Below are 144,179 nucleotides of genomic sequence, written 5' to 3' on the forward strand. Positions count from 1 at the left end.
GCGACATCAGTGCTCAAGTCAGACAGACGATAAGCTCAGGATTCCCTTGAAACTGGGTCTCAGGAGAATGACTCATGTGGTGCAGAGGGGACACGATGCTACAACAGCACTTTGAATTCTCAAGTCAAAACATACCCTTACACTTGCGCCTTATAGAATTGGTGACCATGCTGGAGTGTATGCTGCAGGGCATGAATGCACCTCCTTTGACACAATGAGATCAGTGTGCTTCGCCCCAGTACAACAGAAAAGAAAGCTCACACTGCACCGGCACATACAGATTCCCCATGACTATTCTTAACTTGGTTTGTTTGAGCTGATTTACTTTGCACAGGGATGAGACACTGAAGTGAAGCGATATGAACATTATATGAAATACAATAACAAAACAAGTTTATATCACATACCACCTCTGGCAGTGTGCTGCACACCACCACTGTTATTCTCCTCCTCCACGAAAACTTGCTGCAATATGATTAACAGCTGCATGAGCTCGTCTCTCTTGGCAAGTTTAAACTAATAATGAATTTTATGACAAATGCAATAAAAGCTGTCTTTGCTTTGTTGACTAAAGATTTAATAGGTAGGTGAATCCGCTGGTTTGGTAGATGAGCGTATATAATTCTTATTTATAAGATTTCATTTTAATAGTGTTTATGAGGATAATGATCACACTTTTACTCTGGGGTTACCCAGGGTGAGAGTCATGAATCAACTCCACTTGCGAGAAAAAACACTCTCTTGTGTGCATGCATTTAACTACAGGCCAGGATCTGAGGTTTTGGGACAATGGTTGGGGTACTGATGGGGTCTTGATAATCAATAAGTTTCTCCTTATCAGCTCTGAAGTCGCTGGCTGTGGTTGGCTATGCTGTCATCTAAATATATAGACTGTGGTGGTAACATGGATCAAATGACAGTGTAGACTGCCAAATCAACGTGGTAACCCTCACCATGTTGTGAAAATGGCAGCTAAGAATCCTTTTGATGCCTACGAATGTAATTTGTAAAGGATAAGGTTGATTTACAGCCTCGTGTGTGTTCCAGAGGAGATATGGATGGACCCTGTTCAAAAATCCCTGTCTAAGATGTGGCTGTTTGGTGCTTGTTGTCACATTCTTAAAAAGAGACACCAGAGGTTGCTGAAAGGGAGCTTGACAAGGTTGAAATGAGATTGTGAAGCCTCAGACTAAATAATATGGTGGACAAAATTCATGTGTTTTCTTATAATGTATATGTATACTACTCAGCCAACTCAGATTATCATGTGAATGAAGGGTATGTGTAGAGTTACTTAACGCGTGGTACAAACCTTGTCACTCCCCACAAAGATACAGCATGATTGGGGCGTGACAATGAAAACTTGCCCCAGTTTATCTTTGATTGGGAGCCTACAGGTGGAAGCTGGGAAACGTGTGGGGCATGTGAAATACTACATGAACAGCAGCAATTGGAGTAAGAGCAGGAAGTGATTGCAGCAGTTACAGCAGTTTTGCTCAAACAAACAGAACATCTTCAGCATTGTAAATAATGAACTGAGCAGAAATCTAACTTTCCAACATTTACCAGTGTGTGGTTCTTATCCATTTCAATTTCAGCCAATTCCAATAAATATTGAAGTCTCTCTGTTGGTTTAATGCAGTATGGTTGAAAAGACTAATTGAAAAGGTACTAAAACAGAATTGTACAGGTAGCTGTCCAGCAAAACAATTATGACACAGTTTAAAGCACTGTCTATGTTCCTGCAGTCTTGCATAGAGAGCTCTTTCTCTACAGTGCTCTGTGAGTACTCTGAAGTAGGTCTGGATGCACCAATTCTCCTCCTGGTAGAGGAGAAATAATGCTCTGGCTTGTCTGCATTTTAATTGTCACAATGTTGAATACGCAGCAATGGCGCCCCTGCAAAAAGGTGTCTTGTTTTGCATAACAGGAGGTGAGTCCCATCATTAAAATGACTATGTCCCAGCAAAAGAAAAGTTAACTGCTGCTTACTTGTTTAGGTTGGAAGAACTGTTAGTGACCAGGTTAGTGTTGGGCTAATCTGCCATTTTCAGCGTGTCCGTTACTAGCATAGAGGTTGGTGTTTCCTGTACGGGCGAGGACTCTCAAAACAGTAATGCATGGATAGCAGAAGGAAGAGGGCGATGCTGCCTGAAAGGGGCACATCAATGGCAGGTTTTTATCCCCACAGTCTACACCCAGTAAGTCAGACTATAATAAAGCTTCTCTAAATGTGACCTTATATGTGTCTGCTGAATATAACTAGGATGACAAGCTTTTACATGCACACTCTACATCCAGTAAAACTGAAGTTCATATTAAATTATGAAGCCTCACTAAATTTGACCAGAAATGCATTGCTACAAATATAAAGAGAATGCTCATCAAAAGCCCATTTAACAGGAAAAACACCCGGTCTTGAATGAGATTTGTGAAATACTAAGAAGGAGGAGTAATCCGTCTCTTGGGTTTGTAGATAAAAGTCTGTGCGACGGTTCTAGATCAGATCAAATCTTGATCAGACTCAAACCGAGCCGAGCAACAAACAGGAACTGAGCACAGCTGTGATTCATTTCAGAACTCAGACAGTAGTGACTCAATTCAAGGACTGTTGGAAGAGAGTGCTTCACAGCAGCATCACTTTTACGTCACTCAGGCTGCCCGAAGCTGTGTTGCCAGCATGATCCTGACCCCGATTAGCAGCAGGAATATGGCTAGATGGTTGTATAATACTACATTTCATTTATACAAGCTTTTATTTATAATTTATATAGCCCCAAAATACATTCAATCAAGACAAACTCTAAATCTGAGCTCTGTACATGAAGCAGTGTACGTCTAACAGAACAGAGCTACAAAAATAAGGCTTCAAATCAATCGTGTGTAAGTCACACCAACATCTCACATTTCATCACAAAGATTACGTTTTTTTTTTGTTTTTTTTTACATTGATAGTTACAGTATACATTTTACTAGTCCCATTCAGTAATAGAAAACAGATTTTGAGGCAAACATTCAAGTTCACACACCACCAATCACCTACCAAATAGATGTAGTACTGCATTTCTCCGTCTGTCAGCAGGAGGACAGAGGAAACCTGTGCTTGATTGGTTGACCACGATGTTATGGAACTGATTAAATGCTGCATTCTGTGAAATGGACCCCATACATCTTCCCTCAGACAAAGCTGCTGTAGTGATTGCCTGGGGTGAAAGCAAGCACCAAAGTCACCCGGGACAGTTTCACAGTAAAGTATCCCACATTAAGATTAGCAGAAACTGCAGTGTCATCCGATGAGCCTGAGATGACTCAGCAGAGCGGGGCTGAGTAATATTTGCTAATAAAGCACAATGTGCTTGCAGGGGGAGCATGGATGTAGGATTTGCCACTCAAAATAAAGCAAAGAGAACAAGAAATCAGAAATCTAAAATGGTTGTGATAACTCTCTGATCTACAGGGCACAGAGTTATGCCTTAAAGACAAGTAAGGGTACAACTCCAAAGAACGATTCTGTCTCTGGTTTTCTCAGAATGGTATTTAATGTAGTTAAGTCCAACCCATCTGTCCATGTTTGCAAATGCTTGTCTGTTATACCTGACACATGTCTTGTATTTATTTCAAACCCCCATAAAACAAAGGACTTGAGATATATACAGTCAATGTCAGCTTATCAGCTTTATCAATATTCGGTTCACTTAAAATGAGATTTGATTAACAAACATTTGGATGCGGAATTTGCTCTGAAAGCCTCATCAAAGTAATCCAATCTCTGAATAAGTGACCTGTAATCCATCCTACAGAATCTTTGGGGAAGCACAGGGTAGGTAATGGCTTTATGAGATCAACCATGAGGCCAGAGAACTTCTAAGTCGGTACAGGAGCCTTCTGCAATGCAGATCAGAGGGGAAAAGAACAGGGAAAATATTTACCCAGATCAAACGATTATAGTACAGAAACCATCAGCATCTACTGTAATGTGCATGCAGCGAGCTGGATGATATGAACATTAGTTTTCTTTCCCTCTATGACTGCAATCTGTAGGCTACAGTACGCATGCTACGGCAGCTAATGTCAATCCATGATTCCATCTCTCCCCGCAACTCTCTCTCAAACACAATCAGAGACACAAACACACACACACACACAACACACACCCTTCTGATCCTACTTAGAAAGGAACACAGACTGGTGTGAGTGTGTCTGTGTGTGTGACCTTTCATCTCAAAGACAACTCAAAAACACTCACAGACATAATAAAGGTGAGTGTATGTATCCCATTTTAAAGAGTTCTGAATAAAAAGGGATGCTAGATTTAATATTGTACTTCAATCGCGTTAAGGGGAGTCACAAGATTTTAAAACAGCACTAAAGGTGCTTATACCATGGTCTGGGGGAATACTCGATTCTGATTGGCTGCAGGGTGTCCATTAATCCCTGATATATGGACACCTACTAAGTAGTTCCAGTCAAATCGTCTGTTCACCGTTATAAATTAAAGCGCGGGGGGCGCTAGCGAGCAAGCCATGGAGTAGACGCATCCGACTAGGCTCCGCAGAACTTCTATTTTAAAGTTTGTAAAAAAGGCACCTTTCGACAAAACACACTTCTTTATTTTACTTTTTACGCTTTATCACACTATTGCATATCAGCATACGGAAAATAATGGCTGGCAAGTCTACAAAAACCCGCAACACAACTTCATCATCCACGAGGCCCAGTGGTCCCGGGTCATCCCCGGACCAACGTGAGAAACCAAACCCAGCTGACGAGACCATGGCGCAGACCACTCAAGCTTTCAGGCAAGAGTTGCTTACGTCGCTCCGTGAAGATATCGGACAAATAATCAAGTCGGAGATCAGAAGCGTACTGGAAAAGGAAATGGAGGGATTCAGAGCCGACATTAAAGTTGTAAGGTCTGAACTGCAATCTTATCAAAACTCGGTTGCTACAGAGCTAGCCACGATAAAAGGTACCACTGGCGACATGGAGAAGTGTCTGTCTTCGTGTACGGATGATATCGTTACGCTACAGCGTGAGGTGGCGCGCCTTAAGGCTCAGTCGGAATCACTACAGGATAAGTGCGAGGACTTAGAGTCGCGGTCAAGGAGAAATAATATCAGGATCGTGGGAGTACCGGAGAGCCACGACAGCTCCACAGGCGCCGTATCGGCCCTACTTCAGAGGGCGTTCAGCCTAACGGAGGCGCCGGTGTTGGATAGATCTCATCGCGCGCTGCTACCAGCGCCCAGGCAAGGCGACCGGCCACGCGTAATTGTGGCCCGCATGCACTATTTCCAGGACTGTGCCAACATACTTCGCCTCGCCAGAGAAAAACAACAGATAAAGCTGGACGGGATGACCATTTCAGTCTACCCAGACTACACGGCGCGTATTGCCAGAGCCCGAGCAGGATACAACGGGGTGAGACAACAACTTCGGGGACTGGAGGGGGTCCGCTTTGGGATCCTCTATCCGGCCCGGCTGCGCATCACACACAATAACCAGGAGCGGATCTTCACGACGCCAGAGGAAGCCCAGACTTACATCAACAAAAACTTTACTGCACGTGAGACCACATCTAATAAGTAACGGCTGAGCTCCCCTTATGGAGTGTTGTATACTGCATATCTGAGTGAGTAATATCCTCAACCAGCTCATAGCTCTTCTCTGAGATGACGTTTACAGCTATCCATCGTTAGTAAAATATCATGAGCTCTCTTTTTGTTAGCTTTATTGCTACAGTGACTGTTGTGGTTCACCTTAACGTTATTGTTGCTACAATCCTTATTTTATACCATCCCTCCGTTGTTGGACGTGTGCATATGCACGTGTGAGTGTATGTGTGCATGAGGAGGATGGGAGTCAGGTATGCCCAAGGGTTTCTTTATGCTTTCATCAAACTTGTGTAACCATTACTACTGACAGTAGCACCTCCTAATTTCATTCTTCAATGCGACATAACTATACACATATGAATGAATGTGTGTGTGCATACACGTATGCTTCTATTTTGAATCGCTTATTATTATTATTTTATATATATATATATATTTTTTTTTTTATCTATTTACTTATCTTCCCAATTTGACTGCAATATCATAACAACATCTGATCTTTAAGCATCCATTGAGTCAGTCTTTAGTTTGTAATTCTTTTTTCCTTTTTCAATGGTTGCATTTGTGCCATAATTGTTTCATGAGCCATGTTCTGTGGGCCCTAGTGCATAGTTAGGTGTTACCCAACTGTACCCATGTTAGGGTTTAGCCTTATGGTAGATAAGGTTAGTGCGACCTGGAAGTTCAGATCAGGTCATTTTGTTTTTGTTTATGTGTTTTGTGTTTTGTGAAGCAAATCGAACTTATTTGTACACTCCACTCAAGTCTTTCTGTTATGGTAGGCTCCTGTATCCCATCTGTTATTACCCAAACAATACATCAAGACAATGGCTAATACCACAGCCTTAGGTTCAGTCAGATTCATGAGTTGGAATATTAAAGGGATACAACATCCTATTAAACGTAAAAGGGTTTTCACACACCTAAAATCACTGGGTTCAGATATCATGTTTCTTCAAGAGACCCACCTTCGGGCTAGCGAACACATTAAGCTAAAGAAAGGCTGGATCGATCAGATATTCCACTCTAGCTATGGAGATAGGTCTAGAGGGGCAGCAATATTAATAAGGAAAGGTGTTTCGTTCGTGCCAGGCAGTGTAACACCAGATAATAATGGCCGGTTTGTCATTGTGACAGGGAAGTTATATGGCAATTTAGTCGCACTGGTTAACCTCTATGGCCCCAATTGGGACAACCCTCAGTTCTTCTCTAACCTCATAGGAAAACTCCCTGATCTTGGCTCACATTTGCTAATATTAGGGGGAGATTTCAACTGCACGCTACAGCCAACACTAGACAAGTCTAGCCACAGACAAAGCAAATCTGTGTCCAAATCGAGTGCACTAATTTTGTCGATTATGGAGTCCTACAAATTATTTGACCCGTGGAGACACTCCAATCCCACTGCTAGACAGTTTTCATTTTTCTCGCCAGTTCATCTTTCATATTCACGAATTGATTTCTATTTGATTGATCACAGGACCATTTCTATGGTAACTAACTGCCAGTACCACGCAATAGTGATCTCCGACCACAGTCCTGTCCAATTAGACATGTCATTCCCAAACAATCCCATGCCTCAGCGATCATGGCAACTTGACCCACTTTTATTAACAAATAAGTCATTTCAGAAACTAATTTCTGACGAAATTGACTTCTACCTAGAGATCAACAGCACCCCTGGAATGTCTTATGCTACTATATGGGAGTCACTCAAGGCCTACCTCAGAGGACAGATTATTTCATATGCAGCTCATAGAAAAAGAGAACGAACCAAGCGTCTTACAGAACTAACCCAGCAGATATCAGACATTGACGACGAATTATCTCATGATTTTTCACCTGATCTTTATAAAGAACGGCTATTGTTGAAAACAGAATATGACAACCTCTCCATAAAACAGACAGAGCGGTTGCTACTTAAAACAAAGCAATCATATTATGAACACGGCGAAAAGGCAGGAAAATTACTATGCCATCAACTTCGACAGGAAGCAGCGCGCAGCGCAATTCCTGAAATCCGTGTTTCACTAGACTCAACCTCCACACATCCCCAGATCATAAATGACCAATTTAAGGCATACTATGAAGAACTCTACACATCGCAAACCTCCATGAACGCAGCCGAAACCCAGGCCTTTCTAGATGGCCTAGAATTACCAAAAATTAGTACAGAAGACCAAGCCTCCCTTGATGCCCCTATAACAAATGTAGAAATATCACAGGCAATAAGTTCTATGCAGAGTGGGAAGGCACCCGGACCTGACGGGTTTCCTATAGAGTTCTACAAGTTATTCTCACACAAGCTGGTACCTATTCTAAACTCTCTGTTCAAGGAAATCATCTCGGTAGGGAAACTACCTCTAACCATGACTCAGGCAACTATATCGGTCCTATTGAAAAAAGACAAAGATCCCTTGGAGTGTGGATCCTATCGCCCTATTAGCCTCTTATGCTGTGATTACAAAATCCTCACTAAGGTGCTGGCACGTCGCTTAGAAACGGTGATACCTAACATCATTGATCCCGACCAAACAGGCTTTATACCAGGGAGGCAGTCATTCTATAACATGCGACGGCTGTTCAATATTCTCTACTCTTCTCACTCAAACCGTCAGCCGGAGGTTCTGCTCTCCCTTGACGCGGAGAGAGCCTTCGACCGTGTTGAGTGGAATTACCTGTTCATGGTATTGGATAGGTTTGGGTTCGGTACGTCTTTCACTTCATGGATTAAAATATTGTATACTTCGCCAACAGCTTCAGTACGCACCAACCAGATCAGGTCCAACCCGTTCATGCTGCAAAGAGGAACTCGACAGGGGTGCTGCCTCTCGCCATTTCTATTTGACTTAGCCATTGAACCTCTTGCTGTAGCGCTGAGGATACAACAGGATATTCCAGGTATTGTTAGGAACCAGGTAGTACATAAAGTTTTGCTATATGCAGACGACCTTCTGCTCTACATATCCAATCCAGCAGAATCGGTCCCTAAGCTCATAGACATGTTACAACAATTTGGAAAACTATCTGGCTACAGACTAAACTTCTCAAAGAGTTTACTTTTTCCCATTAATCAACTGGCAATCTCCATTAATTATAGTAATCTTCCCTTTAAATTGGAGCACCAGTCCTTCACTTATCTAGGCATAAGGGTTACACGACAATACAAGGACCTATACGACTGTAATTTTAAACTGTTGCTGGAGCGCACCAAACAGGATTTCCAAAGATGGTCTGCACTCCCTGTTACACTGGCAGGCCGAGCAAACACAGTAAAGATGACAATTCTGCCTCGATTCTTATATTTATTTCAGATGGTCCCCATCATATTAACCAAGTCCTGGTTCAAAGTGTTGAATAGTAATATTACCTCCTTTATTTGGAACAACTCCACCCCACGTATTAAAAGAGCTTCCCTGGAGATGCCTAAGGAAGCAGGAGGACTGGGTCTGCCTAATTTTTTATTTTATTACTGGTCAGCTAACATCTCCAAGCTGAATTACTGGATTTCTACCCACGAAAACAAAGAAGGACCAGCATGGGCTTCTATGGAACTTAATTCCAATTCTCCACTCTCACCCATATCTATTCTGAGTGGCCCCTTACCTGCCAGTGTAAGTCTTCAAGGTTTGAGCCCAGTTGTCAAAAACACTCTTAAAATATGGTTCCAATTCAGGAAACATTTTCATTTCAATCAGGCAATTACTTTGCTCCCGCTATCAAACAACCATTTGTTTCCTCCATCTCAGATTGACACTGCCTTTCAAGTGTGGCATAGGAATGGTCTAGTATTTTTTGGTGACCTCTTTGTTGAAGGCACATTTGCTTCATTTAATATGCTACAAAAAGATCACAACCTTCCCAACAATCACTTTTTCAGGTACTTGCAGGTACGTAGTTTTGCTAAGAAACACTTCCCATTTCCCTCCTTACCACCTAAAAATGCAACCGATATCATACTGGACCTGGACCCTACGTTGAAAAAAAGGGTGTCTAAAATCTACAAAATAGTACTAGACATTAGCCCCCCTCAGTGGGAAAATACCAGACTGGCATGGGAAGAGGACCTTGGTGTTGCACTCTCTGACGAGACATGGCAATGTAGCTTAAAACGCATACATACCACCTCTTTATGCTTAAAACACGGTCTTATTCAATTTAAAATTATCCATCGGTTGCATTATTCACCAGAGAAACTGGCCAAAATATATCCGGGCACCAATCCTGTGTGTCCGAGGTGTGGCCACAGTCCAGCTAAATTAGGTCATATGTTTTGGTCTTGCAATTCACTTAATAACTTCTGGATTAGGGTCTTTGAAGCAATCTCCTCCATTTGTGACAGAACAGTAAATCCCGATCCAACAGTTGCTATTTTCGGGGTATTCCCATCTGAAGAGCAATTTGCTGTCCCCCAGGTAAATGCTGTAGCATTTGCTACACTACTAGCCCGGAGACAAATTCTTTTGCACTGGAAGTCTGTAACACCCCCCTCGTTTAGACACTGGGTCAAAGAGGTACTCTCTGTGATCCCATTAGAGAAGTTGAGACACAATCGGAGTAATTTACGGGACAGATACATCAAAACCTGGGCCCCCTTTATAGAATTTGTTGAAAATGTATCCCTCACATGATGTAATTCTTTACATATCGATGTACTGCCAATTGGATCTACTGATGTATGGTATGAAGATATATGTGGTATAAAGTTATAGGATATTCCCATTCTGAGCATTGTATAGTGATCTACAGGAAACGTCTGTAACTATATTTTGTGTACCTACCTCTACCTTTTTTTTATTTATTTTTTATTTTTTTTTCTTGAGCCTTGGCGGGTGGGATGGGGTGGGTTTGTATTACATTGTATCATTGTATCTTTGTCGTTCTTTGTTTTGTAAATTGAAAATCTATAAATAAAGTACTTAAAAAAAAAATAAATTAAAGCGCTAGCTGGCGTAAAAGCCTGTCTCTAAAAGGAATAGCCGTAGCAACATGAACGCTGTTCAGCTCTCTACTTCAGGCTGCGGCCACGTTCGTTCGTGAAAATCTTGATATTGATTTGGGGACAATGACATGACTGGTTAGCTAGCTATTCTTGTTGTTAAACACACTGTCAAATTATATTTACTGTTTGTCAACTGTACGCAATGTTATTGACTTTGAATCTTGCTAGCATAGCGTTAGCTTTCTGGCTAATCGCTGAGCGGATTAGAATATCTCCCGTTGCCAAGTCGTATCTATGGTCTGTCCTATTTACTGGAGGAGTGAACAACATTTCCGTTGCATAAGAACCTTACGGGAGGGTAATGACTGTTCCAGGTATTACACAAACCCTCAGGCGTTACCAGGGAAACTAAGTTATGGCTTGTGAAAAACTTTATATTTTGATTGTAAAACGCATGAAAATATTAATTAATGGTCTTAATTTATTTTCTTTGGCAAGTGACCGTGGTATAAGTGGGATAATGCCCTTTTTTTTAATTATACTTTTTTATGTTGTGTTTGTTATGTTTTTAAGTCTTGTATGTTTTGTCTAAATTAAACTTGACACAATTTTGAAACCTGTTTGCCAACCGTTGACATTTGTGTGTTGTTTACAATCTACAAATACATTTATGAAGAAATCATAAACCACAGGCTACCACCTACTCATTCACAAGCAGCTAATTAAAGCACATTAGAGGAAATTTTGTTGGCAAAATTACATGATTAATATCAACACAATTAATCTTGCTCTGCTAACATAAAACAGCCTGTTTACTGGGTGAGCTGTTAAGCTTGTGCTGCTCCAAGACCGTTTTGTTTCATTAATATATTTGTTCATTGCTGAAGAAGTGTACAATTCAGAAATCTCATATACTTGTTATAATATAAATCAATAGCCATGCATGTTCGGAGACAACCTTTGCCCTCTTATTCGGCGGTTGTCTTGTTGACATCAGAAACAATGGAGGCGGCAGTGAAACTGCTCACTGTCTGATGGGACCTCATGGGTCTGTCAGACATTGAGGCTGTAATGCTCGCAGCAAAGAAATCTGTCTGTATGAGAGATAAAACAAACTATTGATTATGGTGTTAGATAAAAAGTCAGAAGTTCATAAAGACCATGGATGTCTGCACCAAACTGTGGGGCATCCATCCAACAGCTGTTGCATTTCACTGTGAACCACCATATCAACCAGCTGGTGGGACTGCATGAAATGTCAGGGGATCACCAAAGTCTTTAGGATACATCCTTTGTGGAACACGGATATCTGTAAAAAATGTCATGTCTATACATCCAAAAGTTGTTGATGATTTCAGTCTAGTGGACTGACAGACATCACCAGACTCTTGCTGCTAGCATATCTAAAGTCTATGGCTGTATGGAGAACCATTTTTTATCATATGTGCATGCAGAACACAAACATTTCCTCATGAAGACTGGGAGCATTTGTTGTCTGCCCACGCATACAGTTTATGTGTGCGGGTTTTGAGATTAATTAAACGCCATAGACAACCTCCATTTCTCAGTCATTATCAGTCTTTAGCCTCTTTTCCGTGCATCCGACGTAACGTCTCTTTCCTCTTACGCCCCCAAAGCATTCAAATGCTGATTTTGACTATGATTACTATGGCAACAGTGGAAGCTTCAAAGCACCAGGTTCAGCCCTACTAAAAAGAAAGGCCAACTTAAAGTGGCAATCTGAAAGAATTCCGGAAGCGGCAAATGCAGGTGTATTTTTTGACCTCACTGCTTTCCAGAGAACCAGTGTCGCCTGTGTGACGTCAGTCAGTTGGCAGTTGGCTTCTTTGCCACGACTCCATAACAACACCACATGAAGCAAAAAAGGGAACGATGTCTTCTGAGACGGTATTTATAACACTTGCCATTCACTGAATAAAAAATGGTTGCTATTAAAGTATCATACATCCATATTCATTGTCTAACTTATTCTGGTCATAATGATGTGAACCGCCCACTCTCTCTGGCTGACCAACCACTGCTTGTTGACTGCTGGTGGCGTCATTTACTGTGCACCGCTTGGGATATTTTTCAGGAAAGTCACAATCGACACCCAGTGTATTTCTTTGGTATGAAAGCAAAAGCAAGGGCTTTCATCAGTGGGCTATAGGCTCAATCATCATCGTGTTACCTCACTCGGCGATAGATTGTGACTTAACAGATGTTTATTTACTAGAAAATCTTCGAGATTATTACTGTAAATTGTAAGAGGTTCAGATATTCTGGCTTCCAGCCCGTAGTGTGGGTCAAGCTCTAAAAACACTAGATCCGAACTGGATCTTTTCATAAACATTGCCTCCCTGGTAGATGCTCACATCTTTCAAAATCCACAGTGTGAGTCCAGACCATATATTATGTAGTCTCCAAGGCCACGCTAACAATGATAACATCATCAGGGGCTTTTCTCTCCGACTCAACAAAGCTCCCTCTAGAGCTCCAGAGGACATTAAACAACAGTCTTTACAGGCTGTGTAGTACTCTGACCATCCAGTTAACTGACCTTCATGTGTTTATAAAGTCTTTATGTGTTAATGTATTAATGCAGTTCCCCTTTAATACTGGGGTGACTGTAAAGTCTAGTTTCACAAAATGTGCAGAGAATAGCTATGGACAAGGACAGATCTCATTTCAACATTCATTTTTCACTCGCATGTTTTCAAGTGTTTTAATTATTAATGAAGGCAAGTGTGGTGACTGTTTCATGCACACACAGTAGACTCAAGCTCTGTCCCCATTGCATAGTACTCATTATAGCATTGCTATGCCTGTTTGCCTGTGTAGCACATTCACACTGGAGTACACTTGAAAAATTCCTGCATAAAATCACTTGAATTTTGAGTAAAATGTCGTTGGACACTGTGGAGCCAAAATACAGCCCACAGTGTAAATGTAGGACCTACTAATGGATGTAAAAATGTATAAAAAGCTCTAGAGACAACTGATAAAATTAAATATTCAAATAATAAATCCTCGGAAAACATTTCAACAGCTGTAAGTGACATTTTCAAACTGGCAGTAGCGCTTCAATCTTTAGGTGTGGCACGAATTATATATATTATATACTTTATATAATTTCATTCAAGTACAAATCTGAAAGGTAAGTTATTATCTTGTATACTGTGAAGGATTGTGCCAGCATTAGCAAACAGTGTATATTTGAAAGTCTTAGCTTACAGTAGGCTATAGGCCAGTAGGAAACTGGGACATGGAGCCAGACCTTCAGAGCCAAGAAATCCATAAGACGAAAGGTTTACTCTGTCCAGCTGACCACTCCCAGACGACCTCATCAAGTGGTTACTAGCCAAAGCCAATTAGCCTGATGACACTCAGGAACACCAACCATTAGCATCACAGGCTGCTGCTGTATTCAGTTTACCCCTGATTAATTGTACTCTTCAACTCAGACTTGACTTTGAACTCCACCAGGAGACACAGCAATTTAATCAATTGATTAACTCCTTGATTTATATATCAAAATGTGTATTGAAGCCTCTCTAGATTACTTTATTTTTACTGTCTTTTTGTGGTAAACCAAGCACTTTATATTTTCTTTAAATGGACTTAGTGAAACATGAAATTGAGACAGGCCAGGCTAAAATTATTTTATCTATTATATAATCTTGTAAAGGATTGGGCCATGGAATCCTTAAATATACTGTACCTACACACCAGAGATCTGCATCCCTCACATCTGTTTTTTGTCTTCAGCGGAGGAGTACAATCAGCATTCATTCCTGGTAGTCAAGGATATTTATCCACTACAGCTATGGTCAGCAGTGATGGAAAAATGACACCAGGGTCAACACACCAGGTTTTTTTCCTTGACCGCCCCAATGCTATGACTCCTGTTGAACCATTCTTCTCAATTCAAGCAGCGCTAAAATATCATACAGTCTGCACTGACTTTGAAAGAGAGACTGTAGGAATTGATTTTTGACGATTAACAACTGTAACATTGTCACTTGCCTCCATGTTGCTTTCTTTTTTACCTTCTACTGACCATGACACACCAATAGCACAGAAAGGGAAACTCTACAGACAATGGCAAAAGAGTCCATCAACCATTTTTTTTTTGCATTTTTACACTTTTTTTTAAAAACCTGCATAAATTAAATGCATACCGGTGTAAAAATGGTAGTCCAGTCATGTGGGTGTGTATTTGAGCGTTGGCCCAGGTTGTCTCTAGGACGCACTAATGATACCAGTCCTATCTACCACAACAGAAACTTCAACTGAAATATTGCCATTTAAATGTTGTTGAAACAATAATTATAGTACAAGTAATCAAGATGTCTGAAAAAAGAGAACTTTAAAAATAGTCAGTTTTTACTCTTTTTTCAAATGTGTCATGAGAGTGACATTAAAGGTACAGCATATAAAGAAATGAAAAAACATGGGAGAAGAGGAAGAAAAGAAAGGAGAGATAAAAAAAGACAAAACGATGCTTAATTCTTGATGGAGCCATCGGGAGAAATCAACTGCTGTGATCTGCAGAGTAAACAACAGGGCCATGGATTGAATATACTGTATGAGATGTTTGTTTGTCTGTGTGCATGATGGTGTGTAATGTTAAGTGTATTGATAAGCATGTAGGTGTTAGGAGTGCTGAGCACAAAGACATTAAATTAAGCCTGTGATGCTTCAATGATTATTAACATACAGAATCAATGGCTCTGTGCTTTTGCTCACAGGCTTCTCTCAAAAAGGGCAAATCAATTAACTGTTAGTACTTGAAAAATAAAATCTGAAAAAAAAAATATGCAATCAATCTGATTACATTTGAAGATGTTTACTTTAGTTTGTCAATATAGTGTGTTTGATTTGCAAACAACATTTAACGAGACTGCAAAACTCTTTCACGTGGGTGTAAACGTGTCAAATAAACCTACACCCACTGCCATCAAGCACACCATTTCAATCATAAAGCATATCAAATCAATTTCAACAGTTACCTGACTTTCAAAATTACATCCAACACACTGCTACATTTTCCCATTTCACCGGTCTAATGATTTGCAATAGCTTGACATACATTTCAACTTTGTTAGCTTAACAAGCAATTCTAAAAGAACCTGATTTAGTCTATCAAATTAAATATTCAGCCATTACAAGGTGATTTCAGAGGCAGTGGTGTGGAATAAGTGTGTATATTATCAACATAATTAGAAACATGCTGCAGTAAATGAGGTCAGAGGTTCAGAAACCTGCAAGGGTTTTGCATACCTTGTCAACATATATGTGCTCTTTCATTATTAAAGATTACATCAGGTCATTCTTATTTTTGCTCCATCTGGACATATTAAGATAAAAAACCTTATTATGAAAACAAACTTGTGAGTGTGCCAAACAAACTGCACGTTAATAGTGACAGCAAATATGGGTCAGTCTCATTATCGGAAACGACCGAAAAGGGGCTGAAGCAGAACGAGGTCAGATAGGACTGCTTTTTTAGTGGCCACTCTGCCGAGCCACTGCGAGCGCAGAAAAAAATAAAAATAAAAAGCTCGACCCACATGCCAAATCTCTGCCTCCATGTCACGCCAGCATACATAGCACCTTCCTGGCTGCTGATACAGAAGCTTCTACAGTGCAGTGAAGATCACACCTATTGTGAATTACATACAAAACACAGTGACAACCATGGTGGAGTGGTTATATGCCAGTATAAGCTAAAGGTTGGCATTTGAGCCTTACAGCTACCTGGGATCTGGGAAACACTGTTTACAGGATCCTGCCCACAGTGAACTATGTTCTTATGTGTTTATTGTACTTGATTACAGAGATTTCCATCTCTGACTCTGCTTCTTCTCACTTTGCTGTAAACAACTTGTGCTTCCAGAGTATGACAAGAAGTGTTGGCACACTGCAGCTCACTTCACAGCAGAAAAAGAAACTTGGCATCATAATGTTGTCTATCAAATTATTGGGAAATTTGACCTAGATTGATAGTCATGATTTTGAAATTTGCCAAATGAAACTAATGTTATTAGACTTCAAGGTTCCTGAGGCTATATTTAAGAACTAGGACTAAATATGTGATATGAGAAAGTTAACTCACAACACGGATTTCGGTTGAGGGCCAAATTTAAAAGAATTGGCACAAATTATTATGACACTCAAAATTGTCATGTGGCTTTGCCGAATAGGGGCGAATGGAGGGGAGAGGGACAGCCATGTCTGAACTGCCCAGACCTGTGCAGCTTTCTTGGAGAGGGTCGGTTGCAGAGCCCAACTGTCTGGAGGATTTTATATCAGATTCTGCTCCGATCAGGAGCTGTTTACTGACAGCAGAAAAACTCAGAGATGACTTTTTATTAACTTTTCGGATTAAAAAGGCGGATTTATCTTCACTCCTGCTTATCAACCTGACTGCAGCAGTGATCCATGGATGTGACCTCTAATGTCAGGTGATTACTATGTTGACTGCTGACTGGAGTTGGAGGGGAAATTTATTTCATTTTAGGAAATTTTGGAGAGGAAAAAGAAGGGAGACAACAGGAGTCTCAAGTGATTGATTATCATGAGGTGCGGTCTTCAGCGAAGCCAAGGTGCGGATTCGCAATGTATACATAAACCTTAAGTGTTTGTTTAATCATTCTTCTAAACATAATGTGTTTTATACATAATGTGTTTTTTTTGTGTGTTTATTTTTCAAGTATAATACATAAAAGTCATGCATTTCAAAAGGGTTGTTCTAACTCCTGTAATAAATCACACTTAACTTACTTGCTTAACAAGATCACCCAGAAAACCTCAGGGAGAAATATTAAAAGCACAAACTTCATTCTGGGGCTTTTACAGTACTGATACTGATGCATATAAGGTTTTGACCCCTTTTTATGATGATAAATTTCATTCATTTCATATATAGCACTTCAGCTATTCATGCATTTTTGAGTCACACTCTCACATTACATTAAGTGCAGCAGAGAGGAGCCATCTCTCGTAGTTATACCGGGGTTACTGCTGCAGCCCTGTTGTTGGAGACGCCTGTAGGAACCGCCCGTAGACGGCCATTTTTCTCTCGCTGCTGCCATAGCAACCAGCTCAAAAAAAGCAGCCTGACCTGATGTTAATATGATTTGACAGGCAAGAATGTGCATGTGTGTATGTGTGGGCGGGTGTTTCATTGAGAGCACATACTTTTCTCGTGCGTGCATGTTCTCAGCTACACTCTGTGTTTCCTTGTGCATGCGTGTCCGTGTTTGTACGTAAAGCTCATTAACTCCTCAATGTGCTGTTGCTATGCTTCTTAGCAGAGACTTAAACAAAAATGAGAGTGGAGACAGCCCTGAGTCCACGCACTCTCCGACAAGGTTATATGGTTTGTACGTGTGTGAAACTTAAATTAATCTCCACTCTCAAGGAAAAACTTACAATTGCAATTTAGAACATTTTCATGTTTTTTTAATCGAGCAAATTTTATCCAGTCCCAAAGCCTGACATGACCCGAATCCATCTGTGGGGGGTTGATATGGCTGTTGATCAATAATGACCCCCAACCCACTAATGCGCTCGCATATGTTTACTTCTGATTAATGGAGGACCCAACACAAGGGAGTGGCCAGTTTTACAATACATTCTGGAGCCTGTATCACAAAAAATAGGTCAAATTAGTCAGGCTGTCTTTGAACTATAACATTATGACATTTATGATTCCAGATAATCAATTTAGAATCAATCTGCTTGCTGATAATGGGTTGCATTCACTGCCTTGACTGCAGAGATTCAGGCGAATCTGAAGCCGTATAAAGATGTAGTTCTATGTTTACTTTCTGTCAAGCAAAATGATTCTTGTAAAACAAACGGTTTTGTTACATTTTTGTTTTTAAAATGTATCTGTATTGCATTTTCACCTTTAATAGAGAGGTAAGTATGTAGGCAGAAAGCAAACAAAGGAAGAGATAGGGCTCTGATATGCAACACAGGTCCTTTCCTGGAGTTGTAGGTCATGTGTTACGCCCCTTAACCATTAAGCTATGAGTACGCCCTTTGACAAGTAAAAAGTTAGCATTTCCCATAGTCATAGTCCCAGAGTCAGCCATAAGAGCCACTATTATTCAATAAAGGACAGATTTTAAAAATCCATAATTTCCCTTCAGGTTGTTCTATCAAACCAGTATTCTTTAATCACTTCATCAGTTTGTTATTGCAAGAAGAGTGGGTTGTGTAAAGATAAGCCACCTGCATGCTACAAACAGAATTAAATATAAGCTGAAGATTTAACTGTTGATTGAACATCAAGAGACTTCTTTGAATATATACACTATTTCACTGTCAGTTTTAGTTACATATACAGACATGTGCACATGCAGGGATTTTGCTCCTGTCGCTTCCATTAGAAGCAACAGGACCTACTACCACTCGTTGTTTTATCACTGTCTCAGTGCTGAAGAAAGAAGCAAACTGGACTGCATCTCCCAGTCAGCACTGCGGAATTTACAGGTAGTTATGAAGTTAGCTTTCAGTTGCAAAAGCAGACCAGCAGTCTCTTGTCAGAGCCAACCTGGGAATTGTTGGAAAGTGTCATGAGATAACTTCTGTTGTGAATCGATACTTTATAAATAAAACTGACTTAACTTGATTTCTAGCTCATCCTTCTCTTCTCGAAGTGTTTTTCCACATGTTCAGTCACACTAGCTCTCAATGGCATAACATAATTGGGCTCAAACTAGCTCTTTGAATCAAAGCACATCACAGTTTCTCCCCTGAGCTAGCAGCAACGTGATCTTTGGCTGCGAGCCATACCTAGACATGGCAGCTGTTGTTAATGTGGAACAGCATAATGCTAGCAGTACTACTAAAAAGTAGCATCACACATTTGAACTTAGATTTCTTACATAAATGCTTGAAACTGTAATATTTGTTGGAGAGAGAGATGACAGCCACTGTGATAGAACCAAGACCTCTTTAGGTCAAACATGACCGACAAACACCCAACCAGTTCTGAATGAATGCGTGCCTCATTCTGTCCCTGTCCTAACCTCTCTTGTTCACTGATCAAGCTGCAATTTGATAAATTAAATGGTGATCAGCGAGATTAAAGTAACTGCAGACTGTCACATCCCATTTGCCATAGGACACAAAAATAGCCTCACCGACAGAATGAAGAGCCTTTTATTGAACGCTATTAGCAACAGCAGTCAACTGCCAACAACTGTATTTTAAGATCAGAACCTCCAGCTGCTTGATCTTGAAGATATATCTTTTTCATATTCAGTACATCATCGTTGTGCTCCATTTATTTTTTATTTTTTTGGCATTGTAGATACTTTTAAAATTACTTTTCAAAATCTGACCTATGTCAAACCAACTGCAGGGGTTTTACATCTCCAGTGGAATAACCAAGATCAAATGAAATTCATGTGGTGTTAAGTTCTAAGTGGTGACCTTCAAGAAACAAAAAAGGCATCAAGAAGTTCAAAGATGTTTTCTGTTGTTAACGAAAACATGAAGTGGAAGAAAATGCGTCCATGAAGTAGCCATAGATTTAACTATTATTCATATACATTATATCAACAGACAGTGTCAAACGCTATTGTCTGTTTTTTTATTCTACTGGATGTGTTGATGGCAGGGTTTGCCAAGACATCTGCCTCACAATGTTGCCAATGTTTGGCCAACTATATGGCATCTTAATGTCCAATATTCCTATGGGTATAATTTCAGTGAGCAATTAATTTTCCTGTTTTATAGTCTGCTAGTTTTCTAAAAACTCAAACTTTGGGTGCTCATTTCTCCACAACTAAAATGTTCTGAGTGTCGGTAAAGATTTTCCAGTGTTTTACTTCTAGTGGAAGTGGCAGTATAGCTTTCGATACTCCAAAGCAGGATTAATGCCAAGTATTCCAGATGATTTCTGAGGTAATTTACCTTGACCTGTGTGGAAACCCAATTAGACCCACCAGTTTGCACACTAGTAAGAAAACAGGGAAGTGATCTACACAACTGGCAGCTTCCAAGTGAAACAAAAAACAGTTAAAGGCAAAAAAGTTGTGTCAAATGTTGGCTAGTGCATCCTCCACTTATTTCTAACTGCTGATCCAGTACATTAAATAACTCTGTATCTATTAATCAATTTCTTATACCACATTAAGGCACTAACATCCTGACAACAGCAGTATCTTTCAGACGTGAAAGTATACTTGCATACTTCATCCATCTTCCGCTGCCCTTATCTATTATCTAACCCTCTTTGTAAATCCCTCTGATAATTTCTTTGCTGCATTCCAACCACAGTGTTCCCTTTTTTAAAATAGAGCATCAGATTGGATTCCAGTAGGAGTTAATCAGAAATGCTGCATGGTGCTCAAAGATGACATGCTTTATAAGCGGGGTGGAAAACAACCACCATCCTTTCAACAAAATGGCAAATTTCTCAGAAACTGGCGCATACATCTACCAGCTTTGTTGGCAAGCACCAAATAACCATTATGTGACACACATTTTTTATCACTTAACTGTGAAAATTGGATAGTTAGCTTTTAAATACATCAGTGGTTAACACTGACAAAGAAGTATCCCTCTCTTGCTTATATCTTAGCCACAACGTGGTGACTACCACAATGCCTACCAAAATTAAGTGACTTTGACAAATCTGCAGCTGAAACCAAACCCAGCAGGCTCTTTCTCTTAAGTGACTGAGTTGTATGCGTGTAATCTTTGCCAGAGTTAGACAGATGTGAACACTGATCTGACCAGAGTTCAATCATAGTTCAGCTGCATGTGACAACAACAACTAAGGGGTCCTGTAAACTGGCCGAGCATGGTAGATCCGCTTGGAACAATTTCACAGATTCCCTGCTGGGGTCTATCCGGTCCCTAAAGTGTCACACAGCAGTGCCAGTGACGAGTGTTGGTTAAATGCCTGGAAGCATACAGTAGCTCTGCTGGATCCCATCCCGTTGATTATGTTCTGCTGCAGCTGCCAAACATTGTATTTTCAATGTTTTTTCCTCCTGTCTCATGATAATGAAAATATTCAGGGAAAGAAGCAAAGACTGAAAGCTTATGTTTTGAAAAGGGAAAGTTATTCAAGCTCAAGCTTGTTGTCTGAACTACTATGAATTGCTGGTTTGTTGTGTTTATGAAAGGGAGTTCTTCCATCTGATGATACATAATTGCAAAACAACAAAAGCCAAAGCATCAACATTGCTATGATGCAGCAAACTGACGGCAGCAAACGACTGTTTAAAAGAACTGTCATAAAAAAAAAAATGTGTTTCATGCTTTCAAATTAACCACATTTCTTCACATGCTCAAAATCCCAAATTGTGTGTTTGTGTTTGATGTCATCATGAAATTTAATGGAAAAAAAAAAGCTGTGATATCACTCAGTAGCAAACATTATAACCTTTTGTATCACAGTTTCTGCTCATTTCATTCACTCAGCAGCAAACATTGCTCATTTGCAACGTGGGAAATCAATTTGTTCTGCACATTTAACAGAACCAAACATCATGTAGACGCATGGCCAATTTTTTTAAAACATTTTTTATCCTTTTCTCAACGCTTGCTTCTTCTTCCTGCCGCGTAAAATGTCTGGTGAGTCCTGTGCAAAATAAATCCTTCTGCTGCTCCGTCAGACCACCATGATGAATCCCTGTTAAATTTTGTTCTATATGCTATTTTTCCATGCAGCAGCTTTTTTATGTCGTCATTTTGGGTGCGTATCATTCCTACTGAGAAGCCATTTCTGAATTTCTAGGGATTGTGATAAGTAACACCCCTTTATGACAATTACTGGGATGATTCCACCAAGATTAAAATGTTTCTTATGAGATCAGGAAATTCATACTAGTTTCACCCCAGTTATTACTAAGCAATTAAGAACAAGTCAATTGCAATTCACTTAGGCAGTTGCTAATACTGTGTTTAAGAGCTCAGTCATCTCAGTTTATTTTCACTGTCAGTGCTTAATTTATCAGCCTTCCAACAGCTTATGACAGGACCGATAGGTGCTCACCTCCCACTGATGCTCAGTAATTTCCTATTAAATCAAACAGGCTTGGCATTAGATCGGTTCATATGCATGATCATGTCTAATAACTCTCTAATAACTCTAAGTCGCCTTATACTGCAGACTGCTGTAATATACCACCAGGGGTTGTCAATTAAATATGAAGCGTATGCGCACGCTATGCCACACCATAGCAGGAGAGCAGTGGCAGAAAGCTGTCATGACCAGCAATCCAGTGAGTTGACACTCATTTTTCTTTTTGTTTAAGGTTAAGAACAAGTTGACACCAGACATCAAATACTACAAACTCAGAATATCCTCCACTTCACCTCCGCAATATGGAGTTTTACACATTCCCTCTGAAGCTCTGCTACTGGTTTGAAGTGCTGACACCTGAAGTAGGCTGACGTGTCCTCACCACTCACTCCCCCTTATCGGGGACACACAGGCAGCTTCCCTCACACAGCAGACCGGACCAGCGCTGCCACTTTTAACCTGTCTCCTCAGACGAGAGCTGAGGTGTTTTCATATGCCTCATGGGTGATTCAAAATGAATTAGTCCTCTCTGTGTACTACACGACTGTATTGGTACCGTGAGATGCAGTGACAGGAAAGGATTCTGAGATTAAAAAGGACAGACTACCCACAACCCATTTGCCTACTGGCAAGCATTAGGTTCACAACAAGCAAGTTGACAGCACGTTTTCATCTTTGATTAGATTGTTTGGGAGGTGGTATTACAAAATATACCCATCATGATGACTCAGTTAACGGTCAAACAAACTGCAGTGTGGCTTGTTAGGAGTCAGAATGTGATGCAAAATTACCTGCAAGAATCAATCACGATTAAGCATGGGCGATCTGGCCAAAAAGTCACGTCAAAATCAATTTAATCGCAAATTTGTTATGTGCCCAGTAACAATCTAAATGCTTGATTCTGGTTTTCCCTGGTTCAACTAAATACAATCTTTCTGTGCATGTTCACCCAACATTAGGTGAAGTGAACATGTTTCCAGGAGGACAGAAACGTGGCCTATGTATAATTTAACAGCACCGCTGTAAGAACTTTCACTAATCACCAAGAGTTATGCATAAGTTCAGCATGAATCCCAAAGAAAAGCATCAAAAGGGGCGCCCCAGTAGCTCAGTTGGAAAGACATTCAACCCCTGTACAGAGGGTGTGTCCTCGTCCCAATAATGAGGTGGTGTGAATTATGGAAACAGAAGTAAGAGGCCATTAAATACGGCGACCTGAAATGTAGATTATGGACACCATCAAGTTTGATCACAATCTAAAATTGCAAGATCACTCACCCCTAATCACAACTCACAAGATTTTATGGCTTGGCTCAGGAATAGTGGCACCTGAAAGCCTGGAGTCACCCATGCTTAGAAAGCAGATATAACAAAATTAAATGACAGAAAAACATAGTCACAGGCTCAATTTCAAGTAGCTCTTAACTGGAATGAACACCAGAGAAAGCACCATCTATCATGCTTGGCTTAGACATCAGGGAACAGAAATTGCAATTAAAAACCTCGAAACTGGTGGGATGAAAGATTACCAGAAAACTTTTCCAGCGTGGTTCAGATGACGGAAAACAAATTGCAGTGATGGCCTCTTTTAGGTGTAACTGGAGCTCTGAACAATGGCTGGTTTCCTGCCAAAGTGCCTAGCGAGTTGACAAACCCGCCACCACCTACTGGTAGATGGCTGGTGGTAATTTCCAACCCAGTTAATGAGAGGAAGTACTCAGATCCCAAAACTCTCACATCAGCAGCAGCAGATCTGCATAATAAAAACCTTTTTTGGGACACACAGTCCTGTTCAACAACAAGCTGATGTTGTTTCAAGCTGGACAATCACTGCTAAATAATTGTTCAACTTAATCCTAAAGAATCCACAGTCTAGATGGGTTGTAAAAGATTTAAAAAGTGCTGTGAATGGCACATCATTAAAAAACATATTTTCTCAAAATATGTAGCAAATCCATATTTAAGGGGATATTCAGAGCCACTGTTGATGCTGATTTCTGTCATTTAGCACTGGCATTATGACAAACTTGTTGACAGTGCCAAGTAGGTCATTGTTAAAGCCAACCTGTGTCAAATAGCATTTGCTATTTATTTTTAGCACATTTTTAATGTGACTCCCAGATGGTTTCTGCACACAGCACCGTGCAATGACTCAGACGTGTCACTGAGTTAATCACAGGGAAGTGAAAAGAACTGGAAATCTGTATTGTCCAAAATCACTAAATCAAACGATCTGGTACAGGAAACAAACACTAATTGCAAATATGAACTTGACCCAGGTCAGTTCATATGACTGGTAGCACAGTTGGTAGAAAAGCATTACAGGTTATTATTTCTATTAGCTATTTTCCAAGTGAGCTTTTCCCTCAGCTTGCCAGGTTATGCATTATTCAAAGCAGTTCCGCTGAAATCAGAGAGATTAAAAAGATTAAAATAAATCTATTATCGCTATAATTTGATGTTTGCTCGCGGGCATTAATGACCATGTTGTTGAGGATTCACAGCCACAGTGCTGCTGAGTCATACATCCACACGTAGCAGCACACTGCCATCATCTGGCTGATGGAAAGTACATCCAAACACTGCCAGTAACCAAGCAGAGCCACTCAAGACAGAGTTTAAGAAGCACTGTATTGTGGATACAAAGTGAGATGAGATGTTTCAAAATGTTATATTGTTGCATGTTGTTATGTGTTTTAATTTTGCAGAACTACTTTTCTAATGCATTATCGAAAAAAGTTTGTATACTACCTTAAGTAAGTGTTGATTTAAACAATCTTGAATAAGTTGTTTAATGTTCCACACCTTTAAATACACTGCTCCTGGCGTGCTGCTCCATCAAAAGCAAAATAATAAAATGTCAACGTCTAACTATAAAATACATTAACAAAAATTCCACAAGTGTCTCCTGATATAAGTCTCCCTGTTCCCTGTTTCTATCTATTCTCAGATGTCTAGCTGTCTATTTCTCCATCGTCATAGATGTAGATTCCAATGCTGTTTTTACAAGCTTGATAGAATAATGTGGTCAATTCAGGCTGATTACGAGTGACAATGGTGGTGGTTGTGACGAAACCTGCTCTCACTGGGAACTTCTACACACATTTCTGTCAGCTGACAAGATTTTCCAGGAACTACGGCCGTCTTATATCAAGGATGCCGTCTGGTTCATCCCATGTATGTATGATGCCTCTTAGTCTGAGGGCAAAACTAATTTTGGACTGTACTGTAGACAGTAGACTGAATATCTTGACCTATTGTCCATGTTTTGTCTTGTTTATCCTCGTTTCTTCAAAATTAGATTTGTTTACTAATTGAATTGAGATCATCAAAAGTTCATTACAAAAGTAAATATTCTCTTTAGTAAAGCTGAATTTTATGTTTTTGTATTTTAAAAGATATTAAAGATTGCCTTTTCCACTGGTGCTGAATTTAAATATAACATTAATATCATTACAGTTTAATGCTCCCATAGAATTGTAGTTTGCCTGTATCCCACAGCATTTCTCAATCTTGGCAATGTGACAGTACAAGAGGTTGGTTATGATTTTTCAGATCCACAAAAATAAAAACAGTAATAACAGTTATGATGCTCTCTATTTCCATTTCATTTTCTTGCTTTGACTGATCATGATCTCAGTTTAGACTGACTGATTTCCCAACAGGCACATGATTGTAGAACATTCCTGTGGCCGGGTCTGTGTCAGTGGGCCTGTGAGACATTTGTGCGCATTTCCAGTGGCCTAACTGCATTATATGGCATTTTGTGTGTTTACCATGACTCTCCTAAGAAATGTCTTCAGTCAATTATAGTCTGTATGTGGAACAAACTGTGATTTTACAGTCACTCTACCCTGCCATGTCTCTAATCTATCTTTATCTACATTATTAAGTTTGACATTTTGAGGTTAAACTTTGAGGTTCTTGAGCTTTTTCAGTGTTTTAGTTTATGCTCCCTCAATGCATTTCAGAGGCAATGTTGCAGATTAAGATTTTAAATAAAAGAAATATGAGAAACTTCTAAAATGTTATGCATATATAACTACCAAATAGTAAAGCCTAAACCTCACTGTTACAAGCTACAATAATAAAATACCAATTGAGTGATAACATGTCACTTTATATACAGTTACCGTTATAGAATACATGTACCTGTGTAATAAATAATGGTGGAATTTAACTAGGTATATTCAATCAAATATACAAATTTGAGGCATAAAGGTATGTGAACTGGCCTCACTTTCTGAATAAGTATTAATACATAAGCAATAATAATCCAATATCATAATACTGATGTTTTTTAGGACAGAAATTTTTTCTGTTACTCATCCGCTACATTTTGGGGGTAAATATTGTACTTTTTGCTCCCTACATTGATTGACACACTTTAGTTACTAGTTACTTTCCCAATTACATGTTGCATCAGGAGGCAGCTGTAGCTCAGGAGGTAGAGCAGTTGGTCATGCATGTTGAAGTATCTAAACTCCCATTTTTCTTCTTGCATGGCAGCCTAGAGTTTAAATGTGTGTGTGAATAGGTGCATGTGACAACTGTTGTAAAGCACTCTGAGCGGTCAGTAGGCTGGAAAAGCCCATTTACCATCAGGGCTAAATGAGGGCATGTTTAATTTAACTTGTTTTATCGACCATCAAATATAAAAAAAACACTTATTGCAATAATCAGAAAATTTTGAATATCTGATCTAATAAGTGGCCAGGCCGATAATCACTGACCCATAGTATACAGTATACATACATGTAAATATATGTCAAATTAACTTTTATGTGTTCTTTTGATACTGAAGTTGATTTACTTACATGTACTTAAGTTAATAATAATAATATATTTAATTTGTAATGCACTTCACATTTAAACAAATCTCAAAGTGCTAAGTTTATTTAATATCAGATACTTTAAGACTTTTACTGAACTATTTGTTTGAATTACCAAGGTAACATTTTGACACAATATTTTTTGCTTTTACTCTAAAAGGACCTCTGGGTACTTTATACATGACTCTTTTTAACAGGGTTTATAGTGTACTCATTGTGTTTTGTACCAGAGTTTGTCATTAACTCTTGATGAGACTGTATTTCGCTGCTGAATGCTGAGTCCACCTGTGTTGTTCTGCTGTGCACGGTGAACACTGACATGTCCCCCTGCATCAGGCTGACCAATGAGCGGAGGAGGGGGCGGTACCATCAGCCTCATTCTTCACTGGTGTGCGTGCGAACCACAACAAACAGCGACGAGCCCACGGATGGCAAACGAGTCAGAATAAAATATAATCAAGGTAAGACTGAAAATGATTTTAAAAGACAACAATATATAACGTGAGCTTCATGGCTGTAGGATATTTAAGGACTCTGGTGACGTAACGTTATGTGTGCGCTGCTTAGCGCACATAAGCGGCCGTTAATGCGTGCTGTGTGTTCAATAAATACCACGACGACATGAAATACTCTTTGTCTGGTTGTGTAGACATAATAATTTAAAGAGTAAAAATCGCCTCTGGCAGTAAGAATGGAGCGCTTATACGCGTTTTCTCCCGGCCGGTACGTTGTGTTCCCGGCTGCGGTTCAGCAGTATGGCGGCCGGGGTAATGTTGAAAGTGGCTGTAGACACGCAGACATCCTGGGCCGCATCTCTCAGCACCAACCTGCTGTTTAACTGTCGCATCATCTCAGTATTTACATGCTGGCATGATCTCCTGTCTGTCTGTGCCAACACAATGTAACGTGAGCTGTTATCAACATCGGCAGCTGTGGCCGCAGTTACAGTTGGTAATCTGACCAGGCTGACCACATTCACTGTGACACACTTCAGACCAGACCTACTTCACCACAGAGGAGAGAGTAATCTATTACATGTTTCTGTATCCTACTGCTTCAGTTACTGCTTACTGTGCAGAATATTGTGATCATAACAAGGCATCATATCTGTTGAACATGCGTTTGTGCATAACATATATGTAACTAATAAGTACAAATACATAACTGTATTACACGTGAATGCATAGTAATACTTATGAATAATATATGATAGTAAAATGTAGTTCATTTTTTAGCATTTATGTACTTTAACCTTTGATCCTTTCACAACATTTGGCTGATTATATGTGCACAAGTAGGTCATATTTTGTTTAACTTGTGATTACTGTGTTCTCAGTGTGTTCTGGCTACTTTTACTGTATAATCTTACATTTTTGAAATATCTACTTTACATTTTGTCAGTGATTAACCATAATGTAATCATACAATAATAATCTGTTTTAGAAATAATAATGGTGCAGCGTTGTCATAAGTGGAAAAGGGAACTCAGACCACTGGCTTATGTAAAAATAGCAAACCACAAAGAGTGACATGATAAGGAAACATGCAACAAGTACCACAAAACTGTTGTCATGTTCAGTATTCATGGACAGATGGTTGGTTGGTCTCTACCACTGAGCACTAAAAATGCCACAGAAACATACAACAACTAAAAGATAACTTTTACAATATCTGACACAGACAAATAATATCTCCTTTGTTATCACATCTCGGGCATTTTTTTCTTTCTTCAGATGAATATGGGCGCACAAAAGTGTCTCTTAAAACCTTGTGTTTACTAAAATCTTGAGCCTATTAATGAATTTTACAGTGCTGCCACAGATGTGATCATTAAATTCCAGTATACGCTATTTACTAACAGCTCATTCCCCGCAAGTGTTACTGCCTTATTGACCAAGAAATAACCTAACCGACCAGGCAGCTGCCATAGAAAATATGCCGAATAATGTTATGTGATACTGTATAATCCTTAAATAACTATAATAATCTTCTGATCCGTGCAGAGAGATACTGCACAGTTCTAAGGACAAGAGCTGTAAACTTCTACATCTGAGAGAATGTTGAACATTAAATATTAATCAAAATGTATAGAATGACAAAACACATTAACATCTGACTCTCAAGTCCCAACAGAATTATTTCATTGATTCTTTTGTCGTGTACAGATAAACAGTTGAAGTTTCTTCTGGGAACTGTTTTCTGGAATCTCTCCAGGTCCAATTTCACATTCAAGTGCTTGTGTGGCATGTGGTTAGTCAGCACATCCTGCTGCACCTACATATATGGCAGTTCCTCTCTCCTCATGCCAGGTTTTGTGTTGTGTTCAGACAGCTGCAGCCATGGGCAAGTCACAGTCACTCTTGGCGAAACACAAAGACGAGAGTCAAGACGCACTAACAGCTGACGGCGAGTACAGAGACAGTCAAACAGACGAGGATGGAAAGAATGGAGACGTATCCCAGTTCCCCTACGTGGAGTTCACTGGACGGGACAGCGTCACGTGCCCCACGTGTCAGGGCACCGGCAGGATCCCACGAGGTGAAACTTTGTCAATAATCACCACTCAATGACCATTATCAATATAACATTTTGAGTCTATGGTAGGAGCAGTGCCCTTAAAGCCCCTGAAAACATAGCATCTAATCACTTCATGCATTTATTCATGATCAAATAAGCATCAGTCAGTTCAGTTCAGAAAAGAAAAAACATCCATAGGTATTATTAAAAGTCAAAAGAAAAAGATTTGAGGGTTGAATTGTAAAAGTGTGCTGGCCTTTACCACAATGTTGCTGTGGCAGGAAAAGACAATCACAAATGCAAAACAGTTCCTGTGATCATATCTTTCAGCCCCACTTGAATTTAACTTTATGAGACATCAACACATTGTGCATACTGCAATGAAGATGATGGTTTCTATAATTACATGCATTTAATATATCCAGCACAAATACTTTTTTACCTACCAGAAACCTTTAACTTGAATTAAACCAGATCCAGATTTTCTGTGCATGCATTTCCAAATGTAATGCAAAAAAGTCAATATATATACACACATGTTTCAGGCCTTTGTGCCTGCAACAAATTTTATATATAAGAGATAATGCAAACAAATACTAATGTACAGGAAGAAAATAAAGAGAAAGAGTAAAAGGGGAATTTTGCCGTCCTTTGCAAGCTTAAGCCACAACATTTGCTAACTTAAAGACCTCACAATCAAATATCAATTTCCTAATTCCATGCAGTTTGTGCAATGTAGAATTAGAAGACCTGCTGTTTTTTACAGAGCACACAGCTCAAACAACCTCTTTTCTTCCTGCTGCTGTACCACAGTTACAAACCAGAAATCTATTTGAAAAAATCTATAATTTCAAGTGGGGAAAAGTCAACTTTGAGATAATATTCTCAATAGTGGTACTGTATTGCATAGTGCAAATCTTAGAACATATTCAATCCAACAGTGACACGACAAAGCTTTTTTTCTCCTTTGGTTTATTCAACAGGCCAAGAGAATCAACTTGTGGCTCTGATTCCATACAGTGACCAAAGGCTCAGACCAAGCAGGACGTAAGTCTAGACTTAGCGCTCTTTTTTGAGATGAACTGAGTAGGCTGTCTGCATGATGAAACTCAATGAACACACAGTATTGACTTTGAAGTCATCAGCTGGTTTCAGGGTCTCACTTCTCTTTTCTCTCTCATCCAGAAAGCTGTATGTCACAATATCAGTGGCACTGTGCCTGCTGCTGTCTGGCCTGGCTGTCTTCTTCTTATTCCCCCGCTCTATTGATGTCTCCTATGTGGGAGTGAAGTCTGCCTACGTCTCCTACGACCTGGACAAACGAATTGTCTATCTCAACATCACAGTAAGATTGTGTGGCCATGTTACCCTTACTTAAAATGGGCCTGTTATAATACCCTGTAGGAGAATTTGGCTCGTATTTTGGTTAAACATTTCATTTTACTTCATGTATGTTCAGCACATTGTGATGAAACACAGATAATGATCACTTGACTCTGCAGTTCCCCTGAGCTATAAGCCCTTTTTACACAGTGACGCCGCATTAAATCCGGAGTGTCGGTTCGTCAATTCTCCACCGATGGTGATTCACACAGAGCATAGCATCTCTGCCTTTCTGTGTGTAATTCACACAGAAAGCCGGCGCTGCAGCTCCTAAAGAGGCGTGACGGTACACGTAATGATGATGACGTCAATGTGATTTTAAGGTGTTTCCCTGGTGTCCCCCTGTCAATCTAAATCCGCAAACGGTTTATAATCATATGGACGCTGTTATAATGTGTTGTGATTGAGATCCTGACCCACCAAACATCCTGGAAAGTGACAAAGTTACGTTTTTCGCACTAAATTACATAAAAAGGCTACATAATCGCCATCAGTAAACTGGAAGCTGTCTGGAGGGCTGACCGTCGTGGAGAATTGGAGCAGGTTCCCCACATGCAGACGGCATTGTGAATGGGACTATAGTTTACACAGCTCTCTTTCACCTCATGTGTTCTTTGTCTGACCCGCAACCTTCTCTTTTTATGGATCATTCTGACTGCTCTCACCAGTGCTGTTTAAGGCTACAGCAGGCAGTTATTATCAGCAAAAAAGTTCTAGTACTGGTTAAACAACAAACAGGATATTGAAAAAGTTAGCAAATAGCAGGTGAAAACTGTGTTAAAGGATGAGACATTTCCCTCAGGGGTCTTGGAGACCATAACAGACACAAAAGACGGACTTACACATTTCTCTTCCAGAAGTAATAATGACAGTGATTTTTCCCTTGAAAGCTATCATTGAGGCTTTTTCATCCATGACTCTATATCCAGAATCTCACACCTTTTATTTTCTTCCATTCAGAGCACTCTGAACATCACCAATAACAACTACTATGCTGTATCTGTGACCAACATCACAGCCCAAGTGCAGTTCTCCAAGACGGTGATAGGCAAGGCCAAGTTTAACAACAGCTCAGTGATCATACCGCTGGATGAGCGGCAGGTAGGTTTAACTGCATTTTACTGTTCCCACACAAAGAAAAACATCACATAGTTACATATGTCTGCTAAGAAAACAATAATTATACTTTACCAAAATTCTGATGCATTTCAGTTTTGACTGAGACTTGCACAGCCTACACAACAGCACATTGTTACACCCGCAATCAGAACACAAAGGAACCTCGCCATGTCATGTGGTTGCTAAAAATTTCAGTTATGTTTCTGCAAAAATCCAGAGCTCAAACAAACCTTTCAAGCACATTAAAGCCTCATTATCTTTAGATGTTGTAACATTACAGATCTTGGTGCCACTGCTCACTACTGGACTACTGGCTGCTTCTGCTAAAACAGAATTTAGGAATAGCAGTACCAAACTACATATGTTTTTTTCTGTGATTAGCATTAGCAAGTGTCTCATATTGTTTCTCTCTTCTGTTTTTGTATTGCAGATTGACTACACAGTTCCCACTACCATAGCTGATGATATGAGTTATATGTTGTAAGTATCTTGCTAAAAGTCCTAAACATGCACTGGTTACACTTGGATCAATCATATATCACTTTCTTCCTGTTTTTACAGTGACTACTGCACCTTGCCAACCATTAAAGTGCACAACATAGTGGTCATGATGCAGTAAGTATGGCTATATGTACAATAATATGAGCCGATTTCTTCATTTACATCCCACATTATAATATTTTCTTTACATCTCAGTATCTCAACAACTCCTCCATACCCACATTGTTTTCACCACACATACTGAAGAGCTGCCCAGAAGCAACACAGCCTTCTGCTGTGGAGCCCTGCTCAGACCACCAGGGGATACATGGGCTTTTGGGCGGCTTGTTCATTTACACGTCAAAACTCACATTCAGACAGATTGTAAATTTAGCAAAGCAAACATTTCTCCAAGGCAAAAATAATATTCATCAGATGACTTAATCCTTTGTGGTCAAAAACAGCTTTCAAGTCAAGTGTACGTTAGACTGATTGCCAGTGGAAATGGGCAAGAAAAGAACAAGCTAAGAACATAAAGCCTATTCTTGCTTTTCAGTGGTTTTACATCTATATCAAAAGTAAGTGTCTTTTGCTGGTTTAATCTTGATGCACCTAACAATAGTTGAGTGTATTAAAAAGGTAAATCAGTCTGTGTCAGACACTTTTAGGAGGATAAGGTGACACTTGTCTTAACCAGGAAACAGAAAACAACAAAATCAGAACATAGATACCAATGAAAATGTCATTCATATTTTTTTGTTGATAGTCAATCAACAAAAAATGCTCATGCCAAACGTGAACATTCATCGCTGCTCCAAGCAAGTCAGCTAATAGTGCCATTCAGCTGTATGACAAACTGAGCTAGCTAACTTACGGCAGCTGGTAGCTAACATCAGAGATAGCTACATCAGTAAGCACAGGGCTCAGCAGTTGCACTTTGCTCTGGTGACATGCTGCCCCCTGTTTGTTTGGAGCATTCCTGAACACTTAGGCAATCTTTACCCATTGCACCTTTAAGTCAACAAAAAAGTTATGACCCAAAGAAATACTTAATGAAACTCAAATCGTAACAAGTTAAAGAAAGGGAAGTTTCTCATCCCCCTTTCCTACACAGATTTTCAAAACCATTGCAGGATTCAGGACTGACAGTCTGAGCTTCTCTCACCTTGTTGTCTGATGCAGTGTTTGACTCTGGGGTTATTTTTCAGGGTGACGGTGACAACGGCGTACTTCGGCCACGCGGAGCAGGTCTCCCAGGAGATGTACCAGTATGTGGACTGTGGGGGGAACACCACCTCCTTGCATGAGCATATGACGGTCTATAAGTAAAGCAGGCAAAAGAAGTAGGATGTCACATGCTGCTTTGACCAAGATTCTCCCAGAGACAACTGGGCTGAACATAGGAGATCTTTGCTCAGTGACGATGGAATAATGGACAGGGACATAACTTTTCTTTATTAGTCACACGGCTCATCCATTCTTAAATTCCCAACCACTTTCTTCCTTTTGCCGGTCACATGTGATATCTAGAAGAGCTTTTTGGTTGGTAACTTGTCAAACAGGCTGGTTAGGGTAGATGATCTCACCTGCCACAGCCAGAGTTTGTAGGATTTGCCTCAAAGTTTGTAGTTATTTTTCACCCTGGTGCCAACAAAACAGATGGAAACACTTTAATGTTCATGTTGTTGGTGTGCATTCCCATCAAGTTTACACCTCACTCCTCAACAGTTAAATTACTGGAAGCAATAGTTTCAGATATGATGCACTTTATCCCGAAGTACATATTAATAAGAATGTTGTTTGACTGCAACAGAAATGCAGCAGCCACCAGCGCTCCTACTATTCTGCTATTCTATACCACTTTTAATTAAAAATACTGCAAAGTGAGGTGCAGGAAGAGTTTTTTTGACACATTGAAAACCACTGAGCCGCTCCTTATCACCTCATCCTTTCTTTTCATTCCTTCTTACAGCAGCCTCTCTCTTTTTTGTTTTGTTTCATAAAAATGAGATTCTTGATATTGTATGGTACATTATAGATGATGTATTATCTTATTTCATTTAGGGTTTTTTGGCTTTCTTTGCTTAGAGTTCTTAATTTTTGCTTAAGTGAGGGTAGTGTAGGTCTTCTCTTTTGTTAATCATTCAGCTGAGTAATTTTTAAAGCAACTGTGACTACTGTGAAGACTTTAACATCGTACAAGCAAATAATTTTGTAAAAGGGATCATGTTTTTAATTCCATTGTAAATGTGGGAGCTGCACAGTGGGCTATTAATACCGAAATGTGTCAATGTAGAAAATGTCCTTCTGCTTCAAATCATTTCATATCCAGAAGAATTGCTGGTGTGGGAGCAACTTTCTCCTCTTAATGAAGTTGTCCCATTTTTGTGGTGTCATTCACAATAATGTGTTTGCTATTTTAATCCTCTCTCCATCAATAACTTGTCTCATGAGTCGACTGTTATTCTTGAGTTTGATATTATTATGACTTCCCTTTTGTCACTTTAATTATCACTTTGGATTGGCTGATAATTATCATCAGTGAATAACAGCACAAGCATGTGAACATTGTTACCAACAGATCATGTAAACTACTGAACGGCGTTTGTCTGACAGAAGATCCATGATGCAGAAATGCCCTGAATGTAAATTATTTTAAAGTTAAATTCTGATTTTTTTTTCATTTGTAATTGCGCAGGTCAGATAAAATGCAAAAGCTTGACTTTGTCAGGTTGTTAATACAATGTCTACACAGTCATCATTAAAAAAAAAAAAACATCTGGTCACCCAGATCCAGCCCTTCTTCATATCTGATGACAGACAGTGTAGATGTGAAAACTTCTGTTAATTAGTGGTTTTGTGTTTTTCATGCATGAAGCTGACAATAAAATCAAGACTCATTTTGAAATTGTTTTCAATTTCTTGCGTATGCTTGTAATGTTCTTTGTACACACTGGGTGGCACCAAGTGGTCTGCTGAACGACACCATCACACACTGAAGATCCACAAACTGTTAGTTATTTAACAGTTCATTTATGATATAGTTTAATATTTGAGATTGTTAAAAGGGACAGTCTGCCTCAATGACTGATGTCAGATCACAGTATTATTCACTGTACATTTTGAGCAGTACAAATGTGATCACCAATTCTGATATCTGCATGTTCACTGCAGACCTTCGACTAACAATAATTTTCATTATTTTTATTATTATTTCATTATATTTCCGATTATATTAATCTGAGAAATATCTAAAAATAGCAGAAGTAAACATCTTCAAATGTCTTATTTAATCTGAACAGCAGTCCAAAAAACAGATATTTACTTAAAGATAAAAGAAAACAAAACAGAAAACATTTACATAAAGAATATTCCCCCAATTTACATGTTAAAAGTATGCAAATTAAAATTTTAACTTGTGTTCTCAAATATTACTCTTTATTTGTCCTGTGCACTCAATACATCTCTCTCACTGTATTGTATGTCAATTACTTCTTGCTGGAGCTACGAGCACATGATGTCTCCAGTGTATCACGGTATGTTCACATCTGTTGAGCTCATTAAGAACCAGTTCACTTCCTCTCTGAGATCCAGGTCAGTGGTTTGGACCAGAGCTTCACTGGGATACATGTGGACCCAAAGTAACACACATTATAAAAACTAGGCAGTAAATGAGTTTGCCCTTTGTCTACCTACAGTGTTTTAAGTTTCTGTATCTCATCAAGGATATTTAGATTTTTTTCTTAATTATTTCCTGGGATGTTTTTGTAATCTTTTACTTAAACTAGTAACCACCAGCCAGCATGATGAACTTACACAGTACTTGAAGACTTGCAGCAAAAGTCGGGAGTTTGGAGTACAAGCAATTTGAAACATATGGAAATCTACTTTCCTGTTAGCTCTCACTCAACATGTTGCACTGTACAGAGGCCCACTTTCATTTGGTTGTGTTATTGCCATTACCGCAGACCTTCCCCTCACCCCACATTTCATATAGACTGAGCACTTCCTCTCACCAGGTAAAGGGAAATGGTTTTTCCACATGTGTTTTACTTGAGCTCATCTTAAAACAAGTCATGCTTTCTGAAAATAATAAGCTAGTGCAAACCTTTTTTCTGCCCATCACATTCATCTGGCTGTAGTTTTCCTCGTCTCACTACAGTGTGGTCAGAGGAGGTGAACAACATTATGAGTCTTCACAAATTAACTTATCGAGCAGGTAGTTTTGGTTTGATTTTTACAAGGAACAAATAGCAACTGAAAACAATCAACATAAGAACTTTCACATTAAATAAAACAAACAACTGACTTAACACAATCAGCAAATTAAACCAAGATAGTGTGCAATCAGTGGGCAAATAGTCCAATCCTATTTTTATAATATCAACCACCAATGTTTCAGAAATTTGGATTCCCACTCAAACTAAGTCCCATCCCAACGGACATAAGACAAATTAACCACAACACAAATTTTTACATCAACAGTCTAAGCAGAAATTATTGAAACTGTAGGTCTGTTGTCCGAAGGTTGTTTACACATCTATTTTAAATATTGACTTGTCTAAGTTTTGGTTTGTTTTTCTGCTGTTTGTGTGTTTAGCCTTGTTTTACTGTATGTCTGTCTAGTGTACAATTTTCTCAATAGTTATATTTCAAGTTGTTAATATCATACTATTCCACTGCCTTGACACAATCAAATATAATGTTTCAGCTGTTCATTCAGGCTATGTGAGAAATATTCAAAGGAAGGATTCCATGATTTAGCTACATTATTGTTGAAAACATTTTGGGATGAAGAGTTTATAAAAAAGGTTCAGTGACTTTTACACAGTTAAGCTACAGAGCGTTGGTATATACTGAATAATCCATGGTGAACTTGTTTATTTATTTGTCTTTTGTGGATTTTTACAGGGACAGCACACAATTAAAAGTAATTTCACCAGCGTTAGCTTGCGGCTAGTTTGCATCTGTTGTCCCTGGGCAGGTAAACAGAAAAACTACACTGAAATACACTGTATAAAACAGAGCAATACATAACAAGTCTATTAATGTGGACATTTTAATACATACACTTCTCAAAATTAATCGGGGATTTTGCGATATCTTAGTGTTTCACTTGATTGGTTAGGTTGCTGAATTTGTTTTGTGTGTTTTGTCAATGTAACCTTATATATATGCCTAACTCATTATGAGTAATGTATCACAACACAATACATAGTAATCCATAAATGTGAATATATCAATAAACTGCCATTATTAATTATTCTGGGAGAGGACAATCTCAACGGTTAGCCTCAAGTTAAGTCAAGGTCCATAACTGCCAACTGACGCTAAGCTAGTTACCGTTAGCTAGGTTAACTGTTAGCTACTTTATGTTTTGAAGCAAATTAGGAAAATTTGTTTTTAATTGTTAAGCTTTGTTTTAATTGATGTCACTGTTAATCATATAAATTAGTTAACCGAGCTGGTTAGCGCTCCTGTTCTGGGAAAGAAAAACGTTTAAATTAATCGAATTAACGTTAACTGTTTGCTAAGCTAACAGCTAACTTTAAAAGCTAACGGCTGCTAGCTAAAATATAGCAGTACCCTTACGTTACTGTTGAGTTTCGAGAAAACTGCTTCGGAAAAAAAAATGTTTGTCGAATATATTTTATATTTTGTCTAATTCTGACTGATGTTTATCAGTCTGTGAACACTTCCCAGACTCACCCCACACCCAGTGTCTCCTAACATCCAGCCCCCACAGCAGGACACTCCCCCGCCCCGGCACCGACCTGTTGCAGCGTCCCACTGTGCAGCAGCAGCAGCAGCGGGGGCGGCGTGGAGACGTCTCGGTGCTTTCCTCCTCCATCTCCGTCCACTGCTCCTTCCTCTCACAGAAGTTTGAGGGGACAACACATCACCAAACATGGGTTTTGCAGGTCTCGGTTCGGCGGTGCTCCTGGCGGCTCTGGTCGGCGTCTGCTCCGCGCGGTCGGACGCTCCTCGCGGGGTAGCGGTCGGGTTCGTTTTCGACCCCAAAGCGAAGTGCGAACCTCCGTGCGAACACGCCGGGATCTGCATCCGAAACAACACATGCTTCTGCTCCAGAGGCTACGAGGGGGAGACCTGCCAGTATGGTGATGATACCAACCTTTAATACACCTTCACCTTTAACATGCATGAGCTAAATGCTGGAAACTACCAATTTATGTAGGTTTTTATTGTATTTATTGAGCTTTGTATTCCTGTGACCCTTTAATAAAGTTTTTCATTGAATTGAATCAAAACTCAGTTCAGTTTAATATCTTCTTTATGCAGAAGAACCACAGATATAGATAGATTTGTAGATAAAAACATTGAGTCATAATTTAATGGCGTGCACTTAAATTCTGTTGTATGATCCCAAAAATGACATACAAACAAAAATATAAAGCATTATAAATGTTTTTTCCCACCTAAAGCTGGTTTAATGTATTAAAAATGGTCAGACTTTGTGGTTCAAGCTCAGAATTGTATTTTTTTACAATGTGAATGAGGTAATAATGTGTATTTTACTCCATAATTGAATAAAAACAAGATGTTTTCAGAGGAAAACACTTGTCTGAAGCTAGAAAGGTGGCAGGGTCCGCCACAAGTTAACGGAGCAAAAGCTGTTTGTTTATTCAGTTTGTTTAGGCATTAAAATCAGTCAATGAAGCTCTTTCTCTACGTAGTGCACCTTTAACGTGGAACATATTTGACACAGATTGTATTGGACCTGAGTTTTAAGTCTGTGTGTGTTCCTGTGTGAATGCAGCCAACTGCTATCCAAAATGTAAAAATGGAGGAGCGTGTCTTCGCCCTGGAAAGTGCAGATGTCCTCCTGGATTTGGAGGAAGATACTGTCACAAAGGTAAGATGGTGTGTTTGCGCTGACTTGTAAATTAAACATCTGGTTGGTTTTAGTTATTGTGAACTTTTGGAAGGCTGTTTTCACTTTTTTAAGAATAGAAACCAGCCTTCATGCTTTTATTTTGGATCCATCCTGTAGTATTTCACATCTTCGGTGTGATACAGTAGATCTGTATCCTCTTTCTCCAGACACGCACCAGATTCCTTCTCACCTCCGCTCAGAAAAGCAGAACAGCTTGATTTATTCATTTTTTTGTCTCCCACGAACAAAGCTGCAGCAGCAAGAGTGCAGTAAAAATGTCTCCAGCGGCTCAACCTTTATGTGATGTCATCGTAAATGAGACTAAAGGTTAAATGAGCTGTATGAGGAAGGCTTTAGCGACCACTGAGGAGGCTGAGGTCACGTTCTCAGGATTTTATGTTGGAGTATTTCAGTCACATCACACATAAAGTGGGGTGTTTAAGACATATTATATTTTCTAAGGGGAAAAATATCAGGGTTTTCTGTTTTTCCACCAAAGTTCTGGTCCTGTCAGTGGACAATTCTTTGAAACATCATTAAGACCAGTGTTTTACAGCTATACAGGATGAAATAATCTGAAACGGGACAGGGGATAAATAAATAGAAATTATGTTTATTTATTCCAGATTTCCTCTTATCCATAACCTTCTAAAAATAAAATTAAACCCAGTAAACGCTGCTAGACGTGCATAAACAGTGACAAGGTGTCTGAAGAAGTCGACACAGAATTATTTTCAGGGCTCAAGAAGCCAAAAGGATTAGGAGAGGGTGCTAATGTTTACAGAGGGATTGATCCTGGGGTATTATGAACCATGACCACATTATAGGCTATACTTTTAAAATCAATCCAGCTGATCTGTGTGTCTTGTTTCCGTCTTTCTGCAGTGACGTGTGACGCGGGATGCTGGAACGGAGGGGAATGCATCGCCGTCAACGGAGTGGCCAAGTGCATCTGCCCCTCGAGCTGGACGGGCTCAAAATGCCAAGAGGGTCTGTTTATAGCCGTGTCTAATTACCCTGTTAACACCGCAGGTCACATGCACCAAATGGAGCCTTTGGTCTCTCAGCCGGAAGCCGGGCCCACCGAAACATTTTAAATGCTTTTCCAGTTCCAAGTTGCAGACATGACAGGAAGCAACACTCAGTTTACCCCCCACAGCATGTCATGTAACTTAGTGGCTGTTAAATCCACAGCCTGTGAACAATGATTGAGACGTTCTTGGTAGTGAATTGCAGTTGAAGTACAGAATCAAAGCTGTAGAGAGGTTTTGAAGCACTTGTGTTTAGAAATGTAGCCTTTGTGTGATTTACTTTACTCTCCTGAAGTGTCAATACAAGTGGTGTTAAGTTGTCTGGCTCATTAACTAACTGGCATGAAAACCACCACTGCCATTTATAGACATTTGTCCTATACAAACATTTTTTTTTTTTTAAAGTGTCTGTGTCCTCTGCTCCCACGTTGAGTTTACTTCTTGGTTCCATCTCTAACGACTGAGATTTCGAATGAATGGTTCGCCATTTTTAAAAAAGTTGCATATTTGTTTTCATGCCCACAGTTGGATACGAAGATTTTTTCCACTCATTTGTCTGTAGGGCGACATTGAAAAGGAAGCTACAGCTAACCGGTTAGCTAAGTTAAGCACATAATTTGAAATAAAGGGAAACAGCTAGCAACTACATTAATCCTGCCAGCTCCTCTAAAACTCAGTTTATCTGTAAAATGTATTTATTTAAAATGGCGAGTTGGTGTTTCATAAGGTTTTAACAGAATAGTCTGACATTTAAAAAAATATTCTTATTTAATTTTTTCAGCCGGTTAGCTTAGGTAACGGCTAGGAAATCCAGTAATCTGTATAAAAACTGAAGTGTAAAAAAGTGTGACATGTTGGGGTTTTATAAAGTTTTAAAGTAATAGTTTTTAGACACATATATGCTGTTTTCACTTTCTACTAGCTGGTTCTGTCAGATTAGCATAAAAACTGCAAACAGGGGTAAGCAGCTAGCTCGGCCGAAAAAAAATAGTCCAGCATCTGTCGAACTACAACTTGTCATATTCAAACATCTTTTCTGTTGTTGTTGTAGGCAGATAACAGATTAAACAAACAGGATATATATGACATTTTCATTAGTATAACCTTCAGACAACGCCAGGCTAACTGTTCCCTTGTTCCCAGTCTTCACATTAAGCGAAGCACATCAGCACACTCAGCCTACGGTGGGAGAGGGGTTTAGATCTCTTCACCCAACTCCTTTCCAAGAAAGTACATAAATCACATAATGTGTCGACTGTTCTTTTAACTCATCCAAATGACGTTATCTCTAAAGTCTCATAGCTGAAGCTCAGTTGTTTCCTGGCATGCTGAGAATGTCTCTGTATGGTTTGTTCCCTGTGCAGCGATCTGTCCTCAAGGCTGCAGGAACGGGGGAATCTGTGTGGCTCCAGGAATCTGCAGCTGTCCGGAGGGATGGCTGGGTGGTGCCTGCCACACTGGTGAGTAAAGACCAAGCCCTTCGTACGCAACAATGCACTCTACAAGCATCATTTCTTTTGTGTCTCTCGTCTGCCTCTCCTGCCCCTCCAAACTTTGTTTTGTTTTTGTTGTGTGTCCCTGGATCTCACTGTGAAGATAAATGGTTCAGGAATCAGCCTGCCAAACCGCCCAGAATGATATGAATTGCATGCAAGCGTCTGCTGAAGTAAAGTTTTCAGCGTAGTGCTTTTCCAGATGTGACATGGAAACACTCTGTGGTGTCAGGATTTACAAGCTCCTCACAGCTGACTTGAGGTTTTTACAAATGATTAAAAACACGCTCTTTGTTTCTTTTGTCTGTTTTTGTCTCTCGGCTGTAGCTGTGTGTGCTAAGCCCTGCCTGAATGGAGGGAAATGTATTTCTCCAGATAAATGCCGCTGCCGCCCCCCTTTCTCTGGCCCTCGCTGCGAGGAGAGGAAAAAGTCCCACTAATGTGACCCTGCAGAGGTCAAAGGTCACTGAGGCCCGGTACGGGACTTTGTGTTGATGAGGACGATACTTTTTTTGTTTTTTTTAGCTAAAACATTGTTAGTTTTGACATTTTTTTATACGTAATTCTTTTTTAAGAAACATTGTTCTCATTTTACTGTACCAACATGCTCTGTACTGTACGGATTTGTGTGATTAAATGAATAAAGTGAAGTGGATTGCACGTGATATGAAAGCTCATTTAACAAAACAAAAACATAGCAATAGTTTCCATTTTCTTTATTTTGTCACATGGAACTTGTACTGTATTGTAATCTGGTGCTGACCCTACATAAACTCAAACACGTTCTCATTACTTCAACATATATACTTAGTATCAGTGTAAATAGATAAAAGTCCATAACTTAAACAGGCCAAATCAAACAATATATTAATAAAAGCAATACAGAAAACAAATGCAATGTTTGTTAAAACGCAACAAATCCGTATGAAAGTCTTCAGTCTAAAACAGGTTACAAACCTAATAAAGCATACTTTGTATTTTTCAGTGAACATCAGTTTGGTAAATGTTAACCAGGCTATCGTTTGCTAACGTGTGAAAAACCTAAAACTAAAACCTCGCTCGTAACAACCTACTTCGTCTGAATGACTCCTAACCGAAACAGATTCATTTTTCATTTACTTCTTTTACATAACGCCGCGCAGCAACACGCACACATCTGCGTAAAGTCTCCGTGTGAGCTGCAGATGCACTTAACAGATGTGTGTCACTTTGAGCCTTGAGGTAGTGATATACAGGGACGCAACGACAAGTGCAATACATCAAGTCCCTCTGGTAGCCTTCAGATGTGCACAGAGCCACACATACAAGCACACGCCACTATCCATCAACAACACACACACACACACACACACACACTTTACAATTTATGGTGCTCTCTTCTTGCTCTGTGCATTTTGTAGCGTCTTTCACCCCATTGTTTCATCTCTCTCCATCATGCTTGTGAAGCCTGTAAAGGTGCAAACATGAATTCAATAAAAGTAGATTTCACGTGCCATGTTTTCAAATATATCCAAGGTGGTTGATGCCTTTTAATCTAAAGTTTTTTACAGTATGATGGAGAAGGTAGAGACGTAGTTACTGCCTCTTACATATTTGCGTAATTTTTTTTTCAAATCACAGAGCTGAGCATCTTTTTTTTTTTTTTCGCTGTTCTGAACGAATTTCCGGAATCCTAAAAGACTCCACTCACCATCCGGATGGAAAGATATTCCTTTCCAAATATTGCTTGTAGGCCCGCCTCTTAAAATCCAATTTACAATCAGGATAAAAAGAATTTACACTTAGAAAAATCAATGTGAAAACAGCCTTCTAGCATCAAACTCTGCACAGACATCACTACACGGTGAAGCTCAAACATTCAGCGGTAGGAGCAACAAGAAGAGCTTTTCTTTTTTTCTAGAGGGGCGCTTAAGATCCATCACTCAAATGTAAAGCTAAGAGGCACAAGCGGGAGCTACTTTGATTCTGTCCTAGAGGGAACACAACTGAGATACACAGAGACAATCACTACACATGAAGTGTGACTACACTACCGACCTTTAATGCGCAGGTGAGGCCCTTGTAGCCTTTCCGACAGTGGCAGTAGTCGGGAAGAACACACCTCCCTCCGTTCAGGCACCGCTGTTTACAAACCGCTGAGGAGTGAATCAGAGTCAAAGGATTTTAGGTTGTGTTAACACTGAAGATTACATATTTAAAAAAATACATGAAATGACACAAATATATTTGTCTGTTTATCTTGACAACAAACTATACGATGTTAAAAAGAAACTTCAGGTGAAATGGCAGGTAAGTTCACTCCTGTTCTCCGCTGTGTCCTGGTCAGAGTCTCTATATCGCTGCATTGTTGTCTCATGATCAAACTCACGTGTTTGACACTGGAGACCTTCCCAGCCGGCGGGGCAGTGACAGGTGTTTGGTCCCAAACACTCGCCGCCATTTTTACACTTCTGCAGACAGACAGCTGCAGTGAGAACAGAGAGAGAAGTGTGAACACGGTCTACAGCAGAATCTGCCACTCTGCATCTGTGACCCGGACGCAGTACCAAAGATGTAAACAACAACAACAACAGGTAACAGCGTATAAATCAAAAACATAAATACTGTATGTATTCTCATTTATTATAGATAACCATAGAATATGATCACTGTGGTCCTCACCTGCTGCTGTGCAGGAGAACGTCAGTGAAGGTGTGTTTTGTTCAAGCTCTCTTTATATTACCTGGATGTCTTTGCTGGGTATGAATACAAAAAAAACTTGGAGTCACTCACGTATGTTGCACCGCTTCCCTCTCCATCCTGACGCACAGGAGCAGGTGTTGGGTCCCACACACTTGCCTTTGTTCATGCACATTGGCTCACACACGCCTGCAGCACATTGGTTTACACATTTATTAGAATTACTGTTGTTTGGAATTATCAAGGTCAGTCATTACTGTTTTTTTTTACTCACTCTTTTGACAGCGTTTTCCCGTGTAGCCTTCAGGACAGGAGCACACGTTGTTCCTCCTACACTGACCTCCGTTCTTACAAGGAGGACTGCACACAGCTGAGAAACACAATAACAAACTGCTGTGATATCAGGAGGCAATGTGCATACAACTGCTAGAAATAAATAAATCATACTTGACCCATTTTTCCAAAGACATATTGACAGACGCTCCAACCTCTTGTGCATAAATGTGTTTGAATAAGAGGTGAGAAAACATCACATAACCCTCATAATAAAAAATAAATTCTCACTACTGCAGCCTCTTCTCAAATCTTTCTAGTACATGTTGTGTTGATGTGTTTGTATTAAAGTGCTGATATTTCTTCACAATCTGTTTTTTTGCAGCTGCTATCAGAGAGGGAGCTCAAATAAAACTCAGTATCAGAGCACCAGTGAATCTTTTAAACCCTGATAGGTTCCCCGAATAGCTGAAATGGCAACATGGTTTCCTAAGATCCCTCTCTGTGGTAGAACAGCAGCGCAGTAAAATGGGTGATAAGTATTTAATCACAGTGTTACCAATTTGACACTGAGAGCCGTAGAAGCCACTGGGACAGGCACAGATGTTGGGCTTCATGCAGGTTCCTCCGTTCAGACAGACGGGGTTACAGAGAGCTGTGGGAGACACACGGAGCAAATTCAGATTCCACAGATTTAAGAGTTACTGTATTGTTTTGGCAACAGTTCCAATGTAAGGGCTCAAATGCAAGTCAATCGTTTTGAGATCCAATTCTGTGCCAGCTAGAAATGTCTTCTATAAAATGTGAGATGTGTGTCACATTTTGACAGGAACAGTGAGTTGGTTTCAGGCGTGATGCTGTACCTGAGTTACATGTCGGTCCGTACCAGCCAGGTTTGCATTTGCAGACATCAGGAGAGACACACTCGCCTCCATTTTCACAGTGCCTGTTACACACCACTGACAAACACACATGATTATCGCGCACACTTCCTCTTTATGTTCCAACCTCAGAAACTCAGCTAAAAAGGAAGATGAGAAGATTGATACCACTTTCGTGTTTGAACACTAAACCTTAAAACTACAGCCTAGCAGCTGACTAGCAGAGCTAAACAGCTAAACATGGCTCAGTATAAAAGGTAGAACAATACACTTATGAGCATGTCTAAGCTTACAGATATAAACAGAATAACTTGTTTGTTCAATCTCTAATAAAAACTAAAATCTGCTGGTGGTATACGCAGGCACAGCACTGAACATATGGCCACAACTATCAGGATTTGTTCAGATTAATTAAGTTTGATATAAGATGCTAATTAGTGATGCTAATTTTCAGGCCAAGTTTCAGTCCTTATGCTAAACTAAGATCATTAAACTACTATCGTTTAGAAGTGAGAGTCGTATCAAACTTATCTTCAACCTCTTAACAAGAGAGAATTAGCATCCTCCTGAATCAAACCAACAAAAATGTGTCACTGTCGTTCTCCTCACACAAAGACAAATTACAAAAAGATCGCACAAGGTTTCATCAAGCCAATAGTTGGATTATATCTCACTGATTTCACATCTGGGTCCCACGTAGCCGTAGGGACAGGTGCACAGGTTTCTGGCCAGGCACGTGCCTCCATGTTGACAAGGCGGCTCACAGTTCGCTACACACCGACACAGGGTTGTAAACAACACAAGGACCCTCATCAGTATTCTGCGAGCAGTGTGTGTGCGTGCGTCAGGATGTAAGACAGGTGTGAACACGGGCTCAGGTTACCTTCCTCACAGGTGGGCCCACTGTAGCCCACGGGACATTCACACACGTTGGGTTTCACACACTTCCCCTGGTTCCTGCAGTCGGGTCGACACACGGCTGAGAGGGAAGAAAAGTGGCAACGAAATCAGACGCTGAGATAAGTCAGCCAAAATCCTCAGAGGTGATTTAACAGGTAATGTGCTGCGACAGCGTGCAGGGGACTCCGAGGTTTGCTTTCCTTGAATATGTGAACAAAATAAACAAGTCACGGTCCATCAGAATTCTCTCCCACTCACCAATGTGACAGCTGTATCCGGTGTATCCTTCCTTACAGGTGCAGGTGTTGGGCAGAGTGCACTCCATGTTCCTCCCACACTGATACCTGCACACAGCTGAAATCAAGTCACACGTTTACTTCAAGAAATCCTCACACTCCAACACATAAACAGTTGAGACTGAAACAACATATTGTGGGCTATTTTTAAAGGTTGGCCAACTAAAATATGCAGATTGAGTGGATCATTTTAGGCCGAGGGGACGTGACGATTAGTTACTTTTAAGTTCAAACACTTTATTTAAAGTTTGCAAACAATAAAATTAGCCATCATCAGCAAAAAGTCATACCTGCCCATTTAAGGCTGCAGCAGCAAAACTACTCAGTGTGTAGAGTTGAACAATGGTGCATCATTTGCCTTTGAATTCAGCTTTTAATTTGTAGGAATAAGAATGTGGTCTTTCTTCTTTCTTTCTTTTCTCTCAAAAGTCACATTTTGGGCCAAACAGTATTATCTTCCTTTCATAATATTCAGGTCAGGAACTAATAGTGTAACAAGTTAAGTTTGTGTGGTTTTCCTGGTACTTCCTCTTTGTTCTGTATTAAGTATCTGAAAGTAAACATCTGTAGTTCTCAGACGTTAACGGTCCTCATGTAGCTGTTTATTCATGACACCTGTACCTTTACATGTGACTCCATCTCCAGTGAAACCGTACGGGCAGCGTCCACACCTGAAGGAACCGCTAACAGTGGGCTCACAGGGAACACCTGGGAAGCAGGGAGAGTCAGCACAGGTCATATACTGAGACGTTGACCCCCATCTGACCCCGGTGGTGAGGTCTGGATCCAGCAGCACTCTGGTCGCAGTTTGATTCTGCGGCGTTGCTGTTGTCTTTCTGTCACCGGGTGAAACTCTCCTGATACTGGAGATGGTGGCGTCTGGTCTTGTCCTCCTGTCAGCGGGTCTTCTGGGGGAGGTGGGAGATGATGAAGAGGAAGAAGTGGGTGTCAAGTCCTTGCTGGAATTTGATTTGGAGATGTGAATATGACCATCTGCTCCACTGGCGACTGTCCCCTGACCTGTAAAACACTGGAAGTTAGAGGATATGACTTAAAAAACTAACACAAATATTGCCTCAGTTTGTCAACATCAAAACATTCAATCTGAGTGACAACATAAAATAACATCCTGAGGGAGATCATTTCTCAAAACAACAGGAATGAATGAGCACTTGAAATTACTTTAGACATCTCTAACCTTCAAATTAAGGAAATAAAAAATACTTAACTATTAAAAAAGTACAATTGTTGTTGACGATTGTTTTTAAATGAGAGTATTGGGAATTTTTCTAAATTCTCAAATGAGATTCTCTGTAAGACTGTTTACAAATCAAAACCACAAAGCTTGGTCACCAGTGTCCTGTCACCAGTTGTGAGCTGAAAGCGTTGCTTCGCTCTCACCTGTCGTCGTGCACGTTTTTCCATTTCCATGGAGACCGGGTGGACAGGGTCCACAGACGAAGCCCGCTGAGACGTGGACGCTCTCAAAACACTGAACGCCCGGGTGACACGGCCGTCTGGAGCACGGCGACGGGCCTGTTGGTTTGGGCCTGAGTGAAACCTGTGGTACTCTTGCTGGTGTGGTCGCTGCTTCTCTGACCGGAGAGTCTTGGTTACCTTGGAAACAAAAAGAAAGATGAAGATATTGCCAGCCCTATTATTAAAAAAAGACATTTTTTGATTCACTTTGATGTAGAAGACTTACGTGCACAGTTTCTCCCATCACCACTGTATCCTGGCGGACAGACTCCACAGATGAAGGAGCCCAGCGTGTTGTTACAGCCGACTCCATGGAAACAAGGCCGAGAGATGCACTCGTCTATATCTTCTCTACACGTACGGCCTGAAAACACATGAAATATTAGACTATGTACAAAAATAGTGGCCACTATTATACAGTAGGTGATGACTGGGGAGGAAATTTAGCTTGTAAGTGTATTTATTTAGAGGTAAAATAAGTGTTGATTGTTAAGAATTGCTCCAGTTTTGTAGTGTTTGACTACAGTAAGTTTGGCTGAGCAAAGTTGAATATAACATTAGATCCAGTGGGTGTTTTCAGTATTAAAAATGTGCTTTGTTCCTGCCATTTCCCATCTCGCTCTCTCTCACATCAGTTCCTGACATCACTCTGTTGTCAACTGTCCAATAAAGGCACAAAACACCAGAAGAAATTATATAAAAAACTAACTATTTCTTAAATAAACATCTACCAGTTACATCTAAGTGTCAGTATATTGTTGGTGACTAAAATGTTAGAAAACTGATGTCCACATGATGTCCACAACTTAAAATAAGATCCAGTTAGTAAAATCCCCTTATTGGTGGAAGTCCAGCAGGTCATGTGGTATTCCTGCCGAAGAATGGAGTCCACACTGAATCAAAAGGTTTCCGTTCATTCGCTCTGTGTGCTTTTGTTTTGAAGGTAACAGCTCTGCAGGTGGATCCCTACCTGTCATTCCAGCTGGGCAGATACAGGAGAAGGAGTTGGGGCCGTCAATACAGCGGCCCAGTCTGCAGGGGTTGGGTTTGCAGTCATCAATGTCCACCTCACACCTTTCACCTTTAAATCCATCCGGACACACACACAGGTATGCCCCGCTGCCGGCAGGGAGGTTGACATTGGTCACGCAGGAAGCTCCATTCAGGCATTCACAGGAGCCCACAGAGACCTGATGGAAAGAGTGGAGAGTGTGGTTACACACTATAGATCATTAGCACCCTCTAGTGGGAGGAGAAACAAAGAACTGTCAATGGAGAGCCAAAAGCTGTAGTAGGCACTTTTACATCCCCAAAGAATTTCACTTATGTGAGCAAAATGACACATTCACCCTCCCTCAGTATTCAATGCTGAGTTGCTGCCGCTGCTGTACAGGTAGTTGAGGCCTATGGCTGCAGTCAAACTGCTCAACCTGCTTAACTTGTCGCTTAGTAAACTAAATAGTCACAAGGACTTTAAGCCAGTAACAAAAAAAATAGACCAATAAAAAATGTGTTGTTTTCTCATTTCTCAGAGAATTGTAGTATAAAATGTTGAAAGAAACAGTATCCACATTTGTAATGATTTGTTTATCCACAAAAGTGGATATATAAACAGAAGATTATTTATAAATAATGTACAACTTTTGTTAAAATTGACACACAACATGACAAACAAATGAACAGTAAGCTAAGGATAACCTGTACGGAGGCTCTGGTCTCAGCGTTACAGTCGTCGGTCACAATAAACTGGAGAGTGTGTGTGTCTGTAGTTTCGGCCGTAGCCTTCCACATCAGCAGGCCGGCCGGAGACAGAGATGCTCCTTCAGGACCTGATTCCAGGGTGAAGAGCACCAACGAGCCCTCGGGGTCCCGAGCTTGTAGCTGGTAGATGAAATTCTCTCCCTGAAAGGACCGGAGATGAAACGGCATGGACTGGAGCACCGGGGGCTCGTTCTCTGATAGGAAACACAGCGAAATAAGGAATAAATAAGAGATTGAATAAACCAGTCAAGTGAAACAATGTGGTGACTGACAGACAGGATGAGAAGGTGGGAAGCAGAGAAGTCGAAGGTTGCAGGATTTACACAGATGAAAATGGGACAAAATGTTGATTTGATTTGCTGATTTTTGCTACAATAGTTTGAAAGACTTGAAGTTTGAGGAGACAGAATCACGTAACAATAAGTCAGACAAATCACAAATAAAATAACCACGATATAATACAAATAGAATTGAATAGAAAGTGCGCTCAACCTAAATTTGTGTTACAATAGATAGAATCAGTTTAATCAATACTGTCATGCTATAATCGGCATTTAGATCAGTGATTTAACTTAAATAAGGTCAAAGCTACATAGTCTGTCATCTCTCCTGAGTGAAGCAAAGCACCGTTTGACCTACTTTAAGTTGAAGTTGGTCAGAAAGTGTAACAGTGAGGTAAGCTCTCCTCGTATCAGCGCCGGGGGAATGAAGCAACTTCAATGGCTCCAATCTGCACAGAGCTGCTCCCAAATGATCAAAACAGCCCCGAGCAACGAGCAGAAAAACTCAGTGATGGCTATCCAACCTCACCTCTACTGAGGGAGTGACACATCACAAACTTTTACATCGGTCCAACAACGTGTTCAGTGGACTCTAGATTCCACATGATATGAAGGAGCTGTGAGACAAACCAGATGAGAAACAGCGACGTTTCAATGTACGTACTCTCTGCTACGGACCAGGTGTGTTTGGACGAGTCTGGGCGACATGTGAGACAAGGGCTGCTGGGATTGGACTCCCCCTCGCTGTAACACAGGCCGTCGATGTTGCATGTTTTCTCCTGGGAAGCAAAGGCAACAAATAACAGAAGAAAGAATATCGTGAGTGTTTCTTTCTCTTTGAAACAAACTGCCTTTTATAGCTTCAGACATGCTGTTTGGTGGCCACTTATCCAGAAATGTAACCTTGACCTACTTCAGTGAGCTTCATTGTGTTTATGTAAAGCAGAAAGCAGGAGAACAAGGACAGTTCTGTTCAAACATTTGGTTTGATGAAAACAAGGCTAATTGTTTCCTGTTTTTAAGGAGACCTCACACATTCAGCAAAACTTAATCACATGCAGATCAGTAGCTGCAGTTGGATGATAAATGTTCTGCTTATAAAATATGTCTACATCCAGAAACAATACTCAATTATACAGAATAATACAAATCTAAATAATCTAAACCAACATATCTATGCAAATGTATAAATATTCAACACTAACCACATTACAAACACGCAGGTAATATACAGTTTTTAATAGTCTCTCCAATCAATTGCAAAATCAAATTAAATGCAAAAAGCGCTGCTGATTTCTTTGTTACATGTCTCGAAGCAGAATCCCAATTTTCTGATGGATGCTTCGAAATGTCTGATAACAGACAGCGTCAGTGAATATCTCAGTATAACTCAGTATAACTGGTATTTCTTCAGGGCATGTGTGCATTTTTTCAGCAAGTTTCTGCTTGAAACTAACATTCACATGAAGCGTAAACATGACTGTTAAAGTCCCCCTCCAGTCAAATCTGTGTTGTTATTCTTGTTTCCCGCAGTCGAATGTTTGAGCTTCACTGTGTAGAATGATGTGTGTGCAGAGTTTGACACCAGAAGACTGTTTTCACATTCATTGCTTAAAGTGTAAATGTTCTCTGTGCTCACTGAAAAGCTGTTTCCAAATGCCTTCAAGCGTGATTTGTGACATCACATCTTGCGAAGGAGACATCTTGTGTCCAGCAGTTAAACTTGTCAAATGAAAACGGCTGACAGAGGCAGTACAGTCGAATGCTTGTGGAGGGCGCCCAGTGACCGGGAGACATTAACCTTATTCAAGCATTCACATTCAAGTGGTATCTACTGAAGCTAGCATGCTAACCAGCTAGCCCTGTCGACCCATCCCGGTCCAAAGCTCCTGTGCTAGCGCTGTCAACTCTAACTCTTCCCTGATCCCCGAGCTCCCAGTCCACACTGCTAGCTGCACTTTTAACTGAGCTAACTAGCTAACAGCAGCGACAGACTGCAGCAGTCAGTGGTTACTCCAGTGATATGAAGCGCTTTATCCCTGCTGGAAAAAAAACAGCATAGACCAGCACCAAAACACAACATATGCTGGTCTTGCTAGTGGAGCTCCAACAACGGATGCAGAGTTTTGGAGCAGAGCGTGAGTGAAGCTGCGACACTTAAAGGATGAAGGGAACCACGCTGAGAGGGGAAATTCATCTTTGGAGATATTTCAGCTTTTTTGATCCATGCATTAAATTACTATCACTATCAGGAAAGCAGTCTTACCCTCAGGGTGCAGAGGACTTCAGTGTCGAGGCTGCAGATCTGACAGGCTCCATCATACAGAGTCAGTATCTTGGCGTTACTGTAACTGTAGCCATCATTGGATACCTGCCATCAGCAGAAGCTTGGTTACTGTGGATCACTGGGAAAAGCATTGAACAAATAAACTGAGCTGTAGTTGCTCACATTTTTTAAATCCATCCATTTAATCCCCCAAAATGTAAATAAAGTACATTGTAAAATCAAAGACTAATGTAATTTGACCTTGAGGTAAACCTTAGAAACAATCTACTCCATGCTGGGAAGGTCATCCTCAGTGTGTTCTCATGTTTACCAACTGTTGTGAAAAAAAATATCCCCCCACTTAGCTGTGTTTCAGGCACTCGGCAGCTTGAGTAAGCCAATCAATTTCCACCATTTCATGCCGCTGAGTCCATTTTCCTCCTAAACCACTTTGAAGCTGAAGAAAAACCTCCAACTGAACCCTGTCGGCAATTTTCCACGACTGCAGGCGGCAACAACAAAAAACAAGCGTCACATCTGTCTGCCTTTCACTACTTCACTGCAGATTTACTGTGTTATCTCATATTGGGAGATTCTGAGATAATGAAATATTATGCAAAATAAGATTAACGTTAATCCATAAGAGGATCTCGTCTCTGTATAAAGACAAAAGAGGAATCAAAGCTGAAAGAGAGAAAGCTGAGAGAAGGACACCAGTCCAGTCTCACCAGGATGGATATTCATGGATGCTGGAACTAATGGATTGATTTCACCACTGTGCATTCGCAGAAATGGTTGGAGACATGACTAACTTTGATCTGCCAGCGAGCCAGTGGTCTGTTTGTCGCCGTTTCCAGATCCTGGTCTGCAGGAGCCGGGCTGTCCTCCAGAGGGAGCTGGCACTCCAGAGCTGTCACATCCAGAAAGATGGCCAGGACAAACTGGGGCTCGTCCAGAACCCACTCCCCATCCACGAACTTCACAAGAGACACAGCGGAAGAGAGGGAGAAGGACATAAGAGACACAGAGGGGGAGGGAGGAAGGGACAGAATATCAGTCAGCACTTTGTAGTTCCAACAACTGAAGAAAACATGGATGCAGTGCCAGAACAGAGGATGCAGGTACAGCAGACCCACTGTGTTAATAAAACAGGAAGCAGAAAGTACCTTTTCTTTAACAAACTCACACTTGAGCTCGTAGGAGTCCTTGAAACCGTGACCGTACACCTGGACGGTGGAGCAGTCTCCCTGTCGGACGTCACACAGACCCTCCTTCTCCAACTCAGTGATCTCTGGGATCTGGTCTTCACAACATCAACAATAAAAAACACAGACGAGCAATTTACTGCACACCACAAACCACGCGTCAGCGTATCATAGAGGTCCTGTGGAAAGACGCACCTGCAAGTCTATCAATCTAAGACTCGTGTGTCTGTGTCTGTATGTATGTTTAGTATTTTACCAGACAGCATGCTGCAGTCATATGACCCGAATCCTGGGAAGCAGACGCAGCCCCACTCTGAGCACTGGCCGTTCCAGTTGCAGTGATTGGGGCACTTGAGGACAGCCAGAACGTCCTGGTACTCTTCCTCTCTCCTCCTCTCTTCTATCAGCCTCCTTTCACACTCGTTTTCCAGCAGAGGTAATGTCGCGTTCAGCCATGACACCTCATCCTTCAGCTGTAGGTCGGTGACACACATAGAAACCGCATGGCTGATTATTGACTCTTGTAACAGGCGCCTGCAGCCTAACGCTATGCTGGAGTTTGCCACGGTCTGCTGGCACTGAGTCCTGGCCTGCTGCTCCGTCAGTCCAGAAGGTGTGGGCCACATTAGGGAAGAGTCCGGCTGAACTGCTGCTTCGTGGTCCTCAGGGAAGAAGTAGGTGAAGCCCTCCAGATCGGACTGGCTGAGGCTTTGGTGCCGAGAGTTGGAAACGTAGCGGTGATTCTGTCGCCTGCCTCTCCGTTTCTTGTGGTGAGCTGAGGCTGAAGCTTCTTCCCTGGAGGCTCTTAAGGGGAACTGATCCTGAGTGTTTAGAATGGACTGGCCTCGCGGCAGCGACTGTCTTTCGTTCCCTTCACCTCGGATTAGTTCCACTGAGCTGATGTACTCAGCGGTGACGTCCAGAGTGGGGATGACACCGGGGAGATGCACGTTGCCATGATGAGAGCAGGTGGAGTCGGAGGAGGTGGCTGGTTGAGATCGGGCTCTTGGAGATGTGAGACGGGGCTCTGACTGACAGTTACAATACTTGCGGGGGCTCAGTGTTTCCAGATGGGATGGCACGGTGTCAAACAGGCTGTTGCCTGGAGGGAGTCTGTGAGACAGAAAGAAGAAGATGTCAGTGAAGAGGGAACAGGGTTTGACAGGATGGTCTCTGATTTAACCTGACAGAAGGCCCAAAAAAGTGGTGACAGGTGGGGATGAGATTGAACACTGTACGAGTTACAAGTTATCTTAAAGACACTCCAACAGTCACCGACCTCCATTCAGAGATAAAAGCGTGCAGATACTGCAGTGTGGCGCCCCCTGCTGAGTGGAAGTCGTTGTCTGACTGTCCGTCATACGTCCCACATAGACCCTCAGTGTGGCTCCAGTCCGAACTGGGGGCTCTCAGTGTCAGACTCATTCCCCAGTCAGACACGTCTGCACGAACAAACGCTCCAGACGAGAAGGTCAACTGTGGAGGGACAAAGATTCAGAAGCATCACATGGAGAAAGTCAGCAGGTTTTCTTCAACGAGCAGCCAGCGGGGCAAGCAGACGGGTTTGGCAAAGCATAAATCAAGATTTCCTCCAGGTATCATCTCAAACAGTTAACTGATGTGTTAGTTTGCTGTCTTAGTAAAGGGACGGTTTTCATAAATTCAACTTCCTTTATTGCGAGAATTCAGTCATCTTTCCCCTTTGTTTCCTCTCACACCTCTGTTGACCTCAGACCAAACCGTTTAAATATTGCTGTAATTGCTTCTATAAGGTGTTGTGGCATTAAGTAGCTGTAAGAGTGTGTTGAATGAAAAACACATTGGCTTCAAAATTATTCCCCCCTAAAAATGCAATGATTCTTTGTTTTGCTGTAAAAAAAATTGAGCCTTTAATTAACAGAATGATACATTCATGTTTTAGTCTGTTCAAAATAATGAATTATGAACTAAAATGTATACAAAGTAAATTTAATCATTTCAGTTTTACTCTAATATCAGATTTATCAAGCGAGTCGTCCTCACTCACCGTGACTTTGCGTCCCTGGTAGGACTCGGTGATGCGAATGCCACTTTTGCTCAGGTCTCTGTTCTTCACCGACAGGTGAGGTTTGGTTTCACCCAGTTCTCCGCTGCACATGTCAAAAGCGATAACATCGCCGCCGTCCCTCACCACGAAGCCGCACACACACGAGGCGGCGTGGACCAAGCTGCCACACTCCCACTGACGTACGTGGACCTCAAACGGCCACAAGCTGCTCTTGTAGAGCACAAAGGTGCCTATTTGGTAGTTTTCATATCGCCTGTAAATTAACAAAGAAAAATATTTAGAGAATCTTTTGCCTTACAGCTCCTTTTGTGGATCATTACATAATGCAGCGCAAAACAGACAGAAAGGCCAGAAAACCCCAACTGCAAGTACATTAAGTACAGTTCATGATACATCTGAAGTGTTCTGATTAACTGAAGTACCTGCCATCAAATGTGATAATGTGAGGGTCAGTGAAGGAGTAGCAGTAGGCTGAAGGGACGTCCTTCACTGTTATCTGAAATGAGAGATTAATTTAATTCCTTTTTAAAATAAAATACTCCATATATTTGAGCACAGTGCAGGAATGAACAGTTGGTTCTTCTTTGCATATTTAAAAAAACAACAAGGTCATAAAAGCAGTTAAAAACAAGCAGAAATCCTAAGAAGACAGCTTTGAAAGATTGTTACTTTAGAAGTAGCACAATTGTTTACCTCAACATAATCAGGTGTGTATCCATTCCAGAGGTAATTCTGTGTGTTGATGGATTTAATGGAGATCTGAGTTGTCCTGTTGCCGTCTTTGACAAAGTCTGTGACGGGGCTGAAGTGGATCAGAGCTCGGCTACAAACCCCGTCCCTGCATGGGCCCCGGGACAGATCCACCACACAGGAGGACAGAGACAGATCTGTACCTAAAAAACCCTCATCTGCAACACAGCAGGGGGTCGGGGGGGGGTTTATTTGCATGATGATTAAAAAGAACAATTAACATCAGCGCTGGACTTCTGACACCTACAGTCGTCCTTTTATTTTTCTGTGCCAGTTTGGATAACGTTTCTTTTAGACGTGATGGATTTATAATGAACAAACAAGTTCAGCAGGAGTAGATAATGTCACTAATGGGTGATACATTTAAGATCTTTAACCAGGTTTGTTATTTTAAAGAAGTTAGCCAGGAACACTCGAAACTTTGTCAAGCTTTCCACCAACTCACCACAGCAAGTCGTTTCAGCTGTCAATATGAGTGGTTGCTGTATTAAAACTGAGACACCTGTAGTTGTTTTTTTACTTCTTGCTAAAGTTTGTTTCTTTCAAACATTACAAAGGATTTGACTGATAAATCTGCCACAATTCTAATTAGAAACTGCATTTAACCTCTGCTACATTTAGAAAGCAGTAGAAACTAAGGGGTTAGTTACTGGTTTCAATATAAACTCAGTTACCTTTACTGTTTGTGCTGAGCTGCAGAGACAGTGTGCAGTGTTCTGTAGAGGAGGAGGACTCGTCCAGACACGGGACAGGAACTGTGCTCTCAACCACCAACTCGTACAGCCTCCCATCCTCAGGTACGCTGCTCTCCTCTGGTCTGAGCTGCACAGAACAGTAATAAAGCCTTATAAAACTGGTCACACTGTGACTTTACAGAGAGCAGCTTGGGGGTTCAGTAGCTTGCCCGAGGACACTATGACATGCAGATCAGGGGAAATCGAACCAGCGACCTTCTGATAATGAGACGCTGGCTGTACCCCTGAGCCACAGCCGCCCTATAATAAGCCTAACGACAGAACCACACATGCAAATACATATAACAGAAATAATAAATGATCAGTCTTTCCTCCAAATTAGCCTTTGTAATAAATTAAATGTCAGATTACTGTGACGCACCCTAATCCCTGCAAAGAACTCCGGACTTTCCACTGAAACTCCACGGACGTCAGGCGAGTCCAAGAAGAAACTGGAGCTGGAGCAGTAAATCTGACAGAGGGAGAGGGAGAGATCTGTTGACTTACCCGAAAGATTTTTTTTAAAAAAGAGAGAGAGAGAATGAGAGAGCAGAAGGAACCACACAGCAAATGAAAGGGAAAAAAATCCTGGATGTAGAAAATGTTTTATCGTTAAGGCCAGGTCACCCACACGACCAGCACACAGTAAAACAAAACGACATGTCGACAGGCTTCGATAATAGTTTCAGTCACTGTTGGGAAGTTCAAGAGCTAACTCTGATTTATACCACTGTCTGCTCCAGAGCAGGAAGCCAAATGAAGAAGGTGTATTAAAGCACTCCTCATTTTCATATCATATCTAAAATGAGGTTAGAACGGTCGTGACTGTTTCATTACCACTCATCGCCTCTGGACCTGATTTGTTTTGTTCTTTTTTTTCTCACTTTGAAACTAAAATGGACTCAACAGAGATCATGTTTAACGACAGCAGCCCCTGCTTCAGACCTTGTCCCCCAGACGGAGGTTGAAGCCGTCCAGCTCGATAAAGGCGGAGGTCTGGATGGTGGTCTCCTGTTTGAGCTCCTCCTTCCTGCCCTCAGGTGAGAGGCGGGACCAGGCCACCACGTAACCCAGCGAGCTGTTGGAGCTGCTCCCGAAGCTGCACTTCAGGTAGACGGTGTTTCCTGCGACTTCTGAGACGATCACTGGTGCAGATGGACTGGGAGGCTGCTTTGCTGACGGGAGAGAAGCAGAAATATATGAAATTTTACGCATAATTGTAGAGAAAATAAAGCCAATAGATCTGTTTTCTTTTATGAGATATCAAAAAGTAAATGTAGCATGAATTCATGTAGATATTCAGCGAGGACTGTTCTCTGTGTAGACACGTGAGATGGACAATCACAGAAACCTGAATTCTATTATTTAAACCAAGTTAATGAACATATTCTGTGATATTCCATGCAACTGTGATTTCTTTTCCACCTCTGCCAGCTTCCCAAAACCTGCCCGGGTGTAATTCACGACCTGGCTGAGGGCCGTCGCCATGGAGACGAGGCCCAGCGGACACCGGGACACATGCTCAGCTCATTAAGAGGAGCGGTGAGGGGGCCCGACGGTGCATTCCTGACCACATGGCAACTCCCTGACCTCCTGATTGTTTTGGTGTTTGACCTAACACGAGGAGACAAGCGTAAGCCGTAAACAGAGCAGCAGGATTCTCACTTTTACATGTTCCACCGACGTTCACCTCGTCAGGGCCGCAGGGCAGCGACGTCGTGGCTGAAGTGTCTGACATCTCTGTTAGATAGATGAGGGAGAGAAATAGCAGCAGCCAATTATAAAGCAACGTTTATTAACTTCATAGATTATTCTACATGGCAGAGAAGAGCCGACGTACACTTTGTTTCGAGGATCTTATCTGGGAAGTACTTTAGTTTACGCAAAGTGCTGGTAGTGATGTGCATCCTAGAGAGGAAGAGGAGGCCTCCAATCTTTTACTAAACTGGCTAAAACATGACAGACTTTGCTGTGCCTTCATCTATTTTATCACTTTCTGTACAGTAGTGCTTTGCTTAAACTGCGTCCACAATCTGAGATTCAATCACCAATATGATGAGGATATGAAGCAGCAGGTCTGAAGGAGAGGAGAAGAAAGATGCTGCCGGAGTGAAGCAGACAGTAATAAAGTGATTCACATCCGTCGAGGGCTTCGGTTCTAGTGTTGACGTTCAAACAGCAGCGGTTCCCCTGATTCTTAAACCTAATGCCATTCTTTGAAGCTTTAAGCTCACCGATACCAACCTGGGTTTTACTGGGTACTGGAGCAGAAAAGAAATCAATGGAATCGCACATCACCACTGCGTAGACAGAAGTAAAGCTTACTTACTCAACTTTTCATATAATCACAATCATTTGAACCTAAGCTGTTTGTCTTATTTTAATTAAGTGATGATTATTTCTTTCAAATATGAATCCTTCTCCTCCGACATACCCTGTGCACAGTATCCCATGCATCCCTGCGTAGGCTGGAGCAGGTAAACGTAGAAGTCTCCACAGTTGCGGACGGTGACCGGGATGCGGAACATGCAGCACTCTTTGCTGCTGCTCGGGAAGAACTGCCAGGCAGCGCAGGCCGTCAGCTGCCTGACTTCCAGAGGCCCCGGCAAGGACTCGCCCTCACCCAGCGACAGCCACACTGGAGCCTGGGTCCCACAGTGGTTCACCTGGATGGTTATAGACAGATACAGGGAAGATGGAGGGGAGACGATCAATGACAATGGAAGTCTTACACTTTTATTCACAATGATGAAAAAATGCACTTGTTTTTTCCCTCGAACAAAACATCCTGATTTTTGTTTCAAGATGAAAGTTTTGTAACAAATAATAAAGAGGAATAGAAATGGGTAGTACAGACAAAACTTGGCCAGTTAAGCTGATTCTCAAACGACCTTCTCAGAAACCAAAACGTCACAGAAGGAAAATGAACCAATTAATTTACAGAAACAAAGTTTGAAAAGACCTAAAAGAAGACAACATCCAAAAGCCATTCTCTGTTTCCAACAAAGATGTCACCAAAGTACACAACTACCATTTGATAACACGACCCACGTTTTTAAAAATCTGGATATTTCTTTGACAAAGCCACAGTTTGATGCCGTTAATTCCGCCTTTGAAAGAATCTTTGGCCTGACAAATCTTTGCCATTTATCCGCCATCATCATAAAGACATCGCATTATTATGTAACACATGTTCACAGCGATCCTCTCTTCCTTCCTCCGCCCACTCCTGTGGATATCCATCACCCAGGGAGAGCAGCGATGCCCTGGGAAGGCGGAGGGAGGCTGACACTTCAGATGGATCCTGCAGGCTCCTCACAGCGGGCTGTCCGCAGGAAATGAGACACATTCCAGCTCTCCTTGCACTCTCCTTCATAAATATGTACACAAACACACACACACACAGTGATAACTGTATGTGTCCATGAGTGCATATGTTGTCATGCTCGCACACATGCACATCCTATTTTGACTGAAACAGTCAGGTGAAGGCGGAGAGTTTCTCAACGTGAGGTCACAAGAGAGAATCCAAAGACGGATGAATCTGTATTTGTGATTAACAAACTAAACATTTCGCACGTGCTTCTGAAAAAGAGAATTGAGAACCGACTTGATTGACGAGGTTTTTAGAGACTAAATGCTAAATATTGTAACTGACGCTTCGAAGATTTGAGTTTTTCCTTTTGTAAATCTAACTTTAACAAACGTTTCTGCCAAAGAAAAATACAGCCAGATTTTATTCTCGGCGAGTCAGAAAAATCTCTCTCCAAACCATTGTTTGGAGTGTACTAACATAAGTTTGTAAGCCTTTTGTGTGATAACATTCAGGACGATGCAACTGAGGAGCTGAAGTTGTGCCGGGAGTGGAAAAGTGGACTTGTAGAAAGACTGGCGGCAAGTTGAGTGTAAAAGCCTGTTGATGAGGAAACTGTCTGGAAGGAGGCCTGTAGACTCAGCAAACATTCACTCGATCTGTACATGAGGAAGAATGGTTTTCTGGCATTTTGGGAAATATGCTTATTCAAGTATTTGGCAAGATTTAGATGAGAGGATCAATACCAGACTGGAACTATGGGACCACTGCTGGCTCTTTTCAAACAAACAAGCTCATGCTAAATTAAGCAAATAGTCTGCCTGCTATAGTTTCATACACAGTATAGCGTACAGACACGGCAGTGCTACTGATCTTACAATGAGTGCAATATTGGTCATAGATAACATTACAAACAGCGTTAAAGGGTCACAGCAGTGGTTTTACACGCAGCTTAACATCAAATTATTTATATTTTACATTTTTGCTAGTAAATTTGGATGCAGGCTACGTGCGTTTTTAAATTTTGCATGTCTTTTCTACTGTTCTATGCAGCTACTGACTTCAATTAATGTCTTTCAAACATGAGAACGACTCAGCAGAGTTCAAGTGCAAATTTCTGCAAAAGGTCAACACTGCATTACATTATAACACTGATGTAACTTCGGCAAACACTGCATGGTGTCATATAGATTCCAGTCATTAACATGCCGATGTAATAAACTTATTATAGTATTAAGGGTTACACTCATATTTAAGTGAATGGAAGCCAAGGGTTGTGTGGGAAGTTAGGAAAAATAAAACACTGTTAAAATTAGCTAAAAAACCCGCTGGAATGGTCCTTTAACATCATAGACATCACTTAATATACCCGATCGACAGTATAACAGAGACACACACGCTTAGATGCATTCTTCATCCTCCAGTGTGTCTTTAGAAGATGTTTTATAAAAAGAGATCACTTACCTCCACACACTGGGTGGGCATGCTCGCCGGCTTATCAAAAATCTGAAACTGGTACCATCCCGGAGCGAGGGAGTGGTCGCAGATGAAGTCCTGCAGGGAGGACTGCTGCAGCCAGCTGGAGCTGAAGGTGGTGCTGCGGTAGGGGTTCTGGAGGATGGAGTGGCCGCCTGGCGCGCACTCTGGAGGGGGAACTGCAAGTGCAGCCAGAGAGATAATATAAGCACTGGACTCAAACCAAGACTCTCTGTACAAATGATGGAGAATATGGAACGCGTTCTGCGGGACAAATAGTGAATTGTGGACATTCACCGTCCAGCTGGTCTGGATTCAAGATTTCAAATTGAATTTCAACGCTGCTTAAAAAAGTACGGTACTGCTCGGTGTTTGATGTTAGCACACAGAGCATGACATGTGCTGACATGAGAGAGAGAGCTTGATTTTATCATTTAGGTGATGAATACATTCACTGAATGAGACATGAACAGGAGTAGAGCCAAACATAAAACAACACACCACTGAGCAAAACTATGATGAACTTATTTCAGGAACATTTCATATTAATAGTAAAAAGCCTGTATAAATAACTACGATGAAGAATATAGTATATGGAGTATGGAGAAAACCTAGAATGACAGCCAGTTGAGCCAAAGCCCAACGGTCCCTTTTACAGAATGAAGCTTCATCCAATATCAAATACAACATATACAAATCCACTAGATCCAGATTTGTATCTGAATCCTCATGAAACTGTACTCACTCGTGTCCATTACACTCAAACAAAGTGTAGATACACAATGATGAAGATACAAAGTTCACTTACTCCAAAAATAAAACTGCACATTTGCTGTTTCCAGCTTCTGAAGTTACCGTGCAGGATACTGTATTTAACGGGTCTACCAGGCTCAGATGCCTCCAGGTCACAGTCCCTGTTGACAGTCGCTGTCAAATGTATGGATGTCTGGAGACAAGCAAGAATGTGGGCGCATTGCGCACGGGCTCACTGTCTGTCCACGCTGGTGACAGTAAAGAAAACAAAAGGAAAAAAGTGTGATGATAGGTGATGCTGAGGTCCAGATCCAGATCTGACACAGTTTCCAGGGGAAAAAGTCAGAAGAGGTCAAAACCTCAGTAACACGTCGTACAAGAGACAACTTCATCAGGGTCATTCATGGTTTTCATCGGGTGTTTTTTCACCCATCTGACGACCTCATGGCCTGTGAAGTTCAAGAAAGATTTGATGATGTTCTTGTACGACAACAACTGCAATAACGAGCCTCCTCTTGACTCCAATAGAGAACAACAAATCCCCAAATCTCCCCATTTCACATGACAAGACTGGAGCTGAAGCCGAACCGAACAGCATAATTAATTTAAATCCCAGCAAAAGCCGACTGTTAATGTCTCTCTGGTCCATTCTAAGACATGTTTTCACATGAGTTGTAACACAAATGGAGGAAGTTCTTGGTATTCACCAGCTTTTGGTAAATACCTGTTGGACTACTCTTGATAATCACGCAACAAAAACCTCCAACAATCTCGCACTTGTCAGTTTTAGGTCAAATGTGAAATTAAAGCAGCAGGGCAACTATTGTGTAAATCCTGAATGCATTTCACAAAGTCCAAGTCTAAATGATATCCTCTTTAAAGGAAGGTAGAAGGAAGTCCTAAAACTGCTACAGAGAAAGGAAAGGTCAGCAGGTTAAAGGTTAAAGGGAGACTCTTAAAAAAGCAGTTTGAGTGCTTGCGGATGATTAAAACAGCCAATAAGCCAATAAATCGAGCGTAAAACATTCTACATCTGCGTTCGAAACTGCAAGACAGGAGGATGCGTAGGCGACCTCTACACAGTGACCACATGGACTTTTTCCGTGCATGCCCAGAACATCAACGGCACCCATCTACCGAGCATCAGTGGTATCCGTAAAAGATGCGGAGCCATCTCAAAACTCGACAGATATTAAAACACAATAGCTACTCCAGCAACGTCCGGTTCACCCTGCTGCCGTCTGCCAAGAGGTACAGAAGTATCTGCAGCTGTACCACCAGACCACAGAGCAGCTTCTTTCCCTAGAAAACAGCTTTACTTCAGCAGCATCGAGGGACTACAACTTGCAATCTGTCGTGCAACTCTGTGTTGTGGAATGACGAATGGATAAATGTTGAAACTACGAAAGGATGGAAAGAATCAAACAAACAAGATCAAGACTTTGCGACCGACTCCCGACTCCTGAATCAACGTCTCCATCTTAGATTTGTTCAGCCATTCAAACAGGTCTGTTGTTTGAAGTGGCAGAAAGTGAGACACTATCCAGATCTATTTCCAGACCTTTGAATTGCTGCTGACATTTTATATTTTTCAGTAATAATGGAAGTGAAACCGAGTGATTCACTCAGTGGGTCTGGTAGCACAACTAATGTCGACCAGGGGTAGAAATTAGGGATGGATGTCACTTCAAACGCAAGATCTGGAAGTAAAGGCAGAATAACAGATGTTAGAATATGATCACCAAAAGCCACAAAAGTGAGAGCAGAGAGAAAAGAAAGCCATCCAGGCTGTAACCAAGAGATCCCGGCCTCGGCTCCTGAGGGCCCCCGGCCAGAGAGATCAAGTGAAAGGTGATAGCGCGACTCGGTCCGCCACAGCAGTGACACGCAGACGAGCCGCTGAAGGAGACGACAGAAGCTGTCAAAGCTGCCAGTGGACATCCTTCATTCTCAACACCTGGTCGCTTCAGTCCTCATCAGCTGGACGGGACCCGGGAGCTGAAGGCCCACGAGGGCGAGGAGACGGTGAAATACTGCGTCTGTTACCAGTGACAGCACAATACATTACACCACTGACCGTGAGACTTGGAGGTATGTGGCCTTGGATGACAGTTACATGATGGATGAGATGGTTTGAGCTTCTTTACGGAAGACGCACAAAAAACCCACCAGAGGAGTCCGAGAACTAGAATGATTAAATGTCCTTTTTCTTAATTAAAACTATAAGGTTTGTAAATTGTGATTTTTCTTTGATTGTCAAACAGCAGTCATCATCATCATCATCATCAGAGAGTGGGTCAACAAGATGTCTGTCCATCTAACAGCGCGCACACACCCACACACACACACACACACACGCAGTTTGTTCTTACCTGTCTGCGCGTGCATTGCGTGACGAAGTAAAAACACGACGCACGGAAGAAGTTTCAGAACAGTTTCAAGCCTCATCGTCCTGCACCGACCAGCGCTCGACTTTACAACCACAACCAGACCCAGCGCTGTGACCGACCGTCCCGTGTTCTGCTCGGAGCAACAGGAGCGCAGCCGTCCTGTCCCGATATCCGCCGCAGAGCGAGTGGGAGCGGGAGGGAGTCCTGGCTGGAGGCTGGGTTCAGGTCTCTTGTGGTGGTTTTGGAGGACTGGAGGCTGTCGGCTGATCGCAGACGCCGGACTGCAGCGGCTGACCACAGACTTCTGCGGGCTGCAGCATCACAGTGTGTTAGGAGGGGCATCTGCGGTACACCTTCTCATGACCCACACCTCCACACATCTGCACACATCTGCCACCGAGCTGCTGCGCGAGGGGTTTCACTGGAAGAGACCGCACATCAAACCCCCCATTCAGAAAGTTCAACACGACTGCAAATAACCTTTATTTACATGATCATGAACTATGAATATGTTGGTTTTCACTTTTCTAATTTAGCTTATTTGTTGGAGCTGAAAAACGACTGAAAAAAACACATTTTGAGATACTTGTAAATATAATATTTTATAATTTTATAATGCTGTAAGTGGATCCATTCTACATATTATGTACTTTTGCATATTTAGCCAATGAAACTATATATGTATGTTTACAGTAAAGTACTTTTACACTGGTCATTTTATTTGTTCTCACTTCTAACAGAAAATCAGTGTTTTACACAGAAGCCATATACATAGCCATAAACATCATGACTGTGATGATCATTTCATTATTGATTATTTAGCTTATTATGTTCCCAATTAATCAGTTAAACACAATGAAATGTCACAAAAAACCTTTAAAAATAGCCTTTAAGTGCCTTCAAGTCAGTCAATCATTATTTCTATCTCTCACCAACAGGCTACTGAACAACAAGAAAGCAAAGTTAAAAATCTAGAATTTAATTTGAGAAGTGAAGTAACAAAGAAATCCATCTTTCAAAAAGTAAATCAAATAAATATACATGTATAAATTCTTGCCATTTAAAAGTCAAGTTGACAAAGTTGAAAAAGCAGGTCATAATGCATCTACAACAACTAATCTGTAAAGCATATGACCTACATGCTGAGAGCTGAATCTGGTGAAACACCATAAACATAAATCTCTTCTTTCATTTTGCTTGTTTTCTGTGTAACCTTTAATATCCAGTCATCAAGACATCCACGATATCTGACAGAACGTCATCAATCTATTCAGTCTGGGTGTTATTCAACGAAGCTTCGCCTCTCAATCTGTCGGCACCCAAATTAGTTTTTCTTTCCGTTTCTAAAGGGGGAAAAACAGACTGTTTGTCTGATCATGGGAGATTGCTGCTGGCCAGCCAGTGTTATTTCATTAGTCACCACTCCAACACCACTAAAACAGATGTCCCACACATGCTGCATCTTTCAGGGAAACAGCCACAGCCAAAGAGTGGGATTTTGGATAAGCCAGATATCACATTCACCACTTTTCCAAACCGCTCGTTTTCCATTCTCGTGCTTTAACTGCAGCCGTGCGACTCGGATATAAAGTTTCACTGGCAGGAGCAGAGAAGCTGGAACTGATCTCTTCAGAAGAGAAGCTCAGAGAAGAGACAGAGGAAGTGATGGCTCAATCCTCACTGTGAAAAAAACAAACAAAAAACTGATTGTGGAGGTATTTTGAAAAAAAACTGAGCTTTGGTTTTCAGTGGCGCATTCAGGGATGAAGAGTAGAAGAAGCATGGGACCAAATATTTGTTGTTTTGCTCTTTTTTAGGCGACAAGGATGAGATGTTCTGATTCCTCCGTGTTGTCCTCAAAAACAAAGTACATCAGTATACATTCAATCTCTCCTCTGTGGCTCTTCACAAGGTTTCTGCCATTTATTGAAAGTTAAAATGTCTTTTTTGGAGGTTTGTTTGTCCTTGTTTGAATCACACAGATTGTAAAACCCACTGAGACAATGTAATGCAGAATCCAGATGTAATTTCCATTATTGATTAATCTGCAGATCTTTTTCATTTTGTTTTACCTATAAATGCCCACCATGGTTTCCCAAAAGCCCTCAACCCTTAGGCACTCGGTTTCACAACAGTTTTCTATCTACAAGCTGCTTTTTCAAGGAGGGATTAACTCTGGTGGAGAAGTAGAGACTCGTGATTTCTCCAAGTATCAGCGGGAGGACTATTCTTTTTAAATAAAGTGGATTGTTAAAGTAAACCGTGAAGTTCCAATAAAGTCAGTAAGAGAGTATTCTGTGATTGACGATGAATAAAACCTTTGGACGATCATTTCTGCAGGTCCAGTGAGAACCAATGGGAAGCTGACAGCTGTGCAGCTCGTAGACTGCTCCGGTCTTCTCCCAGTGCAACATGGAGGTGCCTGACTGTCTTGTTGAGACGCTCGTCTGTTTGACTCCCGGGCGGAGGAGGGATATAACCCCTCCCTCGTAAATCTCCTGGACCATCAACCTGCTCACAGCCTGGAATAGCCATCAGGTAAAAACCCACTTTCTTCCCGTCTGCTTATGCTTCGTCTTACACAATCAGAAATTAAATCTCCGTCGGCCTGCTGGATGGAAAACATGAATCTATGTCAAGTAAACACATGTACACAACTCGTATTAGTTTGTAGCTCGCATGTTAAATCGAGGGAGCAAAGAAGTGGCAAGCAAATGGGGATAATTGCCTTGTTTGAGACATGAAACTGCACACGAGCTAATTTTGTGCAATTTTCTCTCATTACAATCAGCTCTGCGAGAAACTGCAAAATTGCAGTGTCCCCTGGTAATTGCAAGATCAGCTAAATGATGCAGGGAATGCAAACTGTATATAATTACCTGACAGGAAAATGATGACAAGTGGACTGAAGGCGAACACAAGCCGAGCAGGACAGCACAGGAAAACGATTCAAGCGTAGATAAATCAGTCCCGAACTTGAGTCCAAAACCATGTTCTGAAGATCCAAACATGACCGCACTTTCTGGGTTTCGTCTCTCCGTCTTCCTCATAGTTGTCTTTCTCCATCACCTGCACGAAAAAAAAAAAAAAAAAAAACACTAGTTGAAATGAATAATTCAGCACCTGTACACAAATAAATCAGCACTCTTATTTACAGCCCACCTGAGGCTGCTCATATTCAGCAAAGGGTGAAAGTGCTTATGTAGTAAACAAGCACGTTGGGATGATGGCGCTTCCCTACCGCCTTTGTTGGGCCCCTGCGGAGAAGATTTGAGCGACACCATGTAATGATTCCTCAGCTTGTGTCTTGGCTAAAATGTGCATGGTGTTTTGGCAAACAGTGGTGAAAGAAGTGCTTAAGATGCCAGTGAAACTTAATGTTAATCATTCAGGTGGTAAACTGGAGAAAGTTGACATGTGTGTACAACTCCAGTATAGGGTTAGGTGAAATGAACTTAAACTAATCATTGTGAAGAGGAATTTGTTATTTCCATATTCTTATTTTTGGGTATCTGATGTCTTTATCAGATACAGTGCAGTAAAGAAATGACCACCAGGATTCTTTGCTTCTAGAACAGCTGGAGAAGGATAGACATTAGAAAAGAAGATGTGAGGAAAAAGGAAAAGGAAACAAAGTATCTGCAAGGCTGTACTTTGAGATAAATCCCATGTCAGCATATGGCATGATGACAACAATGAGCTGATTTTAGCAGCTGTAACATTTACCATGTACACACCGAAACCGAACTGAAGTAGACAAATTCAAACAGATGAAAAGTTAAGGGATCAACAAAGTGGTTAAAATTCATCCTGAAAGGAACGTTAACATTTGTAACAAATTTAATGGCAAAACCATCCACTAAAAACAACAAATGTCAACCTCATGGTGGCACCAAGCGTATCCACCATGATGTTACTCACGGGTTTATGGGCTACGGCTTTGAAGCCTCAAGTTTGGCGTTACAGCCATCGTCATCTTTTCGGAGCCAGAAGTGACCATATTTGGACGGGAGGGTGGAGCTTGGCAGGAGATCGTATTTGGATCCGACTAAGAACAGGAGGACATGTTTATCTTGTCTATCAGGAGGTAACGAAACCTTAAAATATGCCCTGCTTTACCCCTTTTTTTCTCCTCTAAATGGGAACATAATTAAACAGATTAATGACTTTAAACCAGTAGAAGACTGTTAGAGAGAATACACCTTTAAGGTACTTCCACATTGGCTCACTTTTCAGACACATCTTCTGTGTTTTTCACAGGTAATGGGTTACCCTAAAGGAAAGGTCAGTAGGTTTCGTCCTCGGGGCAATATCTCCAATAGATTTAGTCTGGAACACATGGATTGCCATTCATGGAGCCACATCACTAACATGGCTAAGAAAAATATGGAAAGAAGGATTAAAGTAAATGAAAAGGAGAAATGAAAACAGATGAAACAAAGATTATATTGATTTATATGAATTTTTTGAAAAACATATTCCATGTTGTGAATGTAAAATCTGATCCGCCATGTATTTCAGGGTTTTCAGATACCTGGGTTTCTTTGTTTTCCCACATCTGGAGAGCAGAAACACGTCAGAACTGCTGAGTGTGGGGGTTTGTTTTGTGCCGCAGAAGGAACTGCTTTGTGTTTAGTTACTGTAGAGGACACAATGTGACCTCTGAGCAGCTGGGTCATGACACAATCTATTCCTGCTTCAACCCCCGACATCCAGCCTCCCATCACATACCCCAACCCAGACTGCCTGCTCAACACTCTGAAGCAACAATGCAAACAATGTCTATACAGTCTCTAATCCAGTAACAGACTGAATCCCCAAATCCTGTCAGAGTGAGACAGAATCGAAGACCGAAACAACAATCGTGAAAGAAGTTATAGGTGACATCTGAGTCTTAAAAGTTACAGAAAAGATCATCTCTCTTTAACTGATACTCTGGAAATAGTTAATCACTTATGGAACCTTAAGTGTATGTAGGAGTTAAGGGAAGAGGTGTACTGTTAGGGTAAACAGAAAAAGGCACATCATCAGTTTGTACGAGATGTATGACATTTCATGATTTATCGCTTTTCGTTGATTTACTGTATACCCCCTCTGAGCTGAAAAGAAAGTAAAGAGGAAAGGGAAGGAAGTGCTTTTGATCTGACAAATCTCTAAAAACCCGCTGTTGCCTCAATGACAGTGTTCAAACAACAGTAAAAACAGATGGAGGGCGTTCAGACACTGGAAGGGAATATAAGAAAGCCAAAAAAAAGTAGTAGTAGTTTCCTCAGCCCAGTCTTTGATTCTCTGTTTCAGCTGCTTTCCATTTACCTCAACAGTTACGAATACATAACTTAATACCTCCTGTGGCACAGCGTCATTTATCTGTGGTACTTTTTTTATTAGTGCTCAAACAACTAGGCTCCGTCATGCTGTCAGAGTGACATGGAGACGTCAACCTCAGCAACTCGGGCTGTCACGTCTGACAAAAGGCTCCTGTAATTGTTTCAGCTGAGCCACTGATTGCACTGTGGCTGTAAATGTCACTGGATACAATGAGAGGAGGCTTTCAGACACTGAGCTGAGGGGCCAGAGGTCGAGAGGAGCCTCTGAAGGCGGCAGCCCCTGGTTTAAACAGGGGCAGCGAGGTCAGCTCCTTCACAGGCGCTGTTTGGTCTCAGCTCGGGTTTCCTGTTGCCTTTGCCCCCTCGTGTCAGCTGTTCGAGTCGGTACGAACAAAGTGACTGCTGCAACAACTGTCTGGAAAAACTCTGCTGCACACAGATCAGTGTTTACATAAGGGGAGCTCCGCTGCTTACTGTCTGGCTCCTGTAAATCACAGTTATGACCTCTGATGTTGCAGTCTTTCTACTATAATGATCTCCCATAACAATTTTGAACCAATGCACTGAATAAGAGCCTGTTTATATCTGCATTAACAATCACAAAGTGGACAAAGACAATGTCTGTCAGTTCAAACCTGGCAGTAGAAAGCGTCTCAACATTTGTCCCCAGTGACCACTTGTGATCAGACTTCACTTCCCTGCACTATATGCAAATAAATACGTATATCACTACGACACATGGACAACAAAGAAAAATATCCATCTTGGCTAAATGCTCCACTGTCTTCACCAGCTTGTCACTAACTTCATCTACCTTTCTGGCCGTGCTGAAGCAGTGAATGAATGACTGCTTATGAGAGAGACGTGAGAGTCAATCACAGTCCACTTTAATGCTACAAGCTCCTTTCCAGACTAATTCCCTGACTTTGCGTGCAGGTTTAGTCAGTAAAATCTCTCATGTCACGTTGGTAGACATTAAACAGCTCTCTCCTCCAGCGATCGCAGCTCGGATCTGGAAGAAGCATCATCTCTGCATGCCAAGTCCTGGCCTTCCTCTGGAAACTCTGTACATACTGTTCACATTTATGATGCTGGTTTAGTACCTCATACAGTTCTTTCAAATTCACATTTCCAACCTCCAACCTTTATTCCTCCCAGTCTACATGAGAGCCTGTTCACCTCTCACGATGGACTGAATCCTACTCTCTTTGCCATCTCTTAATCTCTCTATAGTGTAGAGAGTATAAAGAAGTTATACAAATTCCTCTGTTATAAGAATTAAAGTAGCGCTTCATACCAAGTGTTTGAGCTGCTGACTGCCACCATGTGAATAATATGCTGCCATCTAGTGGAATTATTCTGACATTACAAATCCAGACACAATTGTATGTGTAAATTAAACATGGCAACTTTAACGGCAACTACAAATCAAGTCCTGAATTTTGTCCCCAGATGGAAAATCACTCAGTGCGACTGTGTAAACAGGATTTCTAGTGTGACTCAACACATACAATTTTCTGATTTCAGTAAGAGCTTCAGGAAGTTCTGGCACTGCAACTGATATAAGAGTGTCAAAATACCAGATATGTAACTATCAAACTAAATAAAGATTGAAGGACAGGTTTTAAAAGCACATCGACTGTATCTGTGTATCAGTTTTTTACCTGAAACATCTGGGTATCAAATAGAGCGGTACAGTAAAAGGATTTTCAAAAGGGCCCTTTGTTTGCTCTGTTGCTAAGCTCCTGTTTTTGTTAAATGTCCTACTGAGCTCTGCCCACTTCATTCTTTTTGTTAAGACTAAAGGCGCTCGTTACCAAGCAGCCCTTATTGTGTGCTGTGTCTCTAATCCACCTTTGTGCCACTGTCTGCAGCTTTCTCCTGGGGCCATAAGAACAAACTAGTTCAAACTCTGTGGATGTAAACTCTATAGAAGTGACAGGTCAGGACATATCTCCAGGAAATTCAAGGTAAGCCAGTACCTTTGTTGTCAGGATGGCTCCATATAGTTTGTCGCAGCCACTGTCCTCAGTCTCCTTTGAGGAAAAAATGAAATTCTCTGCAAGCCAGTCTCTCTCTTTTGCAAGAAGCAAATGGTTCGCACTCCCACAGACTGAGAGTCAAAGCGTCGTGTGGAGCATCAAACCACCAGATTTCTCTCTGAAGCTGTACAGATCTCTGTCAGATCCTCAAAAGAAAGACAGAAATACACATTCAAATCCAGTTGTACTGCACAATAATGAAACAAAGAGGAGAACTGGAGTACTTCTACCAAAGATTTTACATGAGAGTTACCAAAGGGAAAATCCTCCAAAGTTCATCACATCCTACAAGCCTCCTGATGCTCTGGAATCTGAGCTGATGTTTGTCAAGACGGGGAAGTTCCCATCTGGATCTTACAAGAACCCCAAACCTCATGACTTCAGACAGGTACGGCTCTGTGAACAGAAAGAACTTTATGCATTATACCTTCTTCTGTATGTCTGTCATCCCTATCTTGAACATGAAGGAGAGGCGAGCATTTTCAAACTCATTTCACCTTGGAGAGCAGCACCCAACTCTGTCCTTTGTAATGTTTGATTTTACCACAAGATGGCGATAAACACAAAAGTAAAAAAAAAAACTATTGACTTTTTGTCACTTATTTCAGCTTAATGAAGACATTCCAGACATTGTTACTTCATATGACAGAGATCCTGGCAACCTGAATTTTAAATTAAAGCACTTGGACATCAGTAAGTGGATGAACTTTTGACATTCCTTTCATACTTAGAGTTATGTTTTGATGAAATTTTGTTTTAGAATTTGATATTATAAATGTTCTCATTTTGCTTCCAAACCCCAAAAAACATTTATTGTGTTCATCTCTGTACTGAAAAGAATAGACAAGACTTGTTTAACTACGGCAGAACATCATATAAAAGCCTGCTCCGCTACATTTTTAAATAGAGTTGTAATCACAGATGACCGGATGAATGACTGTATTTTCTTTTACAGTTCGGGCAACTAGATCCGAGTCAGACTTCAGTTCAAGAGACACCAAGAAAAGAATGGACACCTTTAAACCTGCAGAGCCCAGATGGGATGCGAGACTCGTCCTTCCTCAGCCAACCTGGCCTCCAAAATCAGCTTCCTACACCGTCAGTGGCATTTTGCCTTCGTGCTACTTTTACTATCACAGTATGATGTAGTCAGATGTTAATCCTTATGTCTAGATGTACAGGAGTAAGTACTGAAAAAATAAATCAAACTGAATTATAAATTATTGATCCATATTTAGCTATATAATGACTCACTTAGTTTGACTAAAGCTGTTTTATTTTACATTAATTAGTCGTTCTAACAGAGAACGACTAATGTATTAATACATTTAATACATTGAACTGACGCTGATTGTCTCTTTCACAGAGGCACCGACGAAGAAGAGGAGCATACAGCGCATTCTTGGACCGTGTGGAGGAGAAACTCTCAAGATCATGGAAAAATAGATCATGACTGTCTCTTCTTAAATTCATCTTTGAAAATGATTTTTTACATGTGCATGCTTGACTTTACCAATATGGTGTACTGTTGAAAATAAAATTGGAATAAGTGTTGAATAAGCATGAAATTCCAATGAACAAGCCGAAGATAAACAAATCAGCTTGACAAGATATATTTGTGATCATAGAAAAGCCAAAAAAAACGAGTGCACATCTGAGAACACAACGTGAACTGAAAAGGACTGAACAGATCTGACGTATTCAAAGATTCCTGTCGCTCTAATCTTATGGCAGAAGACATGCAGTGACTGTGGTGTCATGAAGGTCAACACACCACTTTAGGGAACCCACTGGTCTACTGACAGCTGCTCATTCGGTACTGCAGGAATGATAAACATGTGAAGCCTGCACATGTTTGCAGCATATCTGAGGGAGCTGCACATATGTGTTTCATGTGTCATCTGTGACTCTGTGCTTAACTCGCAGACTAAATATAAAATGAAACGAATATCTGTCACTGCGTTGAGCCACATGACCTGCAGGCAGGCTGCCATGTGTTTTTCTAAGCTTATTGCAGCATGGCTAATAAATGTTCTATTTACTAGTGTCATTGTGCTTTACAGTGCTGAGCAAAAGTCTTGAGGCAGTCAGGGAAAATGCTAGACATTGAAAACACAAAATGTAGCCAAATACAGAAAATCCTGGGAACACAATAAGTTTCATCCAAGTCTGCTAAATAAATCCTCTCCAAAGGAAGCTATATGATATAAGCACTTCACTTCCTAAAAGAACCATCACAGAAACTGCGAAAAAATATGTTTAACATATCAACATATTAGCTACATAGCATGAATATACACTAGAATATATAAAATCAAAACCAACATGGCTGTCACCTCCGCGCTGAGCTAGCTAAGATGCAAGACCAGCTCTATGAAGTTTCATCTTCACAATGCTACTTTTTTGATTTTTGAAACATAAATTAAATCCCTGAAGTAAAAAGATTATAACTAAAGTCGGCCTGCAAAGACGGACTAGTGAGTAGATAGATCATGGTGCTGCATCGTAGTCAACTGGAGTTTCTTGATGACGTTTCACCTCTTATCCGAGAGTCTTCTTCAGTTCTAACTAACTGGAGGGGAGTCGGCAGGCTTTTATCAGTATCATACAGTCTGCCTACTCCCCTCCAGTTAGTTAGAAATGAAGCAGCTTCTTGGATAAGAGGTGAAACATCTTCAAGAAACTGAAACATCCAGTTGCCTACGATACAGCACCTACCTACTTGATAGCAACAGCCATCTTTACCGGTGCTTTACAGTTAAATTGCGGGACACCTAATGAAGTTTTTCATGTTGCAGAACAAACCAAAAATCAATTAAAAATAAACCTCATAAACCTTGACACAAGGGAACCAGATGTGTAAAACTGCTAATTGATTTCCAGGTTTTATGACCACAGACTGACTTCACTCTATTAACGGCTCTGCATACTTTCTCTGAAATAAGATCTGATGGTGGGCTTCTGTTAGGGGAATGAATTATATCATTATTTTTATGTATTTTTGTGTAGGCTGCGAATGCTAAGAAAAGGCCTAATTTTGTAATTTTGTCTGGGTGGCCATCTTTTACTACAGTAAAGTAGGTGACTACTTCTTCCACCACTGGCCTCCGTGTGAAAATAAACAAAATCGAATAAACAACTGTGACCTAAAGTACTTACAGAAACAGGCACAGGTTATGTAAGACAGTCGATAGACGGTCAGGCCAATTTGTCTGTTTATCTCTCATGCATGGTGGGCTGCAGTCAGCGTGGCGCTCTTCCTGTTTTCTGACCAATCAGTTCAAAGAAAAACACAAGGGTGGACGGGGCGGGGCTTCTCTCTCTCTCTCTCACACACACACACACACACACAAAGACACACACACTCTCTCTCTCTTTGTGTGTCCATCTCTCGCCACACACACACGGTCAGAAAAGGGAAAGCACGCTGACTCGCCGAGCTGAATCAATGGTAAGTCTAAATCCTACTTTTAACGGTTGCTAACGTACGCTAACAGCTGCTAGCTTATGTACAAGTAGCATTTGTGTTCCTACGCTACCCGAACGTCCATTTATGGTTAAATTTGGGGTGAAAAACACCGATAATGACAACGAAGCCTCACATCGTAGTCCAGTCTACATGTAGAGTGCTAGAAAGCGCGTTTAAAACATGCGTTTTGGGCTCTTGGACGACATTTTCAGCATCGTGATGCCAGATAGATTTCGTTTGAGCGTCAATAAAACGTAAAAAAGTCGCGTTACGTTTTCTGGACAAAGTTTAAAACATGTTAATACCCAACTTTTAAATGAATTGTACCTTTGTTGACACGCCAGTCGTTTTCCATAATGTAAATTAGCTTTAAAAACGTCGTCTACAATCTGTCGCGGCTCAGTAACCTTAAAATATTGATGTTAAAAGTACGACGGTGCGACGAACAGACGGAGCAACAGGTGATCCTGGTTCCCGGGCAGAGGCGTGATTGACGGCCGTGTCAGCCAATCAGCTTAGAGAGAACGGGGCGCAGGCACCAATCCCGTGCAGCCGCAGTGTTCGTGTGGGCGTTGATCCAGACTGACAGCAGTGTCATCAGCGGTAGATCCACACTGGGACACAGAGGACAGACAGGGAGGGTGTCTCCGCTACCGGGGAAGGATTTTCCGTCGTTGTTGTTGGCGATATTCGAGCAGGAAATACACCGTGAGCTGAATCCCAGGTAGAGTAGAAGCTGAGAAGGACCGTGTCTCTGTTAGAAGACGATTTAAAACGAGTGTTTTTCTCCTCGAATGGCTCAGGCTGGTAGGTAGGCGATTTTGGAGTGGTCATAAAAATGCATGTGCTCACCTGCCGTGAACATTCCTGTCAGCCCTGTGTGTGGATGTCGCAACCTTATATCCACGTAAAATACAGGATCATGACAGAATAGACTATGTTTTTGGTTAAGGATTATACTAAAATTACAGACAAACACTGTAAAACTAGCAACAGGCCCCTGTTGGAATGTGACAGTGATATTAAATGAGATGATTGGATTAAACATACCAGAATAAAATGGCTGTAAACTCCTTATTATGTGATTTTAAACGTGGAATGAAGGAAATGTTGGTTGTTTTTCTGCCGCTGTATTGTGGATATTGTTTTGCCTTTGTTACATCTGAGTAATTTTAATGACATTGAGATAAATGGCCAGATGTAGTATGATGGACAAACGTCTTCCTGGTCATAAAGGGTTGTTTTTATAATAAGCAATCCATAATTGTGGACTTCGACTGAGTATGAAACATTCATACTCACATTTTAGGGCGGGGAAGTATATGGATGTGATATGGTTATTGGGATATGGGTGACAAATTAGATTGTGGATGATGTTATATTGGGAAATGGCATACGTGTTGTCGTTTAAAGGCAGCATTTATATAAAGGGATGTAATTTTCTGAACTTACCTTTACCCACCTAGTGAATATATCCACCGTACTGCTGATTATTTATCAAAAATCTCATTGTCAATGTTTAGTAAAGAGTAAAGGTACCAATGTCATCCCTATATTTAATAATTCTTTCAAGGCCTTATTCCCAACCCTATCCCATTTTCTATCAACAATAATACCTATAAATCTTTACTTGTCACCATATTTTCAATCTCGGCGTGTTTCGTCACAGTTGATGTTTATTTTTTGCATGTTGATGCAATCATCAGTGTTTCTCGCTGCTTGCTTGCCATTGCAGATTGGAGGAGAGTGACACCCATCACATTACAAATAGTAATTGCTAGAATGGATACACTCATCCTCAGCCTTACTTGGGCTGGTATGACCAGTAGCTAATGGTGGCTAATGCTAGCAAACTTGACGTGGTTGTTGTTATGTTGCTCAGTTTGTTGACTCGGTACCCCTTCTCTACTGGATCTTCTATTTTACTACATGTAGAGATCAACCAATGATAATATCTTTAAAGCAACACACTCGAGAATCTTGGGAAATGTAGTGAAATTTAATATGCCATTTAGGGCTGGAAGTAATGATTAGTTTCTTTGTTATTTACTAAAAAATAGCAAAATGTATCGATCTGTGTATCCTAAAGCCAAGGATGACGTCTTTAAATGTAAAGACATGACAACGGAATGAAAAAGCAGATCTTGCGTATGAGCCACCAGTTGTGTACAAAGGAGTGATTGTTGTTTTTAGTGCGTCGTCACTGTGATTCTGTTGAGATTGAACAAAAATAAAACATCTATTCAAGAGTAAAGAAACCAGATTAAGGAAGCTGATAATCAGATAATTTTGCCATCGTTTCTGCAAAAAGCTGTGGTTCCGTTATCCTGCAATTACTACTTGTGGCCACAGTTGCACTTACAGTTTCATAGTCTCACTTTAAGTACTACTGCTTATTAAACATGTGTTTCACCCACACTAACATGCAGTATGCTTTCAGGTAATCGCTGCAGTCATTCTCGAATATCAGCAGCCCTGAGGAATATTGCTGGATTATTGGATCAAATCTCTCGTGTCACCAAGCCTTCCCCATGAGGAAAGATGGGGAACGGATTGTCAGAGCAACCTAGCTTCATCTCAAACATCCCGTTCTTCCAGTCGTTCCACATCGCCATCCTTGGTCTGGACTCCGCAGGGAAGACAACCGTTCTATACAGACTGCAGTTCAATGAGTTTGTGAACACTGTGCCCACCAAAGGTTTCAATGCAGAGAAGGTCAAACTGTCTCTGGGCGGACACAGGACGGGGACGTTCCACTTCTGGGACGTAGGTGGCCAGGAGAAGCTTCGCCCCCTGTGGAAGTCGTACACGCGATGCACGGACGGCATCATATTTGTTGTGGACTCTGTGGACGCAGAGCGCATGGAGGAGGCCAAAACGGAGCTCCATAAAATTGCCAAAACCTCTGAAAACCAGGGGGTGCCCCTGCTGGTGGTAGCCAACAAACAGGACTTGAGGCACTCTTTGGGGCTTGCCGAAATTGAGAAACTGCTGGCGCTGAAAGAACTGGGCCCTGCAACTCCATGGCACCTGCAGCCAGCCTGCGCTATCATAGGAGACGGGCTCAGGGAGGGCCTGGAGAGACTCCATGACATGATCCTGAAAAGGAGAAAGGCGCTCCGGCAGCAGAGGAAAAAGAGATAAACTTTGACACGACAAGGACTTGTCTACTGTTATATGTGAAGGAAACAAAGGATTTTCTCCTGGGTGGAAAGAGGCATCCACTGCAGGTCCAGGTTCAACATACACTGAGTTTTATCAGTCCAGATTAAAAATTTAGGATTCCCGGTCTTGTGATGATGCTGTTGATCAGGAAGTGACACATAAAGGAACACAGTATGAAGATGAGAAAGTTTCAGAAATGTGTGGATATAAAGAGTTTAAATGGATTAAAACGCACAGAGGGTTTGGGGTGTGGAAGGGTGATAGAAGTTAAGGATGCTGTATGTTTCATGGATGGCTAATGGCTGTTCCAAATAATATTACCAAAAAAAAATCTAAGAAAATGGCTTTTAACTAGTTGAAGAGTTATTTGGTAAATGATGGAACATTGTTACACCAGAGGGGATATGAAATATACATCAGTTTTTATTTCACTGTTTTCTATGTTGATTTGTTAATTTTCTACACTGGATTTCCTTTGTTAAAGAAAAGTATTATCATGCATTATCGCATTATATCGATTTGTTTGCTGGCTTATATTGCTCTTTTTTTAAAAAGCACTTTAGATTATCACTTCGTATGAAGTTTACAGTTTTTAAATAGAGCGTACTGTGTTGGATTTCACAGAAATGTTTGAGCAAAAGGCAACAGATGCTACTGTAGTTGGTCCACATTGGCCACATTGTCATTAGACAGGATATGCATTGTGTTTTGCTTAATAAAACATATTTAGAGCAACGTTGACTGTGGTATGGAGGGTATTATTATGTTCACTTTGTTATTCAGGAGCGTGTGTTTAAAAAGCAGGTACTTAAAAGGTGTTCAGAAGTGTAACCATCAATTAATTTGGGTAATAGCAGGGTTGAGGTTTGAAGCTTGTTTGAATCCACAGAGAGGGGTGGTTATTGGAAAAAGCATTATGTGGAAACATCTGCCAATGTGCCCTTTAGCAAGGCACTAAATCACCAGTTTCCCCCCCAGTGGAGCTGCCGAATAGCTGTGTGTTATGTGATGCAGGGGAAAAGCAAAATATATGCTCAGTCAGCAGACTCTCTCATTATGACTGGGGGGAAAAAAAATCCTTGGTTTTGTTTCCAGCAGCTTGCATAATGACTGTGTTGACACGGGAACACACCCAAAAACCTGAAAGTCCATTTAATGATTGTGCGCACATCAATGAAGCCTTATGAGAACATCCAAAGAACTTTCCGCCCGAAAATGAAAATTCAGGCATTATCGGTGTTACAGCATTCTCCGAAGCAACGGAGGTGGATCGAGACTTCATGTCCAGAATGATACAGATCTCTGGAAGACCTGAGATCCCAAATTGATTTGAATAGACGTTATTTACACCCTTTTTTTCCAAGCTGAACTCGTTAGTCCCCGTCTCCTCCAGTTGTTTAGGAGAATGATGAAGCATTTTTTATTCTGTGAGGCTCCAGAAATGTTTTGTGGACGATGAAAAGTCGATAACGACTGAATTTTCATTTTTGGCTGAACTGTTCCTTTAAATGTCTTTCAACCAGCGGCAGCTGCAGAGTAAAGGGTAAAGAGATGCAGTGATGTGTGACAGAACAGACAGCCCATCCTCAGGACTTGAAAATGTTGTCAGGGCAGTCTGGCCAGACCCAGCACAACAGGCTGGGGCAGGAGGCTGTGAAGCCAGGGGCACGGCTGAGTATTTTTGGACTGAGCTGGGCGGATATGCAGCCCTGTGTATTAACACCATTTGCTCCCTCATTCCTTTGAAACAATTAATGACCGTAAGCCCAACAGGCCGCTGCGGCAGCTGGCTCTCTAAAATAACTGTGCGATGCAGATCGGTGCTTTGCACTGCTCACAGGCTGAATCACCAAACATCCCCGTCATATAAATAAGCGTTCCAGTTAAATGTGATAATTCTGACCTTCATGTGGGGTTTTGGTGCTGAATCTCAGGGGGTCTGTCGCATTTAGAAATAGAAAAACGTGTGCCTAGCACCAGTTTTCACACATTTGTATGACTTCAGGGCTAGAGGAGAATTCAATCAGACAAAGTATAGTGTGTACACATACCAGGACTTGGACTGATTGACAGAAACAGATGAACAGATTGGAAAAGAAAAGAACGAAAACAGGACAAATAAGGTAAAGGAATATTAAAAAAAAAAATGATGAATGGTCAAGATTGGAATTTTGTGGCAAAGAAAGTAGTCATGTGCACAGTAAGACAATGGCCAGAGCCTTAAAAGTGAAGACAAAGTCCACTGTTCTGTACTTCGTTATTATTACCAATAGTGCAAATAATCAACAGAAGTATTTCAGGGAAACTAGGAAACAAATACTGATTAAATGTGTGCAGATTGTAGGGAGGTACTGTATGTAAACATGAAGTACATACAGCCTGCAGAAGTCACATTGACGGTCTATTTATATCCTAGTTTGATGTGACTTAAGTTGAGTCAGTGAATTCCTGCGATCAATTAAAATGTTTTTCTGGCTTCGTCAGATCATTTAAAAGCCGAACAACGCAGATTACGGTAAGAGAGTCGGGAGGAATGACGCACAACACAAGCGCGACCGGCTGGATTTGAACTTGAAGTTTTGGTTGTCGGGATCCTCGGAATGCTCCCCGATCGTTGTCACGTGTTGATGAACTGTGTTTTCGTCTCGCAAAAGCCCAGGTGCCTCTTCCCTACGTGTTGTTTGCCAAGAAAGGAAGCTCGGAGGGCAGAAGGCACATTCACACTTTCCTGATCCTACTTCCTTTTTCTCTGCAAGCCATGTCAGCTCTCAGTGTGTGTGTGTGTGTGTGCCTGTATATACACATACTTACACACACAGACAGACGTTTGTGTGTGTGTGTGTGTGTATATATAAATCAATACATATGTCCTGCTTTCCCTCCTTGTATGGACTTGAGGCCATTTCCTTTGATCAGCTGCAGCACTCACTGGGGGATTACTGCTCAAATGGAAAAGCTTGTTAACCTGTTCTGCTCTTTATTTTTGCTGACTCCGTTTTAATACCCTATGGAGCGACCGTGAGAATCATTTTACTCGAACGTTTACTGTATATCATATAATTGCATGTAGAAAAAAAGGACTGCCCTCTGCTCCATCCCACACCTCCGCCTTTATCCGTTCTTGTAGAGTCCTCAGTGAAAGGTGGATAAGCCTGAATAAATCTCTCATCCAGGGGCCGCGCATTAACCCATTAACCTCGGCTGGTGTGCCTGGCACGAAAAAAACACTCCCGGCACAACGTGGAATGAAAGCGCTTGCCGCTTCAGGAGCATGTCTTGTTTGGAGCAGCTCATCCATACAAGAATTCCTCTCCCATTATTGCCTTTCTACTACACTGAGCCGTCTCAGCTGCTTCTCGCTGAGAGACGCCCAAGGCATGATTGGGTTTGGCAGTTATTTCCAGGTTGGGCAGCGCGCAGCTGAGCATTGTACAAAATGTTCTGTGTGTTTTTTTTTTTTGTTTTTTTTTTTGGTGGGGAGAGGACGTGTAGAGCAGTGAGATTTTTCTACGGCCGTACGATAAAGCTGCAAACTGGGAGGAGCAGCTGGTGTGAGAGGGATTCGTCCGCGCTGTAAATTCTCGTGTCAGACTTTAGTTTTAATGACAACCTCAGCGTCGCTCGGCGCAGACACACCCGAGAAACGCTCAGCATGGGAACACAAGTCCTCAAGGGGTCTCATGGGTAATTCAACAACACCCATATATTTACGTTATGCACATCTGTCCTAATTATTCCGACTTAAATTCTGAGGGGTGACATTTTATCTCTCTCTCTCTCTATTTTGATGCCGTAAACACTACAATACCCATGAGCCTCAGCCACTGTTGCCATGGTTGCCAGCTGCCATAAAAATTCAGAATGCATTGTTGCACTCGGGGAACAAAAACAACCACGGCACAGTCAGCGGCTCAGAATCTGTGATGTTCTCCACTCGACGCCAGCGGATGCATGCAGAGGAATTTGAAGTTGTTTTTTGATTTCATGACTTTTTTTCTGTCCTGTAGTTTTTTTTAAACGGCAACATGTCTCGTAGCGGCGATCCAAGCAGGAGCGTTTCATGTTCATCCAAGCGTTTGAAGTGCCAACCACCCGATGCTGTCTGATAGAAATCAATGAGAGTTTGACTCTCTGAACAGCCCAGTCCCCAGAATGATATGTCGCCACTTTATGTTTCAGCAAACCACGGACACGTTCAAATTTGTACTATATTGACATCTACAATATGTTTGATATCATGTTCACATTACATTTTCATGGGAGTGGCGGTCATTGCATTGGTGATACAGCTAGACGAGAAGACTGCCAAGCCAATGACTGGTGTCTGAGACTGCGTTTCAACATTTGTAAGTGTTAAAGCCACCGTTGCATGTTTCTGGCAACAAAATTCTACTATTTTTAAGCCGAATCATGATCTTCTCCTGAACCCAACCAAGTGTTTTTGGTGTCTAAACCTAACCGGACCATGAGCACGGCATTGTCACGACATGAAACTGAAAATTAAACCTAAAGAAATGTAAAGTTTTCGCGGTTTGCAGAAGACACATTGCCAACATGTGTTCTGGTGACTTCTAATGAACCCTGGATGCCCGAAAATATCTACGTCCACTTCACTGCTCTGTACACCAGAGGTTTTCAAGCACTATTTGAACCAAGGCACCCCTTAGATAAATTCAAATACACCTCTTTCCATGGATAACAGGTAAAATTAGCTCTCATTCAAGTTTTCACACACATAAAACAGAAACCCCGTCTTTATAAGAAGCTAACACAGACGCGTTGATGGGAACAAGCAGATGCTGTGAGTCTAAAATGTAGCTAAAACCATTTTCAAGGCCTTCTATTATATGAATTGTACTGGCAACTTTTAATGGGTAATTTCTAACAAAAGATAAAACAGTGATTCATTCAGCATTCAGCATTCAGCAACATGATATCCAAATGAGTCTGAGGCACAAAGGGAGTCGAGGTTCAGAAGCTGGAGTTGCTACAAATGTGTAGATGCTCAAAAATGACCGAACTTAGTCCCACCATCCTTCTTCATTACGGCTTGTCGCTGGGAAATAAGGTCAAAACAGGTGTGAGATAAACAGGGAAACCGAACATCAGCGCATGAATGTGGCTGTATATTTTATGAGGCTGCGTGTAAAGGCACTGCGCGACCTTGAACGCATCGCGAACACTGTCCTGCAGCCTCCGCGCCACATGCATACTCAGACTTCCTTTTGACATGCGTGTTGGTTTAAAAATGCAGACCGTCGAGCTGTTTTTTTTTTCTGCACGGCTGTGACACAGTAATGTTTGTGTCGAGCTGCACGACTTCACTTTCCCATAAATCCACCTCCACAGGGTTTCTCTTATTATTCTGCTGAGTTGAGAGATTTATCCCATTGTGTACTTAAAAAGGGGACACTGCAATATATGCATACTCCCCGCCTGCTTATTATGCAAGGTTATCATGACGGGATTCATTTTTCTTCCCCCCCCAGTCTATTGAGAGCGAGTGGCCTATTTACATGTGAATTCCTCCCGTAGCCCTGCAGCCTCGCTCAAAGTAGCGAACGGGGCCACCTGCAAGGGGAGAGGGGGGAGGAAGAGGAGGCGGAGGAGGCGGAGGAGGAGGGGGGAGACGCTGTTTGAGGAGCTAGAGAAGTGCACTCCTGTTTTCTTTGGTGCAGAGAAGAGAGGCTGGTTTCATTAATCCTCGGGATCCGTGGAGACAGAGAGTGAGCTGTGGCAGTATGAACACAGGCTAAACAGATGTTTTTTATCACCTGAATGAAAAAGTTCAAAGGGAACGCTGAGACTCCCGAGTCTGCTGGTTTGGCTTCTTCATATCCTGGCCTGAGAATGAGGAACAAACAAATAGACGAGTTGATGCTAAAGTGAAGAAGTCTGTTAGCTTAGCTGTGTTTGTTTTGTTTCACGAGCTAGCCTGCGTAAGCCGACGCCTCAGTTTCTATATATCCGCGTGATTCGGTTCATGCAAACTACTTCAAGATAAAACCACATCGGGCAGGTGCACAAACAAACAAATCACAAACACTCACCGATTGAGAGTATTGTGGGTGTTACTTTAGTGTTTTCTTTACTCCAAAACTCCCAGTTGGTCCCCTCCTGTAAAAAATGTAGTCCAAGACGCTTTCCCATGCATCCATGGCATCAAAATAACGATCACGAATGCTTTTTCATGCTTTTATTCGTCAAAAAATTCCACCATTTGAAAGCAAAATGCTGTTAAACTGCAATACCGAGGTCCCTCAGATGGCTAACCACCTCTGAACCATTGATTGACACTTCATTCGACAAGTTAGGAGCTTCTACGCCCTCCCTGTGGCCTGCAACAGCCAACAAGTGATTTCACAGAGTCACTTAAACCAGCGTCTAGATGATGATGTAGCAAGACTGTATAATTTAAATGGGCTTTAAAGACTTGAGCCTGGAAATTATGCGTGCTTATGTCATTTTATGCAATGTGTCCCCCCATCACATTGGCTGATTTTTTGGTTTTGAAGTTCAAAGATAATTTTGCAACCAATTTCAGTAAAGGTAACAGCTTGCTTATCTTCTTTTCTTAGCATGTTGAGCAGGAGGCACAATTAATCCTTGGATGTCAGGATGCTTCAAAAGAGGGGCATGTTGTCTTGTCGAGCAGCATCTGAAACCCCTCCACCTCATACATCTGTCTCACAAACCGGAAGAGGGTGTGTCCAACTTTTTTTGTAATTGTATAAAAACACACACCAACAGTCACGCCCACGTTATGCAGAATTTGTCCGGGTGTGTTCAAGTGAGGAAATCGAGATGAAGACTACTCACATTCCATCGCAGAGGCTTTTCTCCTTCTCTTTTGTGGCGAAGGAAATAAAATCCCCCCCAAAGTCTAATTCCATGGCAGAGGTGAAAAGTTCATGCAGGACTTTACTCTTTTCCACTCAAGTAAGTAAGTTGGCAGGATTTGAACTTGCGCACTTTTTTTTTTTTTTTCCTCCAATTACTTTTGGTTGGTTGTAAATCCCTGCAACACAATAGCTGCCTTTGAGGAGCGGTTACCTGAATGCGTGTGACCACATCTGAAGGTTAAGGTATTTATAGCTGTTCTCAACAGCCACACTCTGAAGGTGGGGTGAGAAGCTGGCATCAGAGGGGGGGAGCGAGACGCAGTAATCAGATTGGGATAAATGGCCCACACTTTTTCACAAACTTTCCTCCAAAGGTATTCACGGTAGGAAATATGATATCCTTGAACAGCACAGAAGTCACAGGGAGGAGGCTGTGGTGGGTCGCCGGGTGTGCAAAATACAAAACTTTGTCACCAGATACGGCAGTTCATGTCCTACATCTCATGTTGTCAGGTCAGTAAATGTCTCATGTGTCTAGTCAGCAGTAATCAGAGAAACACAGGATTGAAACGAAACATGCACCGTCATCTGCGTAAAAAAAATAATCACATCGGGTTCAAAACAGGTGTGCAGACGACCAAACAGCACGCAGCTATATCAGCCTTTAACCTGAGGACAGAATATAAACTAACATGAATATTAAACCTTCCTACAACTGACTGGATGAATGCATCACTTGCTTTTGCTCAAGGATGATCAAATTTGAATCTCTGGCGGCCGTTATAATTATTACGGCTGCAAGGGAGGAAGTTAGGGGAAGTATAAAGAGTGAAAAGTCTACATAAGGAGGAGGCGAATGATGGACCTGCGAAACTGTGGTTGTAGTTTGGTCAGATGTCTGGTACTCTGGGCATGTTGATTCCGGAGTCACTGACCACCAACTTGTTTCTTTATTTTGATTTGAAGCGTCTTGAAAACATTGCAGACGTCCTGAAAACACAACATTTTACTTACTAAACTATCCATTTGTGTGTATCCAATGTGAAAGTTCTATTTTGTGCTGTCAAACAGTGTTGTCTAATGTACACAAAGGGAAATGAAAACCTGCACATCATCAGCAAATCACTGAGTTCATTAGAAATATGATGTTTCAGTCATGAAACTTCACCAGGCATTAAATTAAGCTATTCATACATTCATCTGTTGGGTTGTATAGGTCACAGAGTTGCTCAATCGTGCTTAATTTATGATCTACAATGTCTTTCTTATGTTTTCTGTCCATAAGATTTAGAACTTTTTTACTTGCAACATGTAGTTTTGGGGAATCAGGAGAGAAAGATCTTCATTTTTAATGCCTAAACAAATTAAATGAACAACAATATCTTTGTTTTTAAGGCTGAATAAACTGAATAAACAAACTGACCTTAAAGGACAACACACTTCGTTTATATGCGGCGGACCCTGCCACCTTTGTAGCTTCAAACAGTATTCTGGGGACCTTTTTTTCCTCTGAGAAAAGCTTATTAATTCAGTTATGGAAATGTCGTAAATATCAAAATTCTAAAGAGTTCTTTTCCAGAACTGCATAGTGCCCCTTTAACAGAGTGTGTTACACATGTAAATCACCAAAACAAAACGACTTATTGTGATGTATATGATACGAATTGTAACCTGCACCAGAATCTTATAAATCAAAACAAAAGTAGGCGTCACTTGGTCGGGATGTGCGGCTAAATGTTATTTTATTAAAAGAGGACAAAACGGTCCGGCCTCAGTCGTGTGCTGCAGCAGCGTTTCTCACCGCGGACGGTGGACAGTGTTCATGCAGTGACATTCCTGAGCTCAGCCCGTGTGAAAGCCTCATTGTCGAGGTGATGATTGCTCTTTCACCTCTCAGTCTCTGTCTGAATGACCGTCGGCAGCTGTAATGGGAATGGGAGAAATCTGTACATGTGCACAAAACGATGAGGGCAAATGACTTTTTCATTCTCCCGATCCATTTTGACCTTGAACTTTGGGCAGTTACACCCACTCGACGTCCATAACGCGGCCACGTCCAGACACAAATCGGGGTTCACAAAGAGCCGCGTCCCCTCCAGTCCGGGTATTGTGAGGCACGAACCTGTGAAATCTGTCTTTGGTCTTGTTTGGGCATGAGGGATTATGGTGGGTTTAGTCTGCAGTCTCCAAAGCTTTATGTTCGCACACTGACGGATGGGGAAATTCATGGCGGGCTGCGGCCTCAGTGGAGTTTCATCATTCAACAGATGAGAGGCCCCCAAAAATAGCAGAAAGATTTAGGATCCAAGATTCAGTGCTTTGTGAAACCAGCGGGCATTATGTGGTTTGCAAGGGCTCGACATTAAAAACACACAATTTACAGGAAGGAAAACATGAAAGCATAACATTGTATGGAAAGGGAAAGATGACTCTGCATATTAACAGGTCTTATAAATAAATAAATAAACCCCAGTTGAGATTTGAAGTCAAAATGTCACTGTCCTCTGTTGTTCCTGCCTCCTAAATTATTCAGCTCATCTGTTGCAGGTTGATAGACCTGTCAGAAGCCTTTTAGTGGCGGAGGACACAGGACAGTTGTTTTGTCTAGACACTCTGCCCTCTGTGCGATAATTGAAATTCAAATCAGATTCCGTCTGCGATTCACCTCGACGCCTCTCAGCAGCGTCAGCCCTGAAATGAATTTCCCAGACCCCGGAGAGAGAAGGAGTCTCTGCTCGGGTTCACACAGAGGTCACGCGCATATTTTCTCCCTTATATTTTTTTATTGCACGTCTGGCTCATGAGATAGCGTACAGTCAGGAGGGGGAGAGATATGAAATGCAGTCGAGGTCATATGTGGAATTCTAACATTTCTTAAGCACATAGCTTGAGCCTGATAGCCTGCTGAGTCCACTGATTGCTCCAGGATTGGGTTGCACAAGAAATTCCTGATTCTAGCGAGGCGCCGCTAACTACAGTAGCTTCAAACTGGGGCATCACTAAACGTTACCCCCCCCCCCCCCTGCAAAACATGTCTTAGCTAATGAAGATTTCAAGCACCACAAGCAGGAACATAACCTTTATAAGCAGTTAGCTGCATATGAACACTGAGTCTGTAGGTAAAGGAGGAGATTTTTTGGTAGTACCGACCGATTGAGCTGGCTTTGGTTGCATGTAGGTTACTAACTGGACCGCAGACAATAAATCAGAAGGGGAAGTCTCGACCCTGGGTACACAGAAAGCCTTGAACTATCGGCCATTTCCCCCATGAGACTAAATGATCTCAGCTGATAGCTGATAAGTTCCAAAAATGATATTTTACGAGGCTAAAATGCCCTCTTGGAAGCCAAAAAGTGTGCCAAAGTGCCCTATTGGTTGGCAAAACACACTAAACTGCCCCCTTGGCTGGTTAAAACATGATAAACTGCAACTCTTGGGAGCCAAAACACGCGCTAAAGTGCCCTCTTGGGAGCCAAAACACACGCTAAAGTGCCCTCTTGGGAGCCAAAACACACGCTAAAGTGCCCTCTTGGGAGCCAAAACACGCGCTAAAGTGCCCTCTTGGGAGCCAAAACACGCGCTAAATTGCCCTCTTGGGAGCCAAAACATGCGCTAAAGTGCCCTCTTGGGAGCCAAAACACGCGCTAAAGTGCCCTCTTGGGAGCCAAAACGCGCGCTGAAGTGCCCTTCTTATCGCCCCTGCCCTTCAAAAAGTCTGCGCACGCCACTGATCAGGGCCAAGACTCACCAAACCAACGTCAAAGAATTAGCAGTGATGAATTGCGACCGCTGCGTCACCTGTGTCTGAGGCAAAACACTGCACTTGAACACCGCAAAGTCTACAGCTGACACGCCCACTAGCTTCATTCTGTAGCTGTGTGAGAGGGAACAACTCATTTTCTTATCACTGTAGCTTATATACACAATATAATATATATGTCAGATCAGAAATCTGCCAGTGGCCACCTGGCGGTATCAGCTTCGGTCTTGTGGCTGCTGAAATCGTAGACACGTCAGCGACAGGCTTCGAGAGGCTTTCCGTTTCTTTCTCTGTTACTTTTCTCATGCACTGATCCACTAAGCTGAACAGCCAATTAGAGTGATCTGATTGGACCTGCTTGACGGTGCCAGGGCTGCAGATCCTCAACGATGGCCTGACATGGTGTGTCATGGCTCGAACTAACCTGTAATTAAGTTAACTTTGTTTGTTATATTTGGAGAAATGTATGTTTATGAGTGAGAAGCATTCATGTAGTTTAGACTGAGTAGGAAACATCCAGTTATTATAGCCCAACTGTATCTGTTCACATCTGAACAAGTTATTTCCTGCTTACAGGCGAGCTAACGACATTATGTCAGTGGGTTCTGTGAGACCAGCGGCTGTTCAGATAACCACATTAGCTAAATAACAGTGAGACCTGACAGTTGCGGTCAGCTCATTTGTCTGAACACACTAATTTGGAAATCTCCGATTAGTGACACTTCTACGCTTGAACCAGCGCTCGGATCCAATCGAACGCCGAAGTCGATTGGGATGCCTCGAGCCCTCCGTGACGCCAAATATAGCAGCTCGCAGTGACCCACTTCACGTTACGTCAAAAATCAAATTGTGCTTATTGGAATCACACCGGACTGTAATCTAATCTGCTGCAAAAAAAAACCTCAACAACAGCGTTTCAGTCCACCTCTGAGCGGGAGGAGCTGATGTCTCAGCCAGCGCGTTGTTTTCTCCCTCTCTCTCCACGTGTAGCGGCGCTGACCTCCTCTCGGTATAAACAGCACGACTCCCCTGACATTTAGCAATACCACTGACGGAGGTATTCACACAGCCGCACCAGGAGGAGTCTCAACTAGGAGTTCATTAACTGCAAAGAAAGGCTGAATAATGAACTGGGCCCTTTTTTTAGCCGGGATGAGGACGAGGCGGGGGAGGGGGGAGGGGGGGAATGTTATATTGATGTTCCTCCATGATTAAACACTCCTGACTCGCCCGGGCCAGAACCTCTCAATCTGCCCGGATTTCCATGGCAATCGGAGCCGGCCCTTCACTGCAGGAGCCTGTGGCTTCATAAAGCTGAAGTCTTCTGCCTGGTTACACTGATCAGAGATATTTCGAGGGGTTGGTTCACTCGAGGACCATCTGCCCCACAGCTGAGCAAGAAGCAGCAGATAAGAAAAGGATTGATTTTTTCGGAGTCTGGGTTTTTTATTTTTTTTTGCGGCTTTCTGTGCGCAGGCGTGCCTCTTATCTACTTCACAGTCTCTGCGATGCCTCGAGGTTCCCGTCGCACCTCAGAAGATGGAGAAGGCTTCACTTTGTCTCGTCAACAACAGGGTGTCAGAACTCGTGACCTAGATTGCTCCATTATCTCCGAGAAGAGCTAAAAACCGACGTCTGAGTCCATCAGATATCTTATCAACTGGCCCTCCTCCTGCTGCATGCGGAGGCCGGGCTGCATGCGGAGTGGAACAATCAGGTTGCAGGTTTTCTATGAGAACCAGACTCCCAACTCCTACATGGTGTAAAACCTTCAGGACTGGGGGAGGGGAAAAGGGGGTGTAAGGGTGGGCTGGGTTACGTCCCCTGGCCCTCAGAGCCATAAATCAAAATAAATTAAAGTCAGGCTCCCCCAGCACATCTGGTGCTCTCAGTAACAGGACTCTTCTGAACCAGGACTAACTTGAACCGGCTTGTTAATCCATTACTTAGTTTGTGTGTAAAGTCATTCCTGAGCTCTGGGCGGCTTTCAAACCGGTGATTTACAAAACCAGGTCGATCCATCAGAACTTGTTTTAGCTGGAAACCTTTTGTGAAGACTTTCCTAACGTGTTAATCAGTTCAGCGAAATAATGATACTCAATCCAGTCGCAGAGTTTGACACTTAATTTAACATAATAGGATCATTTCTGCTTAAAAATATCGAGACCTTTGTTGAGATGTTTAGCGACATTATCCCAAAAATGTTCCCAGCAATGTTCGAGGTAAGATTCTTGTAATTAATTAGATTTTTTCCCCCTTATTCTTCCACTCCGCACGTTTCACTCCACTACATTTATGTGATAGCTTGAATTATGAAATGCTACATCAGAGCCAAATCACCACTTCTTTCAAGTCGTTTATTTAATTGGCACCCGGATAAGAAACATGCTGAATATTGGATCTGATAATTGGCCATCTCTAAACATATAGTACAAACAATTATATATAAATATAAGACGCATTTACTGTACTTTTACTTAAAGTACGTTTAAAATCAGATAAACTTTTGTTCAAGTACTATTCTCATGGGCGACTTTCACTTTCCACAAACCAGATTTTAATCAAGTACGGTTCTTTTTACACTGCTAAAAAGCTTAATCTGTATGTAATGGAGATTTAATCTAATTCTGTGAAGCTAAAATGGAATTAGCACCTACAAGTTACCTGAATTATCCATCTCTCATTCATCTGCGGTCTCGACAGTCATTCTCTGAGCGCTCTCACTCGATATAACTCCACTTCTGAGAAATGAATTACGTCTGCTGACTGTATGCTGAAGGAAATCAGAGCACATGTATATTATGTTCCCCCAATAAAACCTTAAAACCTTCAGAGAGCCCGCCCTGGAACAGTTTACAGCACCTGATGGTTATCAGGTTAAAGTACAGAGAGAGAGAGAGAGCTCCCTGCAGCACCTCCACCTCCACCTCCACCTCCACCCTCTTCTCCCACTCTCTGCGTCCCATATGGCAGTAAACTCACTGTACACAGCACGCACTGTCACTGAGCCAGCGTTAAGCCTCTTATCACCTTTTCTCCCACAGTCTCTTTGGTTCCTGCGCCTTTTTACTCCCAGTTAAACCTCGCATGTCAGATTCTCCTCTGAATAATCTCCCTGCTCGGAGCGAATACAGTGTGAACACGTGAAAGGCCTATCTACATTCGGGAAACGCCGCGTACAAAGCATGAGAAATACCGTCAGACATATGTTTTTTTTTACTTCTTACATTCCTACATTGTCATTAATTGATCTGTCAGATAATTGGAGTTCTTTTTTTTTTACCGCAGCGCTGCTGTAAAGCATTTGAATTCCTGATTGTACTTCCGCTGTGACCACTGTGTGAAGTCTGTGGCTCCGTCAGCTGAGGGGTCGTCCTTGTAAACGCATCTGATCTCTTTAGAAAAAGACAGGCGAGCCAGTTTAAAGCAGGGTAATCTTCTATCCTTGCATGTAATTAGCGCTGTCCTTCACGCAACGTGACCCACATGCATCTGTCGCCGCCGTAATGAATTCATTTTCACAGTCTGTGGTTGTGCGTTCGCTCCGTGGAGCCGAGGAATACAACACTTTGTGACCGAAATACTCCTCTGGTGACAAATAGTTAAAGAGCTGGTCGTTGTTTGCAGATAAATGTCACTGACGCAGCCGCAGGGTCGAGTACCAACAACCTGCTCTGCGCCACATTTGGAAACGGCTCCCACATAATCTCCAAATCTGGGAATTTACCAAGAGATGCTTTTTGTTTCTGCGTATAAACTCCAGAGTTTTACAATTTCACATTTGGACCTGCTGTGCCGTCGCCATCATCACAGATTCAGACGTATCAATGCATTCTCTGCAGGAATGACACCAGACACAGTGAATTTCTCTTTCTAAACCAAGGATTACTTGTTTTGAACTACTTCTTCTCATGCATGATGTCTAACCTTGCGTATCCTGCGTCGTTTGGAGCGTCGAGTCAGCGATCAGTGCAGCGTTGTAGTCAGACTGACAAAACAAAGGAGGCTTTACAGTTTCTTGAGAAACAAACACACATGGAATGCGAGTTTTACACTCTCACGTTTGGACCTGCTGTCGCCATCATCACCAGATACAGATGTATCAGTGGAATTGATGCTAAAAACGGCATCTTAGCTTCAGGAATGACACGTTTCTCTTCCTAAGGTCAAGGATTACTTGCTTTTAACAACGTCTTCGCGTGTTCTGCATGCCAAGTCAGCGATCAGCGCAGCGCTGTAGGCAGACTTTCAAAACAAAGGAGACTTTACGGTTTCTTGAGAAACAAACACACATGGAATGAAACCTTTCTCGTGAACTCGTCCTCCCTCCTGCTGCGTTCTCTTCCTCTTATACTCTTGCTGTTACATACACTCGCCGTCTATACAGACTTTTACGGTAAAGTTCCCAGACTTCAAACAGCTACGGCTACGGATTTTTTCCGAACGTTTTAAAATAAATATAGCTGTATCACATTTTCCGTAGGTATCAGAAATCAACCTTATAGAAGCGTATTATGTTCAGTTCAGGTCAGATTGTTTCACATTACATTATAGGGTTAGTATTTCCTGCAGCGCTGTTGTATCGATTGTGTTTTATTGCTCAGGTATTCACTTTATTGTGTTCGGCTCTTTGACGTGCGCTTACTTTTCTGTCAAAGAAAGTCTTTGTGAAGACGCATCGGACCGGTTTCTGACCTGTGAGCGTTTACAGACACGTTTCCTCCGAGATTAAATCCTTCGTTCACTCTTACAAACAGGTTACTCAAGTCGACTCTTTTTTTTTCCCGCTTGTTTCTGCATTTAAATTTGCCAACAAACATGCTTAGAAAACAGATTTTCTCTTAACTATTGTACAAAATGGAAACTGAAACACCAGCAGACATCTTTGATAGGCGAAAGATTAACACCGTAGCTAATTAAAGCCGGCTCATCAATATTCAGAGCCCAGATTTGACTTGCAGTAAAGAAATTAACATTCCTTCTCCAACACGATGGAAAAAAGGAGCATTTTAAACAATCAAAAAAGATCTCATTCATCACTGATGCGGGTTGTCTCTTCAAATATATTCTGAGAAACCTTAAACCACCCCAAAAAAAAAAATGAGGTTTCAAAATCCCTTTGAGCCGTCCTCGCGTTGCAGAAACGAGAGCAGACTGATAAAGTCTCTGCAGTGCGAGCTGAAACCCGACACAGGAGTCCCAAAGTCAGATCTGAGCTCGGAGACTGGAGCCTCATTAGCAATCTATCTTTGTGGCAATGAAAGAAAAAAAAAAAACACAAAGTAGCTTTGTCTCGGAGGAGCGTTTGATATGCTGCAGCGGGGCCCCCCGAGCTCAGAGACACGACGACGACTGAAAGCAGAGACTTCAAAAGTAGCCAGTGTCCACCTCCACCTGCCTCCGAGACCGCCGGGAGGACACACCAGGCCTTGTTCAGCGTGAGGAGCCATCCGTGCGTTTCAGTGGTGCCCGCGAATCACCGTTACTCCCAGCATCAGAACCCACTACATGCTTTATTTGGAAAAAAAAAGTTTTATGTAACGACTGGCACGAGACCAAGATCCGAAAGTTTTTTTATCTGCTTGTCAAACACGCTACAGGAACTTCAGTCTGGGGATTTCAGGGGAAGTTTTTCCTTCTTCCAGCTGTGGCTACAGCGCATGTCATGCATGTTGACTTTAAAACCAAACTTGAATGGAAGGAAAAGTGAATGACGCAGAAACAGGAAGTGGAGAGAAGGGGGGGAAAGAAGCGATAAAGATAGATTACAGATATGTGTTGCTGTACCGCCGCTAATTAACAGAACGTTCAACATTTGTTTGTGTCCGTAGAGCAAAGATACCGCAAGTGTGTTTGTCAGGATATCCCACAAACCCCTGCGAGAGAATCACCTGATTGGTGGAATTAAAAAAATAGTCTGGTGTCGTGTCCACCAGCTGAAGAAACAACGAAACAGCCAGAGCCGTAAAGGAAGGACTTAATAAATAATGTTTATTAACGCTGCACCTTTACGTTTGTTTAGGTTACGTTTTCTATCTCTCTTGTCATAAACCGCTTGGTTCGAGTGAGGAAAACGTCATCGTTTGTCTTAAAATACCTGTTTTGGTCACTGCTTTAACGGCTGGAAATGTCCCAACAGATTCAAAAAATGCAGTTGGCTGTCTGGCAGCGTCATAACGACACCACCATCCCCTCGAGGTCCTGATTTGAAAGTCAGCTAAATCCCTCTGATTGGGCTGACTAGCATCGTTTCTGTAGGCGCCCAGTGAGTGAAAGAGCAGGAAAAGTCTCAGGGATGATGAGGGCGGTTGGATGTGTTGTTCCCAGGACTCCCTATCAGGAGATTTTAGATCAAGTCCTGTGTGTGATTGCGTGTCGAGGTCGACACTATCTAATTTCTGTAAATTGAACTAAGTAAGAAGAAGGTAAGTAGCTTGTGCTTTTTGTGCCTAAACCTAACAAACGATGTTCATTCCACAACGTTACTAACAGTCAGGATTTGCTTGATATGTGATGATACGCTTCAGCTTAGCGACAGAGAAGAATTCCGTTATATAAATAAGGTTGTAAATAACATTTGTTCACATACATTTGGGATCTTTGGGCGTCCGGTGACTTGGATATAATTAACTTGGAACAAATGTTTTTTTTTTCCCTGATCTGCTTCAGCTGTGTAGCAGGACGCTGCAACGCTGTTTTGCTGTCAAGCCCCAGAAATGTTTTGTGGACTACGACATGTCACATGACTTTTCCATCAGCGTGTACGTGAGCAGATAATGACTGAAATGTTCTTTTTTGGGGTGAATTGTTCCTTTAATTTATGATCCATTTAGGTTTAAATTATAATGCACATTGTACCTTTACTGTAAGGCTGTTAACTCATGCTTGGATTCAATCGCTGCCGTGTTTTCTCAGATTCAGCAAAGGGGAAAAAAAAACATATCAGAACGAGGACTTGCTGTGAAACACCACACGTTCAGCCGCGATCTGAACTTTGTGACTTTCACACAGGGAGAAGAACAAACATTGCACCAATCAGAGCAGCATGTGACTTTGTTTCTTGACAACTCTGCTAATGTTTTACAAGTTCAGCAGCTTTTAGCACAATAGGCCCCCCCCCGCCGCCGCCACAGGGAACGGGCCATGACGTGTCTGGCACAGCGAGGACCTGTTTAACCACAGCAGGTGTATCCTCGTCCTGCAGGAAGCCTTCGCTGCAGGCCCCTCGCGCTCTCTGACGGACAAACACGTGGGCAGCAGCAGTTCTGGGAAGGAAAACCTTGTGATGTACGATCCTTCAACAGCTATTGTCAACATCTGCATTTCAGCGATTCTCCCCCCCCCTCCAACCCTCAACTGAGTGATGCTGCCTGGAGGATTTCACACAACATGTAGTGGCATGACACAGAATGTGACATTTTTAGGGCTTTCTCTGTATTCCCAGCGCGCTTTAAACCCCAATCTGGGAATGCTGACAGAATATCTCCACTGTTTTGATTCCTTTTGTCCCTTCGCATGTAGGCGTTTTTTTTTTTTTTCTTCTTCTTCTGTGAGTGGTGAGGCTGATAAGGCCTCTGCTATTTTCGGAGTCAGGATTTATTTGACATCTACATTTGAGAGCGAAAGCACCCCCAGAGGACGACTCGTGGACCGACATGAAAACCCTGAAATATGATGAGATGAACTTAATGGAACCCCAGGAGGAAGTCGCCGGCAGCACAGAGGAGAGGAAAGAGGTTATAAAACACAGAGATAAAAAGGTAATCGAGGCTGTAAATGACTCCAGGATGTCAACATATCACTTCCTGATGGCTACGGCGAAACGAGGGCACGGGGAGGATGACAAACAACCAGCATCATGTGCGCTCACGGCCTCGAATGTTTACAGATCTCGGCAGTGATGGGAAGGGACGGACGCTGACTCCAGTCAGTGTTTCCATTTCAGGAGGCTTTTAATTCTTCTGCCGACTACACATGTTAGTTTAATAGCAGGCATCGTTCAACATGACTTAAGTCCTATGTCAACATTTTTTGGTACACAGCCCATCGTGGCCCGTCTGCATCAGAAAGAAGAGCATATAGGCTGTTGTTGTTACACAGAAAGGGGCCATTCCTCATCTTCTGCACAATACAGAAATACATTTTAACTCCAATAAATACAGTTCTGCTACTTTTAGCTAAAGCTTAAAGGGATATTCCGGTGTAAATTGAATCCATGGTCTAAATCACCGTGAAACTGTGTTAGACTCCCTCTCGAGAGATCAAGTCAGCAGACCGCTAATTTACGGAGTTTTATCAACCTCAGAAACGACCGCACGACAACAATACACTGCAGTAAATGGATCCAAATATAAACCGCCACCAAAAAGCCACAAATAATGCTCAGAACAGCACCAAACTTCAGCAACAGTACAAATAGGGTCTCAGCAGATAGTCCGGGGCATCTAACCTCCACTAGCTTAGCTGGATTTCTACTGAAAAGCTGACGAAATTTACCACTCTTCTGCAGCAGCTTCCTGTTGACGGGAAGTCCCGACGACTCGATTACCGAGTGCAGCTAGAAATGCTCAATTCCGTTCTTTTCCCTGTCCGCTCTCGATAATAACTGTTATAAACTGGCAGGTAAGACACATATGAACTTTGATTGCTTTTCCATGGAGTCATAATCATACATTTTCATCCATGAGCTGCAGAACTCTACTGCACTCGGTAATCGACTCGTCGGGACTTCCCGTCAACAGGAAGCTGCTGCAGAAGAGTGGTAAATTTAGTCAGCTTTTCAGTAGAAATCCAGCTAAGCTAGCGGAGGTTAGATGCCCCGGACTATGTGCTGAGACCCTATTTGTACTGTTGCTGAAGTTTGGTGCTGTTCTGAGCATTATTTGTGGTTTTTTGTTGGCGGTTTATATTTGGATCCATTTACTGCAGTGTATTGTTGTCGTGCGGTCGTTTCTGAGGTTGATAAAACTTAGCGGTCTGCTAACTTGATCTCTCGAGAGGGAGTCTAACACAGTTTCACGGTGATTTAGACCATGGATTAAACTTACACCGGAATATCCCTTTAAGCTCACAACCAACACACATGACCACCGTGTACAGTTGTTGTAGCTCGCGTGTTAGCAAAACAGCAGGCACAGAGCAACATTAGCTAATGGTCCCTCATATTCACTCTCTGTTTCGGTCTGTTCAAAAACCCCGACGTTCTAAAATATCATATATCTTTCTCCGGCGTGCCTGGATGCATAGAAAGAAAGGGAAAGGATATAAAAATCCTGATTCCAGGAGCTCCATATTTTCCACTTTGCTCAGCAGCTAGTCGTTAATGTTGTCGGGATCATACTGGGCAGGAAGTGAGCTGCACGTCTATCAGAGCTTTCCTTTTTGCATAAAAACAGCTGGAAACACGGTTTATGAGAGGAAGCAGAAACTGAAATAATGAGCTGTAAGAGGCGAGAAAGAAAGCTCAGTAGAGATTCAGAGCCGGGTCGTAATTTCGGATTTAACACAGTGATTAATTCATTTTCAAACAGATGTTTTAGGTGCTTTTCCCTGCCGATGAATGTCACCAACACCTCCTTTATTATTCAGGTCAACATATAGCAGGTTAATAAGTTATTCTCACATTTCTTGTACGACTCTTTTTAAAGTTATTGCTTGTGAAGTGAGGAGCGTTGCAGCAGCATCTCTGCCCGGTGGCTTCGGTTGCTGCACATGCCTTCATGGATGCTGCCGTTCTATTTTCTGCAGCGAGCGCGCTGAGAGTATGTGGGTTTGTTTAGCTGCCATGCAGTTGCCCTCAGCTGTCCCATCACTCAGCGGGGGAGAGGAGCATACCCCAGTTCCTCCCTCTTTTTTCTCTCCACTCTACCCCCAATTTTTTCTCTTTCACTGGCAGTCGCTCTCAGAGACAAACGCAGGCCAGACAAGGCAACTAGGTCAACCTCCAGCCATTAAACTACTGTGTCCCTGTTGAGACAGCGGGACAAATGGGTCCTGCTTCAACTCAGACACAAACAAAAGGCCTTCACATCCATCGCAGACCTCAGCCCCACTTGCATCCTAATGAGGCGAGAGTGGAGGGAAATCCACTCTGGCTCTTAGTCAGTCCGCCTGCTGACCAGGAAATGTGATGGCTCACGTAAAAGCGAATCCTGGTTCTGATGAGGATGGGAAGACATTTTAATCACCGCCGTCTACAGTTTTTGTGCGTAGGTGCTCTCGGTAAGCCTGTCGGCAGACACGTTCACAGCACACATCAACGTCGCATCAAATGAAGTTTCCAAGAATTTGCATTTCATAATGGGGATGTCCCTCCTCTCCTGCCGCTGAGTGATCGCGAGTGGTCTCCCTAAATGAAAGCCTGAATTATTCAAGCGGCTCGGACTGTATTCATTTCCTGTTCAATCAGAGCGTTTGATGGGTATTTAAGGAAACCACTGAATATCTCAGTGAAGACTAATGGGAAACTATCTTCCAGAAGTATCCCACTAAAAATAGACAGCTATCTTTAAGAGAAGGGGGCGACGTAAGACTTCAACTGTTTCTTTATATATTTCAAGATTTTCTTCCCGACTGAAAGGCGAAGAGATCGTCACACTAGCAATTTAGCGAGGCTAAAAAAAGCTTGCAACCACCAAGCTAGCATGCCGACATATAGCGAGTATAATGTTTACCTTGTTCGCCATTTTAAACCCTTTCACACTGAACAGAGATCACAGTAACATCTGGCTTCAGTCTGCAGTGGGGAAGAGTTCAAGTGATCAGCAGTGATGGAAACACCAGAGTGGACGCGCTAATTTACACCCCTATTTTCTGGCTCGATGCTACGACGCTACGACACTGAAGTTCCAGATGATGGCGTGTAAATACTTTTCCATCCGTCTGAGTTCTCGGCGTTCAAACTGGAAAGCGCGTTTGAAAGAGAGACCGAGGTGAAGACATGAAACAGTGACAACCGTGACGCTGACAGCATCCTCCACGCTGATTTCAACTGTTCCCTGTTTTCCGCCGCGTTGGTGACGGACAGAGAAGCAAACTCGTCTAACTAGGTGCATTTACTCAAGTACTGTACTCAAGTATTTGGTTATTTCCACGTTTTGCTGTTGTATTCTTCTACTCTGCAACACATTATTGTCAAGTATTGAGTTTTTTCTACTATTTTAGTTTCTTTCGCAGATTACATCCTGCATCAGATACAAAAATGTACGTTTCATCAAATCAAATCAATTTTATTTATATAGCCCAAAATCACAATCAAATTGCCTCGATGGGCTTTACAATCTGTACAGTGAACAACATCCTCTGTCCTTAGACCCTCGATTCGAGTGAGGAAAAACTTCACATGTTGATGGAAAAAAAACCTTTTAACAGGGTAAAAAAAAACAATGGAAGAAACCTCAGGAAGAGCCACAGAGGAGGGATCCCTCTTCCAGGACGGACAGACATGCAATAGATGTTGCGTGTAGAGAAAAGAGCAACAATTCACAGTTTACAAGTTACATCAACAGAAAATCTGATACATCGGCAATAAATCAAAAATAACCAAATTTGGGATAATCAGTAAAATGCTGGATGTCATATCTGATAATGGGTCAACCCACAGTATAATATACAGTATATATACATGTAAACATTGTGTTTAAAATGTATTTTTACATGTTTTTACTTTTCACTCTAGTACTATTTACACGAGTGACTTCCACCTTACCAAAGCCATATTTTAACATGATATCTGTACTTTTATTCAAGTATGACTTTTCTGTACGTGTTTACAACACTGACTTTTATTAAATCTAACTAAAAGATCAGAGTAGTTCTTCCACCGCTGCTTATATCCGGATCTGATGGTCATGTCATTAGATTTGTAGGTATTTGGTCGTTGAGTATTGGAACAATGTAAATTCTGACCCGATTGCATCAGAGGAAAATTTAAGGTATTACATTTATTAAAGTCATCCTGAAGAGGACTGTATGCACCACATTTAATTCATTTCCTACATGTATAAAGAACGAAACCCAGAGGATCACCAAAGCCGGTCAGATTCATCCCCAGTGGACCAGAAAGAAAGCTTCAATCCATGAAAGCCAAACCTTCTTCTTTCTGCTGACGTGCCTGGAACACCCTCTCTGCAAACAAACCTCCATTACTCACTCAATAGTCTCCCGTGATGTCACTGAGCAAACAACACAAAAGCCAGCGGGTTAATAATAAAGCACTTCCTGCACTGCAGCGTGTTGATGCTCTCCGTGGCAGGTGCCGTGAGCTCACTGCTGCAGGGACAAAAGTGTAACTCTAAACCCAAAATTACAGGCTGCGGAGTGAAGCAACAACAAGCACCGGCGCTCTGTTTGTGTTGCCGGGCGGTCGCACGGGTTTGTTCGAACAGAGGGAAATGCATTATGTGTGTTCATGGGTTCTCATTTCAGGGCTGCGACCGCAAGTGAAAATGATGAAGCTCAAACACACGGAGGTAAACAGAGAGGTCAATGATCCGCCTCTGCTCATATGTTCAGACTATTAGAGCTTTTATCTCTGTTTCTACTTTCAGGTTGATCCAGACACGAATGTCGACTGAAATCTCATGTTTCAATTCATTTTTTTAATCTTTATTTCTCTTTAACATCTTCTAGACAGTAATGAATGAGCTTGATCTTTTGTATTTAAATCCTTTTCGTTTAATATCATATATGAGAAAAGAAAAAACAAGAAACAAACAGACATTTCTTGTATTAAAATCACACAATTTGTCGATCCGACCCGTTTCAACGTCGCACTCACAACGTTATGCGGCTCTAATCCAACATCTTGCAGCAGTGATAATTCCCAGAGCCACCTGAGGTCTCTGTCAGGTGACCACAGGTCGTTTTGACTCCAGTGTTGACCACGTCTCTGATGTCATGAACTTGAACTGGTCACATGCAGGTTTTTGAGTCATCGGTTTTGAGTCTTTATTGACAGAACTGTAGGTTAAAGGAGAGTTGCGTTATTTTAAAAAAGGGCCTTATGTTCACATAGGTGTTAACGACTAATAAGTGCAACCAGAATCTAACGGGGTGAATTTAGGAGTCATTTCCAGACCAGAGTCAGTGGTTGTTTAGGGGGGTTTTAATTGGTTTGTAATGTGATTTAATGACAGTTCAAATGACTGTTTCTGTAAATGGAGTTTGGTGGATTTGGGCGACAGCAACACAGCCACTGTTTAGGGCAAAACAAACACAACAGTCACAAGAATTAAATGTTCCAACAATCAGACGATTAGCGGATGAGTCACTGGTTTGCACACTACCGACTTTTTTATTCTGCCGACTGGGTTGGAATGTCATGCGAACAAAAAGCTTGATCTTTGTCGGGATCTTTTCCTTAATGTTGTCTGACGATGACAGTAACAGTCTGAGCCTGTCTGCGGCTAAAACAAACACATTTTTTCTTTAACATTCAAAGTTATTCCACGACACAAATTTAGCGAACATTTGACTACGTTCATGGTCCGAGCGGCCCTCATGGATCTACCCGACCAGTTCCAATACTTTTTGTACCTTTGCGTCAGTTTAGCACCAAAGCACCAATTTAAATTCCACTTTAAGTGACAGGAAATGCGGAGAGGAAGAGAGAAAGGCTGATGGCAACAAAGGTATCTTGTCAAAATAAAAGCTGGGATGTTTAGATTGGGTGACACAGATTGCATCTTATCCCCCCCGAGGCCACAGTAATGCCCCAGATTACACTTGTCTATTGTGGCTGACACCGCTCTTCAGAGAACTGTCATTATCTACGTTACAATGGACTCGTTTAGTGGAAAAGCACAAAGCCTGTAGGTAGATTCACTGTACTTATTTATCTCTTTATTCTTTGTAAGACATCTCAGTACTGTTTGACCTGTTTTGAGTCTTGAAGAGGAAACGGTGCACCTGATTTTAGAAGTGACTTTGTGACCAAAATAACGAGGCCTGAGGATGAACACTGATAATGATCCCTCTGTGGTTTGTGTCCCCGCTGAAAAAGAAAAAAGATCTCTGCCTGCTCAGCAAACCTTCCCCTGAATGATTAACAGTTTCCCGAGAAACAAAACTTATTGCGACACATCGACCTGATCGCGGAAGAACACCAGAGTCTGTTGAATGTGAATGTGTTGAGAATGAAACCAGCGTCACCTCTAAATATACTTTTAAACGCCGCTATTGTCACACCTGCCAAAACAGTCATTGTGCGTCATTACACCTGACCGTGCAACAACATAATGACAGCAATTTGTGTCTTTTTCTATAAATGGCGGTGCTGCAGGGTCAGTGTGGGAAATGGTTCATCTGCTATTTTCTCCCCAGACTCACTTGTGAATTTGCAAATTCGTACAGAAAATAAATAAATACAGATAAGTCTTCCAGGGGGTTTATAAGAATATCTAACCCAAAACTGCAAGAACCTCTAATCCTCCCGCTGGGGGAGTTAGAAACACGGCGACAGCTGTTTCTGGGTTCACGAGACACTGTTGAACACGCTCATAATTAACTTTCTTGGTTATGTTAATTATGTTAAAACAATAACATTAGCCCTTTTTAGATAGAAAAGGTGGCACATTTGCTCCAAGGTAAGGACGGCAATGTGCCGGAATGTCTTTCTAAAGCCGAGGCGTAATATTCCTCCTTTTCCAAAAGCCGCCTCTGAGGTAGGCGTAAACATGTGACATGACGTGAAGCTGGAGTTGGGCTGTGAACAGTCACAATGAATATGACTTCAAAATAAGAGCTTTACATTGCACCCCATTGGAGTTTAGAACTGTGTTCTTAGCAGGGGGCTTTTAATTTGAAAGTAGCGACCGTTCTTAGCTTGCCGACACAACAACAAGCTAACACAACCAAACAGCTACAGAGACCGAGGAGACGCTAGCATCTCCTGGATCTCAGCGGCTGTCCAGTTGCTCATCTTCTTGTCTGTGGATGAAGTGATGGACTGACTGCTGTGATCAGCTGTTTCCTGGTTTTAAAACTCCCCAGCTGTGGGTCGCACAACAGTGCAGGTCATCGACACCTCCGCCCACCTCACTCAGAGGCCGGCACATTTACGCCTTGTTTTTAGATAGCAGGCGAGGCAGAAATAAGTGTACCCTCTGAGGCGGAAAATCGGCGGACCTAAACAGACCAATTTGCCGGCCTCTGTCTAAACCCGCGGACCGAGCTGCCAAAAGGACGGGCAAATTGGCGGCTTGGTGGCCTGTCTAAAAACGGCTAATGATGAAGACAAATGTGAAATAAAAACCACAAACATTGGTACTTTTTTATGTTGTGTATGACAGGAAGTTGATAGCTCAGCAGCTAACTGTAGCTGCCGTTAGCTCGATAGCATTGCGCACTTGGAGCTTGGAGCACCAGGGAGGGACGGGGTTGTTATCACTGCTTGCAAACGAGCTTTGGACCTTCAGGAGGAGGAAACTTTGAGGCCCAGGATGAGAAGGAGGCAGCAGGGAATACTGGCAGGGAGCGGCGAAGGAGTGGAACAGTCAGCGCACGACTCTGGAGACCTGAGCCGTGCCATCAAACTATCGTCTCTAGAGGTACAAAGTTATATAACGAGACAGGATGGGCCTGTTCGTCTTCGCATTCATGCTAACATCAACATGCTAACACTCCCACAAAGACATCATTTGAACATGGTTAGGCCTCTGTGTAGCAGGTCATAATAATCTTATTGTTTTATGCCAAATAATGCACATTCATAAACGAAAACTACAGATAAAGCTGTTCTGAGTCTCATCACTTTTGCGGATACTCGTCCATAAACCACGGACCAATTAAAAATGTGACCCGATGACGGCACTAGATGAAAAGTTGAGAAATTAAGTTATCAACATGGGACCAAAGTGTTCCTTTAATCTTCTTTCTTCTGAAGCTTCAGACCTCTGTGAAGATTATGTAACTGGGGTATGCGAGTGTGTGTGTGTGTCCGGTGTGTGTGTTTGTGTGTGTGTGTGTGTGTGTGTGTCTGTGTGGGTCAATCCAAATCATGTGAGTGTCACACCACGCAGCACAGCGCTCACACTGTAACTCACAGAGATAAACACGACCGCTCTGATCTCAACCAGGCAAATCCTGAATATAACATGATTTGCTTTGTGCCATAAAAAAAAAAAAAGAAACACACACACACACTCTCAGTCCTGGTTCTCTTAGTTCATGTACTTATCACCATGGAAACACGCTAACCTAAACTGCAGGTCTCGCCTTCCTCTTTGACTGCGCTAACCTTCCCGCAGAGCAACTTTCTCTTCCCCCCCCCCCGTGTGTCTCAGAGGCTGATGAACTTATCAGTGATCGGTCAAACGTGAGGACTTCCCGTGACCTCGTGAGTAATTGGTTTAAACTGTAAATCCGAAAGCGGTGGCGTGCTCATCTGTAACGACATCTCCCACATTCACTGGTCGACGGAGAGAGAGAGAGAGAGGAGGGGAGTGTGGAGCGTAACACACCGAGGCTGGCACGGTGCAGTTAAAGTCAGGTGAGACTCTCACCGTGAAAAGGGAGCTCTGAGAAAACTGTGACCTTTATATTATCAAGTGTTTTTTATCCCTTTCTTTGCTGAAATGTGTCTGAGTATTCTCACCGAAAATGCCACTGAAGGCCGAGTGTGTGTGTGTGTGTGTGAGCGGAGATTAGGCATGAATGAGTGAGTTACTGACACTGATCGGTAACTATTAACCTCCTGTTGATTCTCTCAGGCTCATTATTTAGCTGCTAATCGTGCCTACTGTCCTTTAATGACAGAATACTTTGGTCAGAACATTCACCCCTACATGTCAACACTCATACTTTCCTGTAATTTGTTCCTCTTGATAACCCTTATCAACAGTGTTACAGAGAGTTTGAGGCCATGCAGTCGTTTACACATTAAGCTCATTCACACAACACATAAGACCAGTAAGTTCATCTGCAGCTGAAAACCATCACAGCTGATGTCTTATTAAGTATTTTCATTTTCAGCCAAAGGATAACCATCAATTTGAGGGTATCAAGGAAATATCTGGCTGTTTTGATGCTAAATGCGTACATGCGTACATTTTAAGCACTTTTTTTAAAATTATGTGGCTGGAAATGAGAGTTGTGAGCCATTAAACCAACATAAATGTGGTGAAAGATGCTAAAACCGGTGGCTGTGGCTCAGGGGTAGTACTGTAAGTCGATTTGATCCACTGTTAATATGAAAATATTGATTTGGATCAGCAGCTCAAACAAAGAAAGCCTCCTACAGTTAGTTTGTTTCTGTGTATCCGAGCGATCCTTTAAAACACGGAAGTCACACATAAACACAAACTGACAGATTAAATCGGAGGTAAAATCGCTGTTTTTGTTAAAGGAGTCTGGTGGATTTGGAGGGACGTGATACAGTGTAGCGGCTTCAGGCTCCTGCTGGGAAAAAAGGTAAAGCAGTGAAACAATCCATTTTGAACATTTCTTCTTTAAAATGTCCAAAAAAACAAGTCGTGAACCAGAGAAATCTACAGGAGCACTCAAAGTGACGGTGCGTTTCATTCGGTTGCCAGTCATCAAGTGAGGAAGGAAGACGCTAATGAGACTCAACTTAACTCGAGTAAAACTTTAGGACATTACCTCATCCGTGAACAGTGAACATGAGTCATGCCAGAGAGGTTTTCACCAGTAATTGGACAATGAAGAAACTCCCATGATCCCGCGCTGCTTTCATCTTTAGCAGTAGCAGAAAATACTTACTGTGAGTAGTTATTTATATTTAAAAAAAAACAACTTCTAAATAGAGTTTTCTGTCCATCTTTGGTGCAGTTGTTGGTTGAAAAACAATGCTTGTGGAGACACGCAGCCATCTGTGTCACTGGTGTGACTCCAGAGAGGAAACGGAAATATTAAAAAAGCCTCTAATGGTGTGGCCCAATCAATAAAAGGACAATCGTTAAAACATGTTTCAACCACCAGGTCGTCTGCAGCAGGGCTCCAAACAAACAACACCACCAGCTCTATAGTGGAGGCCTTCACATGACCCAGATAATGAAATAACAGGTTGTCTTTCTTACAAAGTACTCGAGCAATCTGCAGTCGCTTTACACTCAGCTGGGAGATCCACTCGTGTTCGAATCCTTAAATATCCAGGTGTATATTCTGATTCATTTCTGGTGCAAAAAAACAGTTTTATGCTCTTCAATCCACCAGAGAAAGACAAAACTCCCATTATTTGCTGTAAGACTCTTGGACGTTCAACGCCACTCTTATCTTAACTGATGAATTATTAACATTTATTCGCTCGTGCGCAGCAGCATAAAAAAAATCAATCAGTAACAAAAATGTGTTTGTCAAACAGACGAGCTCGGCCGCCGTGTGAATCAGTGACAGCGAACACACCTTCTCACCGCCGTGTGTTTACGCCAGGCCCCGGATCAGTTTAATCTGCACTTTAACCACAACTGGGACGCTCATGATACCACCCACGCTGACAGTGTAAGCACACGGTGAGCGGTCAAACAGTTTGGCATGAATAATGGAGTATGGAACAGGTATGATATGCTAATGTGGATGTATGTGTGTGTGTGTGTGTGTGTTTTCCCAGTTTAGATCCTTTAAACTTGACCTGCGTTTTCAACTGGAAATTCCCCAAAAAAATGCAGCATTTTAACAGCCAGATATAATCTTTTACCGTTTAATATAACGTCAAAGTAATCACTGGTTTCCTGCCAGTTGCGGCTGGAGAAGCAGAACGACTTGTCCCAACCGATATTTAACGTCATTTAGCTGGTGGTTATTTCTCCACCCGGCCTGCGGCTCTAACACTGTATTCCAATCGTGTGTGTGTGTGCGAGGCGCCGGGCGTGTTTCTACATGTCAGGGAATTTGTTGTTTCTTTTTTTTCTACCAATTCTTTAAGACTTAGTGGTTCTAACTGCTGACGTCAGCTCTGCGGCTGCCGTCTGGGCTGGAGGAAGGTTTCATCATCTCATCAACGACTTTGAAATGAAACTCTTTTTTTCGACCAGAAACAGCACGACTTCATTTTTTACGTGTTAAAAGTCACACGTGCGGGAACACGTCATCACGCCGCTTCTTCTTCTCGTCGGACGATCGTGAGGGAACGGAACCCCACGAATGATTTTAATGAATACATGCAGACCTAATGTATATATGTGTTTATGTTTTATATGTTTCTTCTGATTCCCTGCAGAGTTTTCAATCCCTCGCAGTTTCCCTATCAGCAGGGGCCACAAACCCCCGACCATTAACTTCATGCATAATTTATCGCCGCGTTAAAGGGACCCAATTATAACGTGTGTGTGTGTTTCACGTCGGGGCTGCAGGTCTCACATTAAACTGCGGGTTTTTTTTTTTTCCACCAAAAGGATACAAATAGAGGGCTTTGAAAACGAATACACTCGGGGATCAGAGATGGCAAAGTCAACAGTGCCACAGTGTGTGGGAATTTATAATCCGCCAATTACAGCCCATGCATACATTCAGCTCCCCGGTTGTTTAATACATGAGTGTCTGCAGGGAATTCTCATAATGTGGGAAAAATGAGACGAGCACGATAAGGAGAGCTAGAGAGTGTGTGTGTGTGTGTGTGTGTGTTTACGTGTGTGTGTGGGGGAGGTTAGTGAAGAGTAGTAGCTGAGCCTCCTGATCCACAGGGGGTTAACAGCGCTGTGCACTGGGGGGATGTTGATAGTCGAGACATTTGTTTTGGTGAGTGCCGGAGTGAGAAGCGGCTCCCTCCAACGCTTCACTGAGTCTCAGCGCTCTCGTCCTCAGAGCGACCGTGTGGAGAGAAGAAGAAGAAGAAGAAGAAGAAGAAGAAGAAGAAGAAGAAGAAGAAGAGGAGAAGCTGGCTGGCTAATTCATGTGGAATCAGCCAGGTGGGTCTGAGCGTAAACTGCATCATCAAATGGAAAAATTTGATTGTCTGGAACTTTTCTGGTGCCCCCGGTTTCAGTTTCAGTTCAGCCCAAAATAAACTCTTATCTGCAGTGCTTTTTATCCATCTAGAGTGTTTTGGTGTGAGTCACTGATTTTTGGAGAAATCAGCTGAAGATATGTCGGCCTTCTCTCTGAGATTAGCTGAAGATACGTTGGCCTTCTCTCTGCGATAATGAATCAGATGGCACAAACAACACATTCAACAGCAGTGTCTTTTGTTAGAAACCTTTTAGACCTGGTTAAGATAATCCACAGACCTTCCTCAGAATCAGATTTATCACCAAGAAAGATTTTACACCAACAAGGAATTTTATCTTGGTGAATAAGGTGCATTGCATTGAAGGCAATAAACAATAAACAAAGAAGCTGCTGTGAGCAGTTTCACGTAGGATCCGTTTTCTTTCTTCTGAGCTACGCCCACCAGTAGATATATTCGTTTTTGCAGCGTGACTCGGGGCTGTGTGGCAATCCTGTGCCAGTTGAAACGGCGGTTGTGCGCTTCCTCAGAAATCGGCGCTTAAAGCATCGGCAAGACGCAACATGCACATGAAAGGTGGGGGCGTTGTAGGGTCGGTGTGGGGTTGTGACGGGGTCAGAGGTCTGCAGGCATGTCGGGAGCAGCGCGGGCAACAACGGGCGCCATCCAGTGGCGTCCTCCCCCAACACGCGTAGCGTACAGTCAGTATGTTCACGACACCGCCAATTGTCTACGCAAACATGACCGACTATCACTGTGTGGCTCGCTCACTAAGCTCGCTAATGTTACAGCTCATCTGTTACTGTTTACATCCCGCGCCGTCAAGAGCCTTAATATTTTTACTTTTCCACATCTCCAATAAGTTTATAAGATACGAAGTAAACACTGTAAAAGATTTCACTCCTGGTTTCAGAGCTTTTCTTGTGCTTGCAATCCCCTTTTTTTAAATCACTGTGTGGTTTTGGTCCTTTGTCATGTGTTTCCGATGTCTTTTTTCTTTCTTTAAAGATGATATTTATTGGCTTTTTTAGCCTTTGATGGAGAAAACAGCTGACGATAAACAGGAGACAGAGGAGAGGACAGGACGAGGGCAGCAAGCGGCAACTCAGCCTGGAATTGACATCAGTTCCTCCAAAGAGATATTTCACCTTTGTTGTTGCTCACATAGTTTCATTTTGATGTCTGCTGGAGGCTTAAAGAGGCAAAAATGTTGAATAATTTACGAAAATCTAAAAGTTGTGTGGCAGAGGTTTGTTTTCCATTTACTCTGCACCATTAAATCATCTCACAGTGCTCCTTTCAACCAGCTGCAACAGTGTTACCCTGCTTGCATACTGTTGCATCAGTGTGAACATTAATGTGATATAGAATGATGTGTCGGTCCCTTTAGAGGCTTTTCCTGCAGAGCGAGAGCGCCTTTTACCAGCTTCCTGCCTCGTGTGCGCTGGATGATGTTTTCACACGCTGACCACGTCAGACTGAGTGAAGAGGAAAACAGGACTGCGCTCATGGAGACGTGCTGGACTCTCCTGACGGACCGCTGATAGTTCGGCTTCGCGGCAGCAGGGTGTGAGCGGCGTTGTCGGTGCTGTAGCTGGATTGATTGGTTTGTTTAAGCCTGTGTCAACAAGCTGCTGCCTTTGCCGAGGCGTCCTTGGAGGGAAAACAATGAATCTTACCACCTACACGAGTGCCCCTTACCTCTGACCTTCCTGTGAAGAGAAGTTTCCCCTCACACAAGCTCAACTCGTGCTCCTCCGCTCGTACTCCTGTATTACAAGTCGTGCAAAACACCCTTTCTGATGCCAATATGTCTGTGATGTTAGTTTACACAGTGTAAGTGTCATCGTGATTTGTTCTGTTATGATACGAAAGTGCCGAGTAGCCAGCCGAGGCTAACGGCTAATTACTATTTATCCACGTCGTGAGTCTCAGTCAAAATAGTATTTTCAAGCGGTGCAATCATCTCAAGAGTTGTTAAATGTTAATGACAACACCTGTACGGTGATTATCATAATGACGGGTTAGAGGAAATCGTGAAAAGATGAATGCAACGTGATATTCTTGTAACTGTGGTCGTCATTATTTCCCTTCACTGAATGGTATTTTGTAGATAGGATGTATTTAGAGAAGGATGACTGCAGTATGTTGTATATGTGGTAGCACTGGTGGTTCGGGTGTCACGTGACAGATGAATTAAGTGTCTAAAAGGCGAAACAGGAAGCAGTCAAAGACACCATCCTGTCCTCGGTGAAGCGGGGCGCATCTTTGTTTGAGCGACTCGTGGGTTTGAGGCGTTCGAGCCCAAACTAAAGGTACGTTTCTGTCACTATGTGAAAGACAATAAAGTTTCTTAAATCTTGAATAATTCCTGGTGATGTGTTTTAAAGTAACAATCTTGTAGATTTGCATTTTACATAAACGTCTCTTGCAGAAACAGAACGGTGATGGAGCCCACGGCCCACTGATGAAAAGCCTAAAACTCTGTCTGCGGTGACGCTACCGAGAAGAATCACAAGCATCGCAGAGTTATTGACACAGTTTCCATCACCCCCACACACACACACAGACACACACACACACACACAGCGCCCGGTGTGGCGAGTAAACGTTACCATGGCAGAACAAACAAAGAAGGGATTGACGATGTTATGGAGGTGTGGCCCAGGTGACAACTGACCCGTCACACCGGTGACACTGTTCTGGTCTCTGGGAGGAGCTGATGTTAGCACTTGTTAGCACAGGTGCTGCCAAAGAGAACAACGTTGGATCTTTAAGATTGTTATTTACATTAGTTTAGATGTTTACAGAGACGTATACGTAGGAATTATCAAGGGAAGAGACTGTGAGAACCCTTAAAGCTGCAACATGTAAGAGCTGGCCATTTCTCGAAGTCATACTCCAAACAAATAGGAGACTGAATATCACCATAGTAACCGCTAGATGCACAGCTAACTGAGCCAATTAGTTAACAGCAGCTACAAGCAGTTAGAAGTCCAGACTGGTGCTAGCTGGTTAGCAAAATAATGTAAGAAAAAAAACGTCAAAACTCTTATTTCTTCACATTCTGTGGATAATTCAAATTGTTTCATAAATTTTCTTTAGACTAAAATTCCTACATAATGCATCTTTAATGTCTGTGAAAAAGGGTCATTACACCATTTTCTCCTTATATAAAATCAAGGCTTTAAGGAAAGAGCGAGTCTTAAACGGACAGATTTAAAACACCTGGAGGAGAATGTGTGATATGTAAATAAAACTGACCTCACCTCACTTCACTCAATGTTCCCACTGAGGTGCAATATTTGGTGTTGGGGGGAAACCAAATGGAGGCACAGTTAGCAACCAGATTTCCCTTTTTTTTATACTCTTTTGACTCCAAAGAGGTAAAACTTTGTTACAAGAATAAAAATGATAAACTCAAGTAATGTATGAAAACTAATAATGGACGAATTCATGGAGGGTGTATCATGGATTCCTGTTCTCACTATTAAAATACATAAATAAATCAATATGCATCAATCATTAATCTGTATAAACAATGTATTTATGTTTATTATGAAGGCGTTTGCATGCGACGACCAGTTTGAATAAAAAAATATCTACAGATACGGTTCTGTTTCCAGAGAGGTCGAGCAAATACACGATCTGAAATACAGTTTTATATAAACTTGAATCCAGCTGGTCGCATCTGTATCAATCAGTTAAGTAACAGTGAATTAACGTTCCTTTACTGGTGATCTATTAAGTGTGAACTCATCATATGTGATGCATTACTGAAGCGTTACTAAAGTGTATGATTTGTACACTTATTATAAAGTGTTTTTCATATACTTACATAATAAGCAGGCTTGAAACTTTCAAGCATTACATGAAAAGGTCTCAGTTATTGAGTAACGGAAATAGTTATTATAGTAAAAGATAGTAGCGCTAACATTAATAATATCAGCAGACAACTTGTCTTTGTCGTATTTGCAGCAGGAGTTTTATTTGTAGCAGCAGCTGCACCTGAAATAAAAAAATGGAAGCTCTTGTGTTACCGTGTTTGTTTAGTATATCACAGTGAAACATTACAGTAGCTTTCACAGCAACCAGACTGACACGGACTAACATGCTGTTATTTGCTGCCATCTGGTGTACGAGTGTGACGAGCTTCAGACTCACTGAGAGCAGCAGAACGAGTCTGAACAGTGTTTTATTTCTGCACCCTGGTGAGTAATAACAGAGGAGTCAATATGACACTAATATTTGCTCATTTTACTGCTAATGCTGGTTTTACACACACAGACAGACAAAGAAACAGAAATAGACACACACACACACACACACACACACACACACACACACACACACACACACACACACACACACACACACACTGCCGGCCTCCCACACACACATCCATCTTATTGTCATGTGATCAACAATGCAGCTGGCTGGTGCTTCATTTCAGTCAAGACACTGTGGTGTTAATGAGGGCTCCAGGGACAGTGAGGCGCACACACACACACACACACACACACACACACACACACACGGTTATATTTGCACTACAAGTGTTCACAGCAGACATAAAGACACCCGTGCCCTGTATGCAGTACTTTACATTTACTCCCAGTTATCAGATACTTTGCCCTCTTCTAATATTATTAAAGCTGTGACGTTTGAATTTTCTCTGTATGGGTTTTATTGTGAATAACACAATTTACCGATGAGGTTTGAGTCCAAATATTCACAGAATGAACAGACAAAGACGGACTCAACATGAAAATGCAGAAACATTCGAATGAAATAAACTTTAAAACAGCAAATAAAATGTCAGATTCCGACATTAAAATCTGATTTTGTTCTTTAAACATGAAAACGTTTAACTCAATCTTTTGTAGGACACATTAGAATTCATTCAGGCATCATGTTAAGAGGATTGTCTTTAGATAAAAGGGGGCGTTAAATAGCCAGGAAGCTCTAATTGAGACAAAGGATAAGATAAAAATCAATTTCACATCTTAGGAGACATTCAATGAATAAAAGGATTGTTTGTCTTCATGGTCTCCTCATCAAACCCTCCAGAGGGAGCCATTGTAGCTCTGATGAACACACTCAGCTCCTCGCTGTCCGTCAGTCACATCCTCAACTTCTCATTTATCTTTTACAAAGTTTACCGTCTCTTCATTCTGTCATGTGAACTGACTTCTTGTTTTTTAGCAAGGGACCTAATTTCAACTCCTCGCTATTTCTATTCAAAATATTTCATTACGCTAACACTCACCGAGAAGTGACATTTGAAGGAGATGTAAGGATAATTTTTGCTTGTTCAACTGACTTGGAAATGATTTTTTTTTTTTTTATTACAAGCAAGAAGCGCCTTGTAGTAATTCTTATTTTTCAAAACGTATTCCTGAAGGGCAGCTCCAGAAGCCAGATACCCACGTCAGGAGTTGCTAAAGACAAAAAAATGACCTTATATTATCATTATTATTATAATTTTGGAGTTTTCTTTTAAGTTGGACCAAAAAGAAGAAAAGAAGAACAAAAAAAGACCAAACTGTCCCCTCTACCTGCACCAAATTGTGCTCACTCATACATACCAGACACCTAAATTTGCCTCATTTTTAAAATTAGGATCCACGCATTATTCCGTGAGAAAATAAATAAAAACACCTTATCGCACGATGTTAAAGAAAATGAGAAGAAGTTCCTGGATTCCAATCAGCACCAAAAGTTAACTGGCTCTATTCTGGGCCAAGATTCATCTGCCATCCAAATTGTGTGGTAATCCGTTCAGCAGTTTTTGTGTAATCCTGGTCACAAACCAACAAACGGACACAGGTGACAACAAAGCTTCCTTGGTGGAGGTAAAAATCAGTTGATATTGCTTTAACGTACTTTGACACAAGCAAACCTTCTTTAACTGGAATTAATTTAGACTTTTGTAGTAATAAAACCATCCAACAACGCCAAATGTAGCAGAGAAAAACTATAAAATAAAAAATGTATATATATAAATAAATAAAATCAAGTTATTTCAGTGAATGAAGAATAATGAAACACGTGGAGCTAGCTGCCTTTAGCTACCACAGCTTCCTGTATATAACCACTAACTGTTCTGTATTTATCAGTGGACTAATCAATTATTTTAGTGTTTGATGGGAACAAAACACATCCACCAGATCCACCAGAAAACAAACTGTAACTTCATCTTTATTAGTGGCTCATTTCACAACTTTACATTGTCTTCAGGACTAATTAAAGCCTTCAATCACACCTTCTAAAACTCGCTTGTCTATAAGCTCCCTGTGATCACACCATCGTTCTCCTGCCTTCTTTCAACCGTTCATCATTCCGTCCTCGCTACGTAAAGTAACCCGTGCTGTGCCGCGCTCACCCACCGCCAGCAGCAGCAGCACTTGAGAGCAGCGCCGACGTGGCAGCAGCGCTCACCGCCGCTTTGTCTGCAGAAGCATGCCAGGTCGCCTCAGCCTGTGATTAATTAGCATCGAGTTCGTAACCCCCCTGAATTAGCAGCAGAGCACTCGGGCTAATGAGCTGACTGTGAACCTGGAGGTTACAGTAACCAGCGCAACTCATCTGTCAAGACCTGACGACTGGTGGACTCACACGGGCCTCGGATCAGCTGGACAATGTGTGTGTGTGTGATGTCAGCAAGTCCTGACTGAACTACCTGTACGTGTCTGATCGCCTCATTAACTGGTTCGTTATCAGGCTGAGGTGTCCAAACAAGATGGTGCAGTGAAACCTATAGAAGTGAGTTTACTGTCTTCAGTATTCAAGTCTGAGCCTATTAGTAAGGAAGTAAGATCACTTTACATTCACACAGATCTTGATGGATCTTAAAACCTGAAATGTGCTGTTTGAGTGGATTAATGATTATCTAATGGTTCACAGAATGTTGTGGATTTGCTTCTTTTTTGTGCTTGTACTCTTGTGATCTTGGCTAAGATCATTCTTGATCATGGGACCAGGAAAACGTCCTCACCACAGTAGTTGTTCTTGACTTTATGATGATTTTATCCTTTAAAAAAAGTTGTATTTAAAGGTACATTTCAAACCAACGAGTTCTTAAAGAGCTCAGAATAATGACCGCTGAGAAAACTCCTACCGCTGATGAAGAATTTAGGATATGATCCAAAGCTCCACCTCAAAAATCAACACTGGAAATGAGTTTTGATGGTATTTAAATCATATTTCATGCTCAAGAAAAGCATTCTTGAGCAAGGGTTGTGTACGGCCAAAAGTCTGAGCCACAAAAACCACCGCTAAAGACGGCCACCGAGTTGGATGCAGGTGTTCACAAATGTTCAGCAGGTGAAGGTTTGTTAAGTGGACAGAACCGCTTCACTGGTCATTAACAGATTTACACACAAACCTTTTCTACACCCTCAGTGTGAAGAGCACAGTCCTCCCACAATGCACCACGCCCGGCTAACACAACAACGGGCCTTCTGGTCGACTGCCTCCGCGCTCTCAGTGAGGTCTGACCCACTTGGCCCGCGTCGGCCTCGTGGTCCGGTCCAGAGCCGCCAGCTGCTGTTGCCGCGGGTGATGATGAAGATGTTGGCACGGGGCATCGACTCAGGTGCCGTCTCCAAGGGAACCAGCGGGACTGTGACAATCTGATCATCACCGCGGCGACTGACACCTGACTGCACCCCCAACCTGGAGCGGCTAACACCGTCAGCTGTCCCCAACAGGCCTGAGTGACGGAGACGCAGGAGGCTCACGGGCGACTCGTGACCTGATGTGACACTTTCAGAGGACGGAGCTGAAACCAATGGAGAGATAACTGATAAATAATCAATGTGAAAATGTTTTTTTCCACCACCCCCCCTCGACTGTTGGATGAAGATGTGTCACAAAGTTTTTTCCAGGTCAGAACAGAAAATATATTTGCTGTTTAGCTCTCGGGTAGCTCAATCAAGCTAATTAGACTGCAATCAAGGCTTTATCATTATTTAACATTTTGCCTCTTTGATGTTGATGTTTTGGGTTCATCGCTCTGAGCACGACACACACACACACACACACACACACACACACACACACACACACACACACACTGCGTCTAAGCTGTGAGTGTTGAGGTGACGTTGCCTCACAGGATCTGCTCCACGCAACTCTTGTAAACACAATAAACTTTTTATTTGTTAATCCACTTATATTTTGAATAGATAATTGATCGTGTGTCGCGATCAAAAAGGTTACGGAGACGCTCCTCTGTGTGAATAAGAGCGCCGTCCAAAGTGAAATGAATCCGAATGTCAAAAGTTCAACTGTGTGGTCACCTCACCTCTCGCTCTCCGTTTGTAAGCGTGCCCACTTTGATTTGTCATTGGCTCCTGTGATAACTGGGCTAATTTTAATTGGACGTGGCGCCCATCAGGGCCGCTGCTCATTGGTTTGCCGGCCAGTCGGCGCTCCCCTCCCTTTGACCCCCTTTACTTCCTGTCCCCCAGGACACCATTAGGCGCTGCCAGGTCCGAGCCTGTTCGTTAAAGCTTGTCACGCTGCGCCGCTGCCGCACATAACAACAGCCGAGCGATGGAGAAAATGATTCAAAGCTCCCTCCTTAAAAACTGTAATGCTATATTTATAAGCCAGTATTTATAAACACATTTGCATATATCAAGATGAAAAAGTTGTTTGAATTGGGGGCAATTTGCATTTGGTGAAACATATGGCAGAGCCACGGAAGCCATGGGCCATGCCTTCATTACCCGATCTTCGTTTCATCAGCCCCTTGCTCCCCTGCTGAGCCTCCCCACGGCGGAGCCTTCTGTCCCCGAGGTTTCAGTGACAGGGGACAATATGTCCCCAAGGTGAGGAGCAGGGGGAAAGCCGCACGCACACCGCTCCTCCAATGATTATTTAATCAGACTCTTCACTCTGGATCTGAAAGAGGAGAGAGGTACAAAGTGGCGCTTATTACCCATTTGTTCAACGCAGGGAAAGGAGAGCAGAGAGAGAGAGAGGGAGAGAGGGAGAGGGGTAGAAATGGCAGATCAGTTAACAGCTGACGAGAGGGATGATACACAAGAGAGGACAAAAAAAAAGAGAGGAGTAAAAAAAAAAAAAAAAGGAGGTGTGGAGAAAAAAGGTTGGACACAAAGGGAAGGAGAAGAGAGGATGAGAGATCTGAGGACAAACAATGAAAAGATCCAGTGATGGAACAAATGACTGAATGAAAAGAGGTGCTGTCAGAGTCAGAGAGGAAACACTGCACGGATCAAAAACACCTTTTTGTAGGAACACAGGAAGGTAAATGATAATATTTCAACTTCTCGTCTTAGAAAAAACATCCCAGATATCAAATTAATCAGCTGGAATTCGGTTGTGCTTCTAAATATTATCATTTTATCCTTCTTTATACTTTAACTTCACCACAGCTCAGTGGAAAACACACTTTTTACACTTTAACAGCTTGTTAATTCACATATATAAATCTGTACAAAAGACATAATCAGCTTTGTTAATAACATGGATTTTTAAAGATTAACAGAAATTTAACAGCCACGGTTCTGACAGTGAATCTCCTGTTGACATCTCAGAAAGGAGTTTTGAGCCCGAATCGAGTCGGCCGACTACGCGATGAATCCTGAGCATAAAACATTTGATTCAAAAGAAATAAAAACACAATAAAAGACTGTGTACATTAATATTTAATCAAACTACAACAAACTTTAACTGGTTGGGACGAGCTACACAAGCAAACGTGACCATCAGCCTGAAGATCGGCTTTTTTCTAGTCCCACAGTCGGAGGAAAGAAGCTGCTCTGAAGTCTGAACAAGTTTATTTGGTTTCACCTTCGTCACCTTTTTGTCCACAGGAGGCGCCAGAAACAACAACAATGACAGACAGTTCTTTGTAGCAGCTTATGAAAACATAATTTCATATAAAAATATTATAGATTTTTTTAGATTCCCAGAATATAAAGTTGTTAGATTTAACAATCCAATATTAAACTGCTGTATCCACATAAAAAACAGTAATATAATATATAAATATCACTCTTATGGTTCTGAATAACAAATATTTACTGTATTAAGTATTTTTAACATGTATAAATACGTCTTTACTTCATTTTTCTACACTTCTACTTGAGTTAAAATATTAAATACAGGACTTTTTACTTTTTTAACAGTTCACATATAGTGTCAAACAAAAGGTCTGTAGACGTCTGCCGCGGATGTTTGGGGCAATTAACCCTCCCCACTTCCCCTCAAACTGTAAACCAAATACGGAGCAACAAAAGAGCGGAAAGGAGAATAAAAGCCGGGCAGAGTGGATGTGTTGAGGTTTGGTTGGGTGGAGGTCCTGCAGGTGAGGGTTCAGCCCGTCTCTCTCTCTCTCTGGCTGCAGCGTGGCGTGCCACTCACACCAGCTCCACATTTGCATGTGCAAAAAAGCCCAGTGTTGGAGTGCCGCGGCGTCTCCGCCCGCCGCCAGCGTGTGTGGTCGAACCAGTGTGCGATTTGTTTAAGTGCTTATGAAAGCTCTCCCATCCTCGGGACTGATATGTTGTTTTGACGTGTAACGCGGGGCTTTTTCCAGCCCGCTGGGTTATTTCCAGGAGAGATCTCTGTGCAGGGAGGGGTCAGAAAATGGCACGCAGGTCACAGTTGTCTGTCACGGTTTCTGCCCTCAATGTTTGTCTTTCTATTTCCATACCCTGATTCCATTTGGATGGAGCTGAATTTAGAGCCAGGTGGTTGGTTTTGAAGGTCATTTTTGGGAGTACCTGTCCACAAACGTTCACCTGAGGGACTAAAATTAGGCGAAAGGCTTAAAGACCCGTCCTGTGGCCGTCTGCTTTTTCGTCCGCTTCGCGTGTTGTAAAACGCGACATGAATCATTCGATTACAGGGTGTTTGAGAGGGGAGTTTATGTGTCATCAAATTAAGAGTAGGTGTTTATGAAAATGTATTTTTACCCCGCAGCTTTTAGAAGTCTGTTTTCAACCCTGGGGTGATTAAATGTGGACAAAATAAGAGCAGAGGGAAAGTCTGCGGTCCTGTTTGTCTACACTGACATGGCTTTCTTTAATATTATCACATCGGAGCACACGCTGCTGGTGACCTTTAGCATGTGCTTTGGGTAAAATACAATCTCATCCTTCAGGTTTTACTTTAAGTCTTAACTATTAAGATTTCCTCATGTAATATATAGTTTATAGAACACTGCAATAATGCAACAACACTCTTAACAAACGCCACTCGGCATGTTTCTATGAATTGATCTGAACAAGATATTATTTAACTACTCCATCAAATAGAGCGGACGTTAAATTAAACTTAGTCTGCTCAGCTCACTGAAACCTTTGGCTGAAGTAGTGAACCATCGCAGCGAATGGGATACAAGATAAGTCCAGACGGGCAGTTTCAGCTTCTGAGTCACAGCCGACGTCCTGCAGTTCACACAACAGTGGACAGTTTCACTAGAACTACCACCAGCCCGTCAGCGTCAAGTATACTTGGTATAAAACTCTTTATTCTGTTGTCCTCAGGTCACCACTTCAACATTTAAACCATCACATTTAGCTGTTAATCATTGGTTAAAGCCCTTTCATACAAGCAGTCCATCCCTGAAATGTTCATTTTTATGAAAAGAAGCAGAGATTTATTTGAATCCGTTCATTTTAGCAACTCAAGACCTCAAAACGTTTCAGGGAAAAATGTCAGTGTGGCTGTGTGACGAATGAAAGCAGCAACATTGATAAGAAGTCGCAAATAGTCGCGTCCATCTGATGAAAGGCCCTTTCGGATCGAGCGCGCAAACCAATTGCGAGAATCCACTGATGATGCATTTCAACCCGGTAGTCTTTACTCTATTAAAGTTTCTCGTTGAATGTTAAATAAATCACAAGAACACTGGCACTGAAATAAAAACATGTTCCAAGAAATAACAGACATCTTCTGCCGTGTACCAAATTACTTTTCCTACTCCAGATTCTTTCCACAGAACGCCCTGCGGCCCACAGCGCAATAAATAAAACCCCTAAAATCAACTTTATAAACTGAAAAAAAAAACCACCAATCGTATCAAATGTGTCTCAGAGATCACTTTGTGGAGACGGCTGTCACCTGGCAGCAGTCTGTACCGCCTGTAATCGACCATCTCCCTGAAGAAACGGCGCCATTTGATCTCAGCCGGGGCCGAGACAAAAAACCACTCGTCGGCTGTGTAAACAGATGATTCAAAATACTGGTTTAATTAATCTGCCTTTATGATAATGATTTCACGGGCCGATAAATAGTCATTTTTTGCTTTGTTTTTTTTCCCCTCAGTGTAACCCCAATATTATTCCGTGCCGTTTAGCTGCAGCTCAAACGGGGGGGCAAACAGGATGAGCGCGTCATTAACGGCGTGCGTCGACGCGCGGCGACTGGTGGGGAAAAGGAACCCGCGTGTTAATAAGTAATGACTGCCCGAGATCACAGGAACCGTACACTACAACAAAACAAGTAAAGCACAAGCTTTGATAATGACTGTTAATAATTCAATGTGTGTAATTATCGCTTTACAGGAAAGCGCAATGGCGGCGGCTCGCTGTAGGGACGGCGGCGTGGCAATTAAAATGAGAGAGATCGAGGTCAGCGGATCGAGGGAAGGAGTCGACAAACGCTGACCTCACAGGTGTCGGAACATGAAGGAGGGAAGAAAAAAAACTTTGGAGCATCCTCGCTAAAAAAAAAAAAAAAAAAAAAAAAAACTTCTTCATTAAAGGGAAACCCACAGCCTGGTGTGTGTGTGTGTGTGTGTGTGTGTGTGTGTGGTATCTACGACCTGCTACTTCCTCGAATTTGCTTCTCCATTGTCCCAGAGACCTTGATTCGCACTAGCCAAATGCAGAGGTTGCACATTTGCAACTCAAAACTAGCCAGATCAATGGTACGTGTAATCACTCTGTTTGTCATCCCCAGATTTGAATTTCACAATGAGTGTGTGGAGAAGAGGAGGGAGGGAGGGAGGGAGGGGGGAGAAAAGGAAACATGTCTGACTTCTCTCAAAATCAATGTCTTTCAACAGCCCTCCGCTCCTCTTTGACTTGGAAAGGGCATTCACACACATTTGGCGGCCATTGTCGGCAGCAAAATGACTAATCATAACATCATTGATGTGCTTTAAAAAAAAAAAAAAAGGCGACTACAGACGACAGAACCATTGACAACCTTTGCTCCCATCCAGAGAGAAAGAGTTAATTTGATCATGATGACACCAGTTCTCTTTCAAGCCCCTTTTCAGGCCAGAAGCAGCTGGGGCTGGAAGAGCAAGAGATGGGATGAATCCTCCGCCGTGAGGGGGGGAGGAGGAGGTGGGGGAGAAAGAGAGAGAAAAAAAAAATAAAAAATGACAAGAAGAGTCGTTATTATGTCTCCATTTTGGGACTGAGAGGGGTTTCTGAATTGCCCTGGATTGCGATCCCGCGCTCGTTCATTCCTATATAGGCTCTCGGTGCGGCAAATGGGCCTTGGGCCAGTGCGAGGCGCTGGAGCTGGAACAAGAATAAGATCACAATTGCATTTAAAGCCCAGAGAGGGAAAGAAGAGGAGGAGAGACAGAAAGAGGGAGCCTATGAGCTCTAATTGCCAGATGGTGAATATTTTCGCTCCCTTTCAACGGCGCATTAATTGCAGGGCTGCCCGGGGGTTGAGACGTACTGATCAGTGTGGCAGAGGATCCTGACCCTGATTATCCCCCCTCAGACTCCCCCCACTGGAGAGACAGTGAGCAGTAAGGGAAGGGAGGGGGGGGGAGGAGTGAGGAGGGGAGGTGAGGAGCTTTGCAACAGTTTACTCACCCAATCATTTGCCTATCAAGCCACCTGGGCCTCGACACTTTTAGGGTCTCAAGTTGGAAAGCAGGCGATGGTGAGGAGGGTCTTTTTTTTGGGGGAGGATTGGGGGAAGCATGAGGGATGTGATGAGGATAGGTAGGGTGGTGAAGGGAGGGGAGGTTGGACCACCCCCTGTCCTCCTCTTCTCTCCTCCCCGTCACCCACCTTTACCCCCCTCCTCCTCCTCCTCCACCTCCTCCTCCTCCTCTCCCAGCCCCTCAGCTCCTCGTTTACATATCTCCAAAAGATGTAATTGAATTAAATAAAGCTTTCCTTCGGGGCAGCTGCCACAGCTGCTGTTTGTGGCATGTCAAAAGGCCCGCCACTTTAAGAGCACTTACATATGCTCCAAATTAGCAGGTCAGATAGGCGGACGCACGATGACAGGGCCGAGGCTGCCAGCGCGACAAGGGGCCCACAGCTGTGAGCAATTCACTGGCAGAGTGGAGGCTCTTTCAGACCCCCTGATTATGAAGGGCAGCGGTGCACGTGCTCATACACACACATACACACGCTACTAGCAGGCGCGGAGCTGCGCGCACGCACACATTTACGCGTGCACCGACGCACACAGGGGTCACTGTGGCGTTTAGAGGGAATGAGTCGTTTATGAGAGGATGATAGACGCCGATCAGCCACAACATTAACACCGCTGACAGGTGAGGAGAACGATGCTGATCATCGCTGTCGGGTGTCATGATCCGCTGGGAAACTCTGGATCGAGGGCGGCATTTATAAACACGGTCTCAGATTTATTATTTCCAATGTTGCACTTCTGTTCGAATGATAAAAAGAGCATAAAGTGATTTTTTATTTTTAATCTAATCTAACCTCCGCTAGCTTAGCTGGATTTCTACTGAAAAGCTGACTAAATTTACCACTCTTCTGCAGCAGCTTCCTGTTGACGGGAAGTCCCGACGAGTCGATTACCGAGTGCAGTAGAGTTCCGCGGCTCATGGATGAAAATGTATGATTATGACTCCATGGAAAAGCAATCAAAGTTCATATGTGTCTTACCTGCCAGTTTATAACAGTTATTATCGAGAGCGGACAGGGAGAAGAACAGAATTGAGCGTTTCTAACCGCACTCGGTAATCGTCGCGTCGGGACTTCCCCGACCCGGAAGCTGATGGAGGAGAGTTGAAATCTGTTTTTAGCTTCCCAATAGAAATCCAGCTAAGCTAGCGGAGGTTAGATGCCCCGGACTATGTGCTGAGACCCTATTTGTACTGTTGCTGAAGTTTGGTGCTGTTCTGAGCATTATTTGTGGCTTTTTGGTGGCGGTTTATATTTGGATCCATTTACTGCAGTGTATTGTTGCCGTGCGGTCGTTTCAGAGGTTGATAAAACTCTGTAAATTAGCGGTCTGCTAACTTGATCTCTCGAGAGGGAGTCTAACACAGTTTCATGGTGATTTAGACCATGGATTAAATTTACACCGGAATATCCCTTTAAAGTGACGGCACCTGCCTCGTGACTTCATTTTAAAAGATGTCAACCCAGCTGAGGGTTTAATCCGGAGCAGCCATGGACCGAAAGAGACAATCAAACTTTTTGGGAAGATGAGATTACGTATCGTTCCGTCAGACTGGGAGCGCGTCGCTGCTGCGTGTTGTTCATAAAGCTCATACAAATCTCACCACAGACTTGGACCGGTGCACATCCCACGCTGCAGTTCTCCTCCATGACCAGCAGGAAAATCACTAACATCAAATCTAAACTTTTGCAAAGAGTTAAGATCATTTCCACATCAAAGAAAGGTTTTTTACAAATATCCACTTAAACCTGGTTTTCTGCTTCAGGATGTTTCATGAATCAGGCCTCTGGCATCCATGAGTTATATCACCTTAACACAAACCACCCACCTAAACATTGCTGCAGGTGAACTACACCACCTTTCAGCAGAATAATGCGTCCTGCTACACAGTAGAAATGGTTCAGGAACAGTTTGGAGAACATAAGAAGGTTCAAGGGGTCGAAATAATTAGAGTGGTGTCAGTTACACTTGTTCTATTATCGCTATAGTCTCATAAATCAAGTATTAAGTGGATGAGTGAGCACTTTGTTTTCTTATAATTAACTTGGATGTTATAGATAATAGGTAGTGTACAAAAACCGCGATGACGGCTGAATTCCATTTAGCTGCTTCAGTTTCAGGGTCCTGGTCGTGTGCACGCTGGTTCAGACGCAGCCGGCCGAGTCCAGTTGCAGAACTGCTCCACGTCACACACACCAAAAAGTTTATCGCTTCTGGGTTTACTTGCTGAAGTTCAACAATCACAGATTTTTAAATAGCTTTTCCGGGCTCAAGGAAAGTTTTAGTTCATTATACAAAGAGTCAGAATTTACAGACATCGTTTCTAAAAAAAGGCCACTGGATGAAATTAGAAGCGAGGCTGAGCCGTAGAGTACATTAATGAAACAGAGACATCTTTGTTGTTACTAAAAAAGTGCTTTTTTAAAATCCAAAAGTTTTTTGGAGGAGTTTTCGGGTGTTTACTTTCACAATGATTGTTGCAGGCCCGGTCCAGTTTGTCGTACACAGGGTGGAACTGCACAAGTTCACAAAGTTAAATGAAGTCGAGGTTTTTTAATATTCAACAGTCTGAATTCTGTGACCCTGCAGACTCTCGTTATCCTCCCCAGGGATGCCGTCGTCTTCGGTTCCACCCTTTTTGCCTTTAGCCTGTTGAGCAAATACACATTCTTGGTTGTCTCGTCTGTACGTTTTGAGAATTGCCCCCCGAGTTTAACGTCGTCGCCATCGTTTCACCTCAAACCCGATGTCTTAAAGCCGATCTCTAAACCGGGCCGCTGCACGAAAACATTACGAAAATAATAAAACAAAAAACAGAAAATATTTCGTCTGTAGCGTTTCTGTTTATTGAGGGTGAGTACGAGACGAGCAGAGGCCTCTTAAAAAACGATGTCAACACTTTACTTCAGTTATGTCTCCGGCGAGACACGCCTGTCATATCGTAATCAACCGTTGTGAACAATCATCTAATGACTTGTCACTCAAGGTCTGCTGGGCAATTATGTTGCATTTGCATGGCAGCGAATGGTGTTTATGACAAATAATCCCTGTCCTAATTGCTTGTCTGTTTTCCTTAAGACGTGTGCTGCTGATAGGATGTGATTAGCTGGAGACTGAAAGCAAAGTTGACACTGATCATACAGGTTATGTTTAGCAGCAGAGGGCGGCCCTTTGTGATCGTCTCTTAGAAGTGTTTGGCTTCACGTATTATCATTTTACAGGAGCTTTCAGAGTCCCTCAAATCTTATGAAGTCCAGAACCAGATCGTATTAATCTCTCCTCTCCCCGACAGTAGAAACCATCCTGCAGCAGCGTGGTTCATAGGCTGTCAACCTCACCTGATGTCAGCTGGTGAAGTTGGTTCAAACATATAAATAAATAAATCAACAGTGGAGTATTCAAAATAGGAATTACTGTACTGTAATCACAAAACTCTTAAAGTTGAAAAAGTAAAGATTCAGTGATCGCTGAGAGGGTTTTGACTATTTTCTATTTTAGTTTCCTGAGTTTAGATTAAAAAACAAAACAAGCTTTTTTTCATGATTTGAAGAAAGACTGTGATCCAACATATCGACGTGTTTCTAACTCACGATAATGAGAAGGTAATTCATATGTATCCTTTTCCAAATTGTCTTGCTTTCAAACTTGATAATCAGACTTTGCATTAGTTAGAGATTAATTTTGATTTAATGACAAAATGTATTGAGTAACTTGGCAAATTGAAAAAAAAAAAAACATTGTATAACATTTATTTCCCCAAAAAAAGTCTACTAAAAAACATTTTGTTGAGTTTTTTTTTTTTCACTTTTTACTGTTTATGCCACTAATCTTTCATTTTATTACTGCACACAAAATCTGCCTAAAAAAATCATCCAACATTGTAGAAACCAACAACCAAAATATCACATTAAGTTACAAGACTTCCACAATTTAAGCAACAGGAACAAACAATAAGTTTTTGTTTTGAATGATTTGAGTAACTGAAGGTTCTTCCACCTGACGGAAAAAAAAAAAAAAAAAAAAAATCATACTTTCAGGTTGAAAGCTGAGTTTGTCCAAAACATTTTGTAAGTTGATGATCTGCCGCCTGATCGTCTTTGGATGCAGCCGTTTCGTTTACAAGCTGATGGACACTGGAAAAGGAATTAGAGTTTTAACAATAACCTCTTTTATTTCTACCAACTCTTGGTATAAATAGCTTGAATTGTGTCGAAAAAAGGTTTATAACCATGACACACATGGCGTTGAAACACGATTCACTGAGTAAAGTTTGTTGCCTGAATCTGTGTGCTCCAGTTTTATTCCTGAATAGTTTCCCTGGTACTTGAACGCCTCGCTCGCTCTGAGAGCACCGGATATGTGAAGAGGTTAAACTCCGTCCTTCATCGCAACCGTCCAAGAAAAACCTTTTAAAAAGGGGGGGAAAAAAATGGACGAAATCCAGGAAGCCGTCTGCTAATTTCATTTGTACCGTCCAATTTTAAATTTGGACGGTACACATGCACGAGTTCTACACACTGAGGAGGACCGGTCCACTTCATGGCCTTCGTAATCTACGACTATGCACAAAGAGTTACCGCCGGAGAGCGGGGATACTCATTCAGGTCCTTTCTGTGTCAGTTCCAACACATTATTTGACTTCACCCGCAGACTCCCAGCAGGAACACCGCACGTCAAACACACTCTGGAATAAATAAATCCTCCGCGACTGTACATCTGCGGACACCTTTCGCACCGGGCGCTCCCAAGTTTTCGGATTCGAGGTGCTTTATTGTTCCGCGTTGTCCTGTGGCGGCCAGAAAGGCTGTGACTCAGCTGTTTGCACGCAACGTTGGAGAATAATGGATGTGAAGGCACCACCAAAACACGGCCGTTTAAAAAATGCATGAGCGCCCCCCCCCCTCCCCGAAAAAAAAAAAAACCTCCCTCTCCCTCCACAGAATAGAGCTATCACTGGTGCCTGTTATCTCCCCGAACCCCCAGGTAGAAAATGGTAATGATACCACTTAACATCGCTGCACATATGGAGGGAAAATGGAAATGCCAACAGCACCTCAACTATAAAGCAAATCAAATTGAAATATTAATCCGCTGATTAATATAACATTATGAGAGCCCATTCTCTTTGTTGTTAAACAACAAAGGGTTGCAAAATAAGCAACTGCCTAAGAGGTAAGGGGTTTAAAAGAGTCCCACAGAGGTGCTAAAGCCCCTTTCAAACATCATTACTCTGCATAATGTATTCCCTTCCACAGTGCTGAGATTTGATATTGATGTTTACTCATTTATTTTTTAATTAACGTTCGTTGTTAATGAATTCTTTGATGAGAGGCATTTTGTAAATCATTATCCTTGGAAGAGGGGAAAAAAGGGGATGCATCGCTCTTGCCCCTTTACGCTCGTGACAGAAGAGAAAATGTTAGGTGTAAGGGGAAAAAAAGTTGCGCGCGAGAAGTGGGGTCATTGTTTAAAGTTTGTTTTTTGATGCGTTGATTTTTTTTTTTTCTTCCTCCTCCTCCTCCTCCTCCTCCTCCCCGCGCTACCCTCGCCTCCCTTGTTGCTGTTTTTCTGATTGCGTCTTGTATCTACAGGGATGAGCGCGCCGAGCTGACAGGGAGGCTTCTGTGTGTGCGAGAGGGAGCCGGTGTGGATACTTAGCTAATTACGGGAATATAACTCAGGGCTTTCAGAGGAGTCGCTCCAGTGGGGAGGAGGGGTGCGCCGATATCTGCGGAGCCCTTGGTGGAACTCTGTCCTTCCCCTCTTTAATATTGATCGCTGGGGGATCTCTTGGAGGACGCGGAGTGGGCTCAGAGGCTGGGAAAGTTTGTTGGACCGACAGTTTTACTCTCTCTCACACACACACACACACGGAGAATACTTTCTCAATCACACAAAGTCCTCCTGAGTGATCTGCTGCCCCTCGTCCGTCTGCAGGGTGAACAACATCCAGTCTTATTGTCAGAGTGGCATTCAAAGTTTGATTTGAATCTGCTCATTTTTTCAAAAGGAAATCTCAAACTATGTTAAACTCATGTCACAGTTTGTTTTACCTGCCTGTCAAAAATGTCATTTTATCGCCCCCTTTTTGACATGATTATTATATTTTTGACACAATTCAAGGCCTACGTAAAGCCACTTTAAATACACAGGTATAATAATATTCATTTTTTTACAGACTGAGTGCCTCAAGCTAGCTTACTAAGCTAACCAAGATGGCTAACGTTACAGCTCAGCTAATGAGGACGCTAAATAAACGCCTTCCTCCGGCAAGCTCATACATTTGGCAAGTGTGCTTTTACTTTGGTAGGAAGAAAATTGTTCCTACATGACTATTTTAACCAGGTCACAACTTCTAAACAGAGACAATGCTGTTCATTTTTTTCCCCTAATGTTTTAATTATTTATTTATTTTTGGAGTTGCCATCTTGTTCCATTATGTTCTGGTGAAGGCAGACATTTTTTACAGCATTTTTTCCCCAAACTTTATAATTAAAAATACTATTTAAAACAGAACCCTGTGGAGTTTTTGTCTTTTTTAAAGTTGCTTTCCAATCAGTGCAATGTGAAAATGTGGTGCAGCAATATGTAGAATCTATTGCTAACTGTGCACACTGGGTCTGGAGTGATTTATCAGCGATGGTCCATTTTTATCCTCTTTGTGGAAACATTAATAACTACACTTCACGATCACATTTGGTCAGTTTGGTTTCGTGAATAAGTTCCCCTCGACCCCAAAATCGAGTGTGTATCAGCTACATGACCATCTTCACCGTATCCCAGCTGTTGGGAGATGATCTCCAGCCATAAATTGTCCTCGACTTGGTTGTTGAGGTCATTGCGGGCGACCAAACTGATAAGATTGTTCCCCATTTTCACCTGGACATCAGCTGAAACAAAAGGATTTCAGTGGCGAACATATTTACGCTGACATCGAGGTCCGTCCAAATATTTTTTACCAAACATAAAATCAGTTTTTATTCCTTTTCTCAGTCAGTCCGTTGTATGAAATGTAGAGCTTGGTGTGAAAAAGCTTCGACGCTGATGTTTTGAGGAACACATTCCTTTTCTTTAACCGTGCTCATGTTCAAACCTGTCACCACAGAATCACACGGTCCCAGTGATCAGCAACTGGTGGCACCGAAACGTAACGACGTGCCAGAGAAAGAAAGGGAAGAAGAAGACAAGCCAAAAAAAAAAGCTGGTTTTCGAACATGAATAAAATATCTTTGCAAATGTTTAATGCGGAGGGAGATGCATTCCACGTGTTTGTTGGAGCTCGAGGACACACACACACACACACACACACACAGTGTGTTTTGGTGAGAATCACCAACTGTTTGTTTACAAGAAAACTCCATAGGGTTCCTTTAGAGCTCAGAGAGGAGAGAGGTCAGCAGGGAAATGCATCATTTAATAATCATTCTCCAATATCGAGAACAAGATGCAGGGATATGTTGCGGCGCAGTGCTCGGGGACCGCCGGTCTGTGATACTGTAGGCTAGTCTCAGTGTGAGGTTTGGACCAGTTGGCCACGGATGAATCTCAAGCCCCCGACCCATCTGGAGCCATCTTGGAGATGAAGCGAAAACCTGGAGCTTGTCCATCTCTTGGCAGGGCCGGTCTCGTCTCTACACACATACGAGGCTGATCGTCTCTAATCCCACCAAAGAATTAATTGCTTAATTGGATCAATTAGACGTCCCAATAGGACTCGACGACGTGCGGTAGGTGCATCAAATAATTATGAATCAATATTTTAAAAAAAGGACCGCGTGCTCGTTGGATCCAGGTTTCTCGAGTGCGTCTCCGTCACGCGATATTAAAAAAAACCCAATCCGAGACCAGTTTCAAACCTTACTTAATATCCGTGCGCCCGTGTCACAGTCTCATTTCAATCATGCAAGCACTTTTTCAAGTTTTTTTTTTTTGCGTCACTCGCCGACATTATGCAGTGCTTGTTTTGGAGACAGAAGAACTATTTTCATGACTTATGGCATTTGCAGTATCTCAAAGATCGCACTGCTGTTTTTCTTCCTTCAAGCCAGTTTTAAATGGAGCCAAACTGCACAGCTTTAAAGGCACATTCATCAAAAAGCGAGTGCGAGTGCGCTGCAGATGCTGCCACTTTTTCTTAAAAAAAAAAAAAAAAAAAAAAAAGAAGAAGAAGAAGAAGAAAAAAAAAAAAAGATTGCAAGTAGAATTATGGCTTTTCATCAGCCGATAAATTTCACTTGTGATTAATTGCAACACTCACTTTTGGGATCACTTCTGCACAAAAGAGCATTTCTGCTTTGTAAAATTCATATAAAAGAAATGCAAATCAATGGTGTTCTTGGCACCAAACATATGCTGCCACAATGCCAACAAGCCTGCCCCTGACAACCCCAGCTGGGGGCTTGTAAGACTTGCTCTTGGCAAAAGACGTTTTTTCCACCCGCTTTGCAAATGATCACCAATTAATACGAACAGCATCCAATTCTAATTTTGCACCTGGTAAGATTGTGAGCATCTTGTAAAGCTCTTCTAAGCTATGGATCCAAATTACTGGATGTTTTCTCCCCTCCCGTTTTGGGATCACGGCAGAACAAAAAGCCATGGCAAAAGTCCACAACCCGCCGAGACCGACGTCGGTGGGAGAGCGGTGAAAAACGGCAGATTAGCGAGAAAGGTGTCGCGATTCAAAAAACGGAGACGGCTTCAGAGGCAATAAATGCAAAAACAATATTATCGTAACACAGAAATAAATCTGTAAATATGCCACGGAAGGAAAAAAACTCCAGCTTCTTATAAAAATATATTTTGTTTTCTTCGATCCACGCAAGTTTCTCTTTAATCGCCTGAAAAGAAGACCCGCTTTTCATGTTCCCTTCACTCTCAAACTTTCAGAGGTGCAGAAGAAAGAAATTAAGGATGTGTTTATCGCTTTGTAACACAGCAGCATCCATCCATGTGATGAATTCCACATATTTCCCAAAGAAAATGAAACTACAACAATTCGGCGGCGTTTCACGTCACTAATTGCTCATCAGAGTTCTTAGCGTCTCTCCCTCTCTCACTCGGAAAATTGATACTCGCCATACGACTTATGATGGATAGGAAGCTTTAATGAGCTCTTACAAGCAATTAAGTAATCAGGGAACCCTGCTGCTCGGCGCTGGAGCTAGCAAGAGCAGTGACAAACGGAGGCCCATCAGTACCGTAATCAGCACAGGACACAGTCACCGCTGCTCACCACTCCCTAACCAAGGGCAGCAATGGGCAGAGCAGCAGGCTCCCATCTCGTGTTATTGTTTTGTCTGCAAATAGTCTCTGAACTTTGTGACTCCGAGACGTGCTCCGGCTGGAGTCTCAGCAGCTTGTACGCTTCTGCTGAGGAGTTACACAGTCGCCTTTTGTTTGCATGTGACTTTGAAAGCGACGCCAACGATATAAAAGGGAAAACTTGAAGTAGAAATTATGCACAAACATGGCTCAGGTGAGTGACGTGCAGCTCTCAGGTCTTAAGTGTCAAACTGAGCAACGAGTGACCGACTGGAGGCTCCCAGGTGAGGAGGATCATCAGGCTCCGACAGACACACCTGCTTGTGGGAATGAAGGGGGGAGGGAATTAAAAAGACCACAAAAATGAACTCTTTCCATCTTTTTTTACTTCATTTTTAGTGTTAAATTACAAAAATAAACATGGGTGAGGTGAAAAGCAGGGTCACGCTGTCTCCATGATTTCCCTTAAAATCTCGGAGGTTTTTATGTCTTTTTTTTTTTTAGCTATTCATAATCTGAAGTATATTCTGTTGGCTTTAGTGCAGAAGGAAATAAAAGTCCTCTGAACCAAATAAATACATAGTAAGAAAATCTCTAACATTTCCATTTTTTCCAGTATTTTTTCTCTGCACTCATAAGAAGCTTTTAGCCTCTTTAAGCTCATTGTTTTGGTTCGCTAAATACAAAATAGACTGTAGGCAGGAATATTGTCATTATTGATTTCTTTATCATAGACAAACATACAAAATCGGTGGCATGCACAGGTTTTTAGACATTTCTTCTTCTTCATGTGGTGGGTTGTAGTTTTCTTTGCTTTAAGGTATAATTTGTAGAAAATGACCAAAATTCAAAGCAAATCACCAGAGTAACCGACAACTGCTGCTCTTTACTAGCTGTCCTTGACTGTAGCAAGCTACCGTTAGCTAATAAGCTCATAGCTCAATTAGCTGTGGCGCCGGTGGCCCTAGAGTTTGTCCGGGACCTCGGGTCACAGGAGGAGTCACCACGGGCATCTGACCGCCTGACAGGAGTTTGAACACCATCGCCAAAGTGGAGGTCAGTTTGAAGGCAGCGGATACAGTACAGAGGCGATTTACAAGCAGCTCAGACCAAGTCTAAGACTTCGGGAACAAGAAGACGGGGAGAGAAAGTGTACCGTTGAATATATTCTGTGTAATAAGGAAAGAAGAGTTTTGAGAGGGTTGATATACGACGTTTATTTTGGGAATCGCTGGTGATTCGGATGTGTTGGTTTGTGCACGACTTTGACATGCAAGAACACAACGTGTTGTGATTCTGAGCCTCAGAAGTGGTGAATTATTAAACGGATGCGACAGACGAAGCTTGTTTCGATCTCTTTCATCAGGTTTATTTTAGAACCGTTGCGTACGTCCATCGGTTGCAGTTCGAGCTTCTGTTGTTTTTTGGGGTTTTTTTTACGGGGTAAACAATTGTGACGAGGAAAATGAAACCTGACTGCGGGATTCGGCGTTCTCAGCTTCCCCGCTCACCTGGGGCGCCTGAGCTGGTGAGCTCCGTGTTCTCGGCGCCACGTTCTCACCCACCCGAAGCATGTTGGGCGCCCCAGGGCGGCGTGACACGTCTCCCACACTCCCCGACTCCTCTGAATAATTCTGCCCCGACCATACAAGCTCACAATTTTTTTTTGTGCGTTGGGGGGCCTGAGACAAACGCGTTTCACATTGAAAATCAAATATGTTGCTTATTAATAGGACGACTTTGGCGAACGCTACCTGGAGAAATGCCGGAGGGGGGAGCTAGCAGAGAAGGGACGCCTACAGTGTGGTGCGCCTTCCCTTCTCTCCTCTGTGCAAAGGGGAAAACAGCTGAGGGTGCAGATTTCTCATCGCTAAACTGGCACAGTCGACGTAGGTGCACACAAACACACGAGCGTGCACACACACTTTATGGAAATCGAGAGAGCCAGGGTGTGTTAGGCAGCCATGCATGAAAAGCACAGAGCTTCGTGTGTTTATTGAATGTGTGGGAAGCCGGAGAAAATCAAGGAGAAAAAAAAAAAAAAGAGGACAAAAAGGACTTTTGTTGTTTTCATGGCAACAACGCACACAAACACACACACGTCATGTCAGTCAGAGCGAGGGCCTGATGTTTGGTGTCATTAATACAGTGCCAGTTATTTTCATTAGCTGCCATCTGGTGCATTATACTCAAACATGGCCTCCTCGGCTGTACAGTTAGCTCGCTTCGTGAGGCTGACTGCAAAAAAAAAAAGGGCTGCCGACGTCTGCATGTCTCTCTCGGGCTGAGCGGGGAGCGAGCTGCGCCGCCGCGCCGCTAACTTGGCGTCATTTCCTCGGATTCCGTACAGATTGCACCAGCTAATTATGATCTAATAACTGGCAGACTGTCTGTTTCAATATTATTACAGGAAGAGTAGGTTAAATGAATAGCTCATCATCTGCCCCCTGTATCAGTCATGTTGTTTTAATGATCATAATTCCACCATTAAATCTTAATAATATGTCAAGATCATAAGGGAGACATGTCAATTTGGGGCTTCAATGAGAATTAAGCCAAGGATCGCTGAAGTTGAGCCTGTTTTTTTTTTTCTTTTTGTTCCTGGGAAGGCTTGATCTCGTTAGCCGTGTCCTCACACACACACACACACACACACACACACACACACACACACACAGCAGAACAGACACAGAGCTGTTTCTGACTCAATCTGATATTCAAGAAATTAATTTCTATTTCCTGATTGATGTGTTGATGTTTAACAGGAAAGAAGCTGCTGTTAATGTTTTCTAGCTTTGGTATTCTGCACATTATGTTTAATATCTAAACATGTTCTGTCTCATTTTGTCATGAGCTCGTTTTTTTTTTCTCTCCTTTTCCTTTTAAGATGATTTAAAAGACAATCCAATCATCAGAACACATGTTGGCTATGAACATTTCTGCAAACCAGGGATATGTCACGTGTGAAATGTCGACATTGTAAGTTTCTAAAGGGGACAACTTTACAATTAATAGTGATTTTATGCAGTGATAATGCTGTGCTTATGGTCCGGTTAGGTTTACTCAAGAAACTCACTTTGTTATCTTTGAAAAAAAGATCATTTGAGGTTCTGAGACCACAAACAAGGCTAGAAAATGTTCTACCCTCTTTAAAAATATCCAGTGGTTTCACACGTATAAATATTAGAACAGTGTCTTGAGTATTGACAGTGATCTCTCACCACCACTAACCTGCTCATCTCAACATTAAAGTCAGCTCTTATACGTGTAATGTGAACGAGATACGACAACATATTGATACGATGAAGAAAAGCACAAGGCCAACATTTAAATTAGTGACTCGACTGCCTTGAAATAAGCCGTGGACAGTTTCATGTAGCAGCTCTTCTGGAGCTTATTATTATATTTCACCCAGTTGACATGAAAGTGTAAATGTTTAAATTCTTTTTGTGTCATTTAAATCTTAAATATGTCAAATTCCTGCATTAAAGTGTCTGAAAAGAACGAGATCTTGTTCTATATTTTGTTGATTTGTGTTCTGACATTGTCCCAAATGTTTTCCAACGATGTTTAAACCAACAGAAATCCACAATTTTTCGTTTGGTCTTCTGAGAGGAGTCAGAGAGTGAGAGGGGAAATTGGTGGACGGGCCTAAACCTTGTCTTAATACAATTTTAACACATTATCTGATCTGTGAACAGTTCTGCCTCGACTCGTCAGAGTGCTTTTCAGGTGCACTGGACCTTCATCGTGCCGCCTTGGTTGTGTTTAGAGAAAAGACTGTTGTGTTGGGCTACAATAACTGTTTCTTAGGTAGCTTAACTTCCATATGTGCATACGTCACGTACGTAAAATAAGATCCATTAAGAATGTGACGCGTACATCAACAGTCGACCTATACAGCGTTTGTTTTTGGATGAGGACAGGCTGGTTTAAGGATTCTTGGCTTAGAAAAGCTGCGTTTCACAACCTTGACTTGTAGCTCACCTCAAGGTACATTTGGTAGATTTCATGAGTTAAAAAGTATTTTCCAAAATCCTTATAACAAACAAGGAATCTTTTTTTGTGTGTTTAAAATGACACTTTTGAAATGAATTCCAACAGGATTCCTTTGTAAGTTTTGGAAAAACTAAGGCTACATCTGAAGAGCGTATCTTGTCAAGTCACTCCTAGAATGGCGGCGCGTTTGATGCTGCAGGTTCATTTCTTGGAAGACTCTTTGGATCCTCAGTTGAGTCTCAATTACAGCACATTAAACTTTGAAAGGCCTCCAAGGACCCGGAGAACAGGCACTTTTTTGGACGGACTTCTAGAGTCTCCACGAACAAAAAAAAAAATAATAAAAAATCCAGCGCTTTGAGCTACGAACCTGTATTCTAATCACTCTTCCCTCAAGGCTTTTTGTTTGTGAGGTAGAGACAGTGACTGCACACAGCTCCCAGCTAAGAATAGCTGCAGGAGAAGGGGAGAAGGCAGCAAAGTGAGGAAAGTGAGGCAACACGAAAGGCAGAGAGGGGGAGAGCGGAGGGGGAGAAACAAGAGGAAGTGGGCGACGGAGGAATAAAAAAAAAAAAAAAAAGCTCAGGAGGGGAGTGCGACTGAGACAATGGCTCTGTCAAGGAGTCAAACGAAGTAAACATCATCAGCGCGATCCGGCGGTGACTCGGTTTGGCTCGGGACTAAAACACGACACTGAGACGATCAATCTGAATCAATCAAGTGTGTGAGGGGGTGGCGTGAGTGTGTGTGTGGACAGGCGTGGGTGGCATCGTGGCGGTGACGGGGTGTACCCTGTCCCGAGGTCACTGCCCTCGTCAGAGAGAATGGAAATAGATGTGTATATCTGTGTGTGTGTGTGTGTGTGTGAATGAGTCTATTGAAGGAAACATGCTGCAGAGTTAATAAGAGAGCATTGTGTGTGTGTGTGTGTGTGTGTGTGTGTGTGCAGTGTATTGAACAGAGGAAGCTCACACAGGAAGTTCTCTCTACATCGTTACGGATTGTCGGTTCATTCTTGGTGTCGTGTGTCTGCATCCAGTCCAACATCCGTATGAATTACATCCATAGCGGGATCATCGGGCGCCTCACGATTTATGTGCCATGCCAACGTCCAGTGCCAACGCAGGAAGTTGTGTGTCCTTTATGTCGAAATGGTTCTGGAGGTCACGGGTGGTGGCGTGTTGTGCGTCTGACTCGTGCCAGAGACCTGAGTGTGCATCTTTTTTTTTCTGTTTTAGTTGCCTGAACGTAAATGTGCAACACAGCTGATTTACGTGTATATAATAGAACAGGTTTTTATAACAGTTTGTCAAATGTAACGTAACGTTAGGTGCTATCTACAAGCAAAACTTATCTCTTGAGGTTAACATGCATCCTCCGGTATTTTTGCAAAATGGCCGTTATTGTTTGAACAAGCTGCAACAGCACGCCAAGCTAACGTAGCGCGAACCAGAGACGCCTGGTTGTTTAATGTTACCAGCTAACCTTCGTTTAAATGCAAAGCTCACTTGGCTGAAGTTAAAAAACTAGCAAGTTGACAACTTTGCTAACACAGCTAAACATCAAGCAAGTTCATAAAAACAAGACGTATAACTTGGTAAGTCTGCTAATATTACTCACTCGCCTCTTTTCTCTCTTCTCCTCCGCCAACGTCCTCTTCAGTCTTTCCACCCGTGTCAAGATGTCCAAAGAAGCTGCTGATCACGGTTCTGTTGCCCGCTGACAAGGCTCTGGTTCTGTTGCTCGCTCCAGCCCAGAACCTCCATCTCCCGGCCAGGAGCAGGGAACAAATGGCAGACTCGACTTTACCTTTCAAATGTTGTGCAGTGCAGACGCTTAAGTCCAATTTTGCTTGCAGGTGATTTGCCAGTCCTTCTCATTAACCTCTGTGGAGAGCTGATCTGTAGTCAGCTGACCTTCACTGTCATGGTGACAAACTCAAACATGTTGTTAACCTGAAACAGCTGCAGTTTGGTCAGGTTTAGGAAAAGATCGCAGTTTAGGTTGAATTAAAAAGAGCCATCATGGTGTGGACGTCATGGTTGAATGCAGACTGTCACATTATGGCAGGAGCTTCTGCCACTGGGCGGTTTTAATACAACGCTCCAATCCAACAAGTGGTGGACATCTAAAAGGACACATGTGGATTGCCCCCCCCGTGGCCCAATTGTTGAAAAACGCGCACTAATGTGCCCCCCTGGGATCCAAAACATACGCTAAAGTGCCCTCCTGGGGTCCAAAACATATGCTAAAGTGCCCTCCTGGGATCCAAAACATGTGCTTAAGTTCCCTCTCGGGAGCCAAAATGCGTGCTAAAGTGCCCTCTTGGTTGGCAAAACACACTAAACAGCCCCCTTGGCTGGTTAAAACATGATAAACTGCCCTTTTGGGTGGCAAAAATGTGCGCTAAAGTGCCCTCTTGGAAGCCAGAACACGTGCTAAAGTGCCCTTCTTTTCGTCCCTGCCCTTCAAAATGTCTGTGCATGCCACTGGTGGACATTTCCAGCCATTTCAGTGGCAACCAAACCTGACTGACTATTCTTCACGGTAAGTTGAACCATCTCCATCCGTGATCGTGGTGAACAGAACAGGTATTTTACGCCAAACCAGGATGTTTCTCTAACTCTAACCAGGTGGTTTCTGCACCTTAACCTGAGGCAGAGCGCTGAGAAAAATACAATTCAACCTAAACAAACGTAAAGTTGCATTTCTTGTGGTGATTTGGTTGTGTGAAAGTCGAGACAAAGACAACAATGAAGCACAAAAATGATATCACATTTGTTTCGGTGTTTCTTCCCTGTTTACAGCTCTAAGTAACTACAGGTTGTATTAACGACCTCAGGTGGAACTTGGTGGACCTTCTGCATCTGAGATTCTTTGTTACGTTGTTCCTGTCGTACCCTCCTGAACTGTCTGTCTGTAGCCTTGTTTCTAGCAGCGACCGAGCCTCCCTGCTGCTGCATTGGACACCTAAAATAGAGAGCTGGTAAAAATAACAATGTCTCTTCACATGCTCTAATGCCCGTTGATCAATAGTAATTACCTACCTGTGGACCTGGCTAGCGGAGCTCCTTAGGCCCCTGGGGGATTCACTACAGACGGCTCACTATCCAGTCGCAGGTAACTCCATAGGACAGACCTTTTAATTGCTTTGTTCACTGCGAGTAATTGAGGGTTGGAGCGCGTTTGCCACGAGGAGTGTGACTTCACTTGGCCTCCTTTTAATTATTCCCGTAACACGAGCCTTCTGCCTTTAATTTTCACTTTGCCGCGCGGCGTCGCGAGGTGCGAATACAACTGGAAGATGTAGGTTGGTAACTGTATACGACGCGCCGAGCCAGATGCACCACAAACTCAGCCATATGGACAGACACAGACGTGTTTTGCGAGTGTTTATTCCTCCGTGTGGAGGAAAACACGTGTGCCAGACATTCGCCGCATCTTTTTAGCACAGCAACTGTCCGCGGCGCCTCGCTCTGATTTCATCTCGTCGCTCGCCAGGCCCCCGTACCAGATACATAGAGCTGTATCAATATAGTTTAATTAGCATACTGATTAATCAACTGGTTAATTAGACAAATTTCCTATAGGCTGATTACGCCTCCCGGACCTCTTGGTGTGAAGACATATAGAGTGCATGAGTAATGTAATTATTCTGACTGCCAGATGAGCAAGGTGAGATTTTTTTTTTTTCTTTTTTTGTACAACACAAATGTAAAGATGCATCAAAACAACATTTAATTTGTATAAATATATGAGGTTGACTTTAGTGGGAACAGACATACAGAGCTGCTGTGTGGTTCATGGAAATATACGACACAGTGCTGCAAGTCTGCTGGATGTACACACTAAATATCATCTTTTATTTGTGGCGGTTGAACAAGAATCTGTCTTTTGTCTAAAAACTTTATAAGATAAATGTTTTTAAGTATGTTGCAAAGCTTGAACGTTCTGCAAAATCCAGAATTTTGATCGATCACAACGTTCTCCTGCAAAGGTTTCTTGCTTTTTGCAATACGTTTGTGCTGCAGCTCACAGGAGAGTTAAATATGAGCCCATCAGCCGGGATATGATGCAGTTAATGTTTCTGTAGATCCATCCATGTTGGTATCGGCTTCTCATGTGGGGAGAGTTCCAGAATCTGACATTATTTCCGTCAGTGTTGTGGCAACAAATGCGGGTGATTTTAAGGAGACCTCTTTACATTTCCTGCTGTTTTGTGGTTACCAAAAAAAGACATTTTAAGCCAAACCACGATCCTTTCCTAACCCTAACCAAGAGGTGTTTGTGCCTAAACCTAACCGGAGAAAACAGAAAATTCAAACTCAACAAATGTAACTTTTACTTATTTACTTTACATGTTTATCCTGATGGTTTGGTTGCAAACATCCCACCAGACATGTTTTAATTCATCTCTTTGTCTCCACGAAAGCTAATTTTCCTTGTTTAAAACAAAATCTTTAATATTACATCTGCTCATTTCTAAAGATTTACTGTTGGACACAAGATGTCTCCCACTTCACTGACACATCCATCATCAGTGTTTCCGTCCTTCCGTCTTTGAATATCTTTAACAAACTGTTACAAACTGCCTGAAGGAAACATGTTGCTGCTTTACATAATCATTGACTTGAGGTGGCCTGCGTGTTTCTCCTGTTTTGATATTTCCCTTGAGTTGTTTTTATGTATTCCTCCTCGCACTCCCTGGCAGAAGAGATCTTCTATCTCTGGGACCTTCCCGACAAAATAAAGGATTTAAAAAAAACCCCAAATCATATTTTTTTACCAAAATTTACAAAATGAACATCAAGCTGTATGAAGAAGACTTGGAACTAGAGATTGAGACCATAAACTCATGAGGAAACTGTTTACTGCGGTAATAAATTAAGTGAGAAGTAGAGTCGTTATATCATAAGCTTACATACAACATGATAATCGTTCTGCAACCAGTGGAAACATCAGCCTTCGCTTCACTCTTCAGCCTCGGAAGTCTTAGATTGCAATTTTGGCATCGATGCACGATGTTGTCATGAGATAGAAGTCATGACGTGCAGATACGTACAGAATTTAAACTATTATTGGGATATCCTGTTTCTTTATGTTGACAAGCGTCATGCAACAAACTTTACAGAGGAGCAAAAATGGACGTAGCATGAAGCTGAAGACTGGGTAAGCTACGAGGAGGACATTTTTAAAATGTTATGGAAAAATCAGTTTTATATGAGACAAATATTTTGCTATTTCGTGCTCATTTCCCAAACTGTTGACCTCTCCAGACATCGTTGAACTTCCTCTTCTACTGCTAAACCTCTAAGCTGCAAGGGAAAGACTTTCCTCTACATCTCTACATGGTCGTAGGACATATAATGTTTAATTTGGACCAGTGAAAGGAGCAACACTAAGCTAAAACTAATATGCAGCCCTCCAGGTATTATCCTGATCCATAACCTGTGAAACCGCCTCAGTATTCAACCACTTGATCTCGTCCCCGTGCTCTCGGCCTCTGCTCGTCCTGCAACCCAGCGCCCCGCTGCAGCGAGGCGGAGCGGGGTGCCGCCTCGAGGTGCGATGGGTGCCGGCGCTGGCACCGCCGGGCTCGGGCGGCCGTGCAACAGTATCTGCAGGCTGCCATCCTTCTGTTCGCGGAGCATCTGAAGAAAGCAAACTGCACTGTTGCTCACACTCCCCGATCCCGTTGTTGTCATTGGCCGGCAGCCACCAATAGTGAGCCAACTGAGTTAACAGACACTTCCGCTCGGCACATAAGGAACCATCTGTTTTAAAAAGCCAGAAAGAAATAAATAAAGGGCCCTCTCTCTCTCTCTCTCTCTCTCCTGCTTCCTCTCTCCCTCACTCCTACAGTATGCAGAGCCGAGCCTTCATCCTGCACCGCACTCTTCATCGCTTCCAATCTACAGCCGGCCACCAAAATCACCGCTGTGCCTTTACTGACTCTCTTCTGGCCTCTCAAACTGTGCCGGCGACGAGACAGTTTCTTATTTGAGAAAACTGTTTTATTCCATATTTTTTTTTCCTCTAAATGACTAAAATTGTCAATTTGTTTGTTTTTTTTCTCCTCGCCCTCACCGCCGGCACATCATCAGACGCGCCCCTTCGCAGCAGTTATCGCGCGCAAAACTCATTTGTAATTTATTGGACATTAGCAGGGTCAGAATTATATTGAAGCCTGATGTTTGTAACATCTTGAAAATCACGGTTGTGTGCCTCGTCTTGGCTGCTCGCTGCTCCTCAGACGTGCCAGCTTGTAGCTAAATAAATATTGGCTGAGGGGCATTTGAAAAAACATATTGTCCTGGCTCGGCGCTCGCTCCCCCTGCCCTCTGTTGCCAAAACAAGACGACGGGGGTCCAGAGCAGAATCTCCTCTCACATGAGCGGTTTGGTAATGGTCAGCTCGCTGCCTCGGCCCGGCTCGTGCAGCCTTTTGTGTCCGTCTGCGCTCGCAGGTCCTCGAGTGTAATGTATTTACTCGGCTCTTCACCGTGCGGCTTTGCGGAGAGGGGATCCTGGAAGCGTGCCCACTTTGCGCTATCACACTACGCCTTTGTTTCTCGTGCGGGTTTTTTTTTTTTTTTTACGAGAAGAAGGGTGTGCTTGTTCTGTGTGTTTTGCAGGTTTTTTTTGTGATAACCAGAGATATCTTTGTCACTTCTAT

The 144,179-nt window shown here is 42.2% G+C and overlaps 5 protein-coding genes and 1 long non-coding RNA gene across 18 annotated transcripts; 4 read left to right on the forward strand and 2 right to left on the reverse strand.

Annotated features, from left to right (window-relative positions):
• Nucleotides 1–27,776: 27,776 nt before the first annotated feature.
• tmem106ba (transmembrane protein 106Ba) lies at nt 27,777–35,851 on the forward strand. 2 transcript variants are annotated; one of them, XM_030395156.1, is made up of 8 exons: nt 27,777–27,905; nt 29,772–29,982; nt 30,945–31,008; nt 31,147–31,306; nt 32,305–32,445; nt 32,894–32,943; nt 33,025–33,078; nt 34,152–35,851. In XM_030395156.1, exons 2-8 carry the CDS (start codon nt 29,784–29,786, stop codon nt 34,270–34,272), a joined length of 789 nt encoding a protein of 262 aa, XP_030251016.1. In that variant the 5' UTR covers nt 27,777–27,905; nt 29,772–29,783; the 3' UTR covers nt 34,273–35,851. The 2 variants fall into 2 exon arrangements, with proteins under 2 accessions (XP_030251016.1, XP_030251017.1); XM_030395157.1 differs by having other exon boundaries at nt 27,778–27,905; nt 29,776–29,982.
• On the reverse strand, nt 30,235–38,857 carry LOC115568089 (uncharacterized). Its single transcript, XR_003981328.1, has 3 exons — nt 38,718–38,857; nt 34,109–34,262; nt 30,235–31,273 (listed from the first exon to the last, which is right to left on the reverse strand). It is a non-coding gene; the product is annotated as an uncharacterized LOC115568089 (long non-coding RNA).
• On the forward strand, nt 38,685–43,022 carry seraf (Schwann cell-specific EGF-like repeat autocrine factor). The gene is made up of 5 exons (XM_030395160.1): nt 38,685–39,062; nt 39,722–39,817; nt 40,724–40,828; nt 42,234–42,329; nt 42,690–43,022. The coding sequence occupies exons 1-5, from the start codon at nt 38,852–38,854 to the stop codon at nt 42,800–42,802; spliced, it is 621 nt and encodes a 206-aa protein (XP_030251020.1). The 5' UTR covers nt 38,685–38,851; the 3' UTR covers nt 42,803–43,022.
• Nucleotides 43,023–43,063: 41 nt separating this feature from the next.
• On the reverse strand, nt 43,064–76,409 carry vwde (von Willebrand factor D and EGF domains). 9 transcript variants are annotated; one of them, XM_030395151.1, is made up of 35 exons: nt 76,375–76,409; nt 69,009–69,103; nt 68,726–68,915; nt 67,371–68,457; nt 65,829–66,267; nt 62,692–62,882; nt 60,349–60,580; nt 59,580–59,654; nt 58,860–59,089; nt 58,297–58,386; nt 57,855–58,002; nt 57,124–57,338; nt 56,853–56,926; nt 56,410–56,683; nt 55,663–55,859; nt 54,640–55,496; nt 54,345–54,481; nt 53,991–54,155; nt 53,179–53,283; nt 51,577–51,691; nt 50,569–50,825; nt 49,841–50,060; nt 49,097–49,234; nt 48,793–49,008; nt 48,013–48,411; nt 47,354–47,449; nt 47,079–47,174; nt 46,870–46,965; nt 46,178–46,273; nt 45,874–45,969; nt 45,316–45,411; nt 45,135–45,230; nt 44,731–44,826; nt 44,400–44,497; nt 43,064–43,809 (listed from the first exon to the last, which is right to left on the reverse strand). In XM_030395151.1, the coding sequence occupies exons 5-35, from the start codon at nt 65,902–65,904 to the stop codon at nt 43,795–43,797; spliced, it is 5,292 nt and encodes a 1,763-aa protein (XP_030251011.1). In that variant the 5' UTR covers nt 65,905–66,267; nt 67,371–68,457; nt 68,726–68,915; nt 69,009–69,103; nt 76,375–76,409; the 3' UTR covers nt 43,064–43,794. The 9 variants fall into 9 exon arrangements, with proteins under 9 accessions (XP_030251011.1, XP_030251007.1, XP_030251010.1 ...); XM_030395147.1 differs by lacking the exons at nt 69,009–69,103; nt 76,375–76,409 and adding an exon at nt 73,156–73,291 and having other exon boundaries at nt 67,371–67,526; nt 68,165–68,457; XM_030395150.1 differs by lacking the exon at nt 76,375–76,409 and adding an exon at nt 73,156–73,278.
• On the forward strand, nt 72,976–74,772 carry c17h7orf78 (chromosome 17 C7orf78 homolog). Of its 2 annotated transcripts, XM_030395158.1 has the most exons (4): nt 72,976–73,603; nt 73,824–73,908; nt 74,171–74,313; nt 74,582–74,772. In XM_030395158.1, exons 1-4 carry the CDS (start codon nt 73,169–73,171, stop codon nt 74,666–74,668), a joined length of 750 nt encoding a protein of 249 aa, XP_030251018.1. In that variant the 5' UTR covers nt 72,976–73,168; the 3' UTR covers nt 74,669–74,772. The 2 variants fall into 2 exon arrangements, with proteins under 2 accessions (XP_030251018.1, XP_030251019.1); XM_030395159.1 differs by lacking the exon at nt 73,824–73,908.
• A 119-nt stretch (nt 76,410–76,528) lies between the features above and the next one.
• On the forward strand, nt 76,529–80,590 carry arl4aa (ADP-ribosylation factor-like 4aa). 3 transcript variants are annotated; one of them, XM_030395161.1, is made up of 2 exons: nt 76,529–76,666; nt 79,125–80,590. In XM_030395161.1, exon 2 carries the CDS (start codon nt 79,226–79,228, stop codon nt 79,826–79,828), a length of 603 nt encoding a protein of 200 aa, XP_030251021.1. In that variant the 5' UTR covers nt 76,529–76,666; nt 79,125–79,225; the 3' UTR covers nt 79,829–80,590. The 3 variants fall into 3 exon arrangements, with proteins under 3 accessions (XP_030251021.1, XP_030251022.1, XP_030251023.1); XM_030395162.1 differs by lacking the exon at nt 76,529–76,666 and adding an exon at nt 77,156–77,408; XM_030395163.1 differs by lacking the exon at nt 76,529–76,666 and adding an exon at nt 77,287–77,491.
• The last annotated feature ends 63,589 nt before the right edge of the window (nt 80,591–144,179 follow it).

The sequence above is a fragment of the Sparus aurata genome, chromosome 17, assembly GCF_900880675.1.
Source record: "Sparus aurata chromosome 17, fSpaAur1.1, whole genome shotgun sequence".
In the NCBI taxonomy this organism is placed as follows: Eukaryota; Metazoa; Chordata; class Actinopteri; order Spariformes; family Sparidae; genus Sparus; species Sparus aurata.

Excerpts from the sequence above, each read along its gene's own strand:
- c17h7orf78 (XM_030395158.1), top strand. The coding sequence starts at position 73,169 with ATGGCTCCATATAGTTTGTCGCAGCCACTGTCCTCAGTCTCCTTTGAG. Across the intron at positions 73,604-73,823 it reads AACCTCATGACTTCAGACAG|CTTAATGAAGACATTCCAGA; the intron begins GTACGGCTCTGT and ends CACTTATTTCAG. Across the intron at positions 73,909-74,170 it reads ATTAAAGCACTTGGACATCA|TTCGGGCAACTAGATCCGAG; the intron begins GTAAGTGGATGA and ends TTTCTTTTACAG.
- tmem106ba (XM_030395156.1), top strand. The coding sequence starts at position 29,784 with ATGGGCAAGTCACAGTCACTCTTGGCGAAACACAAAGACGAGAGTCAA. Across the intron at positions 31,307-32,304 it reads TTGTCTATCTCAACATCACA|AGCACTCTGAACATCACCAA; the intron begins GTAAGATTGTGT and ends TCTTCCATTCAG. Across the intron at positions 33,079-34,151 it reads AACATAGTGGTCATGATGCA|GGTGACGGTGACAACGGCGT; the intron begins GTAAGTATGGCT and ends GTTATTTTTCAG.
- seraf (XM_030395160.1), top strand. The coding sequence starts at position 38,852 with ATGGGTTTTGCAGGTCTCGGTTCGGCGGTGCTCCTGGCGGCTCTGGTC. Across the intron at positions 39,818-40,723 it reads AGGAAGATACTGTCACAAAG|TGACGTGTGACGCGGGATGC; the intron begins GTAAGATGGTGT and ends GTCTTTCTGCAG. Across the intron at positions 42,330-42,689 it reads GGGTGGTGCCTGCCACACTG|CTGTGTGTGCTAAGCCCTGC; the intron begins GTGAGTAAAGAC and ends TCTCGGCTGTAG.
- vwde (XM_030395151.1), bottom strand. The coding sequence starts at position 65,904 with ATGAGGCTTGAAACTGTTCTGAAACTTCTTCCGTGCGTCGTGTTTTTA. Across the intron at positions 53,284-53,990 it reads TGGCTCGCTGGCAGATCAAA|GTATCCAATGATGGCTACAG; the intron begins GTTAGTCATGTC and ends TGCTGATGGCAG. Across the intron at positions 47,175-47,353 it reads CGGATACAGCTGTCACATTG|CCGTGTGTCGACCCGACTGC; the intron begins GTGAGTGGGAGA and ends CTTCCCTCTCAG.
- arl4aa (XM_030395161.1), top strand. The coding sequence starts at position 79,226 with ATGGGGAACGGATTGTCAGAGCAACCTAGCTTCATCTCAAACATCCCG.